Source organism: Coloeus monedula, assembly GCF_965178545.1.
Source record: "Coloeus monedula genome assembly, chromosome: 1".
NCBI classification, from domain to species: Eukaryota; Metazoa; Chordata; class Aves; order Passeriformes; family Corvidae; genus Coloeus; species Coloeus monedula.
Window position 1 is genome coordinate 44,857,839 of NC_138781.1, and position 142,527 is coordinate 45,000,365.

The 142,527-nt window shown below is 44.2% G+C and overlaps 5 protein-coding genes across 7 annotated transcripts; 2 read left to right on the forward strand and 3 right to left on the reverse strand.

Moving 5' to 3' along the window:
• Positions 1-7,588: 7,588 nt before the first annotated feature.
• Positions 7,589-18,961, reverse strand: CX3CR1 (C-X3-C motif chemokine receptor 1; the record flags this gene model as incomplete). Its single annotated transcript, XM_082284705.1, has 4 exons — positions 18,825-18,961; positions 17,395-17,466; positions 12,239-12,351; positions 7,589-8,664 (listed from the first exon to the last, which is right to left on the reverse strand). Exon 4 carries the CDS (start codon positions 8,648-8,650, stop codon positions 7,589-7,591), a length of 1,062 nt encoding a protein of 353 aa, XP_082140831.1. The 5' UTR covers positions 8,651-8,664; positions 12,239-12,351; positions 17,395-17,466; positions 18,825-18,961.
• Positions 18,962-28,659: 9,698 nt separating this feature from the next.
• On the reverse strand, positions 28,660-30,920 carry LOC309575635 (C-C chemokine receptor type 8-like; the record flags this gene model as incomplete). The annotated part of the gene is made up of 3 exons (XM_082286281.1): positions 30,802-30,920; positions 30,647-30,715; positions 28,660-29,739 (listed from the first exon to the last, which is right to left on the reverse strand). The coding sequence occupies exons 2-3, from the start codon at positions 30,698-30,700 to the stop codon at positions 28,660-28,662; spliced, it is 1,134 nt and encodes a 377-aa protein (XP_082142407.1). The 5' UTR covers positions 30,701-30,715; positions 30,802-30,920.
• A 2,717-nt stretch (positions 30,921-33,637) lies between these two features.
• On the forward strand, positions 33,638-46,975 carry SLC25A38 (solute carrier family 25 member 38). 3 transcript variants are annotated; one of them, XR_014226261.1, is made up of 8 exons: positions 33,638-33,770; positions 35,708-35,829; positions 36,451-36,535; positions 37,047-37,226; positions 37,654-37,822; positions 38,439-38,605; positions 39,467-39,845; positions 46,850-46,975. XR_014226261.1 is itself a non-coding variant. In XM_082277549.1 (7 exons), the coding sequence occupies exons 1-7, from the start codon at positions 33,696-33,698 to the stop codon at positions 39,587-39,589; spliced, it is 921 nt and encodes a 306-aa protein (XP_082133675.1). In that variant the 5' UTR covers positions 33,638-33,695; the 3' UTR covers positions 39,590-43,145. The 3 variants fall into 3 exon arrangements, 2 of the variants coding, with proteins under 2 accessions (XP_082133675.1, XP_082133676.1); XM_082277549.1 differs by lacking the exon at positions 46,850-46,975 and having other exon boundaries at positions 39,467-43,145; XM_082277550.1 differs by lacking the exons at positions 33,638-33,770; positions 46,850-46,975 and adding an exon at positions 34,788-34,938 and having other exon boundaries at positions 39,467-43,145.
• Positions 46,976-47,490: 515 nt separating this feature from the next.
• On the forward strand, positions 47,491-52,212 carry RPSA (ribosomal protein SA). The gene is made up of 7 exons (XM_082301682.1): positions 47,491-47,559; positions 47,804-47,971; positions 48,997-49,115; positions 50,343-50,588; positions 51,430-51,558; positions 51,810-51,978; positions 52,073-52,212. Exons 2-7 carry the CDS (start codon positions 47,839-47,841, stop codon positions 52,165-52,167), a joined length of 891 nt encoding a protein of 296 aa, XP_082157808.1. The 5' UTR covers positions 47,491-47,559; positions 47,804-47,838; the 3' UTR covers positions 52,168-52,212.
• A 356-nt stretch (positions 52,213-52,568) lies between these two features.
• Positions 52,569-98,031, reverse strand: TMC2 (transmembrane channel like 2; the record flags this gene model as incomplete). Its single annotated transcript, XM_082276591.1, has 21 exons — positions 52,569-52,741; positions 67,441-67,561; positions 69,145-69,223; positions 73,647-73,772; positions 75,529-75,768; positions 76,246-76,313; positions 78,481-78,609; positions 80,622-80,774; positions 81,586-81,765; positions 83,258-83,446; positions 83,878-84,025; positions 85,525-85,667; positions 88,895-88,993; positions 90,814-90,920; positions 91,178-91,259; positions 92,185-92,275; positions 94,403-94,555; positions 95,288-95,534; positions 95,595-95,684; positions 97,625-97,672; positions 97,986-98,031. 21 exons carry the CDS (start codon positions 98,029-98,031, stop codon positions 52,569-52,571), a joined length of 2,712 nt encoding a protein of 903 aa, XP_082132717.1.
• Between the last annotated feature and the right edge of the window lie 44,496 nt (positions 98,032-142,527).

Here is a 142,527-nt window from a genome sequence, read left to right on the forward strand (position 1 = left end):
TGCTGGCCAGGGACAGATGATTCAGACAAGTCCTCCTTTGGAAGACGCTGGCCCAGGAGAGAAGCAGATGACAGTAAATAAAAAGGGACCACTAATTGCAGGAATGAGTATTTTGATTGATTGTGTGGATCAGCGCGGGATCCATGCTGCCACAGATGGGCAAACATTTACCTTTCTCATCAAAGCATTCTCTCCATCAGGTGGCCAAGTCCTTCATGCATGGTCAGGCCTTGTGTGATTCTTCTTTTGCAGTTCAGGTGAATTTGGATTGCAGTTTGCACATCTCTAGCTCCCATACTTCCTTGTTAGCAAAGTGTTTGTTCTACCAGTTCATTGTACAGTTCCTTTCTTTGTAATTTTTAATGCATTCCAAATTTCTTGTACATGACTAAAACTGCATCATTCTGAGAGAGAACTTCAGAAGGGAAGTGAATGATTTCCCAGTTTTAGAGACAACCCCTGTGTACACTGTTTCTCAGGTGATTCATTCACCATTTATTCAATCTTTGAAAGCATGAATTCCCTTTGGCTAAGATAGCTGTTTGTGCTGACAAGGAAATGATTTAAGCCAAAAACATATTTTGCTTGCTCAACACTAAGCTGCAATTCTCCTCATCTTTTTTTCTTTCAGGGGACCAGCCCTGTGCATTCTACTGTTTGTATCCACTGGTGATTCTGTGAATGGTGTCAGTCATCCTTTTCCTCGGTCTAATTTCCTTTCTTTCCACATGCCGTGCTTGCAAAACTGCTATAGACAGAACTCCTCATTAAAAAAAAGAACTGAAAATTCTCACCTCAAAAATGACAGAAACAGTTATTTTATATGCCTAGTTTTACTAAAAATAAAAATCACTAATGCAAAAAACATGAGTTTTACTCTTCTTAAATGTGAAATGGCACAGCAGGGAGCTTTCCTTGTGATGCTCAGCGATCTGTTAAATGTTACCAAGCTGTTTCTACAGGTAGGTGAGAAATTTGGGCTGTTTCCACTCTGAGGAGCCGTTGATACCTGAGATTTAATTTTTTGTTTTTCCTAAATGTCCCAGCCATCACCCAACCATCACTATGAGGTCCTCTTAAAGGACGTTTTTTCTGAAGAAAAAAAAAATGATAAGGCAGTGGTGAATAGCAGAGGTGTTCTCAGGCCACTTTTTTTGATGTTTATTGTGATGAGTTTAGATACAGAGGAATGATAACAATGTGGCAAAAAGGCTTTGGATTCTGTGTGCTTTGTGTTGCTGGTAGCCTTTAAAAGCTTATTAATTGCTTTTAAGGCTTATTAAATACAACGAAGACAGTAAAAGGTCTTCATTGGAGCATCTCTATCATCTCTGTGATTCACAGGCTATTCTGATGTGTTATGTGAATTGTTGGTGAAACTGCCTGTAGTTAATTTTATATCTACAGACTTACATTTGCTCACAAGCAAATAAATGAAACCTCTGAGAAATTGATGTTTCTTCCATCAGCAGAATGTAGTGACTAATTTTTTCTTACTTTTCATAAATATATTTTTTACACTCTGTCTTTTTTAATCAGTGACTCCACTTGTTTGGCTGGGGCGCCCTGCTTTAACCATGAATGACTTTCAAGTCCAACAGGGTTTAATAATGCCACCTTCTGGTGGAAATGCAAAGAAAGCATTGACGCTAAAGATGGGCAGAAGGAATGAAGGAGCGAGCTTAGAGCAGAGGGTCCTGCGGGGGCAAGGCTGATTACAGGGATAGTGAGAGGGTGTGGTGACTCTGGAAGTACTTGGCTCCCGGTGCTGTTGGCCTTGTGCAAAAAGATGCATAGTACTGTCTACCATTGCCCCTTCTGAATCTGACCTGATCTGTAAACCCTGGCCTGTGCATTCTGTATTGTTTTTATGATAACTGGTATTTTGACCATCCCTTCACTGTAGCCCCCTGAAACCTGAACTACCAGGAGGATCTGGAGAGCAAGGCTCATCAACAGGACCAAGAAAAAGGAACTGAACAAGAAACCAACTGAGGGTGAGCCTTAATGAGGGGTCCCTTGGAAAAAAACAACAACAAAAAGCTGATCACAGTATGAGGATACCTAATTTCTAAACAGGACTCCGAGGAGGAGAGGGACTACAATAAAGCAATGATTCATTGCAAAGGGGCTCTGAAGCCACTTGGGGGTTATGACCTGGTCCAATTTTATTCAGCTCTGATACTGCCATTCCCAAAACAGGCAAACCCAGCTTTGAGTCTCCTCAGACACCTTCCTTCCAGGGCAAAGAAGATGTGAGGTGAAGGTCCTTCATCTGTACCAGAAGGCCTAGCATGATGTCCCTAGGAGGTGCTGAAAAGGCAATTCCTGTGCACGCTTAACCAGTTCCCCATCCCTGCCTGGTTACAGGCCATCAGCACTGCTGGTTGAGGCCCTTCCGGTGGGAAATGCTCCCCCTTGCCTTGTGCTCCAGCTACGGCCAAACTGGGATCTCTGTTGCTCAGCAATTGCCTGGGGCAAAGTGGGTGGCGAAGGGCCGTGAACAAAGGTGGTTCAACAACCTGCTCCAGGTGCGTTTCAGATTTACCATTTCCTTCTGGTTTGCTCCTGCCTGGTTGGAGACTGGAAAAATAATTGTTGCTGCAGCTCAGGGTTTCAAGGAGCTCTTACCTGTCAGGAACCGTCCTGGTCCGGGGCACAGGAGATTCCACGTGGGAGCAGTAGGTCGTGTCTGACACCAGGGGGAACTGTCTGTCAGAGGTGCGTGGAGCCATCGCCCCTGCGCTGCCTCAGCTTTGTCGGTGTCCTCCATCGTGCTCTGCCCGTACGGGCCGCTGCAATCTCTGCTGCCATTTCTCTGCCTCTCGGTGCCGCTGGCTTTAATTTTAATGTAGCAAATTTATGGGCTAAACGCGAACTCCTCGTGGGCAAAACGCAGCTTCTCAGCTGCCTGCACTATCCTGGCATATTGGACCTATGTGTTGTGGGACTGTTGTGCTGCAGCTGGATATGGAGCAGTGACAAATGCATGCAATGGATCAGAGACTTAACAATATGAGTGGGGTGGGAAACAGACTGTTCCAGTGACAGCTGCAGCTGGAAAGTGGATAATATCCCCTGTATAGTGAAACAGCAGTGCCAGAGTCCTTGCTCTCATTCTCTATCCCATTCACTACCCTCCTCCTTCACTGATATAAAGTTCATGTACATCTTCCTGATTGAAATATCATGGTCAGAAATTTGGTAAATGCAAACTGTTCTTCACAAGCAAACCATTTTCCTCATGTCCAATGTGGGTTATTTTACAGTATTTCTTTAGGGAGAGGAATGAAAAATGCAATATATTAACATTTTTGTGTCGAGTATTAGTGTAACAAGCAAAATCAGACAGGAACAGTCGGTGGACTTTTTTTCCCCCATACTGAAAACAATGTGTTAACACTTGCCCTGTAAAATGCAGGTCTCAAATTTGGGTGTGTATGGTGAAAACCAAGTTCTTAGAGTTGCTACCAAGTAAATTAGGAAGTTCTGCTTAACAGTGGCAGCAGAATTACTGCCAACTTCAACAGAAACTGTTTGAATGTGGTAAGTGTCAGAAACCAATCATTAATAGTTAGAAATTGTTCTCAATTTTTGCTTTGACTACTGAACTTGAATTTCAAACTAATAACTCTGGATGGCTCAGGTTTTCATTAGAATTTCAGGTGTCCTACAGAGTTAGGAAACTGAAGTGCAAACAGTAAAACTTCGAGCAGGACTAGGTATGTTCTTAATACAGAAAATATTTCATTCAGTGGCTATTTTAGAAGTGGTGTGTCAATGGCCCTTGGCAAAGCACGGCATCATGCTTGGGCTATAACTGCAGCAGAAAGAATTTACCATCTAGGACCTGAAAAAATGAAACAGTGGGTAGAGATAATGCAACTTCAGATTTTCTTTGAAAAATTCTCATTTGTTTTTTAGTGATAGCAGGACTTGGGGTTTGCATGGATCAGGCTTTTTCCCTTGTGGTCCTGCTAAGACAAGGGCTTTGTATCACTCACAAGATCTCAGTGAGGGACTTCACAAAGATCACAGAGACAAAATGGAAATGACAGAACTTAACCCATAACCCATTAATGAATTGTTTCTCTGTGAAGAACATCATTAAGACTTCAGACTGCCCTGGGCCAGGACTTCAAATCCACTCCCAGCAAATGCTGAATCCAAAGGAAATATGTGGGTAGCGACTGGCTCCTTCTGATGCCAGTGTTGAAAATGACAGCTTTCACTGCTGAGCAATTTCCTAGGCCAATGTGATGCTTTGACTGGCTGCATTTCTAAGCTTTTTGTACAAGTTTTTTCTTAAAAACCCAAGAAACCAGAGTGGTTAAAAAAAAAAAAAAACCAAAACAAGAAGAAATGTAAATCCTATTATTTTGGAACTGTGATGTAATATTTGATTGAGACAGATTCACAGTGGCACCTAAAAAATACTGATGTCCATGTATCTCCCTGCAAGCAGTTTGGCTGAATGTGTCTTGTTCATTCTATTTTTAAGTAGAACATGAAATACAGTCGTGAACCTGCCAAGGAAATGTGGATTCAGGTTTTATTAGTTCCTCAAACTGTAACCCAGCTGGAAAAAGATTTATGGTAAATGTCAGTGTGATTGTCAAACAGGAAAAGAAGTTGTTCATGATGAAAAATAAAGATGCAAAGATAGCTCATCACCCCTCAAAAACCCAAAGCCCAACACCCACCCCCCAAACCCAGAGGTTTCCTCCCCTCCTTTTTGCACAACCAAATACAATTAACTGTGAGTCCAGTTCTTAAAGAGACATCAATGGGCTCTCAGTCAGGCTTGAATGGTGCAGTGCAGCAAAGGGCAGCAATGCCGGTCTCAGCTTGCAGCTGAACCCAGACCTGCCAAAGTTTGTTACTTGCTGCTTTCAGAGCACTGGTATGTCCCATGGAGGCCAAAGTTTTTTAAAGAACAGAAGTTTTTTAAGTTACAAGAATACTCTTCCTGCTAATACCAAAAAAAAAAAAAAAAAAAAAGGAAAATGGTGATTTTGGTTTTCACTTGGGTTTTCAAAGAATTAGCACTGCTCCTATGAGGAGGAACCTGCATAAACCAGCAGTTTGTTGCAGAGCCCAACGCCTAGAAGCTCCCGAAGCTTTTAATCTCATACAAATGCTCAAATATTGGGCAATAAAACCATGAAAATAAATGGCAAACTTTATATAATAACTTGCAAATACATGGCATAAAACCTGATAATGTCATGCTGGCAATCCTTGAAAGTATTCCATTGCACAGTGTGGCATGGAAGACTGGAGCACAGGTTGTCAGGAGGGGCCCTTGGCTTGGAAGTGAAGGATTTTTGCAGCTTGCAGAGGACCCAGGGCTGTCGAGGCAGTCTGACTCACAGTAGCAAGTCTGCCCTGCCAGAGGGAGATGCACCTGGAAGGAGAGGGATGCACTGTACTGTGACGGGTAGGATTGCTGGGGAACCACTGGGGAGAAGCAGCAAAAGGCTCCTCATTCCTAGAGAGCGGGCATAAGGCTCTGAGTTTCCACCTTTCATTCTGAAGACAGCACATGGATCATATTTAAAGGAGCTTTCTACTCTTCCCACTCAGTAACTCACCATTGTCTGGAAAATCTAAGGGAAGTTAAATAAACCAAGCGTGATTGCATTGCTCAGTTTGGCAATCCACCATCTTCAGGCTGACTTCATGCAGATAACTTCTTGTTTAGTCTCAGAACCTTCCTCTTTCTGTCTGCACATCTTGACATTTCTTTAAAAAAACATTGCAAAAATACCACTTCTTAAAATACCACTTTCTTGGGGGTAGGGACAAACAAAGTTGCCACTTGATTAGGCAGACTGAATTTTAAAAAATAATTTAATTTCAAGTGACACTCGTGCTACACTTAGACAGCAAGTCTGGAGTGTGGAAGTCCACTTATAGCTGAAAATCACAAAATTAAGCATAGAGAATATATTCCACCAAATACAAAGTGTTTTATGAAAAGGGGGTTTGGTTCGTTTTTTTTTAGTGTAGAGGGTGATGAGTGTTCAGTAGCAAAAAATGGAATGTTTGTGTGATTATTGCCATTGGAAAATTGCTTAATGGACACACTCTCCTCCACGTTTTTTTAGAAACAAGATGGTACTAGGGTCCGCAAGGAAAGGCCCTACTCCTCCCCCTGACACTCTGAAACAACTTTGTTGTGTTCAGAAGTGAGAGAGTTACTTTGATTTGAGATGTTATCAGTTTCTTCAGTGTATAGAAATAGGGTTGCACTCTCATGGACTTATTTTGTAAGACTGGTCCTTGATTTTTCTTGTAAGGTGATCTCAGCTTCATTATTGGCAACAGTCCTTTTTCCCTTCACCTAACTCTAGTCCACAGTGCCAACAAATTCTCCTTTGTTTTTACAGCAGATGATGACAGGGATGCCCAGGTAAAGGACTCAGTTGTCTGATGGACATTTTTCTCCGCCAGTGCATTGTTACTGCACGAGTAAAAAGGATATTTGGAGGCTGTGGAGTGCACGTGGGAAATGCGTCCTCTGGGATGCTTTAACTCTGGGTACAGCTGAAGTTTTCCATGGGGAAATCAGCTGTGGTGGGAGAAGCCCCAAAGCTTGAGGAAGGTTGTGGTAACCAGCGGGGGCAAGTGGTCATTGTGTCCCCAAAGCTGTTGTCTGTGACAGTGTAGACACAGCTGGGATTTACAACACGTAGCAAGCAGGGCATGGGGGTGAGGCACAGCCCATGCTCAGCTTGATCGTGCTATGCTTGGACCAAGCACAGGGATACCCATACTTCTAACTCCCCTTGTTCCAGAGAGTGCTGATGTCCCCTGGTCAGAGCCCTCGGGGATGTGCTGAGTGAAGGACTCCACCGAGCTCTGGCATTTGGCTGAGGCCAAGCCCGTGGAAATCGGGAGATACACCCACTGGCATATCTCTAATCCTTGAAGATAGATTAGAGATCCTTGCTCTGATTTATTGCATGCTGTAAACACAGGGTGCACTGGTGACACTAAACACATGTTCAGAAAGAACTCCTTTTTATTGTTAAACAGTGGGACTTTATGACATACGAATGCGCAGTTAAAATATTTGTTGCAGTCAATAACCACAAAATTACTTCCTTATGGATATATAGCATCAAAAATACACCCCTTTACTATCAAAAATATTCCACTTTCCTAAAAGTCAGTCACCATTCATTAAAGAGATTTCTCCTCCCTTAAAAATGAGTTTAGGTCTATGTACATCAGTATCACATGCACATACACTGACACATGCACAAATTGCAGTGGTGGAACTGTTCAAAATCTTCCCTATCCTTAAATTCTTCTCCACCTCCTTTTCTAGGCACGGAGCACTCCTTTTCTTTCTACTTTCCCTCTTCCTTACTCTTGATCCAATTCCATGTTCAACACTGACATATTGTACTGCTTTTGTTTTTAAAATCTTTACTGTTTTAGAATATTTAATGCTTAGCAAGAGGCATGTCAGTAATTCAGTGCAACCATTAAGGCTCTTCATATGGATAATGGCAACCCCTCAGCAGTTGCTATCCCTGCAGGACACACATATCGATACATTTCTCCTTCCCAGAGCCTTTTAGACGAAGACAGAACCATCCTGGTCGCTGGTGTTCAGGGTTATGTTGCTGTTCACCACACTTTCTGCATAACTAACTGAATGGGTGACCTGGTAGCGACTGCAGGGCCCACAGAAACACAGGAATGGACAGTACTTCAAGCAGACTTGATAAAGGTATTTCCTGAATTTTTCCCCAGCAAAGGCATAGATAAGAGGATTGAGACAACAGTGACTGAATGCAATGGTTTCAGTCAGGTGCATTGCATAGTCCAGTGACTTAATTTGGTTGCAATTTGTGAATAAATCATAGTGATATAAAGTATCTAGAAAAATCAGTACATGGTAGGGGGACCAAAACAGAAAAAACACCATCACCACAACCAAGATCAGTTTTATGGCTCGTGCTTTTTTCTGATTTTTGCAGGACAGGAGGGTTTTGATGATCCCACAGTAGCAATAGAATATGATACAGACTGGGATGAAAAAGCCAATAATGTTCAGCTCCATATTGCAGAACACTGGCCAGATGTTCTCCAGCTTCTGTGGGATGACAGCAATGCAGTCATTTTCTACAAGCTGAGAGAACACAAAATGTGGCACTGACACTAAAAACACTACTGCCCACACTCCGCAGGCTGCAAGGAAGCCATGTTTTATTGTTCTGGATTTCAGAGAATAAGTTGCCCGGACGATGGCCAAGTACCTGTCAACACTGATAACAGTGATAAAAAACATGCCCCCAAAGAAACCGATGTAGTACAGAGAGGAAACAGCTTTACATGCAGTAGTTCCAAGGGTCCATCCACGGACCGTGTTGGACGCCCAGAATGGGAGGGAGATCACAAAGAGAAGGTCAGAGACGGCCAAGTTCAGGAGATAGATGTCAGTGATGCTTTTTTGATTGCCTTTCACTATGGCAAAAACCACCATTAGATTCCCTGTGAGGCCGAGAGCAAAAACCACAATGTAAAATATTGGCAGAAATATTCTCCCAAACTCTTGGATGTCGATTTTATTGCAGGAGAAAGCATATTCATCGTAAGCGTAGTCACCTGTTGTTTCTGCATATGCTTCCGTCATGATGAATTTGCTGGCTAGAGGCAAAATGGAAAGAGTAAAAATAAAACATTAGAGTGATCTTATGTGTGCTGTGGTAAAATACTGAGGGACTGCACCAAGCATGCTTTGGGATTTTGTCACTATTTATTTGAGTGAGGGTTGTATGACGGTGGAGGTGATGGTAGTTACGTTATGACAAAAGCCCGGACTCTGCTGTTACGTGTACTTCACTGAAAATTAACTCTTTAGGATAAGAAAAAAATTAATGAGAATTTCAAGGGCTGTTACATAAGCCCCTGCTTATTGCAGTGCAGCAGGAGCAGCAGCAAGCTGAGATCTGTGCAGGTGGTGCATGCACCATGAGCAATGCAGGCGCTCTGCCAGCCTGTGGGGCAGTGTTCGGCAGGAAACGATACTTCACAAGTAACTGTTGAACAGATTCAGTGCCTGTCAACACCAACAGCCACATCTCCCCCACACTCTAACCCTGGGCTGGAAGGGTGGCAAGACGCCCAGTTTGGCCACGCCTGAGCTGATGCTTGCTGACATGAGAGGAGCAAGTCTGCACTGGGACACTGCTGGCAGTGAGCGTATCTTCGATGAGGCTTTTCTAAAAATCTTCCTATGATCAAAAGAAGATAAACTATATTGGCCCTTTTCCTCAAGCAACAAAGCATCTCGTGACTGCTCCTGCTTTGTCTGTGAGGCTGGAGCCAGGAATACACCTCGACTGAATCCAAAGAGAGTATGGGGTGCAGGTGTGTGACCTCTGGCCTCACTGGTCTGCACACCCAAAACCTCAGAGCACCTGTCAATTCATCTGCTCTCCTTTGGGATGTAGTGTTCAAGTCTCCACAAAGATTTCTGTTTGCAAGGAATCAAAAATCCTATAGGAGTGCAGGCGTTGCTGTATTCAGTCTGCTCCCTGGCTGGATAAAGAGCTTGTAAGTATCCATTGCTTGCTCTTGCTGGAGGAGATGAAAGAAATTGAGTGTGATACACTGTGCAGAAGCCCAGGGAGATGATAACATGGCCAAACCAGCCTGTTAAAGGTGAGACTGAAAGAAAAGGTCAGTGCTAACAAAACTGCAACTAGTAACTACCCCTTGGCAGTTATCACTGTCACAGTGTCACCGTCTTCTTACAGGAATCCCCTGCTGCCTGTACAGAAGTGACTCAGTTCAGTGACCATAGGCTGTCTCTAATAGAGATGTTCACATCTCCTGTTAGTGGGTGGTGTAGTCAGTACAGCCAACAAACAGCAGTGCATTTCATCCAATGCAGGTCAGGCCAAATCTGCTTTCAGACAAGACAGACTGCTTTGCAGACTGCTGACCACACTGATGAAACTTCTTTTTCCAAATATAAGGCAAGCATGGACACACTGCTCAGTGGTAGGCGCTGATGGTGTATAGCTACCCTGACTCCTGACACTTAGAGCTAAGTGATTGGAATCCCAGCCTGCAGGTCCACATTTCACCAACAGCAATAGTTTTTATACCTTCTGTTTAAAATAAGCCATGCAAGATTAAACATGAAATAAAGATGTCCTCAGGTGTGAGACAGTTTCCTGTGACACGGTGGTAACTACAACAATCTTGCTATTGTGACCATAGCAACATTTTCTCCTAATGCTTCATTGCCAGAGTATTGTTTGTGGTGTTGGCTGTGAAGCTCTGGCCTCTTATTTTGTAGCAATATCTTAAAGAGGGTAATTTTTTTGGTGCTAGTTTGAAAAGCGTGCTCTTAATTTTAAAATAACTTTTTATTCTGAAAATTCAAACCCTGATGAGAAGTGCTCTCAGACCAGAAAATATGTTTGTGGTTTGCGCAGGAAAAGTGTGCTAGAAAGGGCTGCCTCAGCACTGGTAGCTCTGGGGCATGGGCGCCGTGTGGGGAAAGCTGTTTGCAGCAGGCAGCCACACCCATGGGCAGAGCGGCTCTTGCAGTATCTGTCCACTTGCCCTGGGAGCCGAGTCCGCCTTCAGTCTGTCCAGCCCCGTCGGCCCAGTTCAATTCTCCAGCCTTTGGAGACGAGGGATCTGACCCCGGCAGAGTTAAAGGGACACAAACAGAAAAGCTGAGGTGCTGGGGCAGAAGCTGACAGCAATTGCAAACAAGATACTTATTTTCTACTGGCGAGATAAAGAGTTGCCATCTCTTTATCTGCCGTGTTGAGTGATACATATATGAGCAGGAGACATCATACATAACCTCAATAACCCATCATTTTCTGCCTTCCCATCCTGATTTCTTTCTTCCTTTCTGAAACTAAATGTATGCAGCAGAAGCGCCAGGGCACACTAAGTCTCTTGTGCCGAATATGTGTCACAGTCAGTTCCCCAGCTCCTTTGCCTCTGAGCTGTTACTGCATCCATCTGTGCAGCGCCAGAGCCTCAGCCTTTCTCTGCAGGCTCATGTGCTCCACAGCTGCTTCTTCACTCATGCAGAGGTAGCTGAGGGCTACAAAAGTGACTGACTGGAGCAGGAACACATGGTCTGTGAGAAGACACTGGGTTTGGTCAGCCTCAACAAGAGATGTCTCAAGAGAGATTTAGGGAGAAGGTGTAAAGGTGAAGTAGACAACTTTCCTCAGGGCAATAATTAACAATAGCTGAGGGAAATCACTGCTTAATGTACTGAAAACAAATTTTTGTCATGATGATGCTCAAACACCAGGACAGGGCTCCAGGGAGGTTGTGGGTTCTAATCCCTGGAGATGCTTGAAACTCAGCTGGCCCTGCTCGGTGCATGGGTTTGAACAAGAGACCTCCAGAAGTCCTGTCCTATCCTTGTGACTCTGTGGCAATGCCAGACAGAGGTCATGCTGTTTCTGCAAAGTGTCCCAGCTTCTTCTCAGCCGTGTAAGCTCCTGTTTCATACATGTCATTCCTGGTGTGATAGCCAGAAGTCTCATCAGACAGAGGGGAAAAATTGATCGAAGCCTGCTCTTATCCCCTTAACAGCTTTGCTAATTGTGCTGTCATCCAGAGAGGGCTGTTCGGTGGTGCTTGCCTTGACTGTCTGGGCTGTGTGAAATCCCTGCTCTGCAGAGAGGGAATGCACATTGCTTCACTCTCCTCTCTAAGAACCTCTTGCTATGCTGGTTTTTAACATGCTTGCTCCCTTAATTAGTATCTAGAAAGGCAGCTTGTCCATCTGGAGAATTTCCATATGTGTCTGTAGAAGTCACTGTGCTCTATTGGACAGAGAGGATATCACATATGTGAGGAAATGCAGCTCCCACCGGGCTTAGCCCTCAGATCTGGCAGCCCCCTGCACAGATTTCGGCACTGGCATTGCCTGGAGAGAGAGCTGGGCATGGGAATGGCCACCTTCTTCACTGGAGAACATCTACACAGGTGTGTAGGAGAAACTCCTGGACTTAGTGAAGTAAAGAGAAACATTGCTTGTGCTGGGATATTTCCTGAAATACCATTTCAGTCAGGTAACCTCCTCTAGCTCACTGATGAGGATCATTTATTTCTACAGTAGCAAATTATTTCCTTTACCCTCAGATGGGTGCTTGAGGAGTCTGTGGTACCTACAACAATGAGAAGGGTAAGATTGGGTATAGCATGTCCAGGGGCAAGCAAGAACTGCACTTACCAAAATGATACTGGCCTTTGAATCTGCTGGCAGTCTGCGGCTTGGTCTCTCTCTAGCTCCTGGATTTCATATATCAGCAGTCACACACTCATGATCTTCCACCACCACTCATCCTGCAAGGGCAATGCCGCCAGTACTGTTAGAATATTTAGCTCCTCTGACACCACTTTGCTCAGTTTAAACTGATGATACTCAGTAGGTGGGCTGCAAACTCCAAAAGGCTCCCAAAACCCAGCCCATGCTAGATAGGGATGTGTTGAGATGATATTGCACCTTAAAGAGAGAAACTTAGATCTGGCCATCCTCCATCCTTTCCTGCCAGCCTCTCTGTCAGCCACTAAAAGTCCAGTGCAGCTTCTCACTGTCAGCTTCAATCCAATTTTCTCTTTTATACTTGCAATAAATGTTCACCTAAGGGACAGAGTGAACTGAAGAGTGTAGAGGACATAGGAGGAGGACTGCAAGGCTTTGAGGTTTCTCCACCAGATATTTTCCCTTGCTGACTACAGGAAATAGTAGATTCACTTCTGCTTCTCATGGAACTGCTTGACCACTTTTCTCTCTCTCTGGATTTCCCCATCGATTTTGCACCCTACTCTTCACAAACACTTCTGCTCTTAATCACATTTATAGCTATCTCAAAGACCATAGTCTGCAAGACCAAGACCCCTGTTTCTCAACCCAGCTATTCCCAAACCACCATGTGCACCCCATGTAATACACAGGGAAGTGAAATTGTGAGAAGTCTGCAAACTCCTCTAAAGAACAGAAGTTGCTTTTCAATCTTCAAACAACACTCGCATCAGGCTGGGTGACACAAAAGGAAATCCTGTTTATGCATCTGATCTTTCCAGGTGTCATCCCTGGCACTTCAGCCAAGTGCCATGTTACAGGCTTTACTGCCAAAAAGAGGGAGATCTTCAAGCAGTTTGCCTCCCTGTGATGCCTCTCCTACCAAATTAAAAGAAGTGAAAAAACCAACCAAATCCAGTCTGCCAGAGGGTTACGCTTCAGATTTACACAGTACGATAATAAACATATTTCAGCCTCAGAAAGGTTTTCACACCTTAGTCAGCATTTCTGAGCACTGCTTACACTCTTTTCTCATGCTGGCAAAACATGCTTTCAGTGCACACTGAATGGCCTGATGAATCACCTGGCCCTGGGAAGCTGTAGGTTTTGTGGGAACCCCTGTGCAACCCTAGAGGTGCATGTATATCCCTTTGTCACCCTTAGATCTGAGCTGCCGTCACCCTACCCAAGTATAAATGCCCTTGCTTTTTTCATTTGCAGCTACACCCATCTGCTTCTTTCCAGCTGGTGGTTCTCAGAAAGAGCATAGGGATGACCTCAGGCACCTCCAAATGAAATGTTGTAGCTATGGTGGCACTTCTAACACACAAAAGAAAGAGATTAAAGAAAATAACCAGAACTGGGTGGGAACTAGAAGCAGATGGCACAATGGGTAAAACTTAAACAGCCTGGCCAAGCATCTACCACACAATCATCGGAGTGTCACAGACACCTCCAACCACAAAATCATCAGTGCCGTGGACACCTCTACCCACAGTTTAGATGATACACCACCCAAAACTTAGACTTATGGGTAGTACATTAACCAGAGATGGGGCCCAGTTGCTAGTCCTACGCCCACCTAGTTCGTGTAATTCACTTAGTTTATTTTTCAGAGCAGGGTGGTTCCCTTCATAGACAATGGCCTCTGGAGTTGCTTGGGATCATGTTAGATAGCCAGGGCCAAAAGCAAGCCCATCCCAGCAGATGCCGTTACTTTAAATCTTAAATGTCAGTCTTTTATTCAGTCCTGAAGTGGGGAAATGTTCTCCCTATTCCTCCTCTACATGCCAACCTTTGAAAATGGGAAGGAAAGTGAAAGGGCTGATCTAACCCAACCTTTAACCCAGGCAAAATGAATTTAAACAGTTCAGGGGCAGAACACAGCTGAGGCCAATCTGTGTGGCTTTATAGAAGAGGAGCTTTAGCTTGGGCATCTGATGGGATTGCAAGGTTGAAAAAGGGGGCTGTGTGGGAAGCGTTGGAACTCTGATTTGCAGTGATTTGGTTAACACATGTCTCCAGCCCAAAGCAAGGCCAAAGAAGCATTGCAATGGGATTTGGACTGGTTAGACATCAGATCTCAAAAGACAGACATCTGTGGAGGAAGCCTTGCCGAACTAGGAATATTGCTTGTAAAATATTTGTGGAAATGACAAGTTGAAAGCCAAAAACTCTTTGGTATTTTTATCATTGCTCTGAAAGCAGATTGGCAATGAGAGCTGGCAGGGGCATGTGATAAAAGGGTTCCAGGACTGGAGAGTGATTCAGACAATCTGGGTAATCTAGGGCTTCTGGGTGATTCACATTGGCTCTAATGTACCCACATGTAACCAAAATGACACACTTGGGAGTTAAACAACATGGGCCATGTCTCAAGAGCAGGGGCGTATCTGAAAGGAAACTTGACTGCAAGAAAAGCTGATGCAACCCTCAGATGTTAAAAGAGCTGCCAGATGGGAAGGAACAAATGACTTTACCATTGCAGAGCTTGATACAGGGGTTGTAGACATAATTTGTAACACTTGATTTCACTTTTGCTTGTGTTAATAATCTTGCTAATTATTTGAGTGGGATTAGCTGTCCGTTACAGTGATGCAGGGAAATTCAAACTAGAAACATGCAAGACAGGAGTAAGATGAACATTTTTAACAATGAAAGCCTAATGACTGGAACAGATTTCAGGTGGGAAAAGGACATTTTTGCATGTCTGAGGGTCTCACTTTGAGAGAAGGTATCGGTCTGGGAAATGGATTTAGGCCAGACATAGTGGAGAATCTCAGCTGGAGGGTGCTAGGTTAGACCCTACAGCCCTTGATAGGCAGGGAGGCAGACCAGGTTGGGGCACTTCTCTCAACAACCATGACTCTCTTCAGTAATAAATGATGGGAAAAGCTAAACTGCCCTCTCCCCCACACTAGCTAGCTCAAATCCTGGGATGTGATCCCTGGAAGGAAGCAGTCTCCTGTGAAGAGCATGGAGTAGCTGCTAGCACTGAGGCCATAATGATGGCTGTGGAAAGGAAGCAGCACAGTTTGGAGATGTCACCAAACAGCCCCCCTGTTGAATCCTGTGTGTTTTCCCACCTAACCAGTTCTTTTTTTAATCCTCTCTAGCTTCTGCGTGAGTGTGGTATAATCCCACATGCTCCCTGCCCCTCCAGTTCTTCCTCAATGACTTTAAGGTGAGGAAATTCCTTTCTTTGGTGTTTCTTCCTTCTTCTGTCATTTATTCTCAGATCAACTGGACTATTTCTGTGGCCCATCAGAATTCTGCAAACCCAATGACTGCTTTTCGATTTGCGTGATTTAATTTATGGAGGCTTCCCCCAGTAATTTGAGGATAAGTTTTTTAAAAGCAAGTAGTTCTCTGGGATGCTTCACTATTGAATTTTCCAATTCAAGATGAAGTTGAAGGTGCAGAAATATGATGCTGAGGCTTCAAAGGATTAGGCCACTTAGGGTATTTTAAGTAAATGACTCACAAATGGAAGCCGATAAAATCACTGCTGATAAAGACAAGACTGAATCTTGCAGAGGCTTTTGATCCTTTTACAACAGTATTTAGGTCAAAGATATTAAAAAATGCCACTTCCCTGATCCAATTCTACAGTTTTTACACCAATATTACCAACTAAATTAGAAGCAGACACCACTAGCTGAAGACGAGAAGCCATGTAAATCTACAAATTTAAACCAATAGTTTTTGGTGAAAAAATACATTTGAAAAGATCAGACTTTGATCCTGGAAAGCAGGAGGAGAGAATTTAGAGTCCAAAATCCCTAGGGTCTCTCTCGCCTTTGCCTAGGGCATTATAGCTTTGGAAAGTGCTTTCTCAGTGATGCTCCATGCTCACCTGGAGGTAACTGCAGCACAGCAAGTAATCAGAGCACAAGATTTCTATTAACCCATCGCATCAAAATTAGGTGTAGTCACGATTCATAAAGAAAACACAAAAACATGGACTTCCACCTGTCTCTGCCAATGTCAAGGGCTTCATCACCCATCTTTCAGAGCAACAACAGAGGCGTTATTTTGAACAAGACCTTGCCCTTGCCCCCTCAGTGCACTGGCCAGGCTGGTGGCCTCAGTCAGGCTGTTTGTGCTACCATCATAGCAAAGCAGGCACAGGGGACTGAACCCAGATGGCCTGGGCACATCCTGCCCCCAGCAGCGTCCCTCCACGTGCTGGTTTTGCTGCCCCACCAAGAAGACTTGCTGTGAGCCAGGCGGAAGGGACAGCTGCATCCCAGCCGTGTGTGGTTTGCTGGGGCCATGGAAAGCCCTGCCAAACCCCGGGCAGCTCACTGCTGTGGTTGCTGGTGTATTTATAGCAAAAGCTGAAGGTTTCATGGTTTCAGCTTCTTCCCTTGGCACTGGGGAGGACAAAGCCCCTCTGAAGCAGACAGGGTGGACATGCAGGAGCCTTCGTGCCTGCACACTTAATGGAACAGGGAATAGGTTCAGGTTTCAGGGCATGACCAAGTCTCTTGAGCACGTGAATCTGTTTCAGAAATTACTTAATGCCTTTAGGAAAGATGACCTGACAGTATGACTCAGACTCACACATCTCCCCTGCATCTTAAAACTGAGGTTCAAAAATTACTGAAATGGTTCTAAAATTTGCATCCATGTCTCTCAGAGTGGTCCTGATTCTATGACAAGAAGTAAGGGAGCTCTGCAGAGCTTCTGCAGCCTGAGATGGTTTCCCAGCAGTGTCCTGCTCCCAGGACCAGCCAGGGGGTGGGAAATTAGGTAAATGGTGAATATTGCTGCAGAGCAGTATTTATTTTGGTCCTTGCAGAGGCTGGAGAGCACTTTAACTCAGCTACTGGGGAAGCAGTGGCAGAGCTGAGGGAGCAGGGGCCCTCCCAAGAGCTGCCCACAGGGAATAGGGTGTTTGGGGTTGTCATCTGATGATGGTGACTGGATGGTGACTGCCAGGATCAGGTTTTTTTATTTCACAGGTATTTCATCTAGCCTGTCAGTTCCCCTAATTACCCTTTCTGCTTGCACAGTTTCTCAGGAACTCTGTATCTTTTTTTTTTACGTCTAGCTGACCATTTTGCCAGTGTTTTTCTTACCTGCTCTTCCTCAGTATTTATTTTTCCCAGGCCTTCCCTTCTGAAGCAGCATTCCAATTTCTTTTGTATTTTCTGTTGAAGGGACAGTAAAAACAGATGATTATTTGTAGCTAAGAGCACTGTTTGTACTTGTTTATGGTTACTACGGGCTCTGTCCTCTCACTGCCTTTATTGTGGCATCTATTTGCTTCTGCCTCAAACCCCTTTTTGTGATTAATAATTTCATATTGCCTCAGCATCTCTAAGAAATCTGAGAGGGCTCTCTAGCAGTGGGAGCTCTTTTAAGTCATCTTCTCCATTGTTTCAGGGAGCAGAGCACATTACCCCTTTCTGACTGTGTATGGATGAGATTTAACTTCTGGAGTTGCCAGCTCCTTCCTGGGAAGATCAGGTTTTCTATGGGATTTACTCTCAATTTATTATGTGTTGTCTTTTGTCAAATTTTAGCCTTTTCTTCTCCCTTTTGGACTTTTTCTGCACTGCCCAAACCCTTTACATTCATCACAGTTGCTGTCTTTTATCCTGTCATCCAGTTCACTGCCTCTGGCTGCACTGCCTGCACACAGGGCTTGCCCCAACAGACCAGATTTTGGGAACCACTGTTCTGGATCTGTGTTTATATCACACAAGTACTGAGTGGGTGGCCACCACTGTGTTACCCAAATGTCTCACCCAAACCGGCATACATCTTTATATAACATCTTTCCTGTGGAAAGGTGAGTCACAGAAAAATCAGGTATGTTATACAGAAATGTAAGGCTTTTCAAACGTCTGTAATTTCCATTGCTCTCTTGCTGATCTGTCTGTATCAGATGCTTTCTATTGGCTCTACCAGATTTTCTGCTTTTTGGGCTGTCTTTCAGCGTCAGTGATGTTTTGGATGTTGGTTCACTGACCAAAACTAGAAGCAAGCAATGCCGGTGAGTTGTGAAATCCCTGCAGACATTGAACAAAAAACTTCTAATGAAGTAGAAGGGCTGTATCTTCTTGGTCTGTCCTTCTGGGTTAATGTTGCACACTAGTCATATATCAGCATCTGCTAACCTTGAGCATTTCTATCCACGGTGAATATTCCTCTTACCACAAGATGCCACAAATAATTAGTGACCGAGTAAAATTTATCTGTCCTGGTTCACTTTATTAGCAAAATATGCTTCCCTTTCTACTTTCACAATTTGTAAACAGTACCCACAATTATATATTATATTTTATATATCATTATATATAATATATATTATATATTATAATATATATATTAAATTATATATAATTTATATTATTACATATCATTTAGATATAATTATATATATCAAATTATATATAATTTAGATTTCAAGCAGTAAGCAGTGAAGAATTTCTTTAAGTTCACAAGACACCATTTCGTTCGTCTTGCTCTGTCAAATTAGAGGGAAAATATAATTGTCTCTTACCTTAATTCATAACTGCATTGAAAACCAATGTTTCCTTCAAGCTGAGCCTGTTTGGATTTAAATGTATGTTTCCTCTTCTCTAATCCTCATGCCTATGTCAACGTGTTGGCTTCCTGGGCTGAGCTTCTTTGGGGCTGAGATAGTATTGATGTGTTGTGCTTGGGTTCTGCTGGCTTGCTTGTGAAATTTTGAAGTAGGAGGCAGCCACTCAGAGGGACAGAAGGGCTTACAGAGGACAGGACTTGCACGGAAGACAGAAATGCCTGACGTGCTTCATACTCAGCATGTCAAAGCTGTCACCCCCTCAATTCCTCCCATTCTATGCAGAATGAGACATTTTTCACCTAGACACAGTACGGTGTGTAGAAATACAAGTTTGGCACAATAGCAGGGACCTTGAGCAGGGGGGACACAGGAAGCAGCACAGAGGAGTACAGGTATGGGATGGTAGAGGATGGGGCACAGGCTGGCACTGGGGAGCCCCACAGCTGTACAGAACTCACTGATGGTCAGCTAAAAGATGCAGATCTGGAGCTGGCAAAACTGGGTTTAGTGGTAACAGAGAGACCAAAATCAATATCTAACATACATAAAGGGCACCACCTATAGTAGGCTGTGTATAGACCAGAGAAGAGAGAAGAAGCTATAGAAGCATGTTGGAAAACATATAAAAAGGATCCAAAGCAGATCCTAGAAAAAGACAGACGGAAAAACAGGGTGAACACTGCATTCATCCCAGGGAAGGACTGGAGATGCCGACAGCTTTCTCTGACACCTCACTTCACCACAACCACCCAGGTGAAACCACCAGCCTTAGGACCCAAAGGAGCAGGGAAAGGGTGAGCATAACACCAGAAACTATGTGTGTGCAAAAATTTAAACTGCAATAGTGTTCCTGTTTTTCTGCAACCAGCAGATCTAAACTGGTAACAGTTGGAGCCTTGAGAACGCCATCACAATAAACTCCTGCCTCTACCTATACATATACTGTGCCTCCTCTTTGCCTGTAAACAAGATTTTATGTGTAATGTCTCTCTGCAGCCCAGAACCAGTGGAGTTTGAGGGTTTAAAATATTGGGATGTTTATTAATCAAGAACCCTTCTTGGCCCCTGACCCGAGCATCCTGCTCAGGATTGCATTATGAGTGCAGCATCACTGGGATGCTGTGAAGCACATTGCCAGGCACCACTGGGGCACAAAAAGCTGTTCCTCTGGGGTGGAACCAGGCAGGAGGCTGTGCAGTGTGGTGTGTTACGAGAAACAGACACCGCATGTGGTTGGCTGCTGTACCAATACCAAGGCCCTCAGCACACAAGGAATGTGGTCCTGGAAATACCCCCAGGTACTGCCCCTGCCTCAAATGTCAAGGGAGATTAAAATGCCTTCTCCCCAAAGGCAGAGCTGTGCTGTCTTCAGGCAGGCTGACCTTGGTGGGATTTTGGGGGTGAAGAATGTCTCTCAGGTTGCCTGAGCTGTTGCTTGTGCATTGGTTAGCAAGTTGCCAGGCAAACACCTTCGTATAAATTCAGTTCTGGTATTTCTGCCGATTACATTTCGGGGTTTTTTTACTGTGTTATGCTTTATCTAGCAAATTTTACATCCCCAACAGCTACACAGCAAAGTAATTGAGGCCAAACCATGGGCCTCCAACATCAGCCAAATTATACAAATGATGTGAGCCAGGTGGGCCAGGAGAAGCACCTGTGGAAATAATCAGGGAACTGACTCCTGGACAGGTGTTAGCCAGGGACAGCAAAGATACACTAGTGGAAATAAAGTTTAAAGGTTAGGGAATTATAAAGGGCCAGAGCAGCAGATTTTCAAAACTCACCTTTTTCTCTGAAAAGTGCCAGTAGACCCATCCTACCATTCTTTAAAACTAGATGCAAATCACTTTGCACTGTTTTCAGGACAACATCAGAAGGCTAATGGCTGGTTTCTTCCCCACATCCTGAAAGTAGGATCTATGACTGCCAAAATTACAAACTTCTAACTTTCAGAAAGATAATTTCTGGTAGATGGTACTAAGGAAGCATTCTCATTGTGTGAGAACCATGAGATTCAGGAAGTTGAATGAAGGCTTCCTTGATGCCAGTCTGATATTATCAGAGCAGCACTGCGCTGTCTGCAGATGTGCTGTTGTTTGGAGGACACCAGCAACGATGCGAAACGACATGGACTCCCCAGGCAGGTGCAAAGAGGAATTGTTTTATTGCAAAAAACAGGCCTTTTTAAGCAACTAGCCCTTTATCAGTTGTATTCTTGTGAAGCACAACAAACGTAATTCAACCAACCACCATAAACCACGATGTGAACATGCAAAGGTTACATAACTTGTTTTCTACCTCTAATTCAGCTGAGTCATTCCCAGAGTCCTTTTCTGCTTAGCTGAAGTAACAGGAGTGAGCCATGATTTCACAAGGGTAACAAAGCCCTCATTTTGCAAGGTTTTACTTATCTGCTACAGACACCCAAATCTAAATTTGTCTCCCATGTCCTCATGGGGATGATGAGGGGCTGTGTCCCTCCAACCCCCACCTCCCTCAGCCTTGTTAAAGAGGGCACAGATAATCCAGTAGGAGCTTCCCACTGGGACCTGCACATGCTGAGCTAGTTTGCTGCTGACCTGTAAAGTGTGGGCAGAACCCAGACAGACACGGCCACCCTCACCCTGGTGGGCAGCCACTCCTGGGTCACCAGTACTCAGCACAGTACCTCTGGTGTAGCATTTTGCAGGCAAAATCCTCAAGAAGAAGGGTCAGGACTTCCCATACGTAACAGCAGGACAGGCTGTCCCCAGCCATTGCTTGCCTCCAGGTAGAAAGAGCATCCTAGCAACAGGGTTTCCCTTAAGGTGGTCATCAACTTCTTCCTCCTGTACTGCCCAGAATTTAACTGGAACTGAGCACAGAGCAGGCTATTAACCTCAAAAAGAAATGAGGTTTGTCAAAAGGGATACCCACACAGGTTTTATCTAGAGACTTCAATTAAAGAGAAACCAAATCAAGCTGACTCACAGAGATCCTCAGCAGGTTTCCCCAGGAGACAGAAAAGGCTTTCTGCTGCATTCTGCTGTGAGTGATAACCCTAGATATTGCTCATAATCATGGTGTGCACTTGTAGTGCAATACAGACAGGTGTGAAACCACCACCTGAAAGACAACTGCCACATCCACAATACCTCTGCTCTCCATCTTCAGCCTCTGCTCACACTCTGGCATTGAGGACATATCTCAGGAATAAAAAAGTCTGAGGAAGCTGCTGGAAGACTTTCATTCTGGTCAACACATGATGAAGGAAACGTCTTTTGTTTCTGCAAGTTAAAATGAAGACATTGCATCCCTTGTAACCAGAGAGACTTTTCCTGGGAAGGGCTAGGTAGAGTGTGCTGCCTTCCCAGCTGGGAGGCACACAATGGTTTTACAGGAAGAAATCAAGAGTAAAGGATGTGTGTGTAGCAACACTGTGGGTAAAGAGGGGCAAACACCCTGTTTTATTTTATTGCATCTCCTTCTGAGTTGCCTTACAAATTTGAAAACTCATTTCTCTCAGTATCTGGGGAGACCAGCGGTACTTCAACACCACTGGCATCTCCTCCTGCTCTGTGGCTGGGCTGCCAGGTCAGCTTGGGGAGGCAGACTTTGGCACAGCAGTGCTGGCAAGTTCAAGCTTTGTGGACTAAAGCATTTGGTAAAGAAATGTCTGGCCTGAAGGATCAAAATGCTGCTCTCCTCAGCACACTTTGCTTTTGCTGCTGTGGGGGAAAGCCTGATGGTGGTGATTTTCTACAAAAAGAGGCTCTCTTGGTTCTCAAGAGTTTCACTGGAGTCCCTTCCGCAGGACCAATGGGGAGCACTAATGGGCTGGGGGTAGCTACTCCATCCTCCCAGGATGGAGCCCCTGAGTCCCACAGGAGCTCTGTGGCGCAGAGCTGCCCTGCATGGCTCAGCAGCAGGACACACACCATAGCCGTGACTGCACTGACCCCTGCTGGACACTTTTTCTTTTAATTTCTCCAAAACTCTCGTCTTTTCTGTCGGTTGGGCAGAGGCACTTCTGGAGGTGCATCTCTGTCACATCAGTGTCCTGTTCCTCCCATGCTGTCCTGCAGCAGAGCCCACCCGGCAGCTTTTGGTGCAGATGTGAGCACCAGCTGCTCACACAGAGACACACACAAGCCTTCACAGAAGTAATTTCTGTGTCTCTCTTTTGAGAGAAAACCCATCAGAGGAAGCCTCATCCCTTCATGTCACTGTTCTGCAGAGATGCAAGAAGACAACTGAGCTCTGGTGCCTTTCCAGCCACCAGTGGGAGATGTATTTATTCTTCATTAAAGAGGTGGGAGGCAAAAATTACTCAGAGTGAGGAAGAGAGAAGTTATGTCTAGAGATGGAAATGTTTCATCCTGAGGGCTGGTGAAGGGAAGAGTCACAGAAGGATGAAGGTTTGCACACTTTCTACAAGCAGAAGGAGTGTGGCTCAAAGAGATATCAAAAAAAAAAAGAGGAACATTTTTCCCACATTAAAAATGACATGGAAGTGATAAGGGCATTGAAACAGTTCAGTGCTTAGGCTCACTCGTGCCTTGGTGACCACATCTGTGTTCCTGAGCTCCAGCTGCCACACTGATATGGTGATGTCCTGCCCTGCAGAGATGGCAGAGGCTCAGCCAGGTCTCCTGCAGAGGTGTTCTCCCCTGGGACAGGTGATGTGCCTGTGAGCTGCTCGGATCTGCCTGTTTCAGGCTGTACCTGAGTTACACCAATCACTCAGAGCGCATCGTGAGGCTGCACTGCTTGTGAGGTCAGCTCCAACAATAACAGCACGACCCAAGAAAGGTGGGAAGAAGCCTTTGTCTGGGCAATCATATCCCTTCCCTCCCAGGCTCATCCAGGCAGGAGGAATGGCTGCACAGCCACACTGCAGCAAGCTGCTATTCAAAATGCTGAATAAAGAAATGCCTTTCCCCCCTCCTTCCCTCCTCCCCCTCCCCCTTCTCTCCCTTGTGCTGCTTATGAGAGCTGAAGCTGTTGGGTACATTTGCACCAGCACCACCCCTCTCTCTGCAGGGCTGCAGCTGAGCACACGTCGGGGCAGTGTGGTGCTGGGGACACTGAGATGTGCAGGGATGGTGGTGTAAGATGTGCACAGGTAGAGAGAGACATTGTGAGAGAGGAGAGTGGAAGTGCTGCCTGCCTTGCTCTGAGCATGGACAAAATACCCAAGGAAACCACCCAGCATTGCTCTTTGCTCTCAGCCCAGCTGAATACCTGAGCATTAGGGAACAAGACCCATTTTCTCTACTCCTTGTTGTATAGGAAAGGCATTACCTTTTGGCAGCTGGTTTGCAAGTGTTTCTTGCTACACAGATCTCTTTACCTTGCTGAGTGCTGCAGCCAAGATTGGTTCTGAGTCAAACACTGAGGACAATCAATATTTTTCAATTCCCTGGCAGTTCGTGTTTTGTCCATCCTCACATTCTGCACACGTGTTCACACCTTCTCTGAACTCAGGCATGTGGAGGATCACAGAGACTGCACATCATCCAAGGGTGCCAGGTGAAGAAAGGGATGAATGTCTTGGCAATGCAGACCCACATGTACATGTTGCACATTCATTAATGTTAGTGGGAAGTCTGCCTGGATGCCGGAGTATATTGAGGAAAAACTGTTTGCTGGGGTGACAGCAGACACTGTGGTTTGAGTGGTGGTACTTTTCTCTTTCATAGAGCTTGTCTGATGTGTAAAGTCTGACCCAGCTGCTGACATCAGCATTACACTGGCTGCGCTGACTGCTGGAAAGCACACAGACCCGCAGGGATACCTGCCAGGCCGGAGAGCGGCGTTGGGTCAGAATGAGGCCCCAGCAGACACATGCGTCAGCAGAGGCTGTAGGAACCCAAATCTGTGCTATTCTGAGGTGGGGATTTCTGTGACCTTTCTCTGTACATTTTAGCATTTCAGGCAAGTCAGCAGAAACGCAGATTTACGTAGAGCAGAAGCACGCTGCTCAGAAACCGTGCGTCAAAATTGACGCACTACAGTGGCAGCTTTGCTTTGCCTGGTATTACTTGCTGCCTTTAAGGGTCATTAACATTAAGGTATTTTAACCAAATATGAATATCAGCCCACACATTACAGTTAAACCTGACATATTCAGACTAAGGTTATAATTACCTTTCAATTTCCCAAATTATTTTTACATCCAGACAGAATACCTAAAGTTATGTTTATTTTTTTCTGTCATGTTCCTTTCTGGATCCTCTTCTGGCACAGTTAAAAATTTCTATGCTGCTTCGTAACTGGTATACATATGTATGTATATATAATAGGTGTTTTCAAGAGGCTGAAAATAAAACAGGATTCTCCTGGACATGATACAATTAACTTGGAGAGTTGGGCTTGGGGAGTTTTGTGTATGCTAATGTAGACCCATCCCTGCACAGGAGCATCCTTCAGCTAAGAGAAGAGTGGGATACAAATACCCTTCATTAAATTTTCTTTTTCCTCTCCTTAAAGTTTTGTCTGTTTTTGACCTCCAGGTGTAACTGGATGTTGCCACAGCAGAAAGAGGCAGAGTTGTGCTGCTGGCTGACAGGGCTCCTCCAGAAAGCACTGAATCAGTCCTATCCTCATCCCCAGACTGCATGCACTGGCCTGAACAAGTGACCTGAAGGCCAGAGATTCTGTCAAGGATTTAATAAGTTTGTCTCCATGTTGCCTTGGGAAGAAGGCTTCAGCATAATTCCAGAAAAAGCCAAATATGGACTAGTTTCTTACTCAGGCATACTGTTTTGGGACAAGAGACTATCATTCCCTGTGCTCAAGTGGCAGTCCTGCAGCTCCGCGCTGAGATGAGGAACAATCTGCTAGGTCCCACTTCACACTATTTTCTGAGGAATCTAGCAAGACCATAAACTAACATGTCCTCATACATCCCACGTTTTGCTGGTGTAGCTCAACAGCATGGTCCTTAAACATACCCATACAATTGCTGCACAGGCTTGCACAGTGTGGCAAGTGACGAGCCCCCCTGCTGCCACTGCAATGCTCCAGCCTGTCAAGGCTTTTCTATCCAGACATTCAGAACATCATGAGGGGCATCAGACAAAGTCTCCATCTTTCTAACAGACCCTCTGTAGAAGGGAGCCTCTGGTACAAGTAACACCAATAAATCAAAAATAAGTATGCATTTTAGGTTTAAGCTTGAACGTGGTTAACAGTTACTCTGATATCTGTTTTAAGATGACGTGCTGAAGCCAGAACAAAGTGACTGTTTCATGTGCCAATATCATCCTAAATCCTCTTTAACCTCCATCATCTCAGCAAAAAGAAAAAACAAGATCAGGATTTAAAGATAAGCAGCAGATTTGAACAGGAACAATATAAGAGCTGTGGTGGGTACTTTTTATGCAAGTATGTGAACAGGCACTGGGGCTGTGCAGAGTGTTTTAGCCTCAGCTTCTTGTGCTCCCTGCTCTTTGGAAAACCCTAAAATTTGGCACTTTCCTCAAGCTCTCTGTCAGCTTGCACAGATACAGGAAGATGTCTTCTGCTCTCAATGCCCTCACAGGCACTGGAAGGGCAGCAGACTGCTCTAGGCTCATCCCTTCAGAAAGCAGAGGAGCTCTGTGACCTACAGGGATGCTTCTGGCCACCCAGAGCAACATAGGGCAGCTCTTGCTAGCCAAACACTGTCCGGATGTGGGTCTCACCTTCTTCATTTGCACAGGAAGGCAGCAATAGCAGCTTAAAGCAGTTGGGCAGTGAGGAGAAGTTGAGGTCCGGCTCAGAGGTCCTGGTGTTGCTGATAAAATGGAAGCCAGCTGCCTCTGGCAGAAAAACCCTTTAAACTGCAGAAAGCATCTCCTGCTTCCTTGCTAGAAAGGTTTGCATGTGGTGTTGAGGCAACAGCAGGGCAGGATGTCCTCCAGTGAGAGCTAGAGAAGTGAAAAACTTTGCAAAGAGGGCTCTGCATGTTCAAGCTATCCTCATGTCACTGGGTTACAGCCCTTGTGGGGAAGCCCTGGGTCGCAGCCTCACTCCAACTGCAACACAACAACAATCAATGAAACCTCTGAGAAGAGGGAGATATTCCCTAGCAGAGATGCTCAGCAGCCAGAGAAAGGCCATCATCATCTTGCCAGTTTGGGCGAATGGGCTCCAGCACCCGTCCCAAAGCACTCACACAATGGGTGCAGGATGAGGCTGTGAGGCTGCAGAAATCATTCCCATCTCTTGTGCTTCAGCTGAGTGAATTGTGATCTGGAGGGTTCATGCTGTGAATCTGCAGGGGAGAGAGTTGGTGCCATCCTCTTGCCCACCACCCTTTGGCTTTGTCCTGAATTTTTGTGAATCCCCTTCTAGAGCACCTGAGGGTTTGCATATCCAAAAAAAGCCTGGCTGGCAATAAGACACCTGAAAGGTAGAAACTGTACTGCTGTGCCAGGTTGTGACCCTGCTGCTGGGACCCAGGCAGCAGCTGAACTGAAGAGGAGGCAGGGAAGAAGCAGCTGGAGGGATTATCAGTTTCATAGATCTGCCCAGGACAGAATAAAATGCAGATGCTGACACAAATAATGATGAAACAGGTTTCTCAAGTGTAAAGACTGTGCAATTACACTGCACACAGTATCTTTATTATAAAACTTAAAATACGATGATATCTTGTAGGGACAGATAGAACAGAACAAAAAGCTTCATTGCATTTATCTAACAACATTTGTACACATATAAGTGTATATATGTATATATATGGGTATATGTGTGTGTATTTGTGTATACATACACACATATGCAAGTATAGATATGCCTGTATATGTACATACCTCTCTATATATAATACATAGAGATATATCTATACGAATGGGTAGCCATTCACATATATAAAATCAGTCATTCCAAGTTGGAACAATAACTGTAATGTCAACCCCAGTCACCTGCTCAAGAGCAGTGACCACACTGGCACACCAGTTGCCAGTTCAAAAAGTTCAAAAATGTTCAAAAAGTCCCCTCATGGGGATGTGTGACAGCTCACACCCACTGTTTTTTCCACTCCTCAGCCTTTTTCCTGGTAACAATTTCTCCATCCATTCCTACAGCACTCATTCATTCCTGCAGGTGTTTTTCCTTGACACCCACAGCATCATTTCTAAGCTACAGCTTCAAACCCTTCCAGCCAAGAAGCTGCAGGCCCTGGTAGCAGACAGGGAATCAGGATCATACCTAGATATTAATCCACGTTGCTTTCACCAAAACACATGGACAGCACTTATTTCTTGGTTACTTATCCAATTACTCACTCATTAAGCACTTTTGGGGCTGGAAGTGTTGTTCAGATCTGTCAACTGGGAGCCAGGCCCTGGTATGACATCTTAAACTTGGGCACCATTTCCCTCCAAAGTGCAGGTTGCCACTCCTACAGCGAGTCCTATCCCTGCTCACAAAGCCAACACACTCCGCTGAGGTGAGGGAAGGAGTGGCCAAGTGTCCAGGGTTTGGAAACATAAACGGTTCTTTTCAGTACTGGGTCTGAAGGGGGGAAGGTATGTTTCTAAGGTACCTCTCCATGCTGCTCAGGCAGTGTGGGAGTCTGCTGGTAATTTCACAAAGCAAGCAAGGCAGGATGTGCTGAGGGAAAGGGAGGATGATGCTAACAAAAGACTCTAAATAGTGAGTACACCAAAAGCAACCATGATAAAAGCAAAATCAAGCAGCTGCTTCCACTTTTCATGTCCAAAAATGTTGTTCAAACAGTCCATGGCTGTGGATGCCCAGTTGAGGATTCCTCAACTTTAGGTCACCTGTCCAGGAGGATAGTTTTGGACTTGTAGTTCTACAAGACAGTACCAACAGAAGACAACTGTGAGGACTTTGTGTGCAGAGAGGAGGGCCTGTCCAGGCTGTGCCCACTGAAAGCCCTGTAGTCTTTGCAGTTCGACAGAAAACATGCAGATTTTTTGAAAGCTTCACGGAGATGCTTCTTGAACTTTTCACCCACAAAAGCGTAGATGACTGGGTTGAGGCAGCAATGGACCAAGGAGAGTGCCTCAGTCAGCTCCATGGCTAGGTCTAGCCTTTGGCCTGTCTGGCAGTCGTTGATGATGGACATGTTCCTCAGAGAGTCCAAAAAAAGCACAATGTTGACGGGGGTCCAGGAGAGGAAGAACACAATGACAACAATAAAAACCAGTTTTATTGCTTTGTACTTGCTCTTGGTATGGCACTTCTGCAGGTATTTCAAGATGCTGTGGTAGCAGAAAATGAGGACACCAACAGGGATTAGCCACCCCAGGATGTTGACTTCAAAATTACTGAAAGTCTTCCAGTCATAGTTGCCATCAGGGTAGTGACGGAGGCACTTAATCTGGTCATTGTCATTCACTTCCTTGAAAAATATTAAGTCTGTCATTGAAGCTAAAATGGCAACTGCCCAAACGGCCAGACTGGTGATAACCCCAAGGGCGGTTGTCCGAATCCCTTGAACATGGAGAGAGTGGACTATGGCCAAGTACCTGTCGATGCTCATGATGGTTATGAAGAAGACATTGCTGTAGAAACCAATGAAGTAAATTGAGCTGATGATTTTACACAGTGCATTTCCAAAAATCCACTGGCTCATGATGGAGTACTGAACCAAGAAAGGCAGGGAGAATACCAAGAGGAGGTCGGAGACTGTCAGATTCAGCAGATACACGTCAGTCATGGTCTTGATTTTCATGCAGACTGTCAGAATCCAAACAACCAAAGCATTTCCCATCAAGCCTGTCACAAACAGTAGGGAGTACAGCACTGGAAATAAGGTAGGTGCAAATGCTGGAACACTTTCAGGATGACAGATGATGTGTAGTTCTGAGTAGTCGAAGGCATATTCATAGGCTGCAGAGGAGTTAGGTGTTGGTGATGTGTAACTCACCTGTTCAAGGATAATGAAATTCATATGACCCAAATTGCATGTTACTTTCTTAGTAAATATACCAGGCACGAGTCAGCACACACCAAGCTGCATGAGGACAAAAAACATGTGTCACAGCTGTGGTACAGAATGCAAATGAGGAATGAACATGAGTGACTGGCCATCCCTTGCAAGACCCAGGATGAGATCCTTGCATCCGAGGGGCAGAGGAGATCAAGGAAAATGCAGCTGTGGTGGTAGAGGTTACCAGCATCCTCCCGCTGGCTCCATGTGAGGCCATGGCCCATGGCCGAGTCCAGGTGGGGCACTGGGGCCAGAGACAGGAAGCATCCTCAAAACAGCAGTGACATGGGAATGGCCAGGAGGCTGAGAGCCCCTGATGTGGGTTTAGGGGTCCTATTTTATGTTTCCTTCTGAAAGGAAAAAGGGAGCAGGGCCCAGGGAGAAACTGACATGCCAATGCTCATCTCCTAAAAGCTTTTTTTCCAGTTAGCTGAGTGCCAGAAATGGGATGCACCAGCAGCAGCGACATGCCCCCTTCCTTCTCACCAGCTCCCTGCAGCTCGCCCACCCCCCAGCAGCAACCGCCACATCCCTGGGCAGTACCTGTGACAGCAAACAATTAAAGAAGATGGATAGCAGCATCCCAGTCAGGATGTCCTCCATAGGACACTCCTAGCACCACCTGTGCCCTCAAGGGCAGTCTTCTTCCACAAGCACAGTCTCATCAGCTAAAGGTATTTTTGCCCTGTGTTTTGGTTTCTTCCCAGGGAACAACAATCACATTGATTTCTTCTAAACTCCCATCATCTCCCCCAGTACTGGGTTGCCATAGGAAAAACTGGACCCCTAAGATGTGCTACCGTCCTCAGCTTGCAGGAGAGCAACCCGGCAGGGAGTGACTCACCAACATGTCCTCAGAGCCACCACTGCCCAGCAGGTATGTCAAATTCTGCTCCATAATCCAACACTGTGTCTGAAAGAGTGCAAAAAAACTGTGTTTATATCACGTATTTTTAAGAAGCAGGCATACCTTTGCATATGTAGGCCGGCAATATTTACCTCAGCTTATGCTGCAATGCCAGGTCACAGGCAAGGTCCTCACTGTGGCAGTGCACAGTCCTAAAACAGCTTTTCCTCTGTATGACCTGGACTACATTAAAGATGCGTGAAACCCCAAGCCTCTGCACTTAACACCTACAGAACGGAAATGTCAGCCTTATCTTCTATATGATCAGAAGGTTTTCATTTTTAGCACTTACATTCTTCAGTGGAAGAGATCTGCAATTTCCTCCACGTCTTTGAAGTGTTCCTGTCTCCTACCTCTCCCACCTCCATGCCCTGTCCCACCTGTTGTCCCTGCTCTGCACTTCCTGTGTCTAGGAGAGAGAAAGTAGTGCTGTCTCTGCTCTGCTCCAAGGACTTCTGGTGAAGATGGCTGAGGGAATGGTCCAATGCTGCTAATGGCCAGTGATAGCAAAGGGCACCATGTTTGCTTTAACATTTCATTTTCCTTGGAAGGCACCTTCCCCCCACACCCACCCAGCACAGACAGGAATACCTAAGGGAAATTATCATAGAATCATAGCCATTTAGGTTGGAAAAGGCGTTTAAGATCATTGAGTCCAACTGTGATCCTAACACTGCCAAGTACATTTGAACTTTTCTTCCCAGACCGCTCACACTGCAGGATGCTCTCACAGACTAACACTGAAATAAAGCCCTGAACAGCATTGAATTCCCACCAATTCTGCCACATACCTACTGTGACTTCATCCAGACCTAACACAGCTTCCATCCCACAGCTGTCTCCGATCTTCCCCACAACACAAGATACACAGGAAAGAGCAGCACTACCGAGCAACAGGCAACATTTGAAGTGTGTGTTACCTCCTTAAATACTGCTGCTCCTCACTAGAGCTTGGTGCCATTACTGAAGTCAGGCAAGTCACATCGCCTTTTTGTTCGTTTTTGAGCAAACAGCACCTCACTGGGCATCAGTCCATAGATGTGCTGCTGGAGATCCCAATGTGGAATGGTCTGTTGTCTTTCTCAAACCCTTTGGATGTCCACCTTCACACATCATCGCTCCAAAGGCAGAGGGACATATATCTGTGAACCAAGAAAATCTGCAACTACTGCATGTGTGGCAGTGGATGACTTTCCTTGGCTGCAGTGGGCAGTGTGACATTAGGTCAAAGTTTTATGTGTGAGTCAAGCCATGACAGCCAAGCTCTGCTGGGTATTAACTCTTACAATACCTGAAACTAGGAATTAAAAGCAGAAACAAACTCTTTTGTCACAGGCAGTGTTACTGGCAGTTGCTGGCAGTGTTGAAGTGGGATCTCCACTGCCCTTATGCAGGTTTTAAATGCACTCACAACTCTGTTAAAGTGGCAAAGAATACAACCAGGAATTATTCAATGTGGAAAAAGATGTGTCTACCAAATGGGAATTTGGCAGTTCTGTGCCTCTAATCTCTCATCTAAATAGAAATGACAGGCTGTCAGAGCAAAATAACATTTCTCCAGAACAGCGACACGAAGGGACGCGGCTCCCTCTGCTGGGCATTGTTGCAGAAGGGAGGCAGATCCCTGCAGAGATGTGTGTGATCAGCGGTGCTGTTTCACCTCCTCATTCATCACGAGGCTTATTTTAAGGGAGAAAACGCTTCCACAGCAAGATAAGAGCCTGGAGACTGCTGTTGCTGCCAGGGTTTCATGCTGGATGAGCTCTTTCTTGGGATGCATGCCATTTGGCCAATATCATTGCAGTCCATATTTTGCTTCAGAAAACCAGAAAAGAGTCTATTATTGCTCTACCCAAAGGCACGGAGGGAGAGGATCCAGCTACACCACCCGCAGCTCCATACAGAAATATTTCAAATGCACCACTTGAGTCTGTCAGCCTTACTAGGGTTAAGCTTACTCCTCTAAACAATCTACTTATCCAGTCCCATCCAGTACAACCAGAAACACACCAAAAGAAACAGTCAAGGGGGCTTTTTCAAAATGACATATGTATCCCAGACAGCTTCCTTATATAATCAATTGTATAACACATGATGATGCATTAGGTGTACATGGCAAGGTTTTGGCAGCAAGGGGACTGCAGGGCTGTCTTATGTGAGAAGATGCCAGAATCTGCCCCTGTTGGTGGTGGTAGCCAGTTCCAGCTGACTCCTAGATGGCCCTGCCACTGGCCAAAGCTGAGCCCATTGGTAGTGCCTCTGTGATTCAGAAACACTGCGCAACAGCAGCTGTGAGAGAGTGAGAATATGTGAGAGAAACGCCCTGCACAGTCAGTGCAGGATGGAGGGGAAGGAGGGGCTCCAGGCAATGGAGCAGAGATTCCTGTGCCGTCTGTGACAATGCGTGCTGTCCCTGTGTTGGTCCACAGTGGAGCAAGATGTGAGGCAGGGAAAAAAGCACCAGCAGGGAAGGGGACTAGCTGATCCTCTTTTCCACGAGCTAGCAGGCAAAGTCAGTTAATGAAATAAAAGGCAGTCACTCACATGAGGAGGGAACTGTGTAACAAGAGAGGACTTACCAAAGGGAAGAGGGAGTCTGTAATGAAGTGCTTTTGCTAGCCTGTGTGTTACATTTTCCCAGAGAAGAAAATTCTCTCTTTCTTCAGGGGCTGCCACAAGGCAAAGCAAGCACAGGAGAGGAAGTGGTTTGTGCATAATGGCTACTGCTGCACACAGGGTTTTCCTTCTAGGAACAGCTGGAGCATGACGTTCTGGACGTGTCATTCCTTACGTGGCCAGGGCATGGCAAGTAGGCAAATTCTTAGAAAAGCAGCTTGCCAAAACCATCGCATGCTCCTCCCAGGTCCTCCGGCCGGTTTTGTTGTCGATAAACAGTGTCTGGCTCTGCAGGCACAGTGAAGCCACAGTCTCAGGGCTGGCACAGGCCTAATATTGAAACGCTTCATTTTGGCGCCTCCCGTCTTCAATGCTCTGGAAAGCCAGCCTTCCTCTGCTCTGGGCCCAGGATGTGGATGAGCAAGTGGAAACACTAGCGATGGCGGTAAGGAGGTGTCAGTGAGCATCTCAGGTTTCTGAACAGCACGGTGTCCATAAGAAGCTGGTTTTGTGGGGAAGTGGGAGGTGTGAACTGAGGGAAGACATGAAAGCTGTCAGTTAGGAACCGAGCCTTCCCACTACTCATGTCTGACAGAGAGCGCTGGGGCTCAGTTGCTGGATACAGCATACAGCACAGGAATATAGAGTACAGTTGCTGGAAATGAGTACAATTCTGGCGCCCCCAACTTCAGGACACGGAACTGTTGGAGCAAGTTCAGATGAGGCCACAAAGTTGATCAGAGGACTGGAGCACCTGCCCTATGAAGACAGGCTGAGAGCATTGGGGTTCTTCAGCCTGGAGAAGAGAAGGTTGTGGGGACATCTCATAGCAGCCTTCCAGTATCTGGAGGGGGCGTACAGGGAAGCCGGAGAGGGACTCTTCATCAGGAACTGCACTGATAGGACAGGGAGTAATAGGCATAAATCGAAAGAGAGGAAATTTAGGTTAGATATTAGGAAGATTTTTTTTCTGCGAGGGTGGTGAGACACTGGAACAGGCTGTCCAGAGAAGCTGTGGATGCCCCATCCGTGGCAGTGTTCAGAGCTACACTGGATGGGGCCTTGAGCAATGTGGTCTAGCGAGAGGTGACCCTGCCCGTAGGAGCGGGGTTGGACCTAGCTGAACGTTAAAGGTCCATTTCAACGCCTTAACATTCTACGATTCCACGTAGAACGGCGAAAAGCCGTGGCAAACACGCGATGCGGGGGCAGAGGCGGCTGGAGGGGAGCCGGCTGGGGCCGGGTGGCCGCCGCTCGCCCCGGCACCGCGCCGGGCTGCCGCGGCACAGCAAGGCCGCGGCGGGCGAAGGGTTACGGGCGGCCGCATGCGCCGGGCGGGGCGGGGCGGGTCTCCGGAGCGGGGCCGGCTCGGGGCTGGGCCTCGCCGCCGCCCGCCGCGCTCTGGGGCTGCGGGGGCGCTGGGATGCCGGGCCGAGAGGCGGAGGTACGGCCGCGCCGCACCGGGCCGCTGCGCCGGGCCCTCCTCGCTCTCTCTGCCGAGGGGAGCCCGGGGGCAGCGCCCCGGTGGGAGGCGAGGGGGACTCGCTGCGCCTCTTACACTGCTGCGTCGTGTTCCGCGGCCTCGGGGCAGCGGGGGAGACGGGGGTACCACGGTGGGTCCGGGCGGAGCTCGGGGGGACCATTGCTGGCTTGGAGTGTGCCCCGCAGGCTTCTAATCTGTCTGTGCTTTCTAATCTGTCGTGATTCTGCTGCGCCGAGGGGCACAGAAACTTGCTCTCCATTAGCAAACACCGTTATCTGTTTGTAATAATAAAAATAAACCTCTCGAAACACCAAAAAGTCTGTCCTGCCATGGGCTTTGTGCCTCCTGCCTTATTATTTCCGGAGAAGTGCCCGGCGGCGGCAGCCGCTGTGAATAGGAAAGGCAGCCTCAGCTGAGCAGGCCGTGCCGTGCTGCGGGTGCGCTTGGGTTTGGGTCGGGGCAGCTTTCCCCGGCGGTGCCCGTGGCAGTGGGGAGACCTTGGTGTGCAGGGTGGGAGGTGCTGCCAGCAGAGGTGAATGGGACTGGGGAAAAGGTACAGGTAGGTGATGGGAAGGGGCCACCTATTGCCTTTGCCATGGCAAAGGGTAACCAAATGGCTTCTAGTACATTTGATGTTCAGAAAACTCTTTCCAACCACCAAATTTCAAGGAGATTCTGGAACAATCTCCCAGAAAAAGCGGAGGGACCAAAAACCACAAATAAAACTTGATCAGTCTCAGAGAAGGTCTGGAAAAGCTTCCTGTGCTCTAAGCAGCTGTCCTTAGCATCTGGGGTCAGCTCACCTCCGTTTCCTATAGCATGATATATCAGCTGAAATATCTTCTCTTGTGCCATTCTTAATTAAATGGCCATTTAAAGTCCTATTCTTCCTCTTCCAGATGCATCCAGTCCTAAAGGCCTTTGTGTGCGGCTCCATCAGTGGCACTTGTTCCACGCTCCTCTTCCAACCCCTTGACCTGCTGAAAACGCGCCTGCAAACTCTGCAGCCTGCTGTGAATGGGTGAGAGGGCAGGGATGTGGGGGGGCTGGAGGTGCTCTACCATTTGGGCTTCTGCCTTATTTGCTGGCTGGGGCTTGGAGTTCAGAGCTGTAATTTGGGAAATCAGTCTTTCTAAAAGAGGAATTATGTTTTTATATAATGGAGAAGGATTGATATTTTGCTCCAGAAAAGAGAAAATGTCTGTGGCTGTGAATGCTACTGGAATAACTTGTAACCTCAACGTTTGTCCTCCTCTGGTGGACTGGTGTTTGCTGGAGTGGCTACTGTGCAGTTTCATGGGGTATCGTCTGCCTGAAAAAAATCCTGTATGGTTGTCAGATAATTTTTCATGCATGCAGCTTGGTGTAGTCAACCTACAATCTGCTGCTTCTAACAAAGGGAATGAGCAACTAAAAATGTTCATGGGAGAGGGCTCTAATGTGTTACAAGTTGTGAGAAAGAGAAGGTGATGGAGGAGCGCTGGAAAGAGTGACCAAGAAAAGCAGACTGAGATGAGAAAGAGCACCTTGGAGGTGCTGGGTCAATGCACAGAGTTATGAATGAAAGAGGTGGCTGTGGAGTTCATCTGCCAAGGAGCAGAAGAAGATAATTTCTGCAGTTCCTGTCTCGTCTTTCTTTCAGGTCTGGTCGTGCTGGGATGGTAACGCTGCTCTTTAGGGTTGTTCGTACTGAGAGTATTCTGGGGCTCTGGAAAGGTGTCTCTCCAGTAAGTGGCTGTTTTAATGCTGACTTCTAAAAATAAGTAGATAAATAAACTTAGTGTTTATTGTTAATTATGTGTGCCTGAATTTAAATAGCCAATTCTTGTACAATTATGAATGAAACTACATGATTTGGATTACATCTTATTTTAAGGAGTTAATGTTGTGAATTTTACTGATTTGGTTATGGCAGTCCTAAGCAGCTGAACACTTGAATACTTTTGCAAATGTGGGGTGGCATGGCAACTGCATGAACTTCATTTTGGTTTGGAATATCTTGTTCCTAGAAAACTGCAATTGAGGAGTGCATTAAATCCTGACATCATTTGAGTCATTTATCTGTCAGTGTCATAAATGATTTCTACCTTATTTTCTTTCTTCGGCATGTTAGCTTTAGTGATATTTTTGTCTTCTACAAAGCTTCCTGTCAAGTTTAACAGTCTCAGAAATGTTCTATAGTATATTTTGTCTTATGTAAACTTTTTCTTTCTTCATCTGCTTCTGTTTCTCCTGAAGTCCTTTGCAAGATGTATTCCTGGGGTTGGGATTTACTTCAGCACTTTGTACATGATGAAGCAAAAGTTTCTTGTGGACCGTTCACCCACAGCCCTGGAGTCTGTCTTTCTGGGTGCCACCGCTCGTGCCGTTTCTGGGATTTGCATGTTGCCGGTGACTGTAGTGAAGACCCGATATGAGGTATGACTTTCCAATTAGTCCCCTATTAATGGTGTCACACACCTTCCTTGTGATGGAAAATAAATCCTTTTGCCTGGAGAAGGTTGCTACCACTTGTATACAGACAGGGATGTAGTCCTGATTTCATCTCAGTTCACATATTCTGCAGGAAATGATATTTAGTCAAGAAGATGAGATAGGATTCGCCCTGAGATTTGTAAGTTTCAGTTGTATACAGTGTTTGTGTAGCGTCTTTCATATGTCACCTTCCTGAAGGATTCTTTTAAAGGCTGAGGTAGGTGAAACCCAATTTTGCATTGGGTTGTCCTCTGTGTTGCCATTGGGCATCACATTAAGTTCACACTACCATTTGTTTGGATGTTATATCCTCAGGGTGTGTGTAGGGCTCCTGGACATGTGGATAACTGACCTTCTTCTGCCCTTGCAGAGTGGAAGATTTGGCTATGGGAGTGTGTATGGAGCCCTGAAGAACATCTATCAGACGGAAGGGGCTCGTGGCATGTTCAGTGGGCTCACGGCAACGCTGCTGCGGGATGCGCCCTTCTCTGGCATCTACCTGATGTTCTACACACAGACCAAAAACCTCACACCTCAGGGTGAGCATGAATGTTGGAGGCTGGAATGGAAAATGTTCCTCTTCTCAGATCTTGCCCTGCAGCTGACAGCCTGCATGCTCTGTTTACTGCCCTCCACCTCAGCAGTTAAATTAGTCTCCTGTAGGGCTTTAGGTGACACACTCACATTTGCCTGTGGAGAACTGTAGACGTGTAGCTGAGGTCAGTGCAGAAATGGAGACTGGCCCTAAATTGGTTGATTGTCCTTATGAGGACTGATGCATAAGTGGGTTAGTGAACAACTGGAGGCAGGGTATCTTCAGCATTGCTTGCTGCTTCTGTTTGTCTTGCATACTGCTCAGTTTCCACTAAACTGGGGGTTTTCTGATATTAGGACTCACTGGGGCAACATTTGTACAGTTTTTTCTTTTCTGATTTTTTGTCAAATTCATTTCCCCAGTAAGTGAGGCATTTTAATAATGCCAACCTTTGACTAGTAGCCGCTTTTACCCTTGAAAGGTTTCTCTAGCTGCATAGATTTTAACTTCTCTTAGACTCTGATGTTGATTTAATCATTCAATAGCTTTCACTTTGTCACACAGCATGAGTGTTCCTGGCCTGAGTGGTGTCTGAGTGCGTTCCCTTTTCTCTGTTGCAGACCAGCTGGATCCAGTGCTTGTGCCCTTGCTGAATTTTGGCTGTGGGATCTTTGCGGGTATCTTGGCCTCTCTGGCGACGCAGCCTGCTGATGTCATCAAAACACACATGCAGCTGTCACCCCAGAAGTACCACAGGACAAGCCAGGCCATTGCCTTCATCTACAAGGTGAGGTGAATCCCTTTGACATGCACAACCACACCCTCAGTTCTGGTCCCCTTGCTCAAAGCACAGCTATGCTAGGGAAGTTGTTGTCTTTTAAAGGAGGTGAACAGGTGTCAGTGCTTCATCTGCTCTTGCAGTTGGACTATTCAGTGTCAGCATTTTCAAGATGATGAAGGGGGTCGTGCTGTGGTAGACCAAGACTATAATGTGCAGTGTGAAATGCTGGTTTCAGGTCCAAATCTGCTACAAAATAATTGTTTGCTCTTTAGACATCAGAAGAGAAATAAATGTCCCGGTCTTTATCCCAGGAATGGGATGGAGAAGAACTCAAAGCCCACCTTTCCCTTCTTGCTGTCAGAAGGACAGACCTTGGCAGGTTCACTTTTTTTCCTTATTGAACTCTATTCCTAAGCAGGAATCTGTTTGTTTGTGTATGCATTTTAATGTATCTTTTTTTTTTCTCAAATCAGAATGTTTTTTTACTTCAGTACTTAGAAATCTCAGTTTTTACAGAATTGCTAAGAGACTTTTGTAAATATGAAGCTCAAAGACTAGTCATTTTCCTGAAGTGTCTGGAAATGATTACGCCTTTGTCTTCTCTTTGTTGGACTTGAGTGTGGCTTTCCTCACCTATTGTGTCCATCCTGGCCTTCGTTTTTCCACTCACTGCTCTTCCTGCTTTCTTGGGTAGCCCTGCAATCGTGCAGTGCTACAGATTCTTCCTGAACACTAAATGCTATTTAAGCCCAGGTCTTTCAGAGACTGAGGTGGGTCTGTACGTCCTGTGCTCTTCCATGTAATAAACAAAGAGAAATTAAAACCTTATATGCAGATTGATGAATTGCTGTTTATCTCCTGATGCAGGACTTCGGGCTGGTTGGCTTTTTCCGAGGCGGTGTGCCCCGAGCCCTCAGGCGCACTCTGATGGCAGCAATGGCATGGACGGTGTATGAACAGATGATGGAAAAAATGGGCTTGAAGTCCTGACTGAGCTGCACGAGAAAGGACCAGCTTCACTCCTTCTCCCGCTTGCTGTGATCAGCTGGCACTGGGAAGTTCCCAGTTCCACAGAGGAATAAGCCTTGCTCAGCCAGGAGGAAGAAAGCCCTTCTGAGACAGGGGATTAGGCCTTTTGGCAAGTGGAGGAAAGGAAGGATCGGATCTTTGCGTTATTCGATCAATGCATTCCAGAAGGACTGCACTTGCAGACTGCCATGGGAAATGGCAGGGTTTTCACAGCCTGGTAACTATGCTGAGAAGCCCCTTTTAAAAATAACTCTGTGGTCACCACCTTTATGCAATGAAACAGTGCTAGAGGAAAAGTGTTTGAGGAAAAAACAGTGATGGCAGAACCTGCCAGCCTGTTCCTTGCTGGTGTGGCCAGAAAGGCCACAGTGACCACCATCTGATATAGATCCTCCTTCCCCATATGCTTTGTTCTCACAGGGGAACACTCCAGGCCCTGGTGGGAGACTGGATGTGTCTTGTAGTGATTATATTGCCGGAGTGGATGAAAGAGGAATGAAGTGCAGAAGAAAAACTAGAAACGTGGTTTCTGCCATCACTTTTGTACCGTGTGTGATTGCAGAGAGAGTAACTAAAACGTCCTTGCTGTGTTATGTGTTATTTGATTGAGCATCTTAGCACTCTTGAAATGTCTTTCTGCCTCTACAGGAGGGTTCGTGCAGGAATTAAGAAGCATAAGGCACTTTAAAATTGATTGCTACCAAAGTTGTCCTTGTTCTCTGAAAAAAAAATTGCTGCTGGTCTTACTATAGCAGGAACACTCAAGTGGGTTTTGTTAGGTTTTTTTTAATGCAGTTGTCATAGAGACTTATTTGCTTCCTATTCCTTATTTGTTAATCCCTGATCAACACCCTCAGTGTGAACTGGTCCTTAGATGTAGCTTTTAGGGCCATGGCTCATAATGGATAAATGTATAATGGAAACAGATATAGATACTGGCACTTCAGATTTCTCTTAAAACAGCTGCTGATTGCATGTGGAGTATGTTTTGGTGTGGAAAGAAAAGGTTGCTATTTCTGTAAGCTTTCTCCAAAGTTTGAGCGCTATGGGTGCTTGGTGGGGAACTTTAATTTTCCTACAGACCCTTCACATTTTCCTGGCTGATGCTTTTCTCTTATCAGGTGGTCCATGTTCGAGTATCCCTGAGTTTAGGCTTAGCGATAGATACACACTTTTCATCCTCTGTGCCTTCTTACTCTTTCCTACTGTGTTACACAGGCCTCACAGTATGTGCTAGGTACAGCCTGCTCCCCTCTTCACTTGTGCCTCTGTGGTGGGTTGGGTCCCTTGCAGCTCTGTTAGCATAGCCATGAAGCTGGCGTGGAAGTGTGCATCCTGTTCTGTAGTGTGCCCTGCAGAAATCCTAGCTTTGGCTTTTGTTTTCTTAAATATCTAGGGATATTGCAATTCACTTTAGAACCAGAGCACTTGTCTCTAAATATGAAGACATGATACTGTAGCTGTATGAACAAACAGTGCTACCTACCTGTTGTTCCTAAATTTTAGAGTGTATTTCGGACAATCACTGCATGCCCTGGCAACTTCCCAAGCATAAGAGTAGAGGGGATGTGGGTTATTCAGGTGTTCTCTACCAGATTTCAACTCCAAGAAGGCTTGATGACTGATGTAAAAGTCGAGTGAAGTGTAAGAGGACAGGCTGGAGGCTTGGAAAGTGCTCCCTGTTTTCAGACTCAGCCTGTCTGTGAGGGGAGGCTGGTGCTCTGCAGTGCAGGAGTCTCCTGGAATGGTGGTGGAGGGTTCCATGTGCACACGTGTTAGCGGTAGAGCACGGCATCAAATCAGGCATGTGGCACATTATTTGCTAAATCCTAAATGTGAGCACCTGTTCCTTCCTTTTGCTGTTCCTTCTACCCTTAGTGACCTGAACTTGTGAGAGTGCATGAAACCGTGGTAACTGCACATCCTGCTTGTTTGTTATCCTGAGCACTACTGGCACGGAGAGCGGGAGAACCAAGTCTAGGATTGCTGACCTGGTGGAATAAGGTGGCAGTTAGATGAGTTACCTCATTTGTCCTTTATTCCCCTATGCATGGGATCAAACCAACATTGTGGTGGGAGCCTGAATTTATTTGGGGCTTTCTAAATCTGGCATGTGACTTGGATGTCTTGATCGTCCTGGGCTGTGGTCGTGAAGGGCAGTGTGTGGAGTCACCTGCAAGGTGCTTTACATGTATTTTGTTCCTGTTTTAGCAATGGCAAAGCAATGTGCAACCTGTGCAAACAGAAGCTCTTAAAAATGAGGCAGGCAAGTAAAGAATGACAGCTAATCTGGAATTAAGTAAGGTCCTCATCAGAAACCTGAAATTCAGGAACACTTCGGTGGCTTTTATGTCCCTGTACTCCTGCCTGGTCAAGTAACAGAGGAAGAAGTAGAGAATTTATTGCCCTGTGCTAATGTTTAAAAGCCTACTGTGGGTTGTTTGTTTGTTTGATTTAAATCTGGAATCAGGCCTAAAGCAGTGTTAGCTTTTTCTTTGGGAAAGTTGTTCCATTCTGCTTTGGTGCTTTGTTATTGGACTAGAGTGAAAAACTATATGGTTTTTGGCTTGTGGATTAATCTGGGCTCCTCTGAGTTTAAGATAGCGAAAATCTAAACTGCACTGTGTTTCATCTACCGTTGGTGCTGCAAATCCAGAAGCTTATCTACCTGTGAGTTATGAATGGGGAGAATGAATTCTGTGGTGCAAACTTGTTTTTCTTTGTTATTTCTTTTGTCCAGTGTCATACATGGGGGAAGGGAAAGCCTGAAGTTCTGCTTCACTCTGTTCTGAAAGCTTTATCACAGTCAGGCACAAGACTGTTTCTCAGCTCTGATCCTTACAGTCCTTCACCTTTTCCCCTCTTCAAAAACATTCTGTTTCTGAATTAATTTATTGAAGTTACTTCTTGATAGCTATAGAAAGTCAAGACAGTCAAGTGTGTGGACTTGAAGTTTAGATGTATTCCCCTTGAGTTTTAATGCTTCTGCTTAACAACAAATGGTCACTGTACAGCCTAAAGGTAAAGTCAATCAAATAAAAGATCTGGACAGTGATGCTTAATCACCTACCTCCATCATGCCAGCAATTCAACACTAACAATCTTGTCAGATAATAATTTCAAAAGCCATCTTAGGTTGGATTCCAGAGACAGTGGTGTGATCCCTCTGTGCACTTCAGAATCACAGCTGGATCCCTCTTGGACTGATCTCTGTTGCTGGCAGTGCACTGCTGGGGAATGTGCACGGTCTCTGCTTGCCCCTGCAGCTGTGGCTAAGAACACAGCTGGCTGGCACGTTGAGGCAGGCAGTATTTAAGTGAGTTGTAAGGACACAAGAGAAATAGTCTGATTATTCATGCTTTAGAAACTTCATGTTTCCATTCTTCCTGTGTGATGGTTTGTTTGGGTTTTTTTTTCCTCACAGTTTTAAAGAGAACTGGAGCTTCGGAACATTGCACAGCTTTGAGTATTGTGAGTGCTTATGTGTCTATATAAAATATTTATATGAGAAGATGTATTATATGTTTCTATTAAAAACTGGTTGCAAAATGAAGGATGTAATCTCTTCAGTGTTTCTTTAAAAGAAAACAAACAAGCCCCAAACCAATCGAATGCATGAGGGATTGGATGAGATAGAGGCTTAAGAAGGCAAAAGGAGTTTCCCAAGAGGACAGGACTGTTGCATGTATTCAGAGTCCAAAAAAGGCAAGGAATATTCTCTTTTTCTGTGGTGTTTAATATGCATAGGTTATGCTAGTAAAACCTAAATCAACTTAGCTTAAATGGAAAAAACACATAGCAATGGGGAATGTTATGTTTTGTACAGCTTCTGCTGCCTGCCTGCTGTGTGTAAAGACAGATGGAAGCTGAATCCCTGTACTAGCTGGTGAAATACCAGCCTTCAGGACAGTGGGGTTTTAAGCTCTCTGCAGAGAGACTGTTTTTAGTCTCCTGCTGATCAGGTTTTTGCTACTCAGGCAATCTGATCTCAGCAGGAAACCAGAAATTGTGCCTGGGAGACAGTCTCCTGCAAGGCATAATACAAGGGGATGCTGGATTGCTGGGATCTCTTGCTGTCACAGTATGGTCCTGGGATTCAGTAGCAGGCAGGCTGTGCTAAGCAAAACATTGTTGTTGATACTGAAATGTGCATCTTCCAGATGTGAAGATCCCAAACCTCTTCTCTTTTCTTGCTTAGGTGATACATTCTCACACGGAGCAATTTTCATGGAGGGTTATCTGTGCATAACAGACCTACCAGACCATCCTGAGGTGCAGCCTTGTGCCAGCTGAACCTGAATTGCTTGTGCAGGTTCCTGATAGCAAGTTAGGCCTGGGGTAGTGCCTACTCCTGCAGACAGGGCTCCCCAGAGCTCTCCTGCTGCCCTGGAGAACCACCTCCTGTGTAGAGGGTGTTGCTGTCTATGCTGCTGACAGCTGCCCCAGCTGTGAGAAGAGATAGCAGACAAGCTCCCTAACCTTTCTGGCTGGTAGAACGTGGGGAAGATTGAAAGTTTAAAGGCACTGTGGTTGTAAGAAAACCATTGAGATACAGATCTCCCTTTCACATTAAAAATGGGCAAACACCTTGCTTGCTTTTTAAATTTTTAATGAGTTATGTGCCGTATATAAGCACTGACACCAGAATTGAGCAGAAAAGATCCTTCATCCCACACAGACACACACACATATATATATGTACTTTTGCAAACTCCATGTGCAGCTCTTGAATATGCTTTTGCCTTCTGGCTTTGGTGCTTGTTTCAAAATAGCAAGCTGATTTTTCCACATTGCACTGTTTCTTAATTTGCGATTTTACCACTGTAAAATGCTTTAGGAGTTTTTATCATAATGCATTAAGGAGTTTTAGTAAAAATTACAAAATCCCAGTAAGAGGTTAAAAAGAGACCTCTGCAAATTTTGTAACAGGTGTTAGGCAATTCTAACTTTGTAGAAGTAGAAATAAGAAGGGAAGAGATTTGCCAAAGTATGTTTTCCCAAAACATGCAAGAAGTAATAACAAACCCTTGAAACACAAGCCAAAATGGAATTTACAGGGAAGCACAGTAACATTAGTGCAGTTTCACTGAAGGTGGGTTGATCTCCATAGTTCTTCTTTGCCTCCTCCAGGGGTGCCACACCATCTCTTGGGTGACACCCACTGTCATGTTTGGTGGGGAAGATACTGCCCAAAGAGCTTTCTGCCTGAGCCTCTTACCCAGACACACAACTCAACCTCTTAATCACAGGAGCTGTTCTGGCAGCACAGAACCTCCTCTGCAGCTGTGTGAAGAGCCCTCTCTCCCAGCACTGGGGGTCCTGGTACAGCCTTCTCCTCAGAGGCTTCTGGCAAGGGCCGCTGCTCTCTGCTGCAGCCTGGGCTGGCTCTCTGGGAGATGCTCTTTCTGGGGCTTTGTGACCACCCCAGGCACCTGCTCGAGGTTCTCAATGCACCACCCAAAGACTGGTGGTAGCTCCGTGATGCTTCTCTCTGCACCCGCGGGCCCCAAGTCTCCTTGGCACTGCAGGAGAACCAGTGGCTCAAACCCCCTTTCCCTGGGTTTGCTCGCTGCAGAGAAAGGCTGTTCCCAGGGACTGCCTGCAGCTCTGCATGTAATTGTGTAACAGATTTCAGTGTGAACTTTAGACCAGGGAAACCTTGTTTAAAACATGTGATAAGATAGATACACTTTCACCTGAGGGACATGTCCATTAGTAACAGAGTTATTTTGAACTGTCTCAGCCCACAGAGAAAAAAATAAAGCAAGCTTTCAGGTAATTTAAGGAAATAATTAGAAATACTTTACTGTCAAGCTTCATCACAACTTTTCCAAGCCCTCTCATGGGCTTTGGGCCTCACGGTCAACCAGAGAGGGCCCAAAGTGTAACAATAAGAAATAAATTAAGTATTAGACATGCCAGAGGAGTCTATAATGCTTACCAGTGGCACTCTTTTGATAACATCATATTTCCCGCAATATTCATTACCTAATTTCCAATCATTATGTTCAAATACATTTTTAATACAGTTGGGTTTCAACTATGAAGAAGAGCTCTCCAGACTAAATCCACTGCACACAGCACAGTAACATCACCACCACCCCTCCTCTTCCCTCCCAAGCTAATATTCACATGGCTCCCATCTCCTTAGGCTGTACATAGCCCCATCAGGTCTGCTCTCACTGTCCACAGTGCACTTATCAAAGTGCCACACATGTCTATAATCTCTCAGGCAGTAATAGTTCATGCTCTTGCTGAGAGCTCACTAACCTGTTGCTGAGCTTCATTTTACCTACTTTGTCACCACCATGTGAAAAATGTTTGAATTACTCTCTTACACTGATCTGGTAATCTTGCTATTTAACAACGTCTAATGAGCATGCAGAAAAGAATAGGGAGCCATTTACCAGGAGACAAAGGACAAACATGAGATGTTGTTGTAACTTGCTACTTAAGCAATCATCCCCCAGAATAACTCAGGGCTCAGACATCGAAAAGGGGCTGTCAGGAGAGTCCAGGCCCAGCACACTGCTGTGCTTATGTGAGATTAAAATAGAGGAGAGAAAACTAAAGGAGCACTGTTGTTAGAAAGATGTGAAGATGAATTATCACTTGCAGAAGGCACTGGCAATAGTGTTTGCACAGTTCAGAAATCTGTCCAGAAATGTATGCAGATCTTGATGATAGCAAGCATAGTAAAGTAAGTATCACTACTTTTCTTTTTTTCCAAGAAATTCAATTCTCAGGCCTGTGTCTGCTTCCAGAATAGGACAAGGAAGATGAGAAAGATGAAGATTCTTAAATCACATCATTTTCTGTTGTTTCTTAAAAGCAAACAACAACAAAAAACCCCAAACCAAACAACATGCACAAAAAAGGGGCAAGCACCACAAGAGTGTCTACTGCAGAACAAGGATGTGTAAGTTTAGTGCCAATTTCAGCTGGTTTTATTGTCATTTCTGCAAAGGACAGGGGATAGCCTTGACTTCCCAAGCTCTCCTGCGTGGTGCCAGAGCAGTGCCCCTGCAGGGAGGGGCAATGTGGGTGCAGGGAAGGATGCTACAGCTCTTTAGAAGCTTCCCCCTCACAGCAGGCAATTTAGAGGCTAGATATAATTCATCAAATAATTAATCAGCCCCCTGAGAACAGATATTTCACTTTCAGCAGGAAAATGGAATTGTAAAATGTTTAAAATAAATATTTGCTTTCTTTTTGCTTCAGGACCTCAAAACCAGCTTTGACGTTGCTTGGAGCACAAACAACAGGATGCTCTGAAGCAGCCCCAGAGTGACGGAACCACAGAATCAGTTCGCTTGGAAAAGACCAATGAGATCGTGGAGTCCAAACCATCACCAAACACCACCCTGTCAACCGGACCGCGACACTGAGTGCATCGTCCAGTCTTTCCTTAAACACCTCCCGGGACAGCGACTCCACCACCTCTCTGGGCAGCCCATTCCAATGTCTAATCACCCCTTCTGAGAAGAAATTCCGCCTGATGTCCAACCTAAACCTCCCCTGGTGTAAGTTGAGGCTGTGTCCTCTTGTCCTGTTGCTGGTTTCCTGGGAGAAGGTGCCGACCCCCACCTGGCTACCCCCTCCTTCCAGGCAGTTTCAGAGAGCCATAAGGGCCGCCTTATAAGAGCCTCCTCTTTCCAGGCTAAACACCCCCAGCTCCCTCAGCCGCTCCTCATAGAATTTACACTCCAGACCCTTCACCAGCTCTGCTGCTCTCCTCTGTATTCGTAATCCCGCAAATCCTACAATTCCCACGAATGTCTATCCGAACCCGTGTCGGCAAGGGGCGGCCGCTGGAGCGCAGCCCCGCCCCGGAGGCGCCTATTGGCTGGCGAGGCTATATATGGGCGTCAGGCGGGGCCGCGCTTCCTCTCGGCTCCGCGCCGCCCGGGCCTCCACACGGCGTTGTCAGCGTGAGTCGGGGCCGCCGGGCGGGGGGCGCGGGGATGGCCGGGGGAGCGTTCCCGGCCCTGCGGTAACGCCGGCGGGTTCTGCCCGCCCCGCTGCGCCGCCGGCGGCCGGGCCTGGCCTGGCCAGGCGGCGGGGAAGGCCGAGGCCTGCCGGGTGTAGCGCGGGAGGCGGCCCAAGATGGCGGCCGGGGCGGCTGGACCTCGTGGCGCGTCCCCCCCGGGCTGAGCCGGGTCCCTGTGCCCGCAGGTTCCCTGTCGTTGCTTCCAAAGGGAAACCCCACAATGTCCGGAGGCCTCGATGTCCTGCAGATGAAGGAGGAGGATGTCCTCAAATTCCTCGCTGCCGGGACCCACCTGGGAGGTACCAACCTCGACTTCCAGATGGAGCAGTACATCTACAAAAGGAAGAGCGATGGTAAATAGGCGGGAGAGGTGGCCCGGGTTGGGCAGCTGTGATTTTGTGGGCACAGCTGGGGGGAGCAGGAAAGTGCTTGTGCTCTTTAGCATGGCTTCTCCATGGCCTGAAAGGGGCAGATGCCTTTGATGACCAAACAGTGTTAACTCAGAGAATTAGAATGAAATACAGATTTTGGAACAATTCTCCTAGTTCTTGACTATCTTGATTGTGAAATTTGGTAAATCAGTCACAGCTGGTTTGGGCAATTTTGCTAGTTCTTGACTAAATTAACAAAATGGTTTTAATATCTTAGTAATGATTCCTCCATGTTTGCATTGGTCTTCAGTCTAAGCTGCCCTCTTTTTAAAAAAAAAGGTTAAAGCTCGTACCAGGTGTAGGTTCTCAGTGGCAGATGCTGGAATGTGTGGCCTTAAAACCATAAGGGGACGATTTTCCTTGGAGTAGCTTTCCACTAGCTAGAATGAGGCTAGAATGTCATTTCATATGGGACATTGAGGTGCTGGAGCATGTACAGAAAAGGGCAGCAAAGGTTTTAAAAGGGCTAGAAAACCTCGTGAGGAATGACTGAAGGAGCTTTGTTTAGTCTTGGGAAGAAGAAACTTAGAGGGGACCTTATCATTCTGCACAACTTCCTGAAAAGAGGGGCCAGGCTCTTTTACCTGCCAGCAGTCAGAGGACCTGAGGAAATGGCCTTAAGATGAGACAAAGAAGTTTCAGATTAGATAATAGAAAAAAAAAAAAAAAAAATCACTGCTTGGGTGATCAGACAGTGGAATAGGTTGCCCGGTCACCTTTAAGAGGGACCTGGATATGGTTCTGGGTGTTACGGTTTAGTGGTTACAGTGACCCTGCTGGGTGAGCGGCTGGATGGGATGATCTTAAAGGTCTCTTCCAACTTTGACGATGATTCTATGAATTTTGGAGTAACCACAGCCATGTGACAGGTTTAATGGCAGAAGAGTGCTATCCTGTTTTAGCATCTTGTATTTGGTGAGTCCTCTAAAGCCTTTTGTTGCCAACAGGTATTTACATCATCAATCTGAAGAGGACCTGGGAAAAGCTGCTCCTGGCAGCTCGTGCCATTGTTGCCATTGAGAACCCAGCTGATGTGAGCGTCATTTCTTCCAGGAACACTGGACAGGTATGGACATCGGGAAGCCTGCAGTCTTGGCAGCAGGACTCCCCTGCCATGCATCGTGGCCTGCCAGTGACAGCTTGGCGATAATAGGCAATAACACCAGTTTTAACTATAGGAATGCTTTCTGTAAACATGGTTTTTGTGTTGCACTTGGCAGCTTAAAACCTACTCTGCATTTCAGGGTGTTTGAGGACTTGTTTTTCTTCCATATCCTTCTTCCTGTTGGATTTCTGTCATATTAGTAGTCAGTCCTCTGGTGGCCCCTTCTTCCCTGAAATACTGTGTGTCATTGGCACTGAGTTTTTGGGGACAGTAAGCACGTGATACAAAAGTTGTCAAAGAAGAAATTTTCTCTGTTACTGAGGAAGGTATATTTGTAATTTTGACTCAAAATTTTTAGCAAAAACATTCTGTTGTAGAAGGTGATAACCTTTAAATCTCGCTAGTCACTGGAGTTTTTGAGCTTAGTTTCTTTAGGTAATTGCAGGTGGGGCCACAAATGTTTAGGGAGATTCAGGGGTGGGTTTCTGAAAGGAAATTTGGTTTCCTGTGGGCTTGATGTGCACACTATTAAAGCTTGATGCTGAGGTCAGTTTCTGGCCGATGAGCTCTCAAGTGTCGGAAGTGTGCGACAGCAAAGGATGGCAGGGTTTTCGCTAACGCCAGGAGAGGGAGGGACTCCCTCTAGGATTGGAGTTTGATAGTAGGCCCTGCCACATGCCCGAGAAGTTAAAAGCTGTTGTAATTGAATAAGAACTGCCAACTGCAATTTCAATGGACACAGCTACAATTTGTGTGTATTTACTGCTGAGTTTTTTCCTGTAGTTCCTTCAAGTTCCTGGATAATGAAAGGATGTAGAAATAGTGGAAGAAAATGTGCTTTGCTTTTTTCGTAAGCTTTTTGTTTTATTCCCCTTTTCGCGATCTGATTATGAGAGTTTGAAGTAGAGCTTGCCAATAACTTTAGGGAAAGAGAAGGCCTTTTTCCATATCCTGACTTCCCACTTTGCTGGTGGATATGATCTTTTAAACTCATGGTGTAGCTCTTTTCAGTAACATTTTTATTTGGTCTCCTTCTGAGGTGGTGAGCCCTGATTCCACAGGAATTGACACAAATAGTTCAGTTAAATTTCGTGCATGTTCACTGACAGTGACCTGGTTGAAATGCAGTTTTCTGGCTTGGTTGAAATGCACTTCTTCTGCTTCACCTTTGCCGTGTCCCTTTTGCAGCGTGCGGTTCTGAAGTTTGCTGCTGCCACTGGGGCTACTCCTATTGCCGGGCGTTTCACCCCTGGCACCTTCACAAACCAGATCCAGGCGGCTTTCCGTGAGCCACGGCTCCTGGTGGTTACAGATCCCCGGGCTGATCACCAGCCGCTGACAGAGGCGTCCTACGTCAACATCCCCACCATCGCCCTGTGCAACACCGACTCCCCTCTGCGCTACGTGGATATCGCTATTCCCTGCAATAACAAGGTAACACTTCATTCTGGCATTCCAGGCAGCTTCCTCCAGAGCATTCCGTGGGCTTCCAAGATGGATACTTTCTGCAAGGGAGGGTTGGCTTGTATCTCACCAGTTTCCTTGGGGGATGAGCTAACTAATGTCTCCTGCAAACTGGCAGGCGGGTGGGGAGGAGAAAATAAACTGCACACAGTTGGAGCTTGGAGCTGAGGCTGGTTTCTGGCCAAGGAACTCTCAAGTGTAGGACGTGTGCTATAGTAACCTGGCAGGATTTTTCGCTGACGCCATGAGGGTCTTTGTGGCCCAATGAGTGGAGTTTGATAGTCCTTCTTGCCACAGATCATGAGTATGCATGAAAGATAAAGTGAGCTGAGGGAGAGACTGCTCTGAAACATTACCTTGCCAGAAATCACCTGAAAGGTAAAGTCTAGGAAGATGAGAAGCTATCTTTGGTCTTTATCTAGATGTCAGTCACCAAAACTAGCGTAAGCCACACGTGAGGATGTGTGTAAGCTTTGTTTATTTGGTCAAGTTTTCGATTTCTTCATTCTTGAGTATGTGGTGAGCATTATCCCTGTCTTTTGGATGAGATTCACGTGAGAGTGGTGAGCCACATGAAACTCCATAACAGCAGGAGAGTTACTTCAGGCCATGTTGTAATGGCACCATGACTCATGAAAATGCCAGTGGGAACTTGAAAAGTTGCCCTTTTTTTGAGCCCAAGTACGTAAGTTTGGCATTGGCAAGTAATGTACTTCACCAAGCAAGAACCTTGGATTGGGTGCAAATGAGTCTTTTGCTCTTTCTGCAAAAGTTTAGTTACAGCAACTCTTACCTACTTTTTTCTGTTCAGGGAGCCCACTCAGTGGGTCTGATGTGGTGGATGCTGGCTCGGGAGGTCCTGCGCATGCGTGGCACCATCTCCCGTGAGCACCCTTGGGAAGTCATGCCTGACTTGTACTTCTACAGGGATCCCGAGGAGGTAGGAGCCTCATGGCAGGAAGTGTGTCTCTCTCTCTCTCTCTGAGATGTTTTGCTTGTGCTCCTATCCCATGGTCCCGCGTGTCTGCTGTTGAGGACAGGTTTTGCCAATATAATGATTGCACTTCACACTTTAATGTGGTGGCTGGTTAATTGTACTGCAAGTTGGTGCCTGTTGCCTGATATTTGATAGTAAGGGTTGTGTTCTGGGTTGTGTTCCTGGGAGACTCAGGCTGGGCTCTTGCATTGCAGATTGAAAAGGAGGAGCAGGCGGCTGCCGAGAAAGCAGTGACAAAGGAGGAATTCCAGACTGAATGGACGGCCCCAGCACCTGAATTCACTGCTCCTCCTCAGCCTGAGGTTGCAGATTGGTCTGAGGGAGTGCAGGTCCCATCTGTGCCCATCCAGCAGTTTCCTACAGGTCAGTTTGGGGAGGTGTCTGTGGGAGGGGGTGAGGGGTATTGTGGGTGGAAGGAGCTGGGGAGCACTAAGTATTGTTGTCTTTGTGATTGCAGAGGACTGGAGTGCCCAGCCTGCCACCGAGGACTGGTCAGCAGCTCCCACAGCCCAGGCTACTGAGTGGGTTGGCACTGCCACAGAATGGTCTTAACTTCAGCCCTGCTGTACTGTGAGAGAAATAAAGGCTGGTTTAGTACACGCTGTGCTGGTACTGCGTTTGTAGAGTTGTTGGCTGGTGGTGCATGGGTAGCATGGGGCACAGTCCTCAGCCAAGAGCAGGGTGTCTGTTACACCCTGCTGAATGGAGCTGGGGGCTGTGGGCTTTGTCCCTGCCTGCAGCAGCTCACTGGGCTGCCCCTCCTTTCTGTGTCAGTGTCTGGGGCTGGTTTCACATTTCCCGGCTTCCCTGGCTCCGCCCAGGTGAGGAGCTGGCAGTGTGTGTACTCTCCGGAGAGGAGGTGGTGACATGGAGCAAAGCAGTTTGCTTTTGGTTGATTTCTTTTTTTTTTTTTTTAGCAGCCCCACTGGGCCCACCCAAATGGGCTGTTCTTGTCATTCTCCTTGGGGTTTCACACCTTTGCAGGGTGTTCTGGTGACCAGGTGTGGGAGGTGGCCTGACTGCACAGTGTGGAGAACAGAGCCCTTGAGTGGCAGCTGCTCCTCTGATGGAGTCCTAGCTTTAGCATCAGTATTATCAATTACTTCTTCAAAAGTACTGCAGGAATCTTCAAGAAAAAACACCATATTAATTCATCTGCTTCAATTCTTGAGGATTATATTGCTGTGATTATTGGCAGTAATGGAAGGTAAACCTTTCACCATGAGAAATGAGGTTTTGTTTGTTGGAGGTGAAGATTGCTCAGATTGGATCCTTTTTTCCATATTTGTGTGGTTGCAGATTCTCCTTTTTGTACCTTCAGCACTGCCAATCAACCTGTAAAAGAATCTTTTCTCTTGACATGTGCTCATTTCATTTTGCTGTAATAGTGCATATTAGCAGTAAAAAAAGCCTAAAGCAATTTATGCATATTACTGCACAGTATCTGTCCAAAGGAGACTGATCTTTCTTCGTCTTGTCTTTACCTATTACATGCAAGGTGACTAAAGATTTTGTTGATAATGAACCGTATTTAGCCAAGAGGCAGGTGAGCACTTCATTTGTTCCTGAAAGAGCCCTCCCTGTTCTGTTTGTGCACCGTGTCTCTCAGATGTGTGCTTGTGGCACATCCTCCAGTACTTTACTTTCCAGCACCCTTCGGGGGGAGGCTCCTTCCTGCCACCTGAGGTCTGTCACTTGTGTGTTGGGTGGATTGAGAGCCTGGTCATTTTGGGACTAAGGTTGGGTGTTGTAGCTGGATTGAGGACAGCCTGTACAGCACCTGCTGATTGACTCCCCAGATCTGAGAGTACCCCAAAAGGTTTGTTGGCCTGGACTTTGTATTCACTCTGCCACATTAAAAATTTGCAAACTCAGAGCACAGTCTTACCCGTACACTGAATCTCTGCTCCTACTGTTTCACCATTGTCCCTTTTCTTCATCTGTTGTGTAACTTCTTCATGCGAATGTGTTCCTGCTAATGAGTGTGTAGAAGTCATCAGACAGCTCCTGTGTGGGTGATGGTGCTGTTTTAAATCAATCACTTCTGAGTACTTGCTACTGAAATATTCCTGGCGTGTTTCTGGAATGTGGCTGTTTTCATTTAAGTATTTCCTTAAGTATCACTTTGACTTTCATGATTGTTGTTCTTAGAACTGAGGACTGGCAGTGGCAGGTGGATGTGCACAGCCTGGTCAGGCGGCAGATCGCAGCATGTGGGTTCAGAATCACCATGTTGGGTTAATTAACTGGGGTAGAGTGGGAGAGCTCGTTTGCCTGCAGCACTGGAGAGGGGATGAATAGCAGCCTTTCAGAGAAGGAGGCAGCCTTGGCTGTGACAGCAGAGGATGCATTGCAGGAAGGCTATGATCCTCAGCATGCCAGAGGCACAGGGAAGGAAAGGTCTCAGCACATGAGTGGAGACAGCAGCAGAGACATAGCAGAAGATCCTACATCTGAGAGCTTCCCCTGTGGCAAATACCTGGCAGATGTAATCTATTGAGGCAGTGTAGAGGAGCAGGTAGAGGAGGCAGGAGCAAATCCTAGACACTGGCTTGTTTATTATTGCATTTTCTTTTCTGGCAAGTGCAGTGTTGATGTTGAATAAGGCCAGCAGAGAACTTGTAACTGTGTTGTTCTGATTTGATCTGATTTGACCCAAAATGGCTTAGGCAGAGGTCTCTGTATAGTGACAATTTCCACTGAGGGTCATGGTAGTGTTTCCTTTCTCTGTGACCTTCTCTTTGTGGTTGATTTGGGTTGATGGAGCTGGGTTAAATGGAGCTAGGTGTGCTTCTTAGGATAGCCTTCTTCCAGAGTTGGTCTCAACAGGAGCTGGCTGGTGTTGCTGAGCATCGTACAACCCCTCTGAGCTGTTGGAGGCCTTGCCAATATGCTACTGTGTGATCCATGAATCTCACACACGTGCTCTCTAGTTCCCTCCCTAATTTATATGCCACCATTCACAGATGTTCCTTTCCCACTCCAGTCACTTCTTTGCCCACTTCTTTGCCCAAATAATCACAATATTTTTAGTATCCATGTATTACTGTAGGATTATACCAATGCTTTTCTTTTGTAGGAAGCAAAGGGTTTTATGCACAGTTAAAGAGATTCATCTCTCTGCTTAAATCCAGGCTGCAAAGATGTTCCACTCATTGCATCTGTAGTCTGTTTTGCTTTGTAAAACTGAACAAGGCTATAGTATGTTTGATGCTGACTTTCAGGAGTATGGTGTACTCATATTGTGAGCCTGTTTATTGAAGTCCGTGCACCATATAAGTAAGCATGGAAAGGAAACTAAGGTGTGTGTGATTGATGAATTCACCTCACTGCTCCTCTTAGGAGGCTTCCTCCCCACCCAGGACTATGAGCATGCAGTTGGAGTGGATCATGTAATATAAATTTTTTTTTCTTCCTTGGATTAATAGCATCTTGATGGAGATAGACTCCATGGAGTAAAGCTGTCATGAATGCAGCACTCTCCAAAGCTGTGTCTCTTGAACCTTCTTTGGACAGGTGAAGTATCTTGAGCATGTATGTCCTGGCAGAGGGAGCAAAAAGAAAGATTCCAGATTTATCTCATTATTGCTAGAGGACCAAGGTGTTGCTGGAGCATCTCCCCCCTGCCCTGCAGCTTCCAAAGAGACATCAGCCAGCATTTCAGGCATTCTCTTTCCTCTAGCTAATGCTTGGCACTGCCAGCTCCCAGCCCTTGCAGCCTAGAGCTTGTGAAAACCACAAAGCCTCAGAGCTGGTGAAAACCTCATCTGCATCGAGTCTGTATGGCAGGTAAAGGTAGAACTGTGTTACAGTTGTGTGTTGCACTGGGAGTAAAGAACTTTATTGATTTTCAGCCCTGCAAAGAGGCAGACTGATAACACCTTGGGCATGGGTACAGTTGCTATGTCACAACACTGATTTTCTCAGTTTCTTGCTTTGTGGGGCACTGATTTCTGAACCTGTTTTCCTTTGGTTTTTTAGTACTTGTGATTTTAAGAACACTCACTACCATTTTTCTGCTGTCCAACTTAAGAAGCATGTCATTTTTATTTATACTTTATTTACACTCAGTAGTCAATGATGAACAAAACTACACAGTGAAGATACCTTTTTGATTGTTATCTCTGTAGCTGAAGGAACAGGTCTTTTCTGGGCTGCTGCTTAAATCTTCAGTTTATAAAGTGTTAATAAAGACTTGAGTTCAACTGATGTGTCTTCTCATGTGACAGAGTCCTAAATATTTCTGTGAGTGTTTGTTTCACTGGCTACAAGATTGCTTTTATTAGTTCTGTTCAAGCATGAATAAAATAAATTCTAAACGGATGCAGGATGCATCCTTTGAAGTTATGGCTCCCTAGCCATGCTTTGAGGGCCAGAAAAACCTGCTTTGGTAGAAAACCTTAGTCTTCGTGCTAAATGCCATTGCACCACGTGCGGAAGGGTTCCTTGGGTTGAGTAACACAACTCACTCCTCATTTTGGTACAGTCACAGTTGGTGACTTGGGCAGGACAGGGGGGGTACCACAGTGCACAGGGATGGCCTGTGCCCACTACCTGTAGTATGGGACTTGGGGTTTAGCAGCTCAGAGGGGGAGAACAGGGTGTATTGTATGGGCCAGAGGGGGATGCTGAGGACTGAAACAACATTTTGGGTGCTCAATGGGACTATACAGTGTTCCATTGCGTATGTGGGTCAGGGTCAGATTTAGGGTTTTGCAAAGCAGGGAGCTCAGCATGAGAGGTGTGGCACGACTCAAATCTCAGAGCTGCTCTGCCACGAGGACAGTTGTGTCTAAGATGGGGGCAGGCTTTTGCTGTAACAGGAGTGCTGGCACTGTTCCCTCCTGTGCTGCAGCTGGGGATGTCAGGGTGCGGCCGTACAGCCTGGAAAGCTGCTGTAAAGCTCAAGTTCTCACTTGGAGTGTTGAATTTGTTAGCATTGCCCAAGGAACTGGGTCCAGAGTGTTTGCAACCTTACCTCTGGAGAGCCCAGGGGATGCTCAGAGTGGAGGAGATGGTCTGGATGTTTGCCTTTTGGGTCTGAACTAGGTCAGAACGACCACACCAGCCTTTGCCACTCAGACGCTGGCATGGCGACAGAAGTGGCTTCCCGGGAGCAGGCAAACACCCGAGCATGGCTCCCACCTGGCAGGTGTTAGGATGGTGGTGCGTTGCAGAACTGCAAAACACGAGTGCGCGGATCACTTCTCAGTCTCCAATAGATGGGGCTGTTATTCCTGGTTTGTCCTTATCTCGGCCGCCGCTGGCAGCGTGGCAGGAGAGCCGGACAGAGCCGACACCCGGGGAGGGAAGGTACAAAGCTGCCCCTGGCCTGGCATTTTGACGTCCTGTACCAGAATGGTGCCGTCTCACAGGGACCATAAGATACTTAAAAAACCCCCAAACAACCAAAATCCTACTATTTTTCTATAAGTGTCTGAATGTTAAACTTGTTGCCTCCATGCTCAGCTGCAAGCCTTGATCTTGATTTTAATTTCCCGAAGGGAGCAAGTGTGGGATGCTGCTGGCTGCAAGTGCTCCTAGTTGAAGAAAGTCCGTGTTGGAAACTTTCTAACTCATCTTTTCTGTTTGGTTTATTGCTTCCAGCATTTTCTAGAATGATTTGTCTTCTCCCTAGTACTCCTAAAGCTCCCAGGTATACAATTCACTGCACCTGTTGGCTTTGTTTATGTATGAAAAAATTAAGCAGCACATGCAGAGAGGGAGTCAACTGTGTGCCATTTCCCCCAACTTGTTATTTTGCTGTTAGAGGCTCTAATTTGAGTGGAAAGATTAAAAAAAAAAAAAGGCAGCACCACTTCCCTCTCTGCAGCATCTTTTCTGAAGGCTCCTTTAAGCCACATTCCTGCTGCCAGCTGAGTAGGGTTTTATGAGCCCCAGGTGCCACGGGTTGAAGTGTCTCCTACCATTTTCTCACAAGGACAGGTGTGGGGCAGGAGTGAATGCTGTTGTCTTTTCTTCTTGGCTTTGTGAGGCAAACCCACTTTGTCTGCTGTAAGCAGCTAGTGGTTCTCCATCATCTCTCTCAGAAGGGCTGAGAAATCCAGCAATTAGTTTTTCTGATTTCAAGGGTTCAGCCCTTTGAAAAAGTTTGGGATAAAATTCAAGTCATACTTCGTTTCCCTAAGTGTGTCTTGGATTCCTCCTTGACTCCTATGCTGCCCCTACTTCTTGTTTTAAATTTTATTTCTGTTCTGTGAAAGCTACATGTCTGTGTTTATTGTTTCAAAATGAGAACTGGGATTTCTCAAACCATACCTTGAATATAGAAGAAGGAACTTCATAAAATGTCAAATCTGAGACTTGTGATTTAAAATATGCCAAGTTACCAACTCTTGAGTAGTGCCCCAGTGGGTTGCATGCTCTGTGAAGCCATTCTTTTGTGGCCTGTGCTGTCTCTACTCTCCTAGGATCCGAGGGATGGAGCTTGCTCTGTTAAGGTAAGTGTCAAGCTTCTGCATTTCTTCAAATTTTATTTTAAATCTTCTACCATTACAAGAACAGTGGATTGACCTTCCCTTCTAGTGTCCATTTGGTAGGCACTGCTCTTCTGCTGGTAAGATAATTGCAACACAAAATACGGAGGGGAGCAGTGAGTGCCTCCCACGGGGCAGTGTAAGCCCGAGGGGAGCAGGGTGGGCATCAGGCACAGAGCAGCTGCCCTGTTGCTCTCCAAGGCTGGGGTGAGCTCAGCAGCTGCTGGAGCTGCTCATGCAATATACTGCTGGTACTATAGGGACCCCTGTGGCAAACGTGTGCTTGGCACATCTTCCTGGTTAGGTGAGATTTAAGGGACGCTGTCTAGGATGCATCTGGGTGTTGTGGAGCCCCCAAAACTGCCCAGAGGCTCCCTTCTCACCTGTGGCTGGGTGGAAGAGTAGTCTCACAAGTAGTTTAAACAGATGTTACTTTCAGAGGCTCTGCCTTGCCTTCTATGTTCTTTCCTCTGAATTCAAAGTCTAGCGGTGGCAGGAAAGAGGAAACCCTTTATTTTAGGTGGAGATTTATTTTTTCTCCTGGACTTTGGGTTGGAGGAGTACTGTGAGCAATGTATGTCTGGTTCATCCCAAACAATGGGATGGTTTGGGCTGTTTGGTGGATCACCAGTTCAGATACACTACCTGGCTTCACTGGCACCATGGTAGTGTTGCAGACCCAGTGGTGACTTGTCCTGTTCCAGCACAACTAGTTCAGCTCCTCAGAGCCAGCCAAAGGCCATTATAAGCTACTTACCCTCCAAATTACTGGCATAGGCTTTTTGGAGGACATAAAATGCTGAAAGGGCATGTGTGTGACACCGGACTTTCCCCAGAGATGGCTTACAACAGATTTCCACCCTTTCTGCTCAAGGGAATTGCTTTTGTCCACAGGTCAATGCTCAGGGCGGTGCTAAGCCAGATGTTTACCCACTGCTGGCTCTCTGCTGCTGTGGCACAACCCCTTCCTATGTGGGCAAGAAGACAGAGGTGTGGAAAGTTGAGCAGAAGCTGCGGAGAGTTCCCCAGGCAGAGCTGGAGCTGCTTGTGAAGAAAACCTTGCCAGTGGCTCATTTGCTACATTTGCAAATGCAGTATCAAAATGCTGCTGCAGCCTTTTCCTCCAAAAACTGCTGGGCGTCTTGAGGAGCAGAAGCTGAGTTTGTCAGGGCCCTCTGCAAAAGCCCTGCAGCCCTGGCCTTGGAGCTGTTTCCATGCTGCAGCAGCTGCTGATGGAGCTGGGGGACCTGCAAGCCACAGCGGTGCTGCTGTGGTGGCAGTGAAGCTCTGTTGATGTTCAGGCAGGGTTTGTGCTGCTCTGTCCAAGCTGCTGTAGCAAAGTGCTCTGGCTAATGAAGAAGGCATGATTTTTATTATGGTGGTGGCGTTTTTTCCTCTCTTCCTGGTCCTGAGCCCTCCAGGTACATTATTAAAATAAATCTGATAATAGCCTTCATATTCTGAAGATCCTGAACATCTGCCAAGGCACTGAATTATTTACTGCTGCTGCTATCCAAAAAAACCCAGAAGTCCCATATGTGTGAAATGTTTCTTAATTAGATGAAGGTTTGGATCTGGTGGCTTTTGTAGGAAAAGCCTTGGCTCCTCCAAACAACTTTGCTATGAGGGAGGGAGAGAGAATGGAGGAAGGAGGAGGGCACAGCTGCTTGGGATGTTTCTGCAGCTGCTCTTCCCTGGAAAAATGAGTTAGTAATGCCATTAAAATAATGTTCCACCTCCTACAAACCTTATCTGTACACTCGATGGCTGTGATGGTTTGTCTGTCCTTAAGCAGTCCAGGTAACAGGGCTGCGCCTCTATGGTTGTTTTCATTTTATTTTCAATTGAGCTGAAGTTATTTTTTCTCCCTCCCACATTGCCAGGAGAGGGATGACATTGGCAGCTTGTGCAAGCATTGCTCAGTTCCTAATGGAGAAGCTCTCCTGCTTTTATATCCTGCAGCTGTTTCCTTGAAAAGCTTTTTCACTGTCTTGTACAGCAGTGTTGGGTACAGTGTGCCCTTACCCCCACACTGGCCCTAAGACAGGTGCAGGGCTGTTGAATTTTTTACCCTCTTGATTTCCCAGCTCTGTGAGCTGGGTTAAAGGATGCTAAATCCCACTCTTGTTGCCTTGGGCATGAGCCTCCAGGGAGCACAGCTGAGCTCAGCACTGGGGCTTCTTGCATCCCACTGTTGCTCTCCTGCCTGGGTCTGGTCCCCAGGAGGTGGAGAAGACTCTCAGTGGTTGTCCCTTTCCTCCCCTTGGCTTCTCTGCTACCTTCAGGTGACTTTTGTCCATTTGGTCTTTCCGGGGGGTTTGAGGCTGATGCACATGAAGCCTCTGCTTGATGCTGGGAAATGGCATCCATCCCTCCATCCCTCCATCCCTCCCTCCTTCCCTCCCTCCCTCCCTCTCGGCTCTTCTCCCTCCACCTGTGTGCTTGGAGCACCAGGTGCAGAGAAATCTCTGTGCTTCAGTGCTCTCTGGTTTTTCTGTCAATCATGAAGGAGTGGTGCAGAAAATAACACCAATTCTGAAACATTTTAAAAATCCACTCATCTTGATCTCAGTGCCTGAAACACAGACACGTGGGAGCTTGGTGACTTCTGTTTGCTGAGGTCATGGAGGATGTGGGTATTCCCTGAGTAGCACCATGTGGTACCAATTTAAGATTTAGAAACAATGCTCACAAGTGAGTTTGGATGTTTATAGATGTCTGAATGGAAGGGAACCCTAGGGAGTTGGGTGCTGTGACTGCAGCAAAGCCAAGCCTCCCTGCATTAGCTCAACACAGCATTGTGTTGGTATAGTCTGTTTAAAACACAAGGCTGAATTCTGATTCAGCATTGATGACTACATTGTGTGAGAAATGGGCCAGGACCTAGAAAACCTGGGGTTTCAGAGTCACTTTTTTCCCCAGGGGAAAACTGAATCTGAGCATTTGGGAGTGATAAAGCCTTGGCTGCAGATGAAGCCAGGCTGCCACCTGCCAAAGGACGAGCTGCTGCCTCAGGGCTCAGGCAAATGGAAAGAAAACCATGACAGAGAGGAAAAAAATCCCCACGGCTGTCAGGCTGAAGAGCTGATAACATTGCATGCAGCATGAATCAAAATGGGGGAAATCACTCTTTTAAAATCTGTCGGCAAGCACTTCATTTTTTTCTTACCAGGACATTGCTGCTTTGAAGAGATGTGGTTTAGAGAGGTAGGGGGGTAAGGCTCCAAGGTCCCTGTCTGACGTGCTTGAGTGGCAGCAAAAGTGCTGATACATGGCTGCAGAGAGGGGTCAGAACATGCTGGGGTGCAGGAAGATGGGAGACCTGCTGTACCCACAGCCTGCTGAGGTCAACTCAAGGGCCCACAGGACATGACGTTGATTCTTAGCACATCTTCACCAGCACAGAAGCCACTCTGATGCTCCTGACACTGTCAGAGGCCCTGCCTCGCTGGGCTTCTGCCAGTGCTGGTCTGTGAATGTCCACCTTTGAGCAGTGCAGCTGTTTCTAGAAATGACCCATTGGCTTCTCTGTATTTGAAAGCAAAACGCAATCACCTGATTTTTGAAGAAATTCTGAAGTCTCCTTTCATCTGTCTCTTGCTTGTATTTCCTGGAAGCAATTTAACATTCTGGTCTCTTTTATAAGCCAAAGATATCAAAAAAAGAGCTAGGTCTCCATGAATAAGCACAACACAGTATTTAAGCTCCTAATTCCTGTGAGGCAACAGATACTCAAGTGTTTTTCTTGGGTTAGACCTTTAAAGGGGAATCCTTTTTGAATCTGCCTCATGTCCGACCTAGCCAGACTCCTTTGCTCAGCTCCTTGAAGGTGGACATTCCCAGACTGGCACTGGCAGAGCTCCTGCCCAGCCAGGCAGGAGCTCATGGGGCTCCTCAAGCTTGTGGGACAGGATAAACTGATAAAATCCCAGTCTCCATCACCAAGAATTTTTTCTGTGTGTCGGGAAGTGGTTTTTTGTTGTCTTCCTTGCCTGGATTTGTCAGAGGAAGTTTCTCAGCAGGTGCTGGTGCCAGTGCAGCTTGTGACCCTTGTCCCTGCAGTGGCTCTTGTGGTGTCTGGAGCCTGTCTGTAGGTGAGAGGTTTCTTTAGCTTAGATGTGCAGCTGACAGCCCTCCTTAGCACCCTGAAAGAAACTAAAAATCCATCCCCAGAGCTGTTAACTGGTACAAGAAAACCCTCTCCCCTGTCCATGATCAGAGAAAGGTTCCAAAGAAGAAAAGAGGTGGATGACACACAGGACCTCTGCAGCTCACATTTTCAGGCAAGGTGACAATTCTATTTCTGTGGAGGTTCAGAATGTGTGATAAAGGGCTTTGCCATAGTGCAGGGTTAGCTATAGGATCAGAGGATGAAAGCTCAAGATGATCTTGACTGCTTGTTTGGAAAATGTGAGGTTATCAGGAAAATGAATGCTGTCAGTAGTGGTGGCATTCAGTGCTTGTTTCCCTTTCTCTCCTTGGAAAGCTTCATATAAGCTACCTGAAAATACAAGTTCAGGTGTTTCAAGGTTCCCTTTTGAAAAGAACTTACAGTCCTTCTGCAGCAAAAAGCTTTTTTTTCTGCTTTGGAGAAGCCAGGGTGCCTTGGTACTGAATACAAAACCAGTGTATGCTTTGCATTCTTTCCTGGGTTTCTGAGCAAGCCTGTTTAATGGTGTCTACTGTTTTCTGTTCATTGAGAGTACAGAAAGCAGCTTGTCCTGTGTACAGCTGAGCACATTGTGATAGAAATGAGTTATGTTTTCTGAGTTATGTTTTCTACCCTAAGAGAAGAGTGCACGTTGTTATCCTCTTCACAGCTCATGTTTAGCCACGTTTTGCAAAATTGTCCTTTTAAATTTTTTTATTTTGCTGAGGTTCCTGTTCATCAGTAACACTGAGGAGATGCTCTGCCTGGCCATGAAAACTAAAAACTGATGCCCAGGAGAGCTCCCTGTTTAAAACCAAACCTCTGATGAGTAGAATAATAAAATAATTAAGCTTAGAAATATCCTTGTTTTTTTATCAAAACCTTTTGGATGCAGTGTTTGAGCTAGTGGCAGTACAAGATGTGAAAAATTTGCAGTGCAAAGGGTTCTTCTAGTCATCTATGAATGCAAGCTATAAGCTGTGTGAGATGTTACTAGGAGGCTCCCAGTAATCACCACTGAGCTTTTATCTTTTTTTTTTTTCTTTCCCCTTGAAGTTAGACTGAGCCCTGGAGAGAGATTGAGATGGACATAGTCTTTCAACAAATGTTAGGGGGTTGGAAATCAATGCTCAGACAAGGGCTTTTTGCTGTTTCTAAGAATGGAAAAATAGGAATGAAACCAAACACTACCGAATATTCCAGTGAGTTTGTGGAGTTTAACCTTCAGTTGCACATGAAGAACTGGTAAATGGACTCAAAACTCCAAGAGAGGAACAATCATTTCAGTCAGTATGAGGAGTGAGGGTTGGCATTTTTACACCTTTCACAACTGTTGTGCTCTGACAGAGGACCCCATTGTGGATTGAAGGCAGGGAAGAGAGTTGCCGCTGGTCTGCAGGAATTGTCGGGCTGATACTATTGCCCTGGTATCCTAGAGTCTCTGAGCTTGCAAAAGACATTGATCAATGGGTGAACTGAACATATTATAATTAGAGATAAACAAGCCATGACAGAGTAATTAGCTAATGGGCAGTTGTGAGCTCCAGAGATGACAAAGTGCTTTGGAATGCTCCGTATTATTGCAGGTCTGATTCAGGGGCCTGATGCAGAGAGTATCCAAATCCTGTAATAGTTACTCATCTGGCCTAAGTCTGTCTCTGCTTCTCTGGCTTTCAAAACCTGTCTGGAGTTCTTTATGGCTCCTTCATATCTCTTGTTGCCTTATTTGTGTGCACAGATGCGTGCACACACACGTTTCCAGCCTCTTTCTGTTTTCTAGCAGAGGTGAGTGAGATCTGAACCCACGTTCTCCCCTTTCCAAATTGTGTTTCAGTGTGAGCTGAGGAGTGAAGAGGAGGAGACCCCTCTTCCTTTATATGCAACCATTCCCTAAGATACCAAAATCTGCAAGGCAGACAGGCTGTGCTGAAATCAGGGCACTGTGTTGTTTCTGTGATAATCCTGCTGGGTTAGCAGGCTGGCAGCACCTTCCCCCAGCACTTTCTGGTCAGTCTGACACCTGAAAAGAAAGATGGGGGACCACAGCTTCTATCTCCTGGAAAGGACCTTCTCTTGTCTGACTTTTGTCCAGTTCAGTGACTGGGTATCTCTGCAAAGAGCTCACCACAGCCATGTTGCATCAGCAACTCTCACGGCAAAGAAGCAAGGCAAGACCTTATCTGTGGGACCCATCAAAGAGAAATGTCCTTCCAAGCCCAGGAAAAAAATCTGATGAACAGCTTCTCACATGGAGGCTCCCTGGGAGAATGACCAACCCTGACCATAGCAGTGTTCTGGGAACAGCCAAATTGATTTTGAGCTGTGCACCAGGAACAGCTATTTCTAGAAACAATCCATTGACTTCTCTGTATTTGAAAACAAAGTGCAATGATTTAATTTTTGAAGAAATTCCAAACTCTCCTTTTATTTGTCTCTTGCTTGCATCTGCTATAAGCACTCTCTAGGGCTCTGGTCTCTGTTATAAAGTACAGACATCAACAAATGAGCTAGGTCTCTATTTTCAAGTAAGCACAGAACAATATTTAAGCTCCTAATTTCTGTGAAAAAGCAGATGTCTAAAACTTTTTGTTGTATTAGACCTGAAAGACTGAAGCCTTTTCCCAGTCTGCCTCATGTTTGACCTGACTGCTTTTCCCAGCTCCTGAGAGGTGGGCATTCCCAGGCTGAAGGTCAAATGCTCTGTGCTGTCAAGACATAGAGGAGAAATAAGTTATTGAGTTTCTTGTCCTGAACAGCATTCCACAAGATTTATGGAATTTAGTAGAAAAAAATTCAAAGTGAGGACCTTTTTAAATCCAAATATTCCAGGTTTAGCAGAACTGTTACTATCTATGGTTATGGATTTGAAAAATTTTATTTTTTTATAGACATTTTTATGAGGAACAACGTATCTGAACACCAGATCTAAGCTGACCAGGATGGGTTTATGTCAACAACAGGAAGAAACTGTCAGTGTAAAAGAGCAGGTCAACCCAGAGAAGGTCTGCCACAGAATCCTGGGAAGTCCTGTAGATCAGGATGATACTGTTCTTAAATTGCACCAGGAATTTCTAACTGGTTATAATCAGAAACTAGGCCAAGGCAGTGTTAGTCTCTCAGTTGTGCTGCATGGTGTTGCTAGGCTAGGAATCATATCCAGGGATTGAAATAATGGTGCAAGCTGCTGTCAACAGACTGTGAAAGGAGGAGAAAAGTGGGAACCTAGAGAAAGCAGTGGTGAGATTGAAACAAAAAGGTGGAAGTTTGGAGGAGGTAGACTGGAGGAAAGCTGTCATAAAGGACAAAATGCAGCTGACGAAATCCCCTCTGGTAGGAATCCTCTACTCCTAGTAGCAGCTGCCTTGTGGCTGAGCAGGAACGCTCATTTTTTTAAAGAATACTAAATTCTTCAGGCAGAGGAACAACAGAAAAAACCCTCAAGAAACCTCTGTTTAAATGACAGGTAAACTCACACCACTTTTATTAATTAAAGAAGCCTTTGAAAGGACTGGCAAGCACTTGCTCCACAGAGCAAGGTCACTGCTGTTAGTGGCCAGAGGGCTGTGTCCTGTGTGAAGCAGCTCAGCAATATCATGGCTGATTTTTGTTCTGACTGCCTCCCATTTCCCTTCTGACAAAAATCAGCACAGCCTTTGGGGTTACAACTCCGAAGTACTACTAAGTGTCTAAACAAATTTATATTAGAGAGTGTTGGATAGATACACACCACCATGAGTGGATGTCCAACATGCAGGAATCGTTTCCTACCAAAACTACAACAGTTCATGCAGTTCATGTATTCTAATGTCAAACAGGAGAAACTTCACTGAGGTTATCGAGCAGCCCGTGGGTAGCATGGCTGCCCTCTCCCTCTTCCAGAAACTGGTCCCAGTGGGTACCCCCATGGCCTGGGCTGGCCAGGGTAGGGTGCCCGAACACCCAGTGTCCGTGGCTGTGTCACAAACACTTGTGATGGCGGGATGAATGCTGCTCCTCTCCCACCGGCCATGGGGCTGCCATCCAGGACTTCTCCTCTGCCTGGTTTCCTGACCGGGCTGGTTCCATTCAGAGACTCTATTTTCTTGTCTAGAGCAAAGATTATGAATGTTATTTTCTTGGGAGCAAACACTGCCTTTCATCCTCTCCCCGGCGGCTGCTGTTTCTCTGTGCAATAACCAGTGTCTGAGGATTTGTGTTTGAGCATCTGAGTGAAGAAACCAGGAGTAAGACTGTTCTGCTCCCACTCAACAGCCAGTACATGTCTCTGCTGCCCAAGCCCTCTTGTCAGGTTCTTACTGATGCATTTATAAGACATGATAATCCTACTAGCCAGGCATGGGGTGGTCACGGGTAATTGCTGATTTTAGTCTTTATTTTCAGTGCACTCAAAACACTGCCAGCACTATTTCCGATAAAATGAATGCCTTGGGTCTGCTTTGGAGGGAATCTGTATTGGGTTACTCTGAACCTTCCAGTTCATCTCAGCCCATCTAAATTCAAAGGGGCTATGGTGGCACTGGTCTGTTTTTCTCACCTGTACCAAGATAAAATCAAAATCTTTCAAGTGATTTTCACAAATGAGAGATGGAAGCTCTAGCAGTCAGGAAGTGGCTGGTTGAGATCAAACCTGGAGGATCCATTTTCTTTGAAAATACTCAGATCCTGAGTGCTAATGCCTCCTCCTGCTTCTTTCTGCCCAGTCATGGACCCCCACAGCTGAGCTTACACGATGCATTTATTTACCCTAAGACCTAACCCAATCCTGTGAAAAGTTTCTGCCTCATTCATGATGAATTTTCCAATGAAAAGCTCAACTCAGGAAGGAAAAGTCTGACTCAGATCATCAGCCCAGAAACAACACTGGAATTTAAACGTTGCTCCCAGAATAAATTGCTGGTTTCATGACCAGCATGGCTAATAGTTGGGGGGTGAACCATAATTTTGGATTACAATTCCCACTGTAACAAGCCTGTGTGAGATATAATCTAGTCTAAAAATGTGCCCTTCCTGGGTTTCCATTGGCAGGTGGACTTCTGTGAGAGGACAAAATCTGTGCTAATTATACTCATCCAATCCCTTGCTAAGGTGTATCCCTCCAGTCTCTCAATCCTACCCAGTCACTTTGGTGGCTAAATGAGCCTTTTCAGAAGTGTTATGGGGAGATTGTTTAATTTTTACCTTCTGCTTGTTTAGGGGGACTTTCAGTCTTCGTACTTGGTGTAAGTAAATCCTCCAGATCTTGCAGCATAGGGTTGGTACTGGCTTTGTTGTTTCTCTTGTTTTTCTCCTCTTCACGTTGCTGCATCAATGAAAACCATTTGGTTTAGTTAAAAACTGCAGATGTAATCTGGGAAATGGTGACCTGGTGTCATGTTTGCCTGGCTAAGTGTTTGTTGGGGTGAATGGATGTCTTTACCAAGTTCAAGGTGCTGAATCTTGGTCCGGTGACCAAGTGTTTCTGGGAAAGAAAGTACATCCCAGGCAGGACTGGAAAACAATGGCTCTGCTCCTCTCAGGGCAAAGCACTCGCTGATTACATGGTTTAGGTCTGTTAGGCTGTCTGTGTGTTGCTGCAGCTACCAATCTGCCCTCTCTGGTGTATTGGTTTGTTTTAAATATGAGCTTCTTGTGAGAGAGGGTGTCAGGGATAAATGCCAGAGGAAGAAGGAGAAGGTACAGCAGCATAGGGATGGAATGTAGGGCTGTCTTTGGCTTTACTTGCATACAACTAGTGCTGCAAAAGATTTTCCTCTGGATAGTAGAAAGAATCTGTACTTTTGTATAGTGCTGAGTCCTGCTGTGTGATCCCTTTAGCCCTGATCACAGCCAGGCTGTGCAATGAAATAGACCAAGTGCCCCAAAGTCCCAGTGTGCTGTAGCACTTGTTCAGCTCTTGCACCAAGGCACTTAGTTTAAGACGTGCATGAGTGATTAACTCTGCATTTGAGCATTTAAATATAATTTATGGAGTCCCATTTCTCAGCACTCACATCCTCACTTTTAATGTTGCAGCAATCTCTGCTTTATGAGATGTTTGGCTTTATGTGGGACTGCTTCCTTGGCTTAGATCCTGTCCTGTGCCAGTAAAATGGCTGATGTGAGTCCTTGGACGATATCATATCCTCTCCTGATGCAAGGCTTGATATTTTGGGCACATCTATGTCATACAAAGCAACAACTAGAAAACTCTAGAGGAAACTGATGTTGCCAGATCAGCACAAGCCCTGGTACCAGGACACCTTTGCTGTTTCTTATTAAGACTCATTCTCTGAGCAGAGCCTTGTTCTTGCAGGTATCCTTCTGGCAGACCTAGTTCAGGAACCCTTGTGTTATGGTCCTCTACATGTTGCAACTTCTCACAGTTCTGGATATCATGAGGCCCAAATCCTGCCTTGCTAGTTCAAGTCATCGCATCTGTCTATATCTTGCTTTTCCCATGCGCACAGCAGAAACAGCCTCTCTGTAAGGTGTTTTGAGAATCAGTGGTAAAAAAAAAAAATGTAATTGCCATATTGTTCATTATGGCTCTTTGCTCTTCAGCTTGTACAAAATCTGGCTGTGGTTTTCATGGGCTTATCATTGCTCCTGGTAAATCTCAGACACCAAAGCATTGCCTGAACTTCGAGGTAACTTAATTTTGTACATGGAAAACACAGTTTATGGGAAAGCCCACAGTAGTTCCGGTGTATGAAATAGCAGGCTGTTATGGGATGTGACCACTCTGTGCAGCTAGACATTAAATGCCCTCAGAGGGGACTGAACAAGCATAAAATACATCATCTTCTTGTGTTCAGAAGTGAAGAGGGATTTAAAAGCATATGCTACACATCAAAATTGAGGTGCATGGTATTTCAAAGGCAGCTTTGCCAGATCAATACCTACCATTTGCATTTTCTTCTTCAACTCTGCATTGGCTCGCTGATACGCTTCAGACACAGCATTCAGGTAATAGATGGCGAGGCTGGAAAAGAAAGCATGTTGCTGTAGTGACAGGATCAGGGGAAGGAGGAAGTTTCACAAGAAGGGAACCTGTAATTTTTTGCCTACCTTCTAATACCTAGTTTTTCCACCAACTTTTTCCGAACTGCTTTTAGAGGCTCAAGGTTTAGGAAGAATTTGGGCTGCCTGTGGTATGGTTAGCTGAGATGAGCTGAGCCCATCCAGTAGCTCAGTTCTGCTCAAACAGAAGAAAAATGACCACCCTGTCCTCGTGCATCCACCTTGGCTGGCCATAGGCTCCCTTTGCTTCCTTTGCACCAACCTTGGTGAAACCAGGCACCAGCCTTGAGATGCAACTGCCACCAGGTAACACAGGGACCTTAGGAAAAAACGAGGAACCCGGGGAAATAGTGGTGGAATAAGGCCTTGACCCCTCTTTTGAAAAGCAGTGCCCAAGGAACAGTCCTCCTTCCCCCTTTTCTAGGACCAGCTGCATCCTCTGTCCCCAGACAGGGCCCTTGAGAGCGAGCAGAGACAGGAACAGAGGGCAAGCAGAAGCCAGATTGGAGTAGAGCCACCGGCTTTTGTTTTGATCCCGTCTTCTCCAGAAAGGGCATGCCAAAGCCAGAGGAAAACTGAGCTAAGCTGGAGGGAACTGAAAGGCAAGCAGGGATGGGAGAGGGCATGCTGGCTGCCAGCTCTGGCACACAGGGAGGCTGTGCTTTCAAACATGCCCAAGTGTCTGGGTCTGTCTCACCACCTCTGACACTCACCAGCCAGTAATATTTTGGTAGCAAAAAAATGTCTCCTCCTCCTTTTGTGGAGTGCTTTTATTTTTCTAAATCATAACCATCATCTGTTCAGCGACTCCAAGCCATTCCCAGGAAAAGTACCAGCCATTCAGTTCACTGCTGTAGTTGTTTGGGTTTTTTAAAAATAAAGTAGAAAATCTTCTTAGAAAAAAAAAGGTAGGGAAAGAAAAAAGGTTTCCAAACAGTTCATAACCTGCCTGTGTTTCTCCAGCCACATTCAACATCCTCAAACCATACTCAAGGATTTCATCAACTGAGTGCCTGACCCTAAGCCCAGCAAGGCACCATGTACTGGCATGTTGGTTTCCAGGTGGCAGATCAGGAAGCAGTGCTTAGAATTGCCTTTCTTGAGGCTTTTTACAGGAGTCTGTCTGGAGGAAACACATTTGCCTCCTTTTGTGTAACATTAACCCAGAACTCAGTCTTGGTGATCTAGGCTCTCTGTCCTGAAAATCCTCTTGGAAATTGTTTTTTCTTTTTGTTCTTCTGTAAAGATGTGATAGTTTTATTTCTTCTATGTTATCAAGCTCATTGCCTAGAAAACATTACGTTGTAATCAGGGCTGTGAATAAGAATGGTGTTGATAACACACCAGTGTTTTGTGTTTTGCTAATTCTTGTTTATCCTAAGTCCAGCAAGGACTTTTGTTTTTGTCTCATACTCTGCCAGTGAGGACGTACACAAAAGAAACTGGGAGGGGGCATAGGTGGGATGTGTGACCTGAACTGACCCAGGGGATATTCCACACCATAGAACATAATGCCCAGTATATAAACAGGGGAGTTACCTGGAATGGGGGCCAATCTGGTTTTGGGAAGGGGGGTCTGGCATCCATCAGTGGGTAGTGAGCAACTGTGTGTCACTTGTTTTTCCCTTTCTATTATTATTAACATTTACCATTATTACTATATTTTACTTTGATTACTAGACTGTTCTTATCCCAACCTACAAGTTCTGGTTTGATTCTTCTCTCCATTCCACCAGAGTGGGGGAGAGAGAGAGGAGATTGAGCAAGTAGATGAGAAGTGCTTAATTTCCAGCTGGGCTTAAACCACGGCACCCCTCTTCTCTGATGTACTGTGTCCCCAGTTCTGGTTAGAGTGTGGGTCACTGTCCTTTTCTAGCCTGCATAGAAATTTTAATTTTTCCCCCTTCTTGATGCAGTAAAATGCTTCTGTCCTCTGCCAGGAAGCTCTGCAGGCCACAGCTTGAAATTCTACTCTCAGCCTGAGTGGGATTAGGTTATGTGCCCATGGACGCAATATCTTTCATTCTTCTTTCTCTTTATTCCCTATTTCCCTTGTCCTTGGGCAGTTAGAAGCAGGACAGTAAGCTTAACACTTGTGCCACTCACTGAACCCCATCATTGTTTGGGACCAGGAGCTAAGAACTGAAATAAATAGAAGATGCGTTTTGGATTGCACATGGAAAAAAGAGAAGGGGTTTTCGTGGCTAGAGAAAATGACTTAATTCAGTCCATAGACGTGGAAAACACGTTTTTTGAGAGGCTGCAACAAAATCAACAGACCATCAATTTACAATCCACCTGTTGCTCTTTGTAGAGGCTATTTTTATTTAGGCTGGATTGTAGGTTGCCTTGCCTGCTGCTTTGGGAGCTTCTGGCTCTCTGCTCATCAGGACTAAACAAAGCTTTTGCATTTCCCTGGTTTCAATCTCTTGAAAAACTGGATGGGGATCAGCACAAGGACTAGCTCCAGCCTGACCCTGTCTGCCTGTCAGCACCACAGCAGAAGCTGAGGATTTTCAGAGACAAGGCAGGAAACTGGGGACTCAACTAAAAAGGAGAAAAGGACTAAAAATTACGAAACCACCTTGTTTGGTCGCTGTGATTGTATCTGGGATTATCACAGGCAAGGTGAGTATGTAGATAACAAACAGTGCCTCTGCAAGACACCTGATGCTCTTGGGGCATGCAAGAGCACTGCCAAAGGGCCGTAGGTCTGACTGGTCTGGGCACCGTGGGGGAAGCCAGTTCTTTAGGGCTGTGACTCTCTCAGGAGCTGAACAACTGCAAATCAAATATGTGATACATACAGGCCATACAGGCAGTGTATTTGGGTGGAAAATGATGATGTTTTGGGTAACATGGACATAAGGTACCTCTCAGTTCTCAGAGGGGAATCAGGGCAGAGACAAAATGGTGTCTCAAGGAGAGATGGACTGATGGTAAGGCTGTGGTGTGGGAGTAGCCAGCACTGAGAAGGTGTGATAAAAGGTGTCTCTTCAACAAATAAACTGGATTTGTGCTGTTACTTGTCTCAGCTGTCAGTGGAGAAAAGAGCAGGAGATTGTCACTGGAAAAAAACCCCATTCTTTTCAAAGGTATTACTCTCTCCCATCAGCTTTTTTGAATGTTGCATCAAAGCCTCAGAAACCTGGCCTGCAGCCCTTTTGTAAAGGTGGCCCATTTGGGCTGTTCTGTGGTCTTCATTTTGTCTTTGCAATGGCATCTGCCAGTGCTGCTGTGAAGCCCACAGGAACAGAGTTTATATAATAATAATAATATACAATAATAATATACAATAATGTGCTTGGCCATGCTGGGGATGTGGTGTGAGGCTTCTTGTCTCCTGCACACACCTGATCTGATCCGTACAAATGTAGCATCTGCCTGTAGAAGTTACAGTAACTGATCATCCTTTTTAGGTTAAAATGGGTAAGTAGTTTGAGGCAGGTAGAGCGGTGACATGCCATTTTCAGTTTAATTAGGATTTTTCTCATGTTGTTTGTATAAGAAATTTTGTATGGAACTTGTAATTGACATAATTTAATGGCATTACCTTCATGCAGCTATTCAGAATGGAGCACCACAGTGCCCTAGGGCAGCTGTACTGGCTCAGCCCAGAGGATCATCTCCAGTGTGTGTGGATACCCCAGGAAGAGTCAGTGTAGGAAGCTCTGTATGTAACAGGCTCCCCAGCTCTCTCCCTGTCTCCCATTGATTAGTCTGAAGTGTTCAGAACTGCCTACAGAATTTGGCCACAAGTCTCCTACTCATTTTGATAGCTATGGAAAACCTCAAGAACAGTGCCAAAAATATCTTTTCAAAAAAAAGGAGAACTGATCCTAGTACTGCTGGAGGTACTGGGGATTTAAGTCTGGTTCCAAAGCTGAAATGATCAAACAGCACTAAAACAAATACCAGATGTATTATCTGGAAAATGAAAAAGTAAAACCCCCCAAACCCAAACAGAGCTCACAACTCTTCATATTTTTGGAACACGTAATTTTTGAATGCCCTGTCTTGGCTGTGCTCTAAATACCACCAGCTGTGACAGGAATTGCTTCTCCAAAAGGCACCAGGCTGAGACTGTCCATTTATTTCCTGCTGGCTACAGAAAATTTCTCATATGGAAGCTGCAACAGCTTTGATATCTACAAGGCTTCTGTCAGCAATGTATTCCATCTACAAAGCTGTGTTTAATTGGGTCAGGTAATTAAATTTTGGGAAATTGGGTTAGGTGAAGGTAAGGGGGCTAGGGAGCATGTGTCTGCTCTAATCCACGCAGTTATCTCAGCCGAAGATGTATCCCAGAATCTCACTAGCATCCCAGAATTTTTTTTCAACCTTCTCCCCCAAGCCAGGCACATAATATTGCGAGGAAAACTTACACCATGAGCAGAATTGCAGGTATGATCAGTCCTGGATTTGCCACATAGCTGAAGATCTTGGCAACAAAAACTGGAAAATCAAGCTCGATGGTCTCTTGAATGACATCATACATCCTTTTCTTTCCACTGGAAAGACAAATGGCCAGTTAAGGAGTGTAGGTGTCTCCTGGAGGGACAAAATGGCTCCTAGTCTCATGGTGCTAAGCAGAAGGTTTCACCTCTCTTTCAGTGAGCATCAGCTTGCTGTTGGCCACCAAGGAGTTTAAAATGCCTTTATTTTAAATTATCTATTGGTCCATTCATTCCCTCCCTGCCTCCTCCTATTGATTATACAAATAATCTTTGCTAGGCCAACTTGCTCCTGGAGTCAATATGTTTATTTCCACACTTGACTCTTTTATGAGTCCTGACTATTTACACCTCTGAAATAGATAAAAATCTACAGGGTCTAGTAACTGTACATTTCTGATGGATATCTTGTTAAATTTGGCCTTTTCATGGTAGAGATGACTTTCCATATGCAAATTCCGGCTTTCTGAAATAATGAGCCAACTTGAAGAGCTGCTAAGTAATGACAAAAATAGCAAGCTGTGATTATTGCTTAATAGGAGACTGAGTGAAAGAGTAATTTCAAACAGGACTGATAAAGCAGATGAGAGTATTCTGTTTGAAAGGAGAACAAATCTGTAAAGGGCTGGATTACGTAATTGACCTTCTTCTCTCCCCAGCATCTCTGGGTCTGGGAATCCAACCCCATCAGTGCTATTCCTCCTTTTGAGGCTTGGTGCCTCCTGGGAGCTTGCAGGATTCCAGTCAGGAGGATGTTGAACTCTCTCTCTTGATGGTGAGAGTCAATAAAGAAAACTTGGATAAACAGTATCCCAACTACATCAACTGCCAGGAGCCCACGAGAGCTGAGCTTTCAGTTGAGCTGCCAAGGGTCTGAATCAGGCTGAGTGGCTTTTGAAGGGTTGATTGGGAATTGAAATAGCTCTTTCACATTGCAGATTAGTCATCTTCAAATGATAGTGTGTGTGCAACAAGTTACTTGTCAGATCTTCTGACATTATTCGTTGACACCTGTCCTTGTTATAGAACTGAGGATATTTTGGTCTCTTGCCTTTCCCCCGAGTCTTTTAGCTTTCTGATGTCATTCACCGTCAGCAAGCAGATAACCTAAAACAGTGCATCTACAAGAACAATGTGTTCCAAGCTGGCTCCTTGCTGAGTCAGATTCAGTTCAGCAGGCCCAGGAAATGGCGTTATTCAATCAAATTAGACTTTATTGGCATGTTAATCCAGTCCACTGAATGCTTTGTGCAGTGCTGATTCTGTCCTAATTAAAAGAAAAAAAAGCCCCGCAACATTTAAAAAAACCCAAACACCAAAAAAAAAAAAAAAAAAAAAAAAGGAGGCATTTTACAGGCTCACCCCTATCCATTTCCTGGTATTTGTCAACTAAAGTCAACATGTAAAATGCCTCTCATGCTGTGGGAGTTCTTGTCTCTGTGAAGGAGACTTCGGACTCATTTTGTTTCCACAATGTTCCAAAGAGCCTTAGGGATGCTCCTGCTGGGTTTTTTTGGGTTTTTTTACTGAGGGCTGCACCTTGCTGTCCCACCCCTGCTGTTCTCCGGTGCTTCCATCAGTGTGTGTTGGGAAAACACTGGGAAACATGCAGCAGAGGAGAGCAGCAGACAGGAGCGGGTTCAATGCTCCCAGCTGATGGTTTATAGCCCATAGCTGGACGTGAGCCTTTGCCTCACATTGCTAAGGATTTAAACATTTCATCATCTCTGCTGGAGTCCAGTCCTTCTAACCACAGGAAAATAATCCCATGTACCAGAGAACAAAAATATCCTTTTTGGTGTTTTGGTAGTACCTGAAAGGTCCACAGTCAAAGGAGGGAGGCAGGGACATGATGGTGTAAGCTACAGGCAGGAGGCTGAGGAAGAGGATCAGCAGCAGCAGTCCCATGTAAAAATTGTTAGACTTGGATGCTTTGAAGACTCTTTCATGAGGGACATTGCTACTCATAACAGCCCAGCACTGAAAATACATGGAGGTTAATAAGCGCAGCACGTTTATACCCACGAGCCCTGGTGCATAAAAGGATCCCATCCTGAAAAGGAAAAGAGGACAGGTGCTGTTTTTTGACAGACTGGAAGGTTTACTCTTTTCAAGAACAGAAAGAGAGGTGTTTGTTGGTGGCAAGTTTGTTCACAAATGAAGTGTGAGTGGGCTGATAGGTGCTACCCCTCTGCTCCCACAGTAGAAGCCAGATGCATCCATAGGATATGGTTATGGTATGGTTATGGTATGGTCCCCCTCACTTAGGACCAGACCTCTCAGGGGTCGCAAAGAAAATTTTTCAGTTTGTGACAAACATTTATTGGAGATGGCTTGAAAAATGTCAGGTGAAGGTAACCAGCAGAGAGAGACCCACTTTTATAGTTAAACACAGAAAGCCAATCAGTCAGAAAAACCAGAACTCAAAGGTTTATCTAGTTGGCTTGGATGCTTTCTGACTCCACTAACACGTTTTCTAAAAATGGGGGGGGAGGGGGGTGTGTAGAATAAAAAAAAGGAAATATCTTACCAAATCATTCCCTGGTTGAAAACCAAACCCAAAACATTGCCGCTAATGTCAAACTCTGCGTAGGACGGCTGTATGGGGAAAGAAAGGAAAGTGTGTTGTTGCTAGAGGTACCTGCTATTGTTTTCTGCTGGGTGTATGATGCTTATTTAAAGCTGTCAAGCAGGGATTCCTGGGAGGGCTCCTGCTGTGTGCACACTGCTTGAATGACCAGCAGCAGTGTGGGGAAAGCAGAATTGGAGCTACTGTGCTGTGGGCTGCTGCTTCTCTCTTGGCTTGCTGAAAATTGGAAAGATGTATGAAGGTGCTTAGAGCTGCTCTGTGTTTCTCTCTCCCTGTTAATATAACACCAGCTGTGAGCATGGCATGGGACTACGTTTAAGCTCCAGCTGGTGGCTGGCTATGGACTAGTTCTACCCTAGTAAAATATTGACTCTTGACGCAGTGATAATTATGAGCTGGTGGGCAAATGCTACGCTGGATTATGTCCATGTCCCTTGGTCCAAGCTGCTGAAGAACAGGAACAGAAGGCAAAGGGAAAGAAATATGAGGGAATATATGACCTGATGGGTATCAGGTGACAGTTTACTCTGCGCTAGCTGATAGGTTGCTCCATATAAAGCAGTATTTTACCTATCTGATGTGGGTGCTAATGGTGGAAGGTTCAGAACAGACTGGTCTGATCTATTGGCAGTATTCGTTGTTTTATAAATTATTATTTTGTTAGATTTACCTATGATGAAGCTATTTCTTCTATAGATATCTACTTTTGTGCACACAAAATTCAGGTGATTTTTGGCAGATGAAACTACATGTAAAGATTTTCTTGTTATGTTTTCTCAAAAAAACCTACTTTTTTTTTTTTAACTGCAATGCAGAAAACAGAATTCTAAGAAATGGTAAGTGATGTTCTTGTATCTTTGGAATATCCTTTGTGGTATGTGTGCTTTTCATGCCTTTTGCATTTACTTAATACTGTCAGCAATTCATAAAGTTGAAGATGTTTGTGCTTTATGATGAAAACTCAAGGGAAGCCTAGTCAGAGTCTTGCTTAGCTGACTGCTCACAGCTTTGGGAAGGGATGGATGTAAACATTGTTCTCTTTGTTCTTTTGATTCTGGTCCATTTCTACATTAAATCTTTAGCTAGAGGTTAATATTGGCTTCTTTTTTGCATGAAAAAAAAGACAACTTTCAGCGTCTGCTGTCCTCTGCCTTGAGTACTCCTGTGTGAGAAGGCTGGGTTAAACAAGAAGCTTACTCACTATCTGCATTAGAAAAACACATCTAAAATTGTCCTGGTGCCAATGCCGAGGTTGGGTTAGATGGCTGTCAGCAAACCTTCTTTGCCCAAGCAATGAGAGTAATTTTATGCTGCTTGGCTGCTGGGAGGACCTCCCTAGGCCACCCTGGGAAATGTCCTCTGCCTCCCTCAGAAGAAACACAAAGAGGTCCACAAGCAGCAAAATGCCTGTTGTGCCCCACCTGCTCTTCCTTGCACAAAGCCCTCCTCTCTGCTCTTCACCAGATGACTCCTGGGAACCCTCCCAGTATGACAGCTAGGCGGTGGGTGCACTGATCCACTCGTAATCTTGCAAGGTTGTTTTCATCTCCATCTGAATCCATCTGGTTCCTTCTCCTCTCGTGTGAATCAATGCACTTCCCTCAACCCCTCCATTATTTTCTTCTGTGTTTTGTGCAGCTCCAGTACTGACTGCTTTGGTAATGCAACCTTTATGAATGCCAAAGAGTCCAGTGCTGTTGTGTGTTACACACACATGAGAGGGGAAGGAAATGCTCCTTGTTCCACTGCAGCAGAAGAAACACCAGCTTCCAGCAGTGATCAGAAGACACTGCTGTGAGAAAAGCAGGTTCTTTCCTGAAGGCTGGGCAATGAACAGGAAGGTCTGGGGCTTTGAAAAGGGATATAGAAGGGCCCAAGGTTTTGGGATTTTAACAACTGAATGAATACTGGATTATTTCTTTTTAAAGTCAGCTTCATGTTTTAAAGTTCTCAGACGGGGAGGAGAACTGCATTTTTGTAGAGTTCTTACTGGGGTGGAACCGATAGACCCAGAAAGTGCTGCATAGACTATGTACACCAATTATATTATCAGGCAAGACCAGATGACCACTGGGAGCATTCAAAACAAATCCATTTGTAGCATTTGACCAAATGGCCCTAACTTGCTTTTATCTTCTTGGCTATAAGATACTGACTCGGTTATAAGATACTTACAAATCCAGCCTCTAGATCCCAGCACCAACAGTAATTCACAAATCTGACAAAGCAAGCTCGGATGAAATCTCCCACCAGAATGGTTATGTAGGTCACCAGGATATCAGACACAGTGAGCCTCACAAACTCCTGCAATTTAAAAGAAGGGAAAAAACCCATTTAACTCCTATAATTTCAGTAGCGCATTCAGGACTATATTTTTTATTAAGCCATTTGTCTTTATATGACAGTAACCTTCAGAAAAGCATGCCATGAGCAAAATCCCCACCTGTTTTCTAACACTGGCCGGTGCCTAAGCTTTACCTCTGTGCTTGGGAGCTACGAGCTCTGTTATAGCTGTTAGACCTGATAGCTGCTGCTGGCATTTTTGACTGCACTGTGTGCTGTGGCAGCACAGGAAGTGGGAGCAGAATGCTAATGCTGCAGTAAGGCTGGTGTAAAATATACATTTGCCCACAGTCGTTTTTATTGTGCATAGTTTTGGTATGGCTCAGCTCTGTAACTTTTATGTGGACTCCTAAGAAAATTGTTCAGTTGTAAACAAGAACTGTGTGTAAGTGTAGAGAAAGGAGATATGCAAGACAAAGAAGATAAAAGTGCAGGCAGAAGGAAGACTCATAGAGTGGAAATAACTGGCATCCTGTCCTGGTTTGAGACAAATTTAGGGGAAAACATTCAAAATTAACATCCCTCTAATAGAAGGTAGATTTCAGCAGCCCCTCCTCCACCAGGTTCGGAAAGAAATTCCTCGGAGAAAAGTGAAAAAAACTCAAATTTTTTAACAAGCAAAGTGCACGCAGGCACGGAAAAAAGAACCAATAATGTTAAATAATAAAACCTGTCGCTGAGGAGAAGACCTAGGAAGATTTAGAGTTCTTTGTACGTGTGGCTCTGCCCTCTCTGGGTGTGGGGTTTGGTGTGGGCCCCTCTGGGCTGCAGTGTGGGGCTCCCGGTGATGTTCTGGTGCTGCTGAACGGTCCAGAAGAGAAGAAGAAGAAGCCAAAGTCGCAGGGAAAAAAACTTTTCTTTCCTCAACCAGCAGGCTAGCTAAAAAGCAAAGAATTTTAACTCTCTGTCTCTCTCCTGAGAAACAGAGCTGAAAGCTGGCTAAAAGCAGGAAGGTGCTTTCCTTGGCTCTGTAGCAGCAGGTGAGTTATCTCTGTTTCTGAATACAGGCCACCAAAAGAATTCCACCAGCTTTCCCCCTCTGTCTTAAAGGTAGAGAAAGGCACAGGATCCGTGTTTGGGCGTAGAGAAGGCAATAGGGGTTACAGCATCAGAAAGTCACCCCAGGACATGTCCCAAGGATGCAAAAGGAAAGACACTTACAAGAAAGGTTTTTAAAGTCTAAGGAGGGGAAAAACAAAGATCTGCTGAATGACAGCACAGTTGCACCAAGGATCAGCCTCTTCTGAGGGGTGACAGTGGCTGGTCTTTTCCCACACAACTGAGAACCTCTTGACTTGTGAAGACCCCTTGGGTGTGCACAGCAATGCATAGCCTTGTAGTTTGGCAAGCCCTAACTATCTCAGTCAGCCAGTAAACAATTGCTTTTACTTTTTAAGTTGTGCTTAGATCTGGCTGCAGATCTTCTTGGTGCAAGGTAAATGTTGCAGGGTGAATTTGTGTGGTGAAACTCAGAGGACCCTGCCTGCCTTTCAAGGGGGTTACTTTTGCCTAATTCTGCTTTCATCCCATGGCCTCATGATGCATTATGGATTGGGATTTGCCAGGAGTTCCCTTGAGGCATGTCCTCTGTTTGGGTTTACACCTGCACCAAAGCCTCTCTGGAACAAGTGTAGCAATAAATAGAGAAGAGAGGTTTGCTTCAAGGCACAGTCATGATCTGAAAAAAACATGGTGCAGGCATGGCTGCAGACTGCCTGGCCTTTTGTGCTCTTCACAGCCAGTGCCTCAGAGCTGTGCATGCCCTGGTTGCTTGCAGCTGAGGATTTCACCACCATGGCTTGAGAACCATGACCAAGGACTTGTATTGCCGTGGTGATGCTGTATGAGAGTGGGGAAAAGAGCTGTTTGTGAGGAAAACTTCAAGCCTGGAAATGTTAAAGGCATCAACGAGAAAAACAAAAATGGACCATCCCAAACCAACACAGAGACTTGCTACGCAATGAATTTCTTACAATGCCAACAGTTGTCTCCCAACAGGGCCCCCTGGGCACATCTGCAGGGTCAAGGGGAGGTGGGGTGACAGTGCTGTCATTCCCTGCAGACGAGTTGTGGTGGCCAAGCAGCGTCCAGTGCGTGATGTTTTTCACCACATCCTCTTCTGCCAGCTGCAATGAAGAGACACCCCCCCAGCCAAAACCATCAGAAAATAGAAGTCCCAGTGGACATGTTTGAAGAAATCCAAGACACTGAATTCCTCCCTTCTCCTTACCAGTTACCACCCCATGTATAAACATCTGCATACAACAGTTACAGGGCTGGCAATAGCACAGAAACTCCTCTTTTGCCGGGAGCAGGGGAGCAGCAGCTGAGAGCGGGTCAAGGCTCCATGAGTTTTTGGGGAGCAAGCAACCTACTCCCTGCACGTGGAGGAGTCAGACCTCCTGCAAGACCCCTGTGTGCAGAGGGAGCCTCTACCCAGTCCTCCTCCTTCGCATAGTTCATAATTTTTCAGGGCAGAGCAAACCACCTCAATTCCTCTAATTCTTCTCAGCTTAAAACAGAGTAATTTTTTTCTGTGGATCAGTTAGACATTTATCCTTTCCTGCAGTTATCTGCCCACAACACGCTACCAGGATAATGTTAAAGAGGGGAGGCAGCGGAAGCGGATTATAAACTGTATCCTTGGGGTCTGCAGTAATAGAAATTGCAAACAATGTCAGATGGAGAAAAAAATAGAATTACCCTAACATGCTGTGATTATAGGAAGACAAAAACTGTGCCCTTTTCAGGGCTGTAAGGAGAAGCCAGAGACTCTATTTGGTGAATCTCCCTGGGGCACCGCTCAAGAGGACTGGGGACAGAGAAAACACCAGCTGCAAAGAGGGTGATTGTACCTTCTGGCTGTGGGGACAGGGTGTGCTCACCCTCAGCTCTGGGAAACGCTATTTGACAGTGGCTTTTTGGCTCAGCTCTTACTTTTTCGTTGACATCATCCATCAAGGCCAACAGAAATGTGTAGAGGTTCCCCAGGAAGAGTGCAAAGATCCGCCCCAGCTGCCATTTCAGCCCAATGCGGGGGTGGTAATTTTCTAGTGCAGCGATGGTTTCAAACAGCGGAGGGCAAAACATGCCCAGCAAGGACATCACAATTTCAACCTGCCACGTGAGGAAAACGAGGTAACTGCTCATAGTAACAACAGTGACTATCTCATTTTGAGCAGAGTGGGAGCTGCTGGCAACTGGTTGGATATTTCTGAGGGATTTATAAAGGGGAGGGAGTCAAAGCAAACTCAGATTCTGGCTTTGCTTAGCATGTAGGCAGCAGTGTCAGACTTCAGGGCCGGGTTGCACAACTTGCTCTTGCAGGAGCACTTTTGCTCTTATCTCAAAAGGATGAGCTCTAAAGAATTTGTTCCCTGTCAGTCCAGACTCATGAATATTTAGGTTCCTCAAGTATCTTACAGTAGTGCTTGCATCAGCTCCAAGGTTCTTATTTTAGTTTCAGAGGAAGCACAAGTCTTGGCTTGTGTGCATAAAGATAATTAGTCAATGCTAATGTTTATTTTCCACGTTCAGCACCTTTGCTTTTGCAGTAGGCATTTACAGACTTGAACGGAAACACATCAAAACCTGTTTTGCAGCTCAAGATAATATGTCCTAGTGGTATTTTTGTTCCTCTTTTTCATGCCACATACTAAGTTGTACTGTGGTCAACGAGGTCATTGGCCAGTCAAGGTTAGCTCAGGCATGACTTACAGGCTCTAAACGTTTTTACAGCCCTACAGGTCCCATCGGCCTGTGAGGGACTGTGTCTGTACAGGTGCAGGGAGTCTCTGATTCACAGGTCTCCTCTTGGTGCTTTTCTTTCCAAGAGAAGTAACAGTACCCGGGACTGTATTCATTCAGATCTCACATTATCACCAGGAAAGGGTCAGACATTAAACTTTTTTTTTTAAGTATGATTTTTTTCTTTGGGAAAATTCCATAGTGATAAATCAAAGCATTTCGTAAGCAAGTGCCATCTTTCTGAAGTTCTCTGAAGGAATTGTGAAAATGCATTGCTTTGAATTTAATTTGGCTTTGAAATATAAATACATGATAATATTGTAGACATTGAAAGTAAACCTTTCCATAGGTTGAATTTTTTTTTGGTGTGTGTGAAAAGCTTAAAGATTTGAAATTCTCATTCCAAAATCAGACACAGAAAACTTCGACAATTGAAATTTTTTTGTACGTCCTAAAATTTTATTCCCATAATTCAAGGTGGATGACAAAGATTTGATTTTAGAGTTATGAATTATGGACATTTCTAACACCCAGAGAGCTTTCTGGTACAACTGAGTTTGTAAGTGTTAATATACAACTTAAGATGGTGGTTGGTGTTGAAAGTGCTGAAAAGTCATTAACTTTTCTAGTGATTTATTATAAGAATATTTTCCCTTCTCTGCAGGAATTGTTAATTTTCCCTAGGAACTTTCAGTGAGATCAATGTGCATTGCAGCTACAAGTGCAAAGGTACTGAAGGGGACTCTTGGGCCCTGCTAGGGAATCCCTCTGTCTTGGATGCTGTCCTCAACCTCTGGCAATGATTATGCTGATGTTCAAAGAAAATTATCCCAGCAGAAAACTGGAAACAAAGCTTTCTCACCTCATTTCTTTCATACCACCCAGCGTTTTGCATTTTGGAAAATGTCTGGGAGCGTTTCACCACGAAATAAATGAGGTAGCCACTCCCACACAAGCAGCATATGATGAGGACATTGGCCAAAACCCGCAGGAACCTCCTCAGGTGGATATTCTCATCCTTGTTGCTTTCTTGCTCATCTACAATAGACTCCTGAAAAAAACAGGGGTTCTCAAGAAATTGGAATGGATATCTTGCAGCACCAAGCATAAGGTGACATCACAAGTTTTTTTCACCCTATGAAATGCAATCTTCTTCTACTCTGGCTATATCCAACTTGGTAGTTTTGGTTAAATTCAAACTAAGCTTCATACAGGAGTTCTGGTTTGACTGAAAGGTATCAAATGGCAAAGAGCCTGACATATCCCAAGAGAACTGCACTCCAAATTAATACAAATTCTTTTAACATCTGAAAAAAGGGATTTAGGGGAAGTGGGTCACAGAAGTTGGAGCTGCCATGGATCAGCACCATGCCCTGCTCATATGGAGAGATGCGGAGCAGGTATCCAGATTTCCCCTTAAATCTCTGCCATTTGTAGGTGCTGGGGAGGAACAGGTAGGGGAAAGCTAAGTTTCAAGTTTACCTTGAAGCTGGTGGTGATGGATGCAAACTTGTTGTCTGCTGTCTCTGGGTTGCCAATGAGGTAGTCCCAGCTGGTGAACATTTTCCAGCTGAAAATGAAGTTGTCATCGTCCCCATCTGCTGTGCTTTCGTTGGCATTGCGTGCCATCCTGCGTAAGGGCGTGTGCAGTGACAGGGTCAGACGGAGTTCCACAGAGCCACCTCATATCCTTCAGCTTTGCAGAGCTTGGGATTGCCGGTGGGTAAGATGGAGTGGGGCGACCATTCTTGGGGTTTGGGAATGAGTGACATGGGCCATTGGACTTTAGGTCTGAGGAGGACTGAACTGTCAAATGGTGTCTTCAGGGCTACACAGGTCTTCTATTAAAAATAGTGATATAGAGAAAAACTAGCATAGGTGATTAAGGATGTTAAAGATTGCTTCCTCCAGCTGGTGCATGAAGAAAGTCTATTTATGGTGCTTCTGGGTCCTAGGCTGCAGTATATGATTATGGCTACCTTTAGTTAGTTAAATTTAGTCAAAACTCCCTGGTGCTATCCACTATACCCACTGCAGCACAAAGCTTTAGTGAGACTTCACTTGCTGCACAGTGCTGGAGCCAAAGAGCTTGCAGCAAGTCATGCAGGGAGAGAAAAAGGCTTATTCTTCTTAATCAGCATAGGAGCAGATATGGCTTCTGCGGTTTTTTGATATGGCTTTTGCTATTATTTGATCCCTGAAATCCTTCTCTAAGTCCCCCTAGAGTTCCTAGCACTAGTCCCTCAAGGAAGGCAAGACAACAGATGCTTCAGTTTCATGGCAAATGTACAGCAAATCCCCATGTCCCACTCCAGCCAAAGGCTCAAGAGGCTCTTTCTGCTGCACAGCAATATGGCCTGCTTCAGCAAGCGATACAAATCCATGGGCTTATTCTTTCTTCCAAAGAAAGGAAGACTTTTTCATGGTGTGTCCTTCAGGGAGAGATAGAGGAGCTTATTTTTTTATTTTTAGCTTTGCAGAGACCATTACAGCACTGACAAGTGCTTTGGCTGCAACCTCAGTACCCTGAGAATGCTGTGGGAGCCTCACTGGTGTTTGGGGAAAGTGCACAAGGGGCACAGAAATTGTGGCCACTTTTAAACTGCACTGATTTGTTTAGGGACTCAACAAATACAGTCTAGTAGCACTTGGCTCTTTTCTGCAACCCTTGCACCATCTGTGGGACCCATGTTGGCATTCAGGAATATTTATTTTGCAATGAAAGCGTGCAAAAGGAACCTTTGAAATTTACTCCAAGTAAAATCCTCCTTCATGTATGAAATCTACCTGTTTGATGGCCCTGTAGTAATGTTGGAGGAAGGGTTAAAGTGATCTGGACAGGAGGAGAAGGAAGAAGATGGCTGGAGTAGGAGAGGTTCAAAATAGTGCACATGAGTACACAGACGAGGCAGGGGAGTGAGTGCTCAAGTCCCCCCAGCCCACCAGAGCCAGGGTGGTGGACAGGGAGGCTACATGCATGAAAACAGCAGGCACACAGCCCCCCTTTGCCTACATTCCCCCACCCATCCAGCCAAGGCTGGACCAAGTCTGGGTGCCCATGGAGGGGAACCCAGCTGTGAGACACATCTGGGTGGATTTTGCAGAGGGAGCAATGTCAGCTGCACTTACGATCTTATAACAACCATCAGGCTGTAGCCAAACACGCTGATCCCAACCATGAAATATGCCATTGGCAGCCTGTATTTCAACCAGCCGATTGTCCTCTGGTTGTTGTAGTAGCCATAAAAGAGTGCTGAGTATTTGATGTAGCCCTGGAGGTAAAGCAAAAGCAATCCTGTGTGAGCTGTGCAGCTTTTCTTCTGCAGGGAAGGGGTTTCTAGAGAAAATGGAAGATTTAGAACAAGGAAAATCAACTTGGAAAAGTTTTTAGGGTCTCATTCTTGTCTGTTTGCTGCCCTGGCACCTTTGAGTGCCGTCTTCTTAAGAGTTTATCTTCCTAAGAGAGGGAAGATGAGGGAGAGCATGTCAGAGGATAGTGGCTTAAAACTAAGATGTAGTTTTGATCCATCACTTTTTCATCCCTCCCAGAAAAACATCCTTATTTCTCTTTGTGCTTGTAGCTCACCTGCTCCTCTAAGACAATAATCAAACACTCAGATCTTGTAGAAATGCTGTAGCAAAGGGCCTTCCCACCATGATATGAAACTTTTCCTTTCAGGTAGGAGGCAGCTGATGCTCAGTACCTTGCAGATTTAGTTCCTTTTACCAGCTGCTGCCTGCAGAGCAAATACAACTAAAGAGTGAAATCAAAGCATTACTTTCCAGTGGAAAGCGGAGCTGAGACACAGTATCAACCATGTTGTCTCAAGTAAATGTACTTTTTGCTGTGCAGTCTGTTAGGCACTCAAGGAGCGTGCAGATCACCTAATCCGCATTAGCAATCTCTCCCTGTTTTTCTGTCATATCTCATCCAAGTTGATGTCTATCACTGCACATTGTACTTCTCTACTTTTTGTCCCTTGTCCTTCAGCTCCTAAGTTAAGTGTACTTAATCAGTCTGGCCATGATAGTTGAGCATGCTCCCCTCTGATCAAGCCTTTGGAAAAGATATAACTTGAAGCTCGTACCAGAGCCCGTGTAATGGCTCTTGTTTAGAGACACTGCATGGTTTACATGTGAAAGGGCTTGTGGAGGCTGTCTAGTCAAGCCCCCTGCTCAAAGCAGAGCCAATTGCAAAAGGAAGTGTTATGGCTTGGTGCTGTGTCCAGCTGAGCTTTGAAAATCTCTAGGGTTGGAGATCTCATGAGCTTTCTGGGCCTTTCTTGAAGCGTTTGACCACCTTCAGTTAATCAGTTAAACTGTGCTCTCCCAAAACTCTAGGCTTTTTATTCCCAACCTCATAAAAAGCCTTGGTGTCCCCAGGTGCCACGGGAGCTGCATTTTTGCCCTTCACAAAGTGCAGTGCTGCAGGTCCAGGACCACTCTGGGTGTGGTTCTAACAGTGCAGCAAGCCTGTGGCGGGCACACCACAGCATGGCTGCTTGGGGCTCATAGCCTGTTACACACAATGTCTGCTGGAGAGGTGTGGTGGAAAAAAGCCTTGTAAAATACAAGGTCCGTGGAAGGCACTAGTGAAGTTTGTTTCTCAGGTTGTAATTCCAAACCTTTGTCTTTTTGATTCATCAGATGTCAAGGACTGAAAAAGGAATTTCTCTGCTCACATCATCCCGTATATTCTTTAAACTCCATTTGTGACACATGGTGTCTGGTGTCCAACTGAGATTTATTCCTTTCTGCTCCTCTAGAAATCCATGATGTGACCTCCTTGCTGCCAAAGCATACATTTCCCCAGCTCCTCTCTCTTGAAAGGTATTTTTCAGGATAGTAGCATTGACTCTTCATTTATGCCTACCCTGATATATATTTCTGCCCTGCACCTCTCCTGTGGAGCATGCTGGAATAAGCCTCTATGCATTTTCAAAGGGCAAACCTCTGCAAAGGGCTTTGTTTAACATCTCCTGGCTGCAGAGGGTATTGGTGTACAGTGTTGCCCCATACCTGGAGATGCTTCTCAAGCTGGAATGATTGCTCCCTGATGTCAGACAGCAAGGGAATGGGTACTGGATGGGGACCTGTATATCAGAGGGGTTCAGAGGATCAACACCTCAGTGACAGCAGGGGAATGTAGATGTGTGTACCAAGCCAGAGGCAGGGGACTGGCATCTCATGGGAGGAAACACTTCCTGGAAGAATACAGCCTCATCCAGAGGCAAGTTTCCTTACTGATAGGTCTATTACTTATGGTCTCCCAGAGAAAATCAGCAGCTGCATTTCATGAACACTCCGTCAGGTTTTTTTGTTTGTTTTGGAGTCTTATTTTGCTTTTTTTTTTTTCTTCTGGCTTAATGAGTTTGAATGCTACCAGTTGTATTTTTACAGTGCACTGCTCAAATGAGCTTTTCATTCCTTACACTCCTATTAAAAATGTCCCTAATTCACCTCTGAATTTTGGATTCTGGCAGTGGGGGAAAGTGCTGGGAGAGGAAGAGTTAACAGGATCCTTAGCAGACAATGAGAGGGTAAAGGAAGGCCTGGCCCTGGCAGGTTCCTGGACACCAGTATTTGAAGCTTTATTAATAAATTAGTTTAAATAATCTGGTTTACAACAAAGTAGCTTTGTTTGTTTGTTTGTTTGTTATTAGGTTGGTGTTTGTTTGGGTTTTTTTTAAGCTAAGGAAACTGCAAAGGGGTTTATTACAGGAGTGGGTCCCATGCTTGTAGCATGTGGGCCAGCGCTGACAAGCACTAAAAAAATATTTCCAGAAGTAACAATTTTGAAAGTCAGATCCCAAGGTATTTGTTACATCAGAAAATCTTCACCCCTTTCACATATCTTTTCTTGGGCTAAAAACATCTAAAACCACTTAATCCCTTTGGCTTAAATCTTCAAAGTAACTGGGGTGGGAGGTGAATGGGTGCTGCAGGCAAGCACCCAGAGATGGCTGGAAACTTGGGATTTTCCTGTGGGTGCAAGTCCTAAACTTTGGCTCCTGCTTCTGGCTCATGTAAATATTTCAGGGAGGGCAGGGACGTGGGGAGCAATCCCCTTCCCAATCACTTTCAGTGGTCTGGAAAAGTGCTCCCTGCTTGTGAAGGGGATCTGCAGCTTGGAGTCTCTTTCTGGCTGCCTGGTTTGGAGCAGCTCCAGCCTTTCACCTGGGTGCTTGCTGCCTTTCCAGCTGGAAGCAAAATGGTTTTTGTGTCTACACACATGTGACATATACCAGCCAGCACATTTGTATATGAAAGTGGCTCAAATCCATATGCAGGTGTCTGCATGTGTACATGCTGTTTTGGCCAGAAATCTCAGCACCTGCCAAGGCTTTGTCGCATCAAAGACTTCCCAGACTTCTTCTGGAAGAAATAGGTGCTCTGCTGGCTTATCTTGGAACAAATTCATCCTTGTAGCACCACTAACTTCTGAGGGGTTTTAGAAGGTATTCAACTGATCTTTTATGATTAACACTTGTGTGCTTACCTCAAAATCCCAAAGAACTGAAAAATCCATAGCAGTTGCTTGTTCAGCCCGGGGTACAGTTTTCCTTGGCATACTCCCATATGGCATTCCCATCAGGACCTGGAGAACATTAATAACAGTGATGCCTATGTAGTATAAAGCACCAAGGAGTTTTTAACAGGTTTTATTTCTTAATGAGTCTGTTCTCATTTGCTTTTGGTTTGTCTTCCTTTTCTGTTGATTTCAATATATATTTCATTTCTTAATACTAGAGCAGCAGTTTTTAAAAACTGCTTAGCATTAATTTGATTTATTATTATTTAGTATCACTTACATATATTAATACTTAGTATTACATATATTTATTAATACACATTTTAAAATTTATTGTTACTATTTAGTATTAATTTCACCCAAATAACCAGAGGACTTCCCTTTCCCTGGCCGCATTCATTGCACAGGAAGTATTTTTTGGTAAACTGTATCCTTTCATGAACAGCTCCAGTTGAAATGTCCTTAGTTTATCAAGGAGTTCTTTGCTTGAACTTCATGGTTCTAATGCAGTAAAGGGATTAGCTTCATCTAGTTATGCAGAGCTCCTCCTTTGAGAGAAGTCAAGAGCACCAGGTCAAGCTTGAAATATAATTTGTATTTTTCAGTCCTGAATTGAAAGATGTTCTCAAGGTGAGGTAAATGGCAATTAGGTTTGGGAAAAAAAATATATGACAAAAAGATGCAAAGAATAGTTTTCATGGCACAGCCTGTCCTGATGGCACCATGCAAAGCAGGTCTTGCAGCTGGAGCAGCAGCTGGAATCCAGACAGAGAATGCCAAGGGCTATGGAGAGTTATTATATTTACAAGCTGACTGGTGCCTATACCAAAATATCTCATTAGCATTCATAGCCTAGCAAGGTCCTAGCATATCATCTATCACTTATTTTTTTAGGGCTGTCTAATTACATTCAAAATAATTTATGATTAAATGTTTATTGCCCAGCTACTCCCCGTATCGTAACAGCTCAGTAGGCAATGAGTAACAGTGTGCACACTTCAGAGAGGAAAGCTCCTGCCATATGCAAAGTTCCTAACCAAACACATTTGTATTGTTCAGTGCTAATGGTTATGTCTCCTCATCCTGGAAGGAAACTGAGCTTTCCCTTTCAATATTGTGAGCAAGCATATTAAAGAGAACAAAAGCATGGTCCTCAGGAGGGATTCTGCACTGCATTTTTGCTCCATAAAATTCTGCGCTGAATGGAACAGATGCCACTGTCTGTGGATTGCACAGCCTTTAAATACTGCACTGAGTAATTCAACCAGAGCTGTAATGGCTACATTAAAGAATTCTTCAATAAACGAACATATAAAGTTGGCTATGAGATCCTTTTCCTTCTCCAAGGAGAGTGAGAAATAGAAAAACTAAAAATAAAAAATTGCTTGTGAATCATATGAATTGGAAGTACAAAATGGGGTTATTTCCCAAGCAAATGTTAGTTGGCAAAGTGCTGGGAAATTGTTGGTTCCCTGAAGGGCTGTGCCATGGCTGCTGCCCCATGGTCATGCCCCTCAGAGGGCCCAAAAGTGAGGGTATTTAATTATTCTCAGAGCAAAAAACATTTCTTGTGGCTCTTGCAGACCGGATCTTGTGTCTAGGTTTGGAATGTCACGTTTTTCAGTTTAGTCAAAACGTAAAACTAGCCTTGAATTAGATTGTTGAGCCCCAGCTTCATCTGCTGGATGGGCAGGATCTTTGATAACATTTTAGGTCTCCTGATACCAATGCAACTTCTGCTCCTGCGTCAGTAAGTCTTTGTAAACAATCGTCCTCAGGCTTTTTCTAAAGCAATGCCTGTTATAAGACATTTCTTTGTCCTGTCAATGTCGTGTTTGTGTCAAGCAATGGGCAAAATACTACTGAAAGGAGAGCTAAGCACTTACCTCTGGAATTATAACCAGTCCAAATATTAACCCAAAAAGGACGAGATTTACTCCATACATCCACCGCAGAAATATGAAGTAGGAAGCAACTGAGGAGCCAAAGTGACCTTAAAGCAGAAGACATTTCATGGTTAGGAGTTTAGGAGGGTTAAACTGTCCTCAGCAACCCTTTAACCTCCCCAACACATTTCCCATGAGCCTCCCAACAGTGTCCACAACTGATGGAGAGAGCAACACCTGGAGCTGCCAGGGGTGTGTGCTCCTTGTTTGGCACTGATGGCCAGGAAGCTGGAATATTGTTTGTGTGAAGACAAAGCGATCTTACAAAATGTCACACTGCCACAGCACAGCAACTTCAACTTACTCTCCACTTCCTTTATCTTCATCTCCCAGGGTATGCACTGAGTTTTAAAATTTTCAAAGTCTCTCTTGAATTTCACCCATTTCTGAAACAAGACAACATTGCAGTGAGCAATGAGAGATGTGAAAAGGGGGTCTTCTCTGAAGCAGGGCTTTCTAATATCAGAGTTTAGTAGCATGGTTAGGTGAGGGTGTAAAGCCCAAAGCAGGAACTCTGGTCTGGGTCTTATCTTTTGGGCTATTTGAGAAACTCACTTCAATCCAAAATCTCCCCATGCCCAAGAGCTCACACTTATGATTTGAGTTTTAAGAATTTTAACCTTTCCAGGCTTTTGGAAATCTGCAGTTGTGCTATGGATTCATCAGATTATACAGGGGTGGTAAATTCAGACCTGGCTCTGGATTGAAAGAATTGGTTCAGAATAAACTCTATTTAAAACAAAATTTAATTTGATAAAACTCTGAGCTGGAATCTTTCCTCACCAGGCCAGCAGCTAAACTCCCACTGATTTCATAATCTCAAGTCTGGCTCCATTTTGCACTTCTCAATATAATCTCCATGACAACATGCAACTTGGCTACCAACTTCAGTCTCAAAACACAGCCATCATTCTCCCTATTATCTCCTTGTCACTGGAGAAGATGTAATTTTACAGGACTAAGGGTAGTGCAATAGTTTGGCAGAGCCTCTTTCCCCTTTAGGGATACCTCTTCTCACAGCTCAAGGTTTTGGAGATCACAACCAGAAAGCCATGGTTTTCCCTGCTCCTGAAAACCCTCCCTTGCTTCAGGAAAGGTCACAATGAGGTTCAGTTTGGGGTAAATTTCCCCCTGTTCTTTCTGCAATAGTCATATATTTGAAGTCAGCTACTATTTTTTTGAATGTGGGTAGGAACCTTTATTCTGATTTCCTTGTGCTGCTTTTGCCAAAGAGAGGTCAATAAACCTAAAAATGTGCTAAATACGTAATTGAGTATCCAAGCCTTTCCCTGACATCACTGTAGCACTCACCTTCGCCATCATCATCTTATATGCATACAACTTTTTGCCCTTTCCTTTTCCCAGAGCTCCTTCAAACTTCTCTACGAAATCTTGTGCCTCCCTAATTGGAAAACAAACAAGCAGGTTATTAAAATAGTAAGGGGGTCCTTAACTTTTCACCCCTGCCTGCACCAGTGGCAATGAAGCAACAAAGATGGGAGCTTGGTGTCTCTCCTTACCTGCTCTCTGCTCTCTGCCATGTAGAGCTCAGACACCCACCCAGGTCCCCAAAGCTCTCATGTTCATGTAGAGATGTGCCCCACATCTTGCTCCATACTTCTCCTTGGGTGCAAACTAAAAGCCTGCCCACTTCTCTAGCTGCAGAGCCCTCCCAGCCTGAATGCTTGTTATAATTTCTCTCTCCTGATGCATTGGTCAAGAAGAAAATAACATTGCCTAGTGAAATAAGCTCCAAGAGGATGCAGAATTTCCCTCCATGAACACCTCCCCCGATAAGTATCAGAGATGTGAAAACCCCCCAAGGGAATAATCTCAGTGCCAAAGGAATGAGTGTACACTAGCCAGGAGTAAAATCAAGCTGCAAAATGAAATTAGTTTTACAACAGGATTTCTAAGGGAAATAGAGAAAGTAGTCTAGGTAGATGCTGTTATGCTAAGTATGCTTAGCTCATGAATAAAATTATATTGTATATTGGCCTTGCCAATGAGAAGAGATTAAATTTCAGGAGCTGGGAGGTTTTTTGCCATCCTAAGCCTGTGGGAAAGACAAACTTCCACTTGGCATAAATAGCTGGCTAGTTCAGCCTGTAGTCTTAGGAAAATCACCTGTGACTTCATTTGAAACCCTAAAGTGAGATTTCTAAGTCTTGAACATATTGTTTTGCTCTCTTTGTGTTTTACACCCCTCATCTGGGCTACTAATTTCTTGTCTCAGGGTTGAGTTTATGCAACCAAAATTAACTAATGAATGTACAGCATGCTGAGAGCCTTTCTGGAGACCCCTGCACAAGCAATGCAAAAGTTTTGTTTAGGTTCATTAGTAGGTAGTAATGACTGCTATAATTCAGGAATAAGATGAAGCTATGGAGGTACATTATCAAACATGATCCTAAGTAGAATTGAATCAGGATCCTACACCACAGGGAAAAAGTGCATCAGGAATAACTGCTTTGCTCTTTTTTTTTTTTTCTTTTCTTGAAAAAATTTGGAATTTTAGGGTGGTAAGAATTTATTTGTTACGAGCTCAGGCTCATAGCATGCCTGTAAGGTGGAAAAGCTGCTTTAATACAGTTTCCCTATTATAGATCTTTACCCAGATTTTCAGAAGTAATTGTCAGAGTTCGCAATTTCTGATTTTACTGGAAGATGGAAGAGGTCTTGGGCTTCAGGGCATAAAAGAGAGGAGCAGAGACACATGGTGAATGCCAGCCTTGACAGCACAGTCCCTGCAGCTCTGAGCAACCTCTCAGCAAACACAGAGCAGGGGCATCACCACTCGCTGTAGGTCTGTGCATGCTTTGAAATGCTGTTTTGAAATCCCTCCTGATAGAAAGGGGTTTCAGAGGATCCTTAACCAGTAGAGCTGGGAGCTGAATCATTGCCCCAGTATGGGAATGGCTTGTTATGAGTCATTCCCTGTTGACCCATTGGTTTTGATTTCCCTGGTCTGCCCTGATCCACTGTCCCCCATTGCCCTGCACTAAGGGGTCTCTGCTGCTGCCTGAGCTGTTCCCACCTTCATCAGGGGCTGTGTGGCAGAATTATCTTTGCCCCATAAACCTCTGCAATTAACACAGCATTTTTTCCAAGCATCCCCATCTCAGGGCTGTGCAGTAACATGGCACTGTGTTGCTCTGATTTCTGTCTGACAAAAGACATGAATAAGCAAGCCAGGGTACGGAGTTTGCTTTAACAAGTAGCCTGACAGTAGTGAGTCATTTGGTTTTAAATACGAGGGTAGGATGACCTGGCCATGGGTATCAGTTGAACAGATTTGCACTTTGTCAGTTCTTTGGTTACAGAGGCTGAAAATCAGATTCCACATTTTAACTCTGATCGTTTGAACTCAGACACACCGGCCAGGTTCTGCCAGTCACTTTTCCTGATACTGGGGTATTACAGGAGCAGCAAATATGTAATTTCAAGGAAAGACAAAGTGCATCTGACAACACACAACACACAAGCCAGGAGAGACCTCAGGAGTGGGAGTACCCATTTTGATGGGTACCTGAGCACCGAGAGCTTCTTCACCATCCTCCAGGGCTTGTTCCTCATGGTGGAAATCAGTTTTTTCTTTTGCTCCACCTGCTCCTTCAGCATCGCGAGCTCTTCCTCTGACAGTGACTCCTCGTCAGATGAGTTGGAGGAAGCAGAAGAAGTACTGGAAGACACACAAAACAAAGGACACAGAAAAACTTACAGGGGTTAGAGGGAAGGCCTTGCTTGGGGTAGGCAGAGTGCAGCTGGCCCTGGGGATCCTACTCCAGTCTGGGTACAGTGCCTCAACATCCCCTGGCTCAGTGCCATGCCAGTGCCCTTCGCACTCAGAGCAGGGCTGTTTCCTGCCAGGATGATGAGGAGGCATTAGAATTCACTCAGTGTCATGCTTTGGAGTACACTTCAGCTATAGAAGCATTGCCTACAGCTACCAGGGCTACAGCTGGCTCCAGAGAAATGGTTTTCATACCTTCAAAACAAAATGGGAGATATGGGGAGAAGTCGAAGGTTGGGACAACCAAGATTTGGAAGGGGAAGAGACATGAAAACACAGGGGATCCATTTTAACTGGAATGTTTCCATAAACAAACCAAAAAACCTTGTCTAGACTCAAATTCTCAAGGTACCTTCTTTAGGCATGCTTTTCTACCCCTGGCTGTGGGTACTACGACTCCACTACATGCATAGACCTGATCCTGGCTGAGAAATACTAATGGCTTGGAAACATTTAGTATTGTGTGGCATTTTAAACTGTTTTCCACTGCTGTGTCTCTTTTAGGAGAGCAGGAACTTACTTGCAGTCTATTGGTTTTGCCATTCTGATCCATATGCCACTGGCATGTCAGTATAGCTGCAAGTCCGAGCAAGGCACCATAGTCAGGGATTGTTTAATTACCTGTTTTTCCTGTCTTTCTTCTGTTTGTTCTCCCCCTCCTTCCCTCTCTTGGTTGTTTTCTTTTCTTTGTTTTCTGATTCCTTTTGATCTTTGGTCGGAGCCGTTTTACCTCTGTCTTTCTTCCGGCTTCCTTCCTCTCTTGCCTTTTTTCCATCTCTGTTTTTCCTTTGGTAGTTTTTTCTCCTAGAAGCTCTGTTTTGTTGGCTGCCACTGTCTTCCTCTTTGCTCTCATTTTCTTCTCTGTCTTCTTTGTCTTCTTCTTCTTCTTTGTCTTCTTTTTCTTCTTTCTCTTCTTTCTCTTCTTTGTCTTTCCCTTGCTTTTTGCTTTGAAGTCTGCTTGCTCTGCCAGTTTCCCTGAGGGGTTGTTTGTTAGTTGTCTTGTCCTTTACTTCATCTTCTGCAAGTGATAAAAGACAATTACATTGGGAAATCCATGCTGGCAGAATAAAGATTCATCAGAAAAGCATGGGCAGCCAGGACACCTGACTCACACCCTGGCAAATTCAAAGAGCATGTGCCTGTTGATCTCGATGGGTTTTGTGTTATGCCCTGTCCAAGAACCAGGTGTAACTCTTTGGTCGTGCAACTCCCATTTAAGACAGTGCAATTGAGCACATCAGTGACTTGTATGTGACCATAAGAAAACTGGAAATTAGTTACAAATGCAAAAGCCCATCCATCAGACAGCACAGACAGAGATCTCTCTGACCTGTAAACACGCCAGAACAAAGGAAACAGAAATTGCAGTCTGTTACACAATGTGTAGTTTGCTTGTTGATGTGATGTCCTTGAAAGATGTTTACTTTTCAAGGCTGGGAATGGAGTTCTTCTATTTATAGAGAGAAAAGGTACGGCACAGGCAGTATCCGGTTTTGTTTCTTGGAGTTTTCTTTTATATTGGATGGTCTGCATTCAGAGAAGAAAAATACCAGGTAGTTTCTGAGAAATCTTTCATTCTTACTGGCATTGCAAACTAAAATATCTTCTTTCCAGAAGTGCTTCCAGCTTAAAGGATTGAAATGGAGCATGATTTAACTACAGAATATTATGGAAAAGGAAAAAAACAACATTCAAAACCCCCCAAGTTTCTCCACCTCTTTCACTACCAAGTCTATTAAAATCAATAGAAAGTTTTCCAGAGTAATCTGGCTTCCAATTTTCCAAAATTTCTAGCTGAAGAAAAGAGTTGGAGATACTGTCACAGAAGAAGAATATTGTGCTGGAATGGGATCCAGAGTGTAAAATGAGGAGCCTAAAAGGGGAGAAAAACAGAAGCAAAAAAGAATTTGAGCTTTTGCATTTTTGGTTTGGTGAAAAGCTAGAAATTAATAACAAGCTGATAGTTTCTGCTTGTTAGTGGCAAAAAATTAGTAGGCAGTGGCTGTCACATTTGATGCTGGAAACGAGAAGAAGCTTCCAACTATTTCTCAGGAGCCATTAGGAAGGTTTCAGTTATTATGTAATTGTCAATCTAAACTGAATTTTGGTCAATCATCTAGGTCAAAGGACCACCTCCTCTCTTTGGGAAAATGTTCATTTTGGATAGCTAATGATCTAATATTTTTCTTATTTGCAACCTATCAAGTGTTAGGTTAAATGTGAAGCATTTATTTGTTACCGTTGTCTTACTGCCTCTTTTGCCTATATGGAAAAGGTGGATATGATTTTTTTTTTTTTAAATGAAATCCCAGTAGTTTGCTGTTTACTTTCTCATATTCTGTGAGTAATACAGACACAATTGTGAACCATTTTTGCAGTAACAGCGACATTTGTATCACCTATCCAGTGCTGGCATGGTCTTACCTCTTAGTTCTCTTTCTTTAGTTATAGTATACATGCAGAGTTAAAGGCGTTTTTAGTCCTGTCATGGCCTTTTCCTGATTTCCCTCACAGTCATAAGTCTCCCTTCAATCCATTTTCATTATTTTCTTCTTGTGCCTATGATTAATCAAGATCCCAGTGTATTACGGTGTAAGCAAGCATTACAGGGAGGGCAAGCAGGACCTCAGTATAGCACAAAGCAGTCCCAGCCCTGCACAGGGTGGTGCTTTACTGCAGTGCCTGATTTACTAGGGGCTGACTCCCAAGTGATGTGGGCTCTGACAGCCTCCCACTCTGGGAACATGGATAAAAGAGGACAGAATGCTTAAGAATGGTGGTATACATATCACTATTGTAAGTCAAACCTCCAGGGAAAAATCTGCTTGCCTGCAAGTAGCTCGTGAAAGAGCTCGTGTCGTAGAGCAAGTCACAAGTCAGAGAGAAAAAGAAAAGGTATCACCTCTTGTATTTCAAACAAGACCACATTTGTTAATCTCTACATTACCTTCTACCTACCTTCACTCTCTGTGTCAGTTTCAACTTGTCCGTCAAACTCTATTCCAGCTGCAAAACAAAGAACAAAGAGTAATTGCATTTGTTGCTGGAATTTACACATGTGATGCTTTACACAGCTAACCTTTAAGTGCCAGCTGAGCTTGGCAGAACGTCCCTTATTGATTATACATTATATTCTTTCCCTACAGCGATGCTCTTAATATTTACTTCAGTCTGGCAGACTGACAAAAGCTCCCTGCCCAAGCAAACTGAAATTGTATGATTTTTGAGAGACGCAAAATAGTGTGCTCGGGAAGCCCCAAGAGGTTTAGTCAAGTATTAGGCAGCATGCAAACTGAAATAATCTCACAGTGATACCAACCATCTTCCAGGATGACCTGTAGAGCACTTTTCTTTTTCTTCCCCATGGCAGCCTCCCGTCTATCGCACAGACACCGTAGCCGCTACGCTGCATACACACCCCAGTCATACACAGGTTACTCTCTCTTCCAGTGCCCATGTGCTTGTCTCCTCGGCATTGCAGACAGACGGGCCTGTCCAGCTGTCAGCGACCTCTTGCTCATGAGCCATGAGAACAGGGAGGGGTGGGAGAGGCAGGAAAAAACCTGGGCTCTGCCTCAGCCCACCCAAACACTTTCCCTTCTTCTCCCTTCTCCCTGTGAAAAAAGCACCTGTTGGCATTACATTGCATTTCATTATTTAAACATGAAGGAAAGCCCTTTGGTGGGTATTTGGTGGTGTCGTATGAAACACAGAGACAAGTCACGTCTGGTTCTGACATAAGCATGTGGCTGGAGGCTTTCAAAGGATCAATTTTCTTAATGCCATATTCTTTACTGACCTGAGTCAATCTGTGTAACTCCGTTAGTCATTCTCCTGCATCTTATTAAATCTCTCAGCCAGTGCACCTTGGGACACAGCTGTGGGTCACCTTTTGTCCTACATGTGTGTCCCTTGGAGGGGACTCATGAGCTAATAGATGCAGCAAGGAGTCAGGAGTCAGGATACGAGGATCTCTCTTTCCTTTGCTCCTCTATTCTCTGTGACCTTTGCATACTCATTGCACTTGCTGGTAAAATAGGATAGATTTTCCTTCTAGGTGCTCTGAGGCTTAATTAATTAATGTGAGACCCTCATTTGGAAGGTCCTTTAGTACCACAAAGTATTGTATTGCATGCTGCAGCTTGCTGTTTTTCAGTGGGCCAAGAATAGGTTTGTCTGAGCGGTCTCCAGAGTAAAACCTGCACCGTCTGCCTCAGCTGTAGCGTCCTCAGAGGGCAAACCTAAGGGGTTTCTCTTGGTTTCCCAAAGGGAGAGCTTACCCTCACACCATCTGCAGCACACACGTGCTGCAGACCCTTGGCTTGCACAGGTGTCCCTCGAGGACCTGGCATAATGACTTTTTTCCAGAGATTAACAGGGAGAGTGTTAATTCCTTCCTTTCCTCCCAAAAGAGAGGCATGTTGTGGAGATCAGCTTGAAGCTGCCACTGCCACTGGCGCATGCTGATGACTCCGGCTTTGGATCAGGTGTAGTGACTGAGGAGGTGCCAGCCTGAACCTCTCTCTGCTGCTTTTTGCTCACTGAATTTGGGTCCAAGGGCACCTTTCAAGTATTTTAAGTCCAATCCCATGGATTGTTTGATCTATGTTTGACTTTAGCTCAGCTCTCCTGAGCTTAATACATAATGTATGGTATGTGTCCATACATTATTAACAACTCTAACCCTACAAGTTCATTGCACAGGGCATTTTCACTGTGTGTTCCCTACACCAGTGAGCTTGACTGGGTCTGAAGACAGTGATGGTGCCTTTTGAAGGTCTTCCCAGTGAATGAGTTTCACCTGTAGCTCTATATGTTGATGTGGTTTGTTTCCAGTGTGATGGCTAGGTCATTGAATTAATACTGCTCGAGGAAAAAAGGAGAAATTTCCAGCTGCTGGAGGCTACTGGAACAGATTTTCTGCAGGATACTTCAGTTGCCTCAGTCCCAAGCATCTCTTTCCCAAACAGAGGATCTAGGGACCTTCTAGTTAAATGAAGATCAAGTTTCTGAAGAATCTTGTGGCAGGAGGCAAAAGGGCTGTGGATGGTCATCACACCCCACCCTCTACCCCTCCAATACTGTACTCAGTGATAACACTGCTTCTGCTTCATGGAATCACAGAATGGTTTGGGCAAGAAGTGACCTTTAAAGGCCATCTGTTCCAACTCCACTGCATGAGCAGGGACATCTTCGACGAGACCAGGTCACTCAGAGACCTGTCCAACCTGACCTTGACTGTTCCCAGGCAGGAGGCATCCACCACCTCTCCAGGCAACCTGTGCCAGTGTTTTACCACCCGCATTGTCAAAAACCTTTCTCTGTACCCAAGCTAAATTGGCCCTCTTTTAGTTTAAAACCATTACCCTTTGTCCTTTCATGGACCTTACCCCTTCTTTCCACCAAGGCGTGCTCAGATGCTTTTTGCACGCTCAAGGTCTGCTTATGTGAGCATCTCTTTGGCAGAGTTGAGTGTCCTGGTTTCTACCCCACCAGAGAGCCACTGATTCACCCATAATCTGCACTGGAGTTGGGACAGCTGCAGGCTCCAAGCCTGCTTGTGCCACTTGCCATACCCATCGGTACCAAGTACATGATTTTGAAAAATGATGGGGACTGCAAGTTCATTTTACTACCAAAACGTGTGGCCAGGTAATACCTCTGTCTCCTGCCCTGAGCTGAAACACCTGCTCTTCGATTTCACAATGTGTTCACAGCAGTGGGGGCAAGGTGTGGTGTTTCCACAGCAGTCACAGAGGCCCTGGGCACCCCTTGCCACATGGAGGGATAAGACTGCTCTGCACTCCTCTCACAGTGGGAGTGACAGATGAGGGGTGCAAGTGTATGGGACAGAGCAGGAACAGAGGCTGGTTTACATAGTTCCCATGAAGCACCACATCAGTATGGATGAGCATACTTGCAATAAGCTCTGCTTGGTTGTTGCTTTGCTCCCCTGTACCTATACTGCCAAAGATAGTAGGACTGGCCATGAAAAAACGATACTATTACAGGCTGGGTGGCAGCATTTCACTCTTGCACTCACCTTTATTTTTCATGCTTCTGGCTCCATTGGACTCCATCCCATGGAGAGGAGGGAGCATGGCAATTATTTCCTAATGAAGAGTGTTATTAAAGTGTCTGCCCAAGAACTTACCCCTAAGGAGAAATCCCTACATTATCTTTCCAACTCAGCCTGTGGTGTAACAGACCCTTTGCATATGATATGCTGCTCCCTTGCCTCAGAGTCTCAAGAGAAATAAATAACCTACTCCATCCGATTCTGTCTGACTCCTCTGGAAGTGATGGTCCCCCTGAGGCTGATGTGAAGTCACACAAGCATGATGAGAAACCTTGGAATCCTGATTCTTTGTTGTACATGTCCTTCGGGGAACATGTGGCAGACTTGCAGAGCACCATCACTTTTGGGGTGGACCAGGTAGTGCTAGAGGCTGTGATGCAGAGAAAGGCTGGGCAGCAGAGCCTGGGGAGGAGAGGAGTGGGATTCACTGCAACAAAGTGGTGTCATGAAAGCTGAGACCAAGAAAAAGTGCAAAAGGGCTAGGTTGTCTTGCCAGCCTTGCTTGCCTTGTTTTTTGGTAAGTGCAGAGAAGTCTGTAACTTCCCCCCACAATCAGGCTGGTGGAGATCTTGCCGTACCTCTGGGCTGGTTTTGCCTGTGTGATAGTCTGCTTGTAGTTTGTGGACCCTGAATAGCATTGGCCAAAGAAGAAAAGATATTGAAACATTGAATTACTCATGAGGAAAAAAATTTTTGGTGGGATATTCTGCAAAATGCTGTGTGTGAAGTAAGAAAAATGTACTTCGCATTCTTTTGACACCTGTCTTTGATGGCAGAAGTGCTCCATTAAAGGAAAAATATACACAAAAATGTTACAGCAAGACCCCAGCATGGCAGGCCTGGGAGAGCAGTAAGGCATCTCATGGGCTGCGAGGGGGGGGGCACACGAGGACTTTCCATGTCTCTGTGTGTGTCCATCAAACAGATGACAGGTCCGTGCAGGGCTCACCAGAACTTGCATAGTCATACAATGAGGAATTCATCAGCAGTTCTTCAGCACCAAGCACACCACCATCCTCAGTTTATGAGCCTGATTTCCCTAAGAGGATAAAGTGTCTTGCGGGGCTTAGGATTTCTTAGGATTATAGATTGGGGGGAGGAGATTAATGGATGAGTTTTTTACCTCTTGAGTTATTCCACACAAGGTGTGAATAAGTAATGCACAGCCACAAATCCAACTATTACTTATGTAAATGTCATGTGTATGCAATTTATGGAGTTGTAGCACAAATATATTTTAGTGTACTATTTATTATTTTTCTCCTCACACTGATGATGACTGACACTGTATAATTTGGCAGTTTTAGCATAGGAGGACATTGGGTGTCCCACACACGTTCAAGTGTTAAATAAAAACCAGTTGTGTTATGGAGAGAGGGTAACTGAATCCTGGAAGCACATACAACATACTTGTAAATGCTTAATGAGCTAGTGTTTCTCCCTTTCTTGCTTTCTGATTAACATAGGGCTTTAGCTAATTAATCCACGGATTACATTTATTCAATATTCATCTCATCTATAAGTAATCTTTACTTTAGAGGGTTTTCAAGCAATAATATTAATACCTGACCTGTGTGTGGATATTTTGATGAGGGCTTAAATCTTGTGAATTGCCAGAGCCAACTTTAATGCTATATTTGAGAGAGACATTTAAAAGTGAGAGATCACTTCCAAACGCTTACTTGGTTCTGTTGAACTGTTAAAGAAAATGAAATTATTTTTAAAAACCCAAACCAACCATAATCATGTTTTCCAAGGTCTCTCAGGCATGCTTCGTAAAACTGGATTCAGCTCGGCTGTGATCCAGCCTGACTTTTGACCATATCAGAGTTTAACTTCACAAAAACAAATTTCTTACAAAACCATGAAAATCCACCAGGGCTACATGTTAACCTGAGCATATATCTATGCAGAGGTCATCCTTGTCCTCACGTGATCTCTGCAATGCTGTAATTTTATGCTGTACTTCGGTACCAGGATCTGGAGTGAACTCTGACAGAGCAGCATGGAAATGCTCAGTAAGTAAGGGCTCACTTGTGGCATTGACTGCAAACACATGGGAAGAAAGCCTCATTATCTTGACATAATCTGGGAAAGAAATTTTTCAGCTCTTTGCAGACTTTGAAAACAACCCTCCGACTCCTGCAGAGAATGGTAGGGTTAAATGGTGTTGGGGATGCTCAAGTCAGTGCCTTATTGTCTTGTGCTTTGCCCATGAAAATGACTTTTATCTGTGCAATCCCAGCCCAGGGTGTGAAGCAGAAGGTCCTCAGGGACATAACTATTGCTTTTTTATTACTTTAGGTCCTCAGGGACATAACTATTGCTTTTTTATCACTTTTCTGCTGATATTTCATAACCTCAAGACACAGTCGGGAATTTGCTGTGAAGGAACACAACAAGCTCTGTTAGCCATTAGCCTCTTTTAGCTGAAGAACTGTCACAGAACTGCTAGTTCAGGTGTCCTGCCAGGAATAATTAAACCAAAACAGGGAGAGGATGTGCACCGGCAGGTCCTGGCGGTGTGCTGCCTCAGAGAGATATCTTGGAATGTCAGATCAATCATAGGACAGAGCACCTCAGTCTTCCATAGTCTTCCACTGATAGTGTGTGTTGCCCCTGTATCATCCCTCCTCATTGCTGACATTTATGGGGACAGGCTTTGAGGAGAACAGGCTCCTGTTCATCCAAAAAATGGCATGCATTATGATCCTTTGAACCTGGCACTGCATGAGTAACTAAGTGGCATTGGAAAAACTGTTCTGATTTCTAACCAGATACAGACACCCCTACCCAACTCCCACACTCCTTTTAGGGAATGGAGGCAACACAAGATTTTTGCCAACGCATTACCCCACTTATGCAGAGTAAATTAAATCCAAAAATGAAGTTCTCGTGAAGTTTCCAAGGACAAGAACAGAAAATTATTAAAACAACAAACTTCTGGACTAATCTAAAGTATGAAATGAGTCAACACACTCATGCAGGACTTAAATGGAGAATGATTCTTTCATTAAGGATTTATATGAAAAGACTTGTCACTTAGAGAATGTATGTGCAAAACCAAGAAGAGACCATGTTTTTTGCTCAGATTCTGAGGTAGGAGGGGTTTTTTTTTGAGGAACATTTTTGCCTGGCTCCTTTCCTACCTTATACTCCTGCTATTATGGAGGAAAATTTCAGCATGATCTCCTCAGCTTTGTAGGAGGTGCCTGAAAGGACATAAATGAAGGTCACAGCATGGTAAGATCCCGAGAAGAACACCCTTCACAGGAGTTGATCCTTTTATGTTGACTCCTGTCCAGCCCCTCCAGACATGGAGGGGTTGCTGCTGCTGGATTTCCCCTTCTTTTGTCCTGGATCTGAGATGATTTCTGTGGGTGTTCTGGTTTGGCCAAATTTAGAAATATATCCTCTGAGAGAAAGCACAACCACCCCTCCCCCACCAGGTTCGGGAAAAAAAATAAATTTTCCTCGAAGGAAAGTGAAGAAGATAAAACTATTTATTTAACAAACACACGGGAAAGGAAAATAATGTTAAATGGTAAAATCTTTCTCTGTAGAGGAAAAACCTGGGAAAGCGTTAGAGTCCTCCCTTTGGTCTCCTCGGAGCTGGGGCTTGGGCCAGGGCCAGGCCCTCTGTGCCCGGTGGAAAGTCCTCCTGATGTGCTCTGATGTTACAGCAATCAGGCAGTCCAGTAGAAAAGGGAGAAAATCCGGAATTCCAGAGAAGGAAAAGTTCAACTCTCAGCCTCTCTCCGGAGAATAAAGCAGCTGAACCACTGGCCAAAAAAACTGACCTGGGCGCAGCAAAACCGAATGCTTCCTCCCTCCCCTGCCCCAGTGGGGAAAGCCAATTGCTATCTCTGTGTGACCTTGAACAAGCTGCAAACTGCTTTGAAAAAGTTTTGCTCAGTTTTTTTCCTTCCCCCTCTCAGGCTCAGTTTAGAGGCATAGAAAGGCACAGGAATTAATTTCTGGGCATAGGCAGCGATATGGGATACACATCATAAGGTCACCCCAAGACAGTGAGGAAAAAAAAAAATCACTTTTTTTTCTAGAATCTCTTTGTCTGAAAAGCAACTTTTTTCTTTCTCTTTTATTTAGAAATCAGAGGCAAAGCTGCCTGACAATCCAGTCATGGCAGGAGGATCTTGCATGCTTTAACCTCTTCCTAAAAGCTCCCAGAGAAGCTCTGCTTTCATTTGCAGGAGCTAGACCCTCTGTTGCTACAAACCCTTAAAGTTTTAGTGACTTCCATGAAGATTTGACAGGTTACACCAGCCATGGGTTACTGCCAAATAGCCCTAGGGCTTCTGCTGGATCATAGGCTCAGAGATGCACAGGATTTTGAGGGATCTCCTCATAATGCTCTTTCAGAGTCAGATGGTCCCTGTGAAGGTTCCTGCGTGTGTCAGAAAAGAAGAGGTAGCAGGGTGACTGGAAGCCAGAACTAGTATCTCTGTTTAAATGATGTCGAGGCCCTGTACAAGGTTGATTTATACTGGATAAAAAAGTCCAAACCCACAAGCTTTTGTGCCATTGTTGGAAATATAAAGCCATATTAATGGAATATTTTGGATTATTTTTTTTATTAGGTTTTCCAGATAAGTTTTTAAAAATAATAAATTGCAGCATCATGATGGAGGACAGAAGTCACATAATATGAGAGGTAGCTGAGATAAAAAAAGGCCAGTTTATTTGGGGAAGAGGACTGCAGTGATCTGGCATCCTAAGGGATTCTTTTAGTACATTTATGTCATGCTACCGTAACCTGCTTCCTCCTTTTCCTCAGTGTCACTGTGATGAACAGTTGTGGTGTACAGATGCTGCTCACAAGAACTGTATCCCTCTTCTGCCCCTATGAAAGCAGGATTGCTAGCCTGTAACCTGCTCCCGGTGTATTCCCAGCTAGCCGAGACCTGGACCAGCTCAAGAGTGATGTGCAACCAAAATGAGTTTCAGCCCACGGACGGTTTCTGCATAGGCAGGGAGAGGTGAGATGAGGTGTCAAGGGAAGGGAGAGCATTCAAGGCGTCCGTCTTGTGCAAGGTGGGCTCGAAAAAAGCGGGGGAAGAGAAGCGGGTGTCTCCCAGGCTCTAATGGCCGAGGGATGGACGGCTGGGGGCTGCTCCACGCAGCGGAGGTGAGCGAGCCCAGCTGGGCGCAATGGGACCTCCCTCTTGCGGCAGCCCCTCTGCATAGCAAATTCTCCGCTTCAGCTGATTTACCGCCTCTTCTGGCAGAGGCAGCGCACTTGGGAAACGAAAGGGGGCTTGCCCTGTCTGAAACTGGCATTCCTTTTTTTTTTTCCTAGCATGCTAACGAGGCGACAGCCAAAGGATTTCCCACCTCAACTTCATCTGTATTAAAACCTAAAACTGCTATCTTCTGCTCTCTTAGGCAGAATAGGAGCTACAGCCCCAAAAATCAGAAAAGAAGCAAAGAAAGAGAGAGGGATTTGAGGGCTTAAACTTTCATTTATCCTAAATGATTGACGTGCCTGGCCATTTGTAATATTAATTTCATATTGTGTAAATCTGTAATAGAAGAATTTTTATATTCTGTCTTTTTATTTTTAGTTTTATTTTCTTTTAAGAACTATTATTAAACATCTTGCTACTGAAGGATCTGTTTCCTTTCTTTTTAAAAGTTTTTTTAAAATTTGTGTTCCCTGTACTTAACAGAATAGAGATGGAGCTGGAATGACTGCTTTGTTAACAAAAGCAGATCAGAAAAATCTCTTAGGACTATTAACCTGAAGAGTTTTCAAAACACAAATATGTGTAGGAAGAGCCCCAAACTACTGGGGGAGGGGCTGGAAGAAAATAAACTTCCAGCACGGTGGGTTGATGAGGCATCCATCACAGCTGAGCTCAGCAAGTCTGCTAGTCTGCACAGGAGGGCTGAGCCTGGGATCCGAGGTCAGTAATTCAGCATAATAATAGACAAGTATTTAGAGATCGGGGTAAGGCTATGCAAGTGTGTAGGGATTTGTTTTCAAGCAGCTAAGTAATTCACCTGACTGCAGCCCTGCCATGTAAATACTTTATGTTAGGCATGGTTTCACAAACTTGGTCAGTCTGAGTCTCTGATGGCACACAAGGTGAGAAATGATATCTCACTGATTTCTGGTGTAATTCTATTGATACTGGAAAGATCTCTTTTAGATGTACCTGAAGCCCTTGCTGAAGAAAAATTCTGGGTTGTCTCTCTAAATTATTCCAAATTGCTTTTATGAAGTCTCATTTTTAAATGTGTTACCAATACACTTTAGTGTCAAATCTTAAGGCAACAGGCCAGCATGTCTTCAGAAAAATCTTGTTAGATTCTCATTCATAGAAAAATATTCCTTAAATTCAGCAGAAACATTTGTTGTTTAGTCTCATGAACAAATTAAATTTCTAGTAAGTAGTAAAGGAAGAAAATCCCAAGTTAGATGCTTTAAAAGTGTTAATTATTCCCATGCTTATTATTAAAATGTCTGTGTCTTATTAAGTAGTGACTAATAAAAATATAATGTTAAAGGTCTGTCCTTTGCTAGCCTGGAGTGTATGGCAGATATAATTGGCTTATGAGAAGCTATAGTTTTTATCTGGGGTTTATCCAAAGTCACTGTGTATCTGCTGGTGCATTTAATCCCTTTAGATGGTTTGTGAGAAGCTCCCTTTGTGTAGAGAAGTAAGAAGAGGGTAACTTGTTCCTATTATTAATAATGTGTATGTAGCTATGTATTTGTGATCATGTGTGCTGAAACTTCACAGCCAGCATTAATACAGTGCATATTGTAATTAATATAATGTATAATGTAAAACATATCTGCATGCCTCTCCTACTGCATGGTCATGTGTTTATATGCTTCACTTTCATATTCTTTTGAGTTTCCAAAATATGTATTGCCTTCATCTTCTGGAAGATTCAGGTTTTGGGTTGGGTAAGTCAAGTGTTAAAACGAAAGCTGAGCCGGTATGGATGAGGCTTCCAGTATCACAATGAAACGGGATTTTTTGAGAAGCTTTTAAATAAATGTTGAATGCAGGTGTGTGCAAGCAACATTTTCCATCATCTTGATCTGTGTTATCATTTGGGCCAATTCATGATCTTCTGGAAGCTGAAACAGGCTGGCTTTAGGCTGGGGAAACAGTTTCTGGCAAACTCGTAAGAAATTCTGTGATGTTCACTGGACAGAGCAGCCTGAGTGTTATTGCTGAGCCACTGCTGCTAAGCTGGGCTCATGTGGTAGTGTAACAAGGGGAAGTTTAGCCTGATGCTTTAAGTTTTATCAAGTACATGGTCACTGGCTCAGTTTTTTGGGCACTTCTCTGATCAGAGACTTTTAATACAGAATTTGTTAAGTCACCCTTAAGTGAGTTTGAGATCAGGCGAACCGCATTGCCATGAAGATCCAAATGAGAGGGTTTGAAAGATAGGTTATTTAAACAAGACAAACCCCTGTTGATTAAAATATTAATCTTGTGTGTGGAGTGCAGAATGGATTTTGGGTTATGTTTTTGCTTTAACTGCATTGGCCTGCTCCTGAAGCAATTTGTTAGCAAGTGCTCCTTTACAGTGTCACTACACACTCATGCTTTTTGACTTAATAACCTGCCTTCTGGTTTGTAGTTGCTTGCTATGACTGCAGGACTCTTGTCAAAATCAGTACTAACTTGCTCTAGCCATTGAAGAGAGAGATTAAACTGTATTTATCAAGACCAAATAGACAGTCCTAAGAAACCCAGTCCTAACTCCTCTTGGACCCTGTTTTGAGCAAGGGGTTGAACTTGAGACATCCTGAGTTGTCCTTTCAGCCTGAACAATCTTACTTTAAAATATCATGCACTTGTGCAATAATGGGAACTGTTCTGTAGGGCATGAATGAGGGGCTGCTAATATAGACTATATAATCTAAACCTTTAATTTGAGCTAGAGTTCTTAATCCCTCCTTTTCCTTAAAAAAAGGATGCAGGGATTCCACTTGTGTGACAGAGAGAAATGCTGACTACACCTTCTGTTTCTAGCTTGAAACCTATTCCTGTTTCACCAGAGCATCAGACTGTTTTCTTTGGCTTTATAGGAATTTGAAGTGTTTTCTCTAAAATTCATACCTTTATGAATATAAAAAAGACGTGAAAGGCCTTCATTTTGACCCGCTAAAGGTCAAACAAAGGTCTTCAGCTTTGGGCTTCTAATTTTCAGATTTGTGCTCTACCCACATTTACTTTCAGGTTTTGTGTCTCGCCTTGGGTTTCATGAACATGTGTTCCTCCTGCTAGAGATTTCTAAGTAGGGCCAAATTCCTGTTTTTATTAAACTCTAGTTCCTAAAACCATTATTAAGACTTTTCCCTGCTGAATAGGCAGGGTGAGAATGCAAAGTGGGTAGAGCAAAAATTTCATTTGGAAACACCAATATTATCAATCTCTGACCATGGCTAGAGAGGTGTCTGGAGAAGTGAATGTGGAAGCATCATCTCAGGGCCAGGAGCTCCACTGACTCCCAGCACCTTGTTGAGGGACACCATCTTCTGTGAGAACAGCGCTGACCAAAAGGAGATGGTATGGTAGAGTGAACTAAAAATGCAAATGCCTCGGGCATGTTGTCACTCCTGACTGTATCCTGGGTGGGTTGAGTGTAGGTGGAGATGAGAAACAGCCAATGAATCCCTCCTTGTCCTTAGGTAGATGATGTATTTGAAGATTTCCGCAGCTCAGTGCCCAAGAGGGCAAGCTATTGCCCTCTCAACCAAGACATATCTAGATGAAACAAAAAGTAATTCTATGTGCTTATTTGAGCAAAGTTATTCTGCTTTAAGATGATACTGACTATGATGCGTGGATCTGAGAAATACTTCAATACTTGACACACTGATGGCAGTGAACCAGTTCTGTGAGTTTTCACTTTTGACCCCTGCCTCCCCCAGATGCTCCAAACTAGTGCTGTCTCAAGAATTTATATATGACTTCTTCACACCATGTGGGTTTTGTTACACTGGGAGGTAGAGGAAGGATTCTTGCTGCTTTGTCAGAGAAATAGTGTCGTGTTACCGCACTCAGTGAAAACAACTTGGTAATTTACTGGGAATGAAATGTTGCTATTATAATAAAACATATAAATTATAAAAATTAGATTGCTCTGTCAAGAAACTCAGAGATTCAAGTGCCTATTTGAATATATATATATATGCAAATCTAATGGATGCAAGGCTATAAATGCAGAAGAGAGGGAATTATTACAGCAGTAGATTTGTGTAGTGATCAATTTATAAAAGTCAAACAGCCAAGGCATTTTTAAAGGAGAATTAAGATATCATTAACAGACAAGTAAGTTTTCAGACAAGATAAAAGGAAGGTAAACTCTGATATTTGCTAGATATAAGGAAGATATTTGTTTTCAAATCTTCAGGCCTCTCCAAAGTTGCTTGAATAGATTTGCACCTTAAAAAGCATCTCTGTCTGTCAGAAGGGCCCTCTCAAGTCCTTACAGATAAAATCCAACCTTTGCTTCACATAGCAAACTTCCTTGCTGCATTTATCACCACCAGCAGCTGTCAGGATGGAGTTCAGACTGCTCCTCTTAATTCCCTTGAGTTTCTTACTAGCTTGACTTGCTGGATCAATTTTTTTTTACTTCTCTCAATTTTGAGGCACACAAGCAGAGACAGCTATTCTAAAGAACACCAAAAAATTCTTCTTTATGATTTTTTTTGTGTATGATTTTAGCAGAGTGACTTCACAGACAAAAAATGCAAGTGTGAGAATTGGTAGCAGCGGTTGTAAGCACAATGAAGATCCTGTGTGAAATCAGAACAAGCTCTTGTGGATGATCTGTAAAAGGAAATTTTGAAAAGAATCTATTTCTAAATGTCAGTTTTGTGAAAGATGCCGGGCAGGATGAAGAGAAGATTGCTTTGAGGAAATAAGACACTTGACTTTAGGAATCTGTAAGCCATCACATTTTAATAAAAGGTACCTATTCTTATATTGACTAAGATAAGCCAGAGTTTTAATGTATGTAAGACTGAAGCAGAAGAACGCCAGTATATGCTCAGTCATAGAAGGTGAATTGAAGAACTACCCCTGGCAGTTAATGGCATGTTTGACCACAAGCAAATCCATCAATAACCAATGACAATTTACAATACCCATGCTACAAAAGCCTACACATCATATCACTGTACTGGAGTACAGGCAAAAATATGCTGGGGCACCTACTGGCCTCTCAGTACCACTTGGAGGAAATAAGCATATTATGGAGTATTATTTTGTTAATTTGCTCTCAAAAAAAAAGTTACATTACAGTGAAAGCAGTCATGAGAAAATACACCATCACAAGGAGTGCTGCAGTGAACTTCACAGTGAGCACAAAGCACTTGGAAATCCACAGTGTGAAGCATGAACACTAACAGTGACATGTACAGTAGTAGGGGTGCAAGGATGTCCTGTGGGCTGGCCAGAAACCTCTGGGCACTTTAAATTTTGCTTTTCATAGTGGTGGGACACATTGTCCTTTTATCTGAATTTATTTCTTCCTGACCTTCTTATCACAAGTTCTGGTACATGTATAACCCACTTGCTGTGATGTGACATGCTTTGGAAATTCTTCTCAAGAATCACAGAAATGCAAAACAGAAAGGTTATTCTTCTGAGTTCTTGCAGAGTCCCTGCTCTGCGAATATATACATATATATGTGTCTGTGTGTATATATATCTCTATTTCATTCATGTGGAAATAAGGTTGTGATTCATATATAAGGATGAGGACCTCAATGATGCCTAAAGGTTCACAAAGCATAAATCATCTTGCCATACTGAACAGCAGAAGATCATTACCATTCCTAATCAGTGTTAGAAACCTGGCCAGATCTGTGTCCAAAGACACCCATGCTGCCTCCCTTTGTTAGTTGTGCATTTCCCCAGACAGCTCTAGTTTAGAAATGCTGGCCAAAGCAGGGTTAGAGTAAATGTTAGTTTGAGGAAAGTCAGTGTTTTTAGGAGATGTCATTAGTAAATCACTGTCATGTGTACAAATCCACAGTTCAGCTAGGCCATTTTGCTAGCATTAGGGAAAACTGTGGTCAAGCTTCCCAGCCTGAATTTAAATATGGGGTAGCACAAAAAGAATCAGCTTTGGGTATGGTCTGGAAAAGTGGAGGTATTAGTTCTCTTGGTAAGCACTGTAATGCTACTGCAATATTTGCACACTTACAAGGATCCATAAATTAACTTCCCAGCACCATATGAAGCAGGGAATTCCCTTCATTCACCAGAACAAAGGAAAACTGATGATGTGTTTGCTGCCTTAACTGCGCTGTGGTACAGGATGAGGTGCAGGCTGTCTGGGCCACTGCAATGAGGATATGGGATTCTGCAAGCTGGCTGGGCAGAGCTAACTCTGGGTCATTGCTGTCACCTCTGATGTGGCCTGTGTCTGACTTCTGTCTTCTTTCAAGACAGTTAGCAAAAATGCACGCAGCCTTTTCTCTCTGGCTGCACTTTTTCTGGCTGATGTGTTGAATTTTAAACAAGCTATCTGGCTCTTCCTTCAGTTTACTGTGGAGGGAGTATTTGCTGCTTGACTATTGATGTGTTATTCTTAAAATGGAAAAGAAATAATTACAGTATCCAGTATTTCTAAATACATGCTGTCTAGCATGGCCTGTGAGGCACTTCCTTATTCTCAACAAAGAAAAAGAAAACCTCTGATTGTAGTTCAGTGCATTTAATGCAGGCACATCTCTTTCTCACAAGTTTCTATGTGGCACCTGAGGGTTAGAGAAAGAAAAGAGGAAATTATTGGAAAGACTCCTGCTGCATCCTGGTTTTCTTCCTTTGTTTTCCTCCCCAAATGTTTGAAAATTAGTATCATGGTTAATGGCCAGGCCCTCTGATCTCTAATTAGAGATACTGGTCAAAATAAGAGGCAAGATTTCCTGAAAAACAAAACTAACCTAAGTTAAGACTTCTTTCAGCCGCCAGCTGTTTTTCCTGTACCATGTATCTTGGTCCATCACTATACCTTGGAAAGACTAGATTTCTTTAAAATCCCACTTCATCCTTCTTATCCCAGCCATACAGACAGTATAGTCTGATCTAAACTGCTCTGTGAGGCCTCCATTGCTGCCATTGGTTCAGGTTGAGTTGTACTGGGGCAGGATCTGCCCCATGGCTGCAGGGATGTAGAAGAAAGATTGCAGGATGCTCATCTGCAATACGCAGATCTCCCATGGCCACTACCTGTTTCCTGGTCTTTGTCTGGATGCTGAGCTCAGGGCTAAGATATGGGCTGCTTGTGATGAAACATTCAAGGTCATGCACACCAAAGCAAGAAGTGCACATTTTGAAATGCAGTGTTGACTATGCAGAGGGACAAAACTGCCAAGGAACGCAATAGCATGAATTAAGTGTTAGCTCCTGATGTTGGAGAGTGATGGTCTGCAGGGAGCTTGCCCAGCTCAAGGGGGTCAATTTTTGACGTGATGCTGCTGGCACAGGACTGGAGGATTTTCGCAGAGGGAAGGAGGCAGCACAGAAGTCCCTCTGAATTTTTTTCCCTCCCTAACTTAGGTGGCTACAGACCCACCTCTTCTTGTTCTACCTGCATTTAAGCAGATGAGATCCATAATTATTCTCTTGAGTATTGCATAAATACTCATGGAGTGGTAATATCCCTCGTGTGTGGAGCCATATTGGCTGTGCCTGCAACTGGTCAGCTGGGTGGAAAATAAAAAATACAGCATCAGGTGGAAATGGATGGAAACTGGGAATTAGGGGGGAAAAAGGCTCTGAAAACCTGGAAAATCCTTTGAGAAGTGCTGGTGTGTTTGACATTACACAGCACTGGCCACATCAGTGCTCTGTGGGCAGTGCTTGCTTGTGGTAGCCTGGCTTTCTTGGGGCTTTTCATAGTCCCATAAAGGATACAGGCTTCTTATTAGCTAACAAAACATGCTGTATAGTTTAATTAGCTCCCTGGGAAGGGAAAATCCCCATGGATTTAATTTATGAGGAAACTCATGGGTTTAAAGAAACTCTGCAAACACCAACCATGTTTTTGGCTGGTCTCCTGACTTCCTCTTGCAGAGGATTTTGTTGTCCCTCTTACTGGCACTCCGTGCTGTCTCCCTGTGTTTTTCAATGTAAAGAAAGCAATGCTTTTACCTAATGTGTTTTTTTTTTCTTTTTTAATCAGCATTCTTGACTGAAGTTAGCAGAAGCCTCCACCTTTCTGCCCCACCGCCTTTGATTTGTGTATTGAGGAGGAGGCTGCTACCCTGCTGACTGGCACATCACTCACGATGCTGTGTGCTGATCTTCCTCCATGGGAATCCTTTCCTGAGAATCCTGCTCAAATCTTGAGCATCTGGCAAGAGATTATGGTTAACTGCTTTTTCAGCAGTTAAATCCAAAGTTGCCTGCCCCAAGGGACTCAGAAAAAGAAGAGAGCATCTGTTAATTTGTCTTGGGCTCTATTCCTGCCCCTTTATGGCAATCTGTTTCTTAATTATGAAGTGCAGTATCAAATATCCATCCCTCCCACACACACAGCATAGGAACCAAAGAGAGGTGTGTCCATCTGCACCATCCTGTTGCTTTTGCAGCTTGTGTCAGAAATCGCTCTTCAGTCTTGGATTTTCTGTGTTGCTCCTTGTAATCTGACCTCCGCTTTAGGGAAAGCATCAGAAGGTGTCTTATTTTCTGATCAATGGTTAAAAGTTGATTTCTTGGGGCATTCACTAATGCAGACACTTAGCTACTGTTTCACATTGCTTGTCTCTGAAATAGTTAATATCTATTAATCAGTTAGTATCTGGTATAGATTGAAAAAAATTTAATATTTCTGTAGAAACCCACATAAAACTAGCATAGGATGAATTTTAGAATTTTATAAATAGTTGCTGTGGGAATGGAAGAAAACCTGATTTTGGGTAGTTCCCAGATCATTAAGGGGAGATGGGTTTTCACAATTGCAATGCTGTAAATTAATATCTGTGAATGGGGAGGTGCTAATCAACAAAAATCCTTTTGGAGCCCTATCCAGGGAGCTTCTCACTGCAGATAGAGGCTGAAGACCTCTCATCCCTGAAGATTTCTTCTGGAAGAGGTCCTAATCCTGACCATCAGTGAGACAGGCATCAGTCCACTTAAATGCTGGGCAAATCATTATGATTCTTGAATATAGCTTTCCCTGTCACATGGGTCAAGTAATTTCGTTTTCCTGATTAATGAATGCCTAAATTTTTGACTGGATTCAAGTATCTCTTTCCTGAAAAGCTAAAGACTTTGCACAGCTAAGATCCAGCACATTTCAAGGCACCTTATTCCATCGATCATTGCAGGGAGAAACTTTCTCCTTCCTTTTAGTCCTGTTTAGGATTAATCTTGTTGTCATGAATATATTTTCAATTTTACCTGATAGTTTGGGTTCACCTGTAAATGCATGTGTGTCTTCCTTTGTCAGTCCAAGAGGATTCTTACCAAATCAGGTGCAGAAAAAGTTCTGGATGCAGTTTCTAGATTGAACTGCATTCATCTAAATCTTTAAGGTATAATTTGCTAGTTCAAAAATTATTATTTTCTGAACTTTTGCCAATTAATAAAAATTCTTTGAAATGTGTGCAGAAGTAGTAAACATCCTGTTTTACAGCCTCCTTCTTTGGTATGTATAGAAATGTCTGCAGCTTATTTCAGCTCGGGATGTTCCTTCTCTCCTGTCCCGGACATGCCTTTGCCATCTTTGTAAGTGCATTATTTCCCACCTGCTTCACAACTTTGCTGGCCCCTTCAAGTCGGATGCTCTGTGATGGCAAGGAGCATGGGAGTCCTCCCCTCACAGTGCAGGGAAGGTTCTGTGGCACTGGCAGCCTGAGCTGGGTTTTGAGGCAGTGAAACAGCCTGGGGAAGGTACAGCACGAGAGCACTTTATGGCTGCGTGGTTCCCTGGTCCTTGCAAGCACCTGCACATTTAGCCTTGGGCTTATGTTTAAACATAAACCCTGTAGTGCTTTTGCTAATCATGACCAGATTTAAGTAGGTACCTCTAGGTGACCAAACCACCCACCATATGAATTGTAACATCCCCACAGGACAGTGATGCTTGGGGCTGCAGTTAAACAATGGATTAAACTCAGAGCACTTTGGAGAAGACCAAAACTTGCAAATTTTTACCCCTTGCCATGCTCTGATCTTTCTTTCTTTCTCATTCTCTGACTTAATACAGGAGACAACCCTGTTCTTTTTGAGTTTGTGCTATGGAAAAAGCAGTCAAGTTTTCTGCCCCCATGTCACACAAAAGAGGCACCCTGCTCTTTCAGGAGGAGAGAGACAAACACTGCTGTCACATCCTCCATGCCACCTCACCAAGGCAAACTGTCCTTTCATCTAGGACTAAGTGGTAAATTGAAGCAGAGGGCCATGAAACAAGTTCACAAATTAGTCTACTTAAAAGGTTGTGCTTTACATATTTGAAGATAATTGAACCATTGTGACTAATTCATGGAATGATTCTGTGTTGACAGAAAAAGAACCATCCATTCTCCTAAGATTAAACATCAGGAAAGTCTACTTTTTTTATCCCCTTTCTATCCTAACGGATGTGATCATGAAACAGATGTATTTATTCCTTTTTTTACGTAAAGGAGTCTTTCTCAATTCTGCACTATAAAGGCATGAATAAGGCACTGGATATCAAGAAGAGGCTTATTGTTGTTTATGTGTCTCTGTATGAGATGTCAAGGTCATCTTTCCTATTGTATCCCAGCCTTGTTCAGCAATGAAGTAAGAAAAACCCACATGCCACAGTTTTTTCTGCTCTGAGTAATGTAGCAATCATATTTGCAGGGAGAAGCCTTCTGCTATTCATGCATTGGCTGCATCAAATTGATGGCAATTCTCTTGTAGATGGATATCTGTCTTGCACGTGTCCCTTTCCCTTACAGTAGGCAACAGATGGCTGTGCTTCAATGGGGCTCTGTATGAAATACCTGGATGCCTACATTTATTCCCAGAGAATTTTTTTCAGATTCCTTATTAGCCATTCTGTGCAGGTACAAACATGAATACTGAAAAAGATTCGATAATTCCTATAAAAGAATCCTGCTGTAAAAAAAAGAAATAATTCTCTCATCCCTCTTTAATGCCTCTCTATAGGCTGATCCTTAGATGTGATACAGTGCCTTCAACACCATGAAAATCAGTGGAAAATTGGAAAGAGGAAAGGAAGCAAAACAGCACGAACCTCAAGCTTCTACGCCTTGAGGGTAAACAAGCAGTTTTGCTAATAATCAGTGGTATTAGATAAGCAGTGCATGATATAAGACATCAGTGACTTTCTTTCCCATCTTATTTTTAATCATTCTATCATGTCTTAGGACTGTATGTTCAGCTGTATTAATTGACTGAAATGCAAATTAGTAGTGGAAAAACAGTTTTGTCTTTGTTTGCTGAATTATTGGGCTGATAAAGTACAAGTCCTATTCTCCCTCACCCCTTGGTTTACTTCACACTTGCTAATGCTCTTGAACCAGTTGTATCTGTGAAATAGACGTTCCCTTGTATTGAGTGGAATTTTACAGACCTGGGCACTAGCACAGGAAAGCAAAAAAGCCAGAAAATTCCTCACATCATCTTTTCCCATATCCAGAATCTCTTGGGGACTTTTTTAAAAATTTTTTTTAAAAATCCATTAATGTCTCATTGATCTTTGTTGCATACCTCGAGGCTCTGCACCGTAATAGATCTGATGTTCTCGTATCTTTTCACTTCCACCTATTTCAATTGATCTGTTTCCTTCAGCTGTTGCTTTTAATATTTATTCTTCTCTTCAGTCTAGCCACTGTTTTTTCAGCTGTAACACCTTTACTTCTTCCAAGCCAAGCCTTGTCTGATCTCCCTCACTGTAATTCTCTTCACAATTCCCTCTATCATCTTCCAAAACAGGTATCTTCACCTCTTTCCTCTGTGCCTGGTTTGAGGTTCTGCTGTCCAGGCTCCTGGCACCTCTAGCAATCCACCCCACTGTCTGTAGCTCAGATGAGTGGCTGGGCTTGTGCACACCATGCTTCTCTTTGATCTGCAAAGCTACCAAGGCATCTTGCTGCAAATCCCTTAGGTACCACAACCTGGAAATGCAGCCAGGGCCAGCATCCTGCTCACATAGGCACTGGCAGTCCCAGCCAGGATGCACAAGGTTATGGTTTAGGGACCTGGAGCTGTGTGAGAAAAGAGTCTGGGAATAGCTTACGTTTAATAAAATTTTGCCAGGAGACTGAACTTCATCTGAAAGATCCTGCTCACGAGTGACTGTTTTCTGGGTCTGCCTGTGCATTTTCCTCCCATGTGTAACCAGAAGGAAAGCGAGCTATCTCTGCATCCCAGCCACATGTTTTCTCAGCCCTGTTGTGCCAATCCCCACTTCCTCTCTTTCAATGGCTAGTTTTAAGAAAGCAGGTCTTGTATCTGGACTAAATTTTGCTTTTAACTTTCCAGGTGAACTGGTGCCACTGCCACTTCTGACATTTCTTGCTCGAACTCAAATGCTTTCCCTGGTGGCTTCATGGGGCTGCCACCCAGCTGTGATGCTGCTCACAAGTGCAAGTAGGACCTTTTCCTCCTGTTTCCCATCATGGAGAGGGCCACGTGATGAACATAAAGCCCTACTGTGAGCCAGAGGTTGCGGTGTGACCTGATTTCCCCAAGTGCTGCCCTCCCAACCAAGCCAAGAGGACCTGCTGCCTCCTCTTTTTCTGAGCAGTGTTTCTCTTTTTGTGATGTGGAGCCTGCTCATCAGCCTGTGCAACCTGACTGCTATTAAAACTGCAGGTAGCTGTGCTGATTTACACCTCCCAAGGAGCCAGCCTGTCCTGCTGGTGCATTATTTTAAATGATGAAAACATCAAAAGTGCTTGACTTTTCCTAATCAGAACTGCCATAATTTTCTGTGGTGATGTGATATCACTTTTAATTAATTAATTAATTAACTTGTTTACTTGTTTTATTTTGTTGAAGAAATACTGTGAAGGTAATTTTTCTTCCCACCAATGTCAGGTTCACTGTGACACAACTAAGAACAATTGGGGGGCACCTTTGTCCTTGTGTTGATGCAAAAGGAGCAGGGTTTCACTGGGCACCCAGTCAGCAGCACAAGGGGGTGCTCCCTGACACAGTTCACCTGGAGCTGCTTTGGAGCAGTATCAGCACTGCTGGGTGGTCACCCTGAGGCTGCAATCATTGTTCTTGCCATGAAAACTGTGGAATGTGGGAAAAGCTTGCAGTGTGGTTTCAAGCAGCCAGACGCAGAGTGGTTCATCACTTATGCCAGGATGAAATGAAAGGAAATCAGTCTCCGAGGGGCAGCTGTGTGAACATACATATTTCTTTCAATAAAGAACTTGTGTTATGAGAGCAAGCGATGCCATAGGTAGGGAGTGATGGGCTCGTTGCCATGGGAACTGCTCTTTCCACTTGAATAACAAAATCAATAATTGACTAAAATCTCCACTGTGTGTTTGGAGTTTGGTTCCCTTTTGTCATGTAGTTTTTATGAGAGGGGACATGATGGATTCTCCAAGAAAACAAAATCTCAGTGGGTGCTCTGTGCTGTCCCCTGCCCATCTTGGGCCCTGTGACGTGATAAATTAATGCCATACATTAATTTAAATAGATGGAGGCTTTATCCTGCCATGCTGAAGGCCTAATTCTGTAACCCTTGCCTTTATTTGAGGGGAGCAAATCCTGTGCTCCTAGGAATGGCAACAAAAATACCAGCAAGGTTACCAGTACTGCAGTTACCTGTTACCAGTTACAAGAGCACTGTATCAGTAAAGACTGTGTAGACTGACCACAGCGTGAGGATTGTAGGGTTTGAACCAGGTGGTCACAGTAATTACCTATAGTTCTGAATCTCTCCCTATGGAGAAACGAAATTCTGTTTGGGAATAGGTGAGCCAGGCTCTTCCCTGGCACAGCTCCCCAGAGCTGTGGACATGGCTCCCTCATGTCCTGGGGACCACCTGGGAGCTGGTATTTCTCCATCACCATGGTGCCAGAATAGGGTATTGCTCCAAGTACATCATGCAGGTTTCTGTTTTGCACCCACCCATTGCACGCTTTGGTCAGCAGTGCGATAATTCCCGGTGTTAACGCGTTAGAGGCTCATTACTGGGAGTGACGCTGATGCCCCACTGAGATGAACAGAGGTGATTCATGCTGCTCTGAACTGCTGGGTTTGCTTGTTTACAAACTCAAGCTACTGCTGTGACTGCTCAGTAACATCTCAGGTTATGAGTTAGTTTTTATCATTGTGAATTTCCTTTTTGGTTATTTTTGGGGGGGGGGGAGCCATGGAGGGAGCTATTTAATTTCTGCATATGTTTTGTGTATTTGTGCTAGCAACAAGACTAGATAGATGAATTGATTTATATGTAAATATTTGTGTTTAGCCTTTTGATGTATTCAGCAAAATGATTTAATGATGACAGGATATAATTCGTGAACATTCCCTCCCTCATCTACTTTCAGTAGTGCTGATCTTTCACACCTGGGAGCCCCAGGGATTTTTTAATCTCTGCAGTTTACAAAATATATCAACAACCTGAAAATAAACATCAAAATACTCAGGAAAAAAAAGTGGTTTCTTTCCCTTCCCATCATAATCAACATGTTTATACTGGTTTGTTTTTTATTTTGTCAGATTGCAATATCGCATACAAGGGGCATTTACACACTCAACATTTTTTTTTCCAAAGAGAGGATAGATTTTATTGTTTATATATAATTTTGTCCACTGGGAGTTTGAGGAAGGCAGATGTCCGGGCCTGGAGTTCCATTAGAGCCAGCAGACATGATTGATCATTGCACCAGTACAGACAGAGGTGCTAAGATAAGGAGACCACTGGAAATGGCAGCATGTGGGATCATCACACATTTTCCAATTGGTTGTTTTCCCAAGGCTTCACTTGGGCATACATACACACATGATATCAGCTGCTGCTCATTAGTGCATAATGGTCCCAGTTTTACTCCACACATGTACTGCAGATTGGCCTGTCTGTTTATGTGGCACCTACCACTGTAGGATGCTGGCAGTGGATCTATCAGGAGTTAGTTTCCAACTTGTGAAATTTGTTCAGCTCGGTCAGCTTTGTACGTTTGACATTTGTTATCTTCAAAGAATTAAGGCCATAAAAAGGGCCTTGGACTGAGCAGGTAGTAGAGTATTGAGCACAGTATTACATATGCTGCTCTCCATTTATTTGACAGGGCTGGGGCGAATTCACTAGGTTCACGAGCTGGCAAAGCCTGCAAATTGGAGTTTAACTTCAAGCTGGCTTTTTTAGTCGTAGCATTAAGTAATTCATATGACTCAGAAGAAAGTTGGGTCCTCATCTGCTACACAACCTGCTGAAGGCTGATGGAACTCTGTGAGATAAACTTTTACATGGCATGAGCCAACAATATCTGAGCTGGTGCAAATCTGTGTCAGGAGAATCTTTAGAGGCCTTATAAAGTCAGCAATAACTTTAAATTATCTCTCCTATTTTGGGTTGGCAAAACAACTCCAGAAATCTTTTTTTTTTTTCCCATATGAGTGACTAGAAGCAGAAGCCCTTTAATGTGGGGTCACATTTTTGGGTTTTTTTTAGCTTACTAGGTTTATTAATGGGATTATTTAATTAGGAATATGAATATTTCCATTGATTCATCCTTCTAGTCTCAATAAGGGAAATGTTTTATCCTGCCTCCATTTTCTTTCTGGTAGGGGCAGAACTCTGCTGCCCCCTCCAACATCTGGTTTCATAGTCAGGAGTCCACATTCATTATTTACCTTTGTCTAGCAGGGCTGCCAGCTGAAGTATCTCTTGTTGCTCTTAGTGATTTAGACTGTTTTTCAACAACTACTTAAATTTCCAGAAAGAGACTATTGAGGAGTTTCAAATGTGTGGGAGATTAATTGATTTTTTTAAAGATTTTTTTTTTTTTTTTGAGAATAAAATGGTAACTTTTCCATCTAAGATATAATCCAGTGTAATGAGCACATGAAACGAACACATCTGTAATTAGGATGCACCAGCCATGAAAATAATGAGTCACAATAATTATTGTTATTGTCGAAAAGACACCACCACCAGTCTGGGAGAAGATGAAGCTCTTTAAGCGTAGATATCCACCTTCTTCCAGTTCTCTGTGTCTACCTGGACTCAGGACCTCCTGGAGACAGGAGACCTTGGAGCTCTCTTTCTGAGGAACAGGACAAGGATAAATACCACACTGAAGAGATTATATCAGGACCTAAGGCTCAGTGTGACCCTGTCTCACAGCTGACTGGGTTCACTGTGTACCAAGTTGTTTCCTTGTACTTACCCTCTCTAGGGTACGAGGATCCCTTGACACCATGGGCAGAGATGTCTCCCTCTTGGCAAAACAAGAGGGGACAGGATGAAGAGATTTAAAAATTCCTCCCTCCCCCCAGTTTTGAAAGCAGATCTAGGAATACGTCTTTTCAGATTTATCTACTTTTTCCAGCAAAAGTAGTTTTTCTTTTTTTTTTTTTTCTTTTCTTTTTTTTTTTTTTTCAAATGGACATGTGCTTGTTTCCAGCTCCCTCAGAGCCTCCTCAGATCTTCCTGTTGTGCTGACCTTGGCTCAGGTCACAGAATAGCCTCACTGACATGTCCCCCCATCCACACTTTTGGGAGAGCCTCTTTTTTGCTGTTACAGAAGCTGTCAAGTTTGCCAGAAAAACAAACCCGCTGACACGGAAGGCATAAAGTTGACGTGAAACAAGTGTTGGTCTATATTTAAACCATACCCCCTCCTGGATAACTGGGAGTAATTGAGGCTTTGATGGATGAACTCTGTTACTCCAGTCATTCACTGATGAACCTTTGCTCCTACTTGAAATTCATAGAAATTCCTGTTATTGAGCCTGTTTACTGTGTACATGATGAATATGGGCCTAGCTTGCTCTAATACAATTTTGCAGTTTCCCTTATACTTTATTTTATTAAAGATCTCCCCTCTCCTTTATCTGGATGGTTGGCAAAGAGCCAATTGCTGGAGCCAGCATCATTCCTGGGGGCCATCAGCTTTGATTTTCCTCTTACACACTGCATTCCTGCTGCCTGCACACTGGAAAGCTGTGTCATAAATCTAAGATCTGTGTCTAAATCAATATGATTTCTATCCTCACTACTGACAGGAGTTGCTACCAAGCTTGCCAGTACATTGCTGTGAATTAGAGAAATTGCTGTCTAAATTTCTTCAGGGAGTGAAGCAAAGATAACAAGAGAACCAGGAAGGACAGTCAAGGAAATTGTGTGTGTGTTGGCCTGGGAAGTCAGCGGTTCAAATAATTCCCTTTAATATAGAACAGCACCAACCTACAGTGCCAATACCTGGTAGAATAATAGCACTGGGTACATGCTTCAGGTTTGCGTAGTGCAGCATTTATCGCTGTGGAAACGGAATTATGTGCTTTCAGAGTGGTCTGCAGTAGTGTGCTCCACTGCAGTCTTACAGTGGGAAACAGAAATGTGCTCAGGGTGCTGAGGGTTCATTACTTCATATCTGCATGGGATCTTAATGCGAAACGACATGAATTTGCTTTTCTGGTGGGTTGGCTCTGGCTGGATGCCAGGAGCACATTGTATCTGTTCTGCTGCTCCTCTCAACTGGACAGGGGAGAGAAAATGTAACAAAAGGCTTGTGGGTGGAGATAAGGGCAGTGCCATGTCCATCTTGCAGACACCTGGCACTGGCTCTATTGGACATGGAGAAACTCCTAGCACCTTCTCACAGAAGTCATTCAGAAGCCCCGCACTACCAAAGCCTTGCTACTCAAACCCAATACAATTATGTATTTAGGACTGTCTGAACTCTAAAATACCTTCTCATATTTAACAAAATCAGGCTTCAGGCAAAGCTGATAGCATCCTATCAAGGAGGTCAACTTGTTTTCACTTATTCCTATTTTTCTTGCAGAAATAATATAGAGAAATTCTAGTGACTATATACCATCTAGTAGCACGGTTTTAGGGTAGGAGTTTCCCTAATTTCTACTAACAGTGTCTGTGAGAGAAGGCCTCGGGGACAGGAGAAATAAATGATGTGGGAAGTCACAGTGCAGCATCCTGTGACTATAAGTCAGAAATGTATTTGCTCTTGTCTAACACACAGACTGTGCTCAATGGCATTTTTTCAGCTTAGTTGATAGACAAGGCAGTGACTCCAGTGAGGGTAGGATATAATCACCTTCTATAAAGTGATAATCTTTCATCTCTTATCACCTTTATAGACTGCCTCTGTCCCTGCTTCCCAGGAGAGCGTGCAGTGAAGCATTTCCATGGACTTGCCCTATTTTTGCACTCTGCCTTGGGCACCTGTTACAGAAAACACCCTCTGGGAGGAGCTGGGTCACCTTAGGTCCCACACAGTACAGACATTCCTATGTCTTTTCTTTCATTTCCTGACCTAGAGATGTGGGGACAAGTGCTTGCAGTTTGAGTTAACATGTAAACAGGTCTCTACAGCCACAGGCCTGAACCTTTACTGTTGCAAACTACCACACTGACTAATTCCCACTGTCAATGAATCCAGATCCACTTTAGAGTAGTAGTATTTTTCAGGCAGTTTGGATTATATGTGCAGAGATACAGTAATTCCAGAGGAAAACTCCAACAACTCAAAGGGGAAATCAGAGGCTGGAGATGACTACAGTGCACTTCTCCAATGAGCTGCGCATGCTTGTAGCCCCCACAATTGCTGATTTATAGAGTATTTATTGATCACATAAACGCTGTAAATTTGAAAATATGGTACTTCAAATAATTTTGATTATTTAATTTATTTTGGATGCTGCTTTAACACCAGAGTGCTCTAGTCCCCACGTTACATTTATTCCTGGCCAGTTTATACTCCCGTGTTGTTCTACTAAGGGCAGCTCTGTGCTTTCGACCCCTCTTTACAGAGGACAGCTGTGTGTCCACCCAGTCCTGTCGCACAGCTAGAACAGAACAAACCAAGCTCTTAGATAGCAATTGTAAATCAGCTTCCCTACTCTTCTTGGCATCCAGCTGAGAAGTATCTGATTCACTGTGGCATGGAAGTGCACAGTCTAGTACTTTTTATAATTAAATTTCCATTGTTCCTCCCTTCAGGGTTCTCTAGTTTTTCTTAGACAATTTTCATGTTGTCATCTTTACTAACTGTGAGTTCTCACTTTGAAGTCTTGGTAAGAAATGTGCGGATTGCACAATGTAAGCAATGAAAACACTAATGAATATGAATAGAAAAAAATGAAAAGATTGATCAGTAATGGATTCTGCTTATAATCTTCCTCTGGCCTGATGAAACCTTTCTTCAGCCCAGCTGGTTGCAGTTACTTTAATCACTTGAAATTTCCTGTATTAATTCTCAGTTTATGTCATAATACTCCATAGTGGTTTAACAAAGTCCAATGAATGCAATTTGCCACATTTTCCTTCATCTAGAAAATAACTTTTCCATCAAAGAAAGACAAAAATCTAGTTTGGCATAACTGGAATTGCTAAATATATGCTAAATGTTATCCCCTTTTATATCTTTAATGACTCCCTTCTTCCCTGCTTTCTTCTGAACACTTGCTGGCAAGACCAGACTGTTATATCTCAAGGATGCTCCCAAAGTTCTGTTCATCTCTTTCTTAAAAAAAACAATAACTGTGTTTGCTGTTCTTCCACATAGTGCTGCATGAACCCCAGTGATGGAGGTCGCTGTGCTGTCTTTGCCTCTCTCACATGATTGTCCTGCCTGGAAAAGGGCAAAACCATCTCAACTTGGATTTTGGATGGAATCTAGATATTCCTTGATGTTTTCAGCCCCTAAATACCATCTTATCCCATCCTTGGTTTTAGCAGGCCAAATGATCTGTCCTCCTTCCCTCTAGGAGTGCTTTCCCATAGGCTTCTTCCCTGGCTTCATGTGGAAACTTCAAAGAGCACTTCTTTTTCCCTTGGATATATGGAAATATACAGCCTTTAGCATCCAAAAGGCTCCAAGATTTTCAGTCCAGCAGACTTGCATTTCTCGAAGATCTCCTTATTTTTCCACATATGCCTTTGTAAGAGACTCCCCTTTCTCTCTTTGATTCTTTAAAGAGAAACAGCTCAGGATTTCTCCATCTCAGACCATTTCCTTCAAGTGGCTCTTTCATAATCCCTTCATTAGGTGCCAAACCCAACTTCAAAAAGAGCATCAGCTCTTGTTGGCTGAGTGCCTGTGTCTTCTGCTGTTTGCCAGCTCTCACATGCAGACACCCACCTCCGAGGGGAAGCGTGCACAAAGCAGAGTCTTCACCATTATGCCGAGCCTAACAGTGAGGCTTGATCTTCACAGACACTCGGGTTCCTTGGCAGGAGGTGTCACTCTAACTACCTGGCAATTATGTCAGACAAAATTATCGTAAAGCACTGCATGTAGCTGGTTGTTTTCCATGCCAGGTGTCAAGAGGGTATAGAACAGACCCAAACATCTCATGCTGAGGACAGGAAATGAGACCAATTCAGTGATGACATCAATCATGTCAATAGTGATGAGTAAACAAAAGGTCACAGCTTCTTGGCAAGGCTCCTGGAGCTCAGTAACAACAGTGGTTAAACTAACTTGAGGCTTCTGAAGTTGTGAAATATCATTATGCTAATTTTGGAGAGGCAATAGCATTAACTGAAGCCTAGGTGACTTGTTGAATTTGTCAGATTAGGGCAATTTGCTGATGTGATTCTATTTTCATTCACTATAGTTTTGTCTTGGAACATTTAACTTCATGTGTTTATTTAATCCTGTACTGCAATTGAATCTCTTATCTTGCATATACCTAGCCTAGATTCATAGGCCTTTAGAGAAAAGAGGCTGTTATTTTCACAACTAATTTGAAAATTTTTATATGCTGGCTGAATTTTCAAAGTGTTTACATGATCAGGGATAAAAAGTCCTACTCACAGGACTTTTATTGGGGTAGGTGGTTGCTGAGGACTCACAAAAGATCCTTTGTGCTACTCTCGGTGACATAAATACTTGTGGAATGCCTGGCCCTCTGGCCATGGGGACACGCCTATGTGTGAACTGCTGAAGTCCAATTAAACTGACTCTAAACTCCTAAACTGACAGATAAACTGACAATTTGGCTCTGGTGCCCTGGGGCTGTTTAGCCCAGATCACTTGGGATTTGGATGGAGTGTGATGACCGTGTCTAGAGACTGGCTCCTGCCCCATTTCTCATTCTCACTTTGGGTCAGGCAGAACCATTTTTGGGTTACTCTTGACAGCAGCTTTCGTACCCATTGCATTTGAAATGCCTTATGACACTGACAGAGATGGACCTCCTTTAGGGAAAGCATCCTTATTGAAGAGCTTCTCTCACTGCCTTTCAGGAAACAGATTCCCTCTTCATCCAGAGCTTTGGGATGCTGGAGGAAGGGAGGAATAGCCCAGAGTATTTACTGTCATTGCTGTGCAGGGGACTGGGCATGCAGCAAGAGCCAGTCCCTTATCATCAGTGATGCTGTGTCAAAGTGAAATGCAATGCATAAAGGAGGCTGGATAATGTGAAATGGAAGGCTTAAAAGCTTTTTCCTCCCCCTTTTTTTTTTCCCCTCTGGAGCCTCCTGAAAACAAAGGCAGTGCCCCTTGGCTTGAAAGGGTGTATGACTGCAGGATGTTACAAAGCAAAAGAATCGTGTTCCCTTGAAATATAATTTTGTACAAAGGCGGCTTGTATCACATCCCTGTTTGAATGCTTTTCAGAACTACTCCAGATCAGAAATCTCTTGTAATTGCTTTAAGTCCTGCTATTCCACTACTCCAGATCTAATCTTTGTTTTCAAAGTAGTAACAGTGGTTGCTGTCTGCATGCAGTCTTCAGACAAAAGCGTCATTATTTTGGCACTTGTTGGTCCTTAAAATCTGTGGGTTTGGCTCAGGATATCCTCAGTTCCACCTCTGTAGGTAGAGTTTTCCATCAGTTCAGTCATGGAAAAGTCATCCACATGTCTGTTGGAGACTGCATGTAACCAGGGTTACAGCCCTGGATCTAGTCCTTTTGTCTGCAGGACAGAGTTTTTCTGACATCGGTGTAACTGAATATCCGGATTTGTGAACAAAAATTAAACTTTTGCTCTGGGGTTTTGTTTGATTGAAACTGCAGTTTCAGAGACCTGCTAACTGAGGCCATTCTTCACAGAGCTGACAAAAAAAGTGAGAATTTAAAGAACATTAAACAATTTTTTGATTCTTATTTTCAAAACTTGTGAAGAAATCTGATTTCTAGAAAGAACATACGAAAAAATGTTTCTTAAGATCATTAATTTACCTTTTAAGGTATTTCAGACTTTGGTACCTGAAAATTGGATGAATGCAAAACCATTAATTCCTTCTGGTATTCTATTCTGTGTCCTATTTGCCTTTCTTCATTGGATGAAATTTGCTGCACAGAACTCATGTAGGAAAAAAAAGAAAATATGAGAATTTTATAATGAACACAAAATCTGGGCTCATTTCAACACTGAGCAATTCAGATCAAAATTTATGCCCCTGGCTTGCAATTCCTCTTAGGAGTACTTTTATACTCATACAAAAGTAAAAGTTTCTACTGGAAAAGATGATCAAATAACCTTAAATCCTAGTTTCAGAGTATTTCGGGTCTGTGTTTGATATTTGCAAGTTATGCCCCTCTGTAGCATCCACAGTGATTTTGCTGCATAGCCCTAGGAAAGGAGGGCCTGGTGCCTGCACACTTGTCCTTCCTGCCCCTGCACTTCCTCAGCAAGGTGCGTGTGCGTTCCCTGCCAAGCCGTGTCCCAGCAACCGGTAAATCCTGTGGCTGAAATGCCATCTCCCCTTGCACTGCTGCCTGCCGTGCTACAAGTTCAGGTAAATGCTGACAATTTAAGCTGATGTTATTCTGCCTCCTGGAGAGCAGCTCCTGTCTGGAGTGCTGTGAGGCAGCAGTGATGGGAATCCAGCACTGTGAGAGAGTGGGCATAGACTCCTCTGAGGTGAAATCATGTGAACACTTGTGTAGGGTAGTGACAGGCAGCTTCATCTCCTCCATTGCTCTGATGTTCCCCCAGTCCCCTTCCGCAGGAATGGGAGAGCATGGCTGTATTTGACTTCAGACCATGCACTCCTCTCTTCTGGCAGAGCTGTTGCCAGCAGTATTTACTCTCAACTTACTGCAGTGCCCCCATTTTATATGTGACTATTGGAGAAGTAAAAACTGTTTCAAGTCACCATTCCCCACCAGCTTCCCTCCTATGTTTGTGCTTTTTATCTTCTTTCCAGAAGAGTTACTAACAGGCAGCAAAACATTGGATGTTTGTGCTGTCTGTCTTATAAAGTCATTTACCAAGAGAGGAAGTGTTTCATAAGTCTCTCCTTAACACAAGTGCAGACATATATTACCTTCCATTATCTGCACCAATGGGCAGAGGCCAATTGCATGATGCTCAACAAGGGCAAGTGCCAGGTCCTGCCCTTGGGTCACAACAACTCCATGCCACACTATGGGCTGGGGGCAGAGTGGCTGGAGAGCTGCTGGGCAGAAAAGGACCTGGGGCTACTGGTCAACAGCAGCTGAACATGAGCCAGCATGTGCCCAGGAGGCCAAGAAGGCCAATGGCATCCTGGCCTGTATCAGCAACGGTGTGGCCAGCAGGACCAGGGCAGTGATTGTCCCCCTGTACTTGGCACTGGTGAGGCTGCACCTCAAGTGCTGTGTCCAATTCTGGGCCACTCACAACAAAAAAGGCATTCAGGTGTTGGAGCGTGCCCAGAGAGGGCAACAGAGCTGGTGAAGGGTCTGGAGAATATGTCATATGAGGAGCAGCTGAGGGAGCTGGGGTTGCTTAGCCTGGAGAAAAGGAGGCTCTGGGGTGACCTTCTGTGAGAAATGAGACAACTCTTAAAAAGATTAATTTACTGAAAACAGAAAAATTGAAAAATTACAGAAATTAGAAAAATATAAAAATTTGGGATCCTATGGCTCAGTAGATAGTATGCCCCAGGAGCGCAGGGATTTGAGATCTTCTCGCTGAGACAGCACTAGACCTCAGGTAGAGAAAAAGAACTTGAAGTGCTGGGCTGACTTTTAGCTGGTCCAAAGTCAAAAAAAATTACTAATGGCTCCTTAATAGGAGTAGGCTTTTAACACCCAGCACCGATGTCTCCCACAGCTAGCCTGGAGAGAGCAAGAGGGGAAAAGAGGCCCCAGCTCTATGCTTCATCCTTTTTATAGTGTCTTTGCTCCGCCCCCCCCCCCCCCCCCCCCCCCCCCAGTCCGTCCCTTCGGTCCAAAGCGATTGGTGCTTTCCCTTTGATGGATCATCTCCATCCACCAATGGCTCATCGTTGTCGGGGGGGGGGGGAGGGGTGGTATTGGGGTATTGGTTGAGATAAGGGGGGCTACAATGCTTCATTAAAATTCAGGTATTCAGGTTGCCATGGAGCTTGCCTTCAGAGTAATGGCCATGGCTAAAAAAACCTGCTGGCTATTAGACTGGGTGGGGTTTTTTTTGGCCTTGGAATCAGAATGCAAGTGAAAACACCTACAAAAAAGTATTAAAATACATCCAACACATCTTAAAACACTTGTAAAAGTATATAGTAAACACAGGAAAGGTAACTCTCATCATGTATAGGTGGTTTGAAGTTTGAAAAGGGCAAGTTAGTGATTTTTAACTGGGGAAATTTTAACTGGGAAGGGTGCAACTCTCTTAATAAACTATTTTGAACAATTGAAAACACTGATAATGGAACTGGATTTTTGTACCTGGGCTGATGGGTTAATTTAAAGATTCAATTTAAAAATATTTAACTCAAAATTAATTAATTAAAGCACTTAATATGCAAAGACCAAACACAAATAGGGATTTCATGTATGACACCTTATCACTTCATACAACCACCTGACAGGAGGCTGTAGCCAGATGGAGGTCAGCCTCTTCTCCCAGGCAACCAGAAACAGGGCAAGAGGACATAGCCCCTAAATGTGCTGGGCGAGATTCAGGTTGGACATCAGGAGGAATTTCTTCACTGAAAGAGCGGTCAGGCATTGGAACAGAGTGTCCAAGGAGGTGGAGGAACACCACCACTGTCCCTGAAGGTGTTCAAGAAACAACTGGATATGGCACTTAATGCTATGGTCCAGTTGACAAGATGGTGATCAAAGGCTGGACTCTGTGATCTTGAAGGTCTTTTCCAACCTTAATGATTCTGTGATTCTGTGATCAAGGAAACCTCTTACCAGCTTTCAGTTTTGCTTTGCTGTAAAGTCCCATCATCCTTGCTTTGCACTTCTTGCTTTTCCTCAGATTGCCAAATATTTCTTCCCAGGTTCCTGGAGTATTTTTCCATATTTACAGATTCAATTTTGGTTTGTTTGTTTCTCCTGATATCATGCCTTATGAGACCATAGAAGCATTTTGGAGGTTGTTCAAGCATCACTTTTTGACATATCTCCAAGCTAGTCTTGGAGCGCCAGTCTTTAGCTGCTTTGCACTTTTTGATTAGGCTATTCATCATGAAGTTACTAGCTTTAAATTATCTTCCTTCCTGCTTTCCAGGTCCTCTTACTGTTCTGTACCTAGTTCTCCATTTCTTATTTTTGCCTGCAGATACAATGCTTTATTGAATCTCTGAGCTCTGAGTTCTCAGTTTTATTCCCACTTGTCAAATTTATGCTCTGAAATTTCAGCTACTGACACCACTTTACTTGGCAGAATTTAGCACTGCTTCTTGAGGTCTTCTGGATCTGTGGGGTTTTTTTAGCTATTTAACCTTTACTGAGGAAGAGCTTAGGAAAAGTAACTGCATTCTTAATGACAAACTTTCCTAGTGGATGATGCACACATTTTTGGTACGACACTGAAGTTTTCTGTATTTTATGTACTAGTCAAAAAGAATCTCTACATATCAGGAATTAGTTAGCCCACTCCAATGACTAAGTGAGTCATGAGCAGGTGACTCAGTTTACTTCTGTAAGGTACTATAAGGCAATTGCAGGACATTACAGTTAGAGTTTGTATCCTCTGAGTTTTTCTGCCCAGAGTGTTGATATATCTGAACTTGTCTTTGTTTCCATTTCTGGGCTTTGATAAAGTCATGGCAGTAAAAGATGGCTCTTCAGAGGGCAAGTCAGTGTATTACAGACCAGCCTCTAGTGCTTTTATGCACCAGCAGGGTTCAAATACAGTTACACTTTTTTGAGAAAAAGTATTTATCAGTCTTAGCGATGAATGTACAGACCACCTTGGTCTTACCTTGATGTTAGAGAGCCAAACTATGGTTATAGCAAAATACAATAAGGACAACACAGAACCAACAGACTGAGCCGGAGATTTCCTAAAAGCATGGATAGCTGAATGAGCCTGATTGCAAATAACCAAAACATATATATTTCATTATATGTGGTAGGGTAGCTTTAATTTAGCAGCTGTCACAGTTTAACCCCAGCCAGTAGCCAAGCCCCACGCAACCACTCACTGCCCCACCAGCGGGATCCAGGAGAGAACAAAATCCAGAAAACTCATGTGTTGAGGTAAGGGCAGATTAATAGCAAAAGCAAAAGCTGTCCATGCAAACAAAGCAAAAGAAGGAATTAATTCACTGCTTCCCATGGGCAGGCAGGTGTTCAGCCATCTCTGGGAGAGCACACAACAGTGACTTGGGAAGACAAGTATACTTACTCTGAAATGTCCCCCCATTCCTCATTCTTCCCCTCAATTTATACACAGAGCATGGTGTCCCGTGGTCTGGAATGTCCCTTTGGTCAGTTTGGGCCACCTGTCCTGGCTGTGTTTCCTCCCAACCTCCCACTCACCCCCAACTTCCCAGCCAGTGTGGCAGTATGGAAAGCAGAGAAGTCCTTGCCTTGGCTCTTTGTAAGCCCTGCTCAGTAACAACAAAAACATCTTCATTTTATCAACCTTGTGTTCAGCACAAATCCAAAACACAGCCCCATACCAGCCACTGTGAAGAAAATTAAGCCTAACCTAGTCAAAACCAGCACAGCAGCACAGATAATGAAAGAACAGCCCTGTTACTGGGTGAAGCTTTCATATTTTTTTCATTGCTGCACATACAGGTTCTCTTCTGTACAAAACACCAGGTCTCCACAGAGAGATACGTGAGGTTTCTGAGTTCATTGCATTTAATTTCTTATTCAGCATTGATATAATTTGTCTCCACTCATGGTGCATTACATATATTGCATTTATTGTTTCTTGACCCCTTATGAAGAGTAGTTAAGGTTTTTAATCAAGTACACTGGTTGTTCTCCTTTTCTTCTTTTAAAGATTGTAAAAAGTGTTGTTCTCCTCATGGGAAGGGCATTCCTTGAAAGTCTCTTGAAACTGTACTTGAAGGTCAATAGAAGGAACTGACCCCATTTTGGAAAGGAGCTCCTTTTCCTTCACTGACTGACAGAGGGTCCCTCCGTCCCTCCCCTGGAAATAATAAAAGTTATTATTAACTTCGCCGATTTTGTGGCGAGGCAGATCCCAAGGCAGATGGGATAATTCCTCATGTATTTATTCACAGTTTAGCCTAATACAAGAGCAGCTAGGCAGCAGGTTTGTCTGCTCGTAGTATGTGTCAGGCATGGCAGCCTGGGTAGCGGGGACAGTCCCGAGGGAGGCACCGCTCTTTCCTGTCAGCAGTGATGCTTCCCTATGTCCTGGTAGGTGTCAGCTGTAGCACAGAGGAGCTGATACCAGAACCTGCTGGTACCTGTTGTTGAACTGGGATGCTGGATGTACTCTGGTCATTCTCTGTGGCATGGGGTGGCAGTTCTCCAGTGGCTGGGTCCCCACAGACATGCCTGTTCGCATGGTGGGATATCTTTCCTTTACCTTCATGGTCCTCACATGTCTGCCAGTACTGTCCCAAGCCAAGGTGTGGCTCAGAGGAGAGATTTTTAAAAATTTATGTTATTATTTAAATAACAGACTAAGACTTATTTAGTGTGGCATTTTAAGACTATTTAAATATCCCACTGTCTTGATCTAGTCAGTATTAATGACTAGAATTTATTAATGATTACACAACACATGGCAAGAAAACATGCTTCAGTGGCATATTTTCTTTTCCACATGACAGAATAACAAGTCCCTTCAGGACCATATCAATGGCTTTATCTTGGTTAATCAGTGCAAGTCTTCCATCTGTCCTGTTACAATTGCATAAAGGAAACAAGCCAATGGTTTATATACACTGATTATTCTTTCATGCCTCAGGCCTGAAAAGACTACATATTATTTCACTAAAATAATGGTTTTGGCAATATCCAGAATTGAAATAGCTGATTCCATTGCTTGCTTGAAAGCACACCCAACAAACTCCAAGTTCTTCACCATTTAGTTCCATAAACATAACGCATATGCTCCAGACCTTCAGTAACAATCATGTTTATTGCAAAGAGGTCAAATGTTCACCAAAAACATGTAAATGGGAGCAGTAGCAGATGTCCAAACAAAACTGGTACTGTGCTAGCCAAGTTTCAGCTTGGTGCCCATCTTAGACAAGCTCTTCACAGGGAAAGGTTATTCTATCTACAAAAACTATGTTAAAACAGTGAAATAAATCCGTCCAGCTGAGCTTTTGCCATCTTGGAAGCTACTGCTCTAACTTTATACTAGTTCTTCTAAAATTCGTCATCCTTAAATGTAGGTTTGGGTATGTTAGCTCATCTTGCATAGTTTTTTGCATGTTATTCCTCATATTCTAATTCGTTTTTTTGCTCAGCTGTTCCCACATGATCCTATCAGTTACAGAGTACCACAGCATGTGCTGCTGAAGTTGACTGTAGCTGGAGGCTTCCCATTCAGGTTTCCAAAGAACAGTGAACAAAGAGAATTTAGGAAAAGCTTCAAGATAAGAGACATAGTGAAAAAAAATACAACCTCCTTGGATAAAGTCTTTAGCGTGCAAGTAAAAGATAAGTCTGGACTGTCTTGTCAGAATCAGATTTGAGCACCTGTCTTTGCACTAGATATATTTTAGTGACAGCACAGGGCAAGTATTCACTCAGCTCTTCTGGTCTTCAAATCTCTGTGTGATGTAGTCATAGGATATGATTTATTATCATCTCTTCTAGGCAACTGGGGTGACCCAAGACACTCTTCACTAAAACATGTTTCAAGCAAGGAGTCTGGAAGGCTTGCCAGGAGAAAGTACAGAGGGACTCAGGAAAGAGAAAATCCTTGAGGTGAATGTTTGAGAGCCAAGTTGAGAGAATCTTCAACTGAAATTTTACTAGTGTATTAGATTGAGTTATTAATAAAATCAAGGTTGACACTCAGCTGTTCTTAAAGTAGCACAAACAAGCCTGGCTGCAAGGCTTTTAGTACTGTTAGACTGATTTAACTGGAGAATAAGAATTTATTTCAACATCTCTGTACTGTATTGAGGGCTGTATACTAATTATTTATTTGCAGTGTATTTCTTGGTTTAGTGCATATAAGGGGGAGTTTTTCAGATGGCTCACTGGTTTTCTTTCCCAGATATTTCACCAAATATTGTTCACAGCTCCTCTTAAAGACACAAGTGTATCTTGATATCCCTTTGCTAGTGTTACTCTCATGGTACTCCTCTGAAACCCTTGGCAAAGCTTTTCATTCACAGTAGGATTTTTATGTTTGTGTTTAAATAGGAGTGTACTGAATGTGCGAGACATCAAGACACTGAGCCTGATTCCAGCTGTATTTTTATACCATGGGTTTAACTCTCCTGACAGTATCACTGTTCTTGATTTTGACACATCATTGGAGCAAAGTAAAAAGATTACATAAGCTTAAAATCAGATCCAAAATCTGTTCTCCTGTTGTATATCCTTACAGACTTTTCCGTAATCACGTTCTTATACACACTCATGAAGACTGATCATCTATTTGGTTGATTTTAATTCAGCTTTAAAATTTTCCTTAGAAAAAATAGAGTGAAATGTAATTTTACCTTTTCCAACACCACTAAATGTCTATTCCAAGCAATAACTATTTGACAAGAGACACTCTGGGTGAGGGTTGGTGAAAACAGTCAAATTGTTGCTTTAGCTCACTGGCAGAGGAGGTGTCTAGAAAAAGGAGCAGAGAAAGAACATAATCTGCCTATGACTTTAGTACAACCATAATTCGCACCTGTTCGATGTATTTATTATTCTTGCTTCCAGAAACATCACTGCATCTCAGTGCTGCATTGCTGGCAAAGGCATGCCTTGTGGTAAAAGCAGACCTTGAATTTAGCAGGAAATAAACCCTAGGTCCAACTTGGAGCTGTCTGCAGCCCAGAGAGAAAAGTGTTGCCTTCCCCACTGCATTTAACCTAATTATTTCTCCAATATCAGAAAAAAGCCTGTCTGTAAATCCCTATTTGCTGTGAAGAAATCAACACTGATGGGGATTCACTGTTTCAGGGTAGAGTTCTATTTCCTTCTCTCCCCCACTGTTTTGCTTCTAAAACATAAGAAAAAATATGATAGATACATGCTGTGCAGAATTCAGAAGGTAGCAGTAAGCTCTCTCTTGCAGAGTACCTCGAGAAAGTTTCCCATGCAGTCATTTTCTATGCATGTACCTCATGTATTCACCCACCTCCTTCCTCTGCCTCTGGCTGGTTTATTTTTTTTAATGATTGCGGCTTCTGGTTCCGTTGTCTCAGATTTTATTGTTTAAAGCTAGAACAGATGGTGTTATGTCTATTAAATACTAAACTGTGTCATGCAGGAATCATTATCTCAGCTGAATTGGCTCCTTGTAAGAGTGGTTTTATCCTTTAGAATAGATTAAAGGCCTCAGAAGAAATTCACTGCACTGCTGGATGCCAGTGATGGGCTGAATGGATGACACTCCATTCTTGGCCAAAAATACGGCGTGGGTGGACAATCAGTATTCTTTGCTACAGGATCAGATTTACCTCAAGTTTCTGCATTCTCAGGTGCAATGCAGAGTTGTAGCACTGAGAGGGGAGTTGAGCTGGAGAACTTCCCCCGGGGCATGGGGTAAAAGCCCTGCCAGATACTGAGCGCCTTCCTTGCTTGCTTTACGTGGACAAATTGATCTGGATTGCATGACAATTCTGCCGCAGGAACCATATTTTCTTCTTTTTAATACAATTTCCCAGGAGTCCTTCTGCATAGGTTTGCAGAGCTTTGAGGTACTTGGGGCAAGAATTATCTCCTTTTTTAAATTTTAGATGTACAGTGGCTGGGTCAGTGTGCCCCAGTTTATCCTCTCTTTATCTCTCATTGCTGCAATGCAAATAATTAATGAAAGGATTGGTTGTAAAAAGCCACAGGAACAGCAGTCCTCTGAGTGATATATTACAAAACAGGATTCATTGAGTCTGGGTTTGAATCCCTGAAGTATAATAGTCTTGCAATTCACCATCTCTGATGCAATGGATCAAAATATTCCTTACAACAAAATGAAGACATTTCCAAAGTACAGGACTGTACTTTAATAAATGTTGCCAGAAGGAATCTCATTTAAACAGCAAGATTCTACATCCTCTATTTCTTTCCTTTCATCAATAAAACTCAGTTTGCTCTTGAGATATTTAAAATATCCTTTCCGTGCTTATCAAGTGACACCATACAGTGCAATGAATACAGCTGGAGAGCTTCACATCAACGACATGCTGTGTGGAAACGTGTTTTTCTGGAATTTCTGTCTCTGAAGGGGTCAAGATGATGTGTCAGACAAGGGCTCTTGTATCACAATCCAGTAGTTCCCAATTCAAATAGCTCCAAAATACTTTTTCAAACATGGACTTCACTGAGGCCTCATTTCTGTTCTCTTATTCTTGTGATCATCTGTGCTGAAGCACCAGCCAAGTTGTGCTACATGCCTTTTGTATACTTGGAAGCATTTCTATTTGGCCTGAAGTAGAATTATTTTGCTGCATGGCTGTTTCAGGAGCTCTCCAGCACAACGGGGCAGTGGTTGCTCCATCTTCTTTCCCTCCACTGCCGACCAGTTTTCAAAAATGCTTTTTGAAAGCTCTGTTGAATTTTTCTATGTTTGAAAATCCTTATACTGGGCCAAGACTGCATGTTTTGTAGCCACCACAAATGAAATTACATTTCATTAGATCACTGACTTGGCTGTCTCCCAAAACAATCCTGCACTCTATCAAACTCTTCTGTTAGCCATGTTCTTGTAGAACAGTGGAAAGGCAATGAAAAAGCTCTTAAGGTCAACCCTTACAAATCACGTGTGTGTGTGTGTGTGTATTTTATAGAAATTTATGTTTCACAGAAAATAAAGTGGCACTAGTTAGCCTACAAAGCTATCATAGCAATATGAGTTTTTCCTCTGCTCATTATTTTAATGTCCCTAGTACTTTGCACATCAAAGGGACCAGATCAACTTCCAGTTGTGGACTTGAGTAACAGAGTAGACCTCAGCATGTCGTGCCAGATCCAAGCACTTGGAAATCTAAGTATACCCAGGGTGATGTAGCTCTGGCAAGCACGTTGGGATTTTTATTTCTCCACTTCATGTGTGGCTTCACCAGCTCAGCATCCCTATTCTAATTTCTGTCTGAGTCAAAAAAAATGCTGTTCTTAGTCTGAAAAATCTGTGATTTGAGGTGCTTTGGATTGACCCTTTATAAAACTCATTTGCGCTGTTTCAATCTTAGATTTTGATGCTGAGATGTAAATGTGGAATTCTTGACTGTTGGCTTCACTTTCTTGTGGATTTGATGAAATCTAACAAGGAATGTCAAACCCTTGTCTTTCTCACTCCTTTATTGCACAGTAAATTATATTTCTCTCCAAAATGAAAGCTCTCATTTTGTTTTCTCCTTTTTATTTCTCTTCGCTGTCCCTCATATGGATGGGCAGAGTGGCTCCCACATGGTCACTTGTGTTGGTTGCTCTAGAGAGTACAAGTAAAAAGCTAGAAAGTTTTTTTTCCAGGGTGCATACAGAAGATAAAATCCTCATTGAAATTTATTGATACAACTCTTTGGGGATAGAAAAATGTAAGAAGTGAAAAGCAAACTCTCTTAGTGACCATTCTACCCTTGTAGGTCTATCATCACCAATTTCACTCTTTTATTGGTAGTATTTAACAAAGGTTTCTCAAATCAGAAATATGAGCCAAACTCTTCTTGTTCTAAAGATTTCTACTAAGCAGGCAAAGTTTAAACTCAGTTAGATCCTGGCAGTACAGATGGTTATCAATGCTTTTGAAACACTGGCAAATGTCTGAGAAATAGATTGCATCAACTATTGATGAATGACATCTCTGCAGATAGTTCAAACTACACAGACCATTACATTCATTTTCTTTGCAACCAGAAGTCCTTCTCTGTAGTGAAATGAACTTTTTTCCCACTCTGAGCTTTCCTTATTAGATTCCAGTTTGTTATTGAGGGCTAAAAACTCAGTGAGTCATTTGCTCAGCAGAGAAATTCCTGAGATAATCACCATTCTTTGAGGTATATCTGTGTTCCTTGCCTTGCTGAAGAAATGAGATGATAGTGAAGGCTTCCAAAAATAAGTACCTGCAGCTGCAGCAGGAAGAGTGGCTGTGTTCAAGCAAAATGCTCACAGAGGACCAGTACTGGGGTGTCTGGAGGCTGCCCCCCCCCAGTTTATAAGCTATCACTCTTTATCCCTTTTGTTCCCTCTGGTAATGGGCAGGCTGCCTGGACCCCTGCTCAAATGCAAGTGTTTAAACTGGCTGTGTTTTGGTCATCCTTAAACTCTCTCTGTAAGGGGCAAGGGGAGTGGTCTTATCAGTGCATATAATCACATCACTCTCCACATTTTGACAGTACCCCCTCACCGTGCAGTCTCCTCACTTGCTGCTTAAAATGGAACAATGATTAGCTGAGGGCACTGGTTCTCACAGTCATGTTTAAAGTGTCTCATTAGAATAAGATGCTATAAAATATACCCTGAGTATAAAAGTGACAGAATCCTGGATCATCAGAGGGAGACAGAACACAACAAAATCCTGTGTTTTGCCTACATCCTGTCAGGACGTAGGTAAGATGCAATCCTGACAGACTTCTTTGCTCCCGACGTGGTCTGTAGCTTCCAAAGATGCTTTTGTTGTTTACATTTAAGGTGTTTAAATAAACCATTAATCTAAAGGCTTTCCTTTGGTCTGCAGCAAGCATCTGTTTCCCAGATCTCTTCGCCCAAACAACCAATTCACTTGCTCATGTTTGAATGGGAGAGAGGCCACAAGATTGAAGGAATATGGATTTGGTTTGGTTTATTTTAGTTTTTCTCACAGAATGCAGCATGTAGCACATCACGGAAATCTAGGGTTTTTTTCCTAAACAGAGGAGAGAGTGCAGCTATTCATACTTCTGAATGACTTTGTCACCAGGAGCTGTGTGTCCTTTTTGGTAGAGAGCACACAGCTCGGCCAGTAAGTGCCATTTCTGCAGAGTTAACTCAGATGGGAGTAGTTGCTTCTGTGCTTGGCAATTCAGTAAGTACCACTTCATTATTTCTGTCAGCATTTGGAAGTTGAATTTTTTAATGGAAAATCTAGGGATTTGAAAAGCCTAAACAGATCAACAATCTTGTAAATGGGACCCAGGAAACATTAATTAAAACACATTGGTTCTCACATCCTTATCTGTCCTCTGACAAGTAAAGATAGGAAATGCCTCCAGAAATTATACTCTAGTTAATTTATCTATTTGCAAAGGTTTTTTAAATTATTTTTTTCTTCTCTGTTACAGCAACTTATGCTCTGGAACAATTTTATTTCCTGGCGAAGCTTTGCAAGGGAAATTTTTAAGCTTGCAGCTGCTACTTTTGAGCACTTCAGCGTCTGTGTTTTTGAATGCCAATGGGTTCACAAACATGGTGGTGTAACCTACACCAATATAGACAATTGTATGCATGGACCACACATGAGAACTTGCTTGTATCATCATCCATGAGGACTCAGTCAAAAAATTTATGAAGCCGGGACTTGAGCCTGGGGTTTATGGGTTTTACTCTTTAAGAGTCTTGGATCTGGAAATCTCTTTCACTGCATGCAGCTGGTGAAAATATATGTGAAACTCCCAAACTGATAAGAAAGTTTCTGTGAAGGTTCCTGGTTGATAAAGTGAGTCAATTACCTGTTGTAATAATGTCTATTGCACAGACTGGTTTGACACAAGAGAGACTTTAAAAGTCAGCTGATGGTGCTTGATCTCAAGGGCCTGAATTTGGCCATTAAAATCTGGTCAACACAGTCATTAACCTCTGGAAAGATGCAGTGATGTATGAGAGATTTTGGATTATGTCTTTGACAAACATTGTTGTGGCTAGGAGTGTCTGAGGAAACCTTGTGGAGCTGTAGGCTTCATCAGGGACACACCCTCATTTCCAGACAGCAGTGATCAATCTCTGCATGGGTGGTCACCAGCAGCTCCTCTGGAAAGGAGGTGGCTTCCACAGGAAAAGGCACTTAAGATGCCTAAAAACGTTTGTATCTTTACTTTTATCTCCCTGAAATAAGAAGGAAAGGCTTCTCCTGCTGTAGTTACGCGAATTCCAGCCTCTAACTTTAAAATAGTCCTTTATGCTTGCATCAATATTGATTCTTTTCAGGATGGCACTGAGGTCTCCAGGTGGGAGGGAAACTGCTGACTCTTAAAAAAAAAAAAAGAAAGAAATGGCTGACGTTTAATAGATACTAACAAAAATAATTAATAGCCTGGATAAAAATAAGGTATTCTCTTAGTGAGCCAGGTTTCATACTCATGGCTTCTGCTGATTCCCTGATTACTCAAGGTCTCCAGGGAAGGCTGAACAATTTGCCTTTGGTTTCTAAGGCAAAGGTCCCTCTGTCCTCCCACAGCCTCCTCTTTTGCCCTCCTTCCCAAAAAGCAAATGTAAAATATCTCACATTCACAGGCCAATGTAAAGCATAAGGAACCAAACCACTCACAGATACACATTTTCCCTTTTCAGTGACCTTTAATCTGTTTGCTTGTGTTGTGGGAAGCAATTCATAAAAATATGGAAAGAGTGTCAGATTTGTCACAATATTTTTTTGATGCCAGATGGCTTGCTCTTTAGGCCTATCTATCAAATGCATGGCATTTTAATGCATAAATTCACACATCTTCATGCAAAGGGAGGAGATGGTTATTTTAACAATTAAGACCACAGATGAGGTGTTTATTTTCACTCTGCACACATCTTGCATTGCATTGCTGGTATTTAAGACTTTTGAAGGGAGGAAGAGAGGCGTCTCCTAGGCAGCTGAGCATTTCTCTTATTTCTTATCTGAAAACTGCAAACCCTGGCCAGGTCAAAGGTCACTTGAACTGGTCTTTCAAGTCAAACATCTTTGCACACACACTCGGGGTCCCATTCCCAGTTATGTGAGTGAGATGGAAAAGATTCACAACCTTCTGGAATTATCAAAGCAGAGAAGGGGAACAGCAGATAGAGCAGTCATGGTATCTGGCTGCAGAATAGCCCATGCAATCCAAATTCAGAGAGATTTTACTTTTGATCATATGGAAAAAGCAGCTTCATAAACCTGATCAAAAGTTTGCTGATACCAGCAGAAGTCTGCGAAATACTGATAACTATATAGTGACATGCAGTTGTGACATCAATTTTTTCTCATTAGCATACTCAATCTCATTCCTCTGATCTCTGGGGACAGAGTTTTCCTTCCCTTAACCCTCCACAGCCCCATTTGGCTTGGCAGCTTCCACAGCAGCCCTGCTGAGACTGACAGGGCACAGGATTATTTTCCAAGCTTTGCCTCTGAAAAATGCCACACAAG

What these genes read in the sequence shown, in the direction of transcription:
- SLC25A38 (XM_082277549.1), top strand. Translation starts at nt 33,696, where the DNA reads ATGCTCTGGAAAGCCAGCCTTCCTCTGCTCTGGGCCCAGGATGTGGAT. An exon ending in TAGTGAAGACCCGATATGAG is followed by an intron (nt 37,227 to 37,653) that starts GTATGACTTTCC and finishes CTGCCCTTGCAG; the next exon opens with AGTGGAAGATTTGGCTATGG. An exon ending in CAAAAACCTCACACCTCAGG is followed by an intron (nt 37,823 to 38,438) that starts GTGAGCATGAAT and finishes TCTCTGTTGCAG; the next exon opens with ACCAGCTGGATCCAGTGCTT.
- RPSA (XM_082301682.1), top strand. Translation starts at nt 47,839, where the DNA reads ATGTCCGGAGGCCTCGATGTCCTGCAGATGAAGGAGGAGGATGTCCTC. An exon ending in CTACAAAAGGAAGAGCGATG is followed by an intron (nt 47,972 to 48,996) that starts GTAAATAGGCGG and finishes TGTTGCCAACAG; the next exon opens with GTATTTACATCATCAATCTG. An exon ending in CTATTCCCTGCAATAACAAG is followed by an intron (nt 50,589 to 51,429) that starts GTAACACTTCAT and finishes TTTTCTGTTCAG; the next exon opens with GGAGCCCACTCAGTGGGTCT.